We start from the raw sequence: 121,896 nt of genomic DNA, 5'->3' as shown, positions 1-121,896 counted from the left end.
ATACCTGTTCTTAAAATGTCCAACAAATGTGTCAACAAATAAAATTGTAAGGTGTGTCCTTCAAAATGTTTGAAGATGTAGTTGAACTTCCTTGCAGTTTCTGCATGTTGTCTAATTGTTGTCTAAACTTTAAAGGCTCAGGTTGCCACACTGTGCAATATCATCATATAGGTGTGTGATCACTCAAACAATATGCCTGACAACAACCCCAAGCATAAATCCAGTGCAATAAACAACCATCTGGAGACACAAAAACAACATCCCTACATCTGATGGGATACCATTATCAATATCATAAGAATGTATCAAAAAATATATAATGACATCATGCTAAACATAATACTTAATTCAGTTTGTACTCATTTATTAAATAAGTCATCACAAAAAAAAATCAGTAGACATGAGTTTATTGAAAACATTCAGTCCAGCATTTTCTTAATGTGTCTTCAGTTAAAAATGCACATGAATAAAAAAAACAAAAAACAAAAACAAAATACCACAATGCTATGAATTTTGACCAGGAGACTGAAAACGAATCGGTAAAAGTATCAGTAAAAATGAGACGAAATGGATGTTAGATGAAAGGCAGGGACAACCATGTATGCACCCATATATGCAGTTTAACATTAGTCACTTCTTCACTTCACCACATCCCCCCACCAAACAACCTGATTATCTACTGTAAAGACACGGCACCAAAATAGGAAAATATGTGAAATCAGCAGCTGAAATATGCAATTTTATATTTTCATGGTTACATTAAAATGATGTAAAAACCTGATTCTGCATTTTTTCTTTCCCTCCATGAATCACTTTACATTAAAGGTACTCTAAATTTAAAAAAACAAACAAACAAAAAAAAACTTTCAGTCTCATATCTGAAGTTATCAGCGCTCCGTGGCGGCTCAATCCAAGACCGGCGGGGAGCAAATGCACCTCTAGTCCAAAGCAAAGAAGAAAAAAAAAACTTGATTCATACATCACAAACCTTTTTCTTTTTTTCTTTTTTCTTGATTTAAGGAATTTTCTCATAACATCACTCTACATTGGTAAAGTTGCTCTTTAACAACAGTTCACTCAAGATGCACATGGGAGAGAAACCTTAGCTCCAAATGCTGTCAAACTTGGCAAGATGCAGAGGAATGATGCATCTGTCTGATGTATCTGCAGAGAAATGAAAACACTATTACTTTAAGTCCGCTCTGGGCCCTTCACTTTTCTCATCTGCTTCCTGCTGCTGCTTGATCGAATTGATTCAGACTTACTTAATTAGCGGCGTGTCCGCCTCCATCTATAAACCGGCGGATGAGTTTGAGACTGTGTGTGTTTGTGTGTGTGTCCATTTTCAGAGAAAGAAAGAGTAAAGAAGACACAAAACAGAGAGAGCATGGATATGGTACCTGTGCTGAACATGTCTGTTGACAGACGTGTGAAGCAGAGAGACAACACACAGACCAGGCAGTGCAAATGTGTGTACAGAAAAGAAAAGCATTTTATTCGCTATTTGCAGGAATATTTATGTGCATGGCTGTGTGTATGCGGAAGGAAAAAAAATAGTGGAGAGTATGAATGTAAGTAATGACACTAAACACAGAAAAATAATGAACACATAGATGGTAAATTCAAATTCCCACAAATACAGGTAAGGACACAATGACAGTGAGTAAGAAATGTGTTGCATGTGTCACTGTGCTCAGATCCACTTATTTTACTCTCCACATAGTGCACGTCGTTTTATATTAACCAGCCTGCCAGTAGCAAGTGTTATCCGAGTGCAAGGCTAATCCTTCACTTCTGATCGAGTTGGATAAACGCATCACAAAAAGTCAATTAACTTGCCTGTCAGATACCTTGATTACCCGGAATTATTTAAACTCTCAGAGATTGAAAAGAAGTGTACTGCTTGGTGAAATAAATCCTTCCGGTTTGAGTCTGCGCTTCCTCAGAAGCAAGTCAGGCAGAAAAAAAAGGAGCAACATTTAATTGGTTGTGAGAGGAGAACGAGGTGTGCTGACAGATTGAGGACACGCTTAATGGACAGAGGAACTACTGACCAAAGGCCAATAAAACAAAGGGAAAGGAAAGGTGAAGCTTCAGTGTTATTTATTTTATAAAGCATCAGTAAAATCAGCCCTGAAAGATAACTCGAGTAACTGTAAAAACATTCACTTTTTCAATTTGCCTTAGTATAAAATCCTGTTTTAATACAAAGATATGAAGCTTCTACAGTAAGTAAGAGAATTAGGAGTTAAACAGATTTGAAGGAATCAAAGTTGCCAAAAATAAATAAAAATTAATTAAAGAAAAATGCTTATTGGAAAGTTAGCACATTTAAGAAGTTGAACTTATTATGTTGGAAATTGGAGCTCTGCTTTGTAATGATTCAGCCACACAATAACATGCAGTGTAATTAATCTATTTTGAAAACACCTTTTAACCCACATCTTATTCCTGTATGACTTAAGTATTGTTAGTAGATGCGTTATTTTCATACTCAGTTGTTAGTATGTTAATGCTTTAATGGGTATAGAAGAAGCATGCAGGAGTCATAAAACTGGACTTTGAGCTGTTAACCAAATAAACAGTTGTCCAATAGAATTAAATTCAATTAGGTTAGTAATTAGTTTAATTCCAATTTTGACTAATGTAAATCTTTCTAGATTTGACAAACCGCAAGCACCTATAATTGGCTATCAAACTCATGTATGCTACAAAAAAATACATGCTTAAAATAAACTTGAAATTTCCTGATCACTTGAGAATCTACGATGACACATATGTTTCTAAATGTCCCAAATCTAAAGTTCAGGAATGATGTTTGTTGTAAAGGTCCAAAGCTTCTGCAGTGAGACATCTGCACTGGCTACCGAACGTAGAGCAAAGAGACGATTTTCAAAACTTTGCATCTGCAGCAGTTTCATCTAGTCTTCATGTTCATCTTTGCACATTTAGTTTGTTTCATCAAATTGTCCCTTCATCATCATCATCATCATCAGCAGCAGCAGCATCATGCTGGTGTAAATCTCCGCTCCGTTTTTTCATATGTCAGTGACGCCCGTTCGTACTGATCCAGGATTGCACTATTCTCAAGAAGTCTACATGATGGAGACAATGCAACATAATGCAGAACATAAGCAGACACACACACACACACAAACACACATATGTATATCAGGACAGCACATTTTTTCACAGTAGAAGACAAAACAGTGGGTAGCATTTTATGTGGCTACTCCATCTTACGCAGGCATGAAGCTGCAAGCATGATCTTATATATCGCTGAGTCACATTTAAACCAAATGAAACTTTAATTGTCAATTAAATTCAAATATGAATCAGAAAAGTTACATACATTTCAAATGTATGCATTGCTATCGTTGTTTCATATGGTGCTTTTTGCAACTTCATGAAAGCACATTTAAGGAGCATACGCACATCAAATGTTACACACAGCTATAAACACTACGCTTCGCAATTAACCAAACACAAAATCAAATACTACCACTGATCATGCAAATCTACAGAGGACTTCTTTATGAGTGTGTGATAAGTAAAGACTAACAGGATATTTACATCATCTCAATGTGCCTCCTTTAAAGCATGTAATGTGATGTTGTAATAAAAACATTTGAGTGTGTGCTTTTCCCTTTTGGGCCTTTATGTGAACTTAAGTGAAGTATGATTTTCCGTAGGCTAACTAAGGAGAGCTGGGAAGGGGTTAGACATATTAACTGATACCAGCACCAACTAAAGATGAAATTGGAGAAGTCCATGCTAATGAATATCCACTGAGTGACTTAATGTATGCCTTCAAGGGGAAGAGGACATACAGTAAACTTGAGCATCACAAAGACTTCAAACAAACTCAACACGGCCAAGATGGCTGCAAGCAAGAAAACCATCTTGGTGAAAATGAACAATTCAAACATAAACATAAAAAAATAAAATAAAATATAAACCTGCGCAAAACAAAAAAAAAAATCACAGAAAAATAAAATACATAAAAGTATATATTAACTGGGCAAACGATGGATACACAACAACATATAAAGATGTTGATTGTTGGATAAGGGTGCTTACCTTGAGATTGTCTCTTAGACCCTAGTGGTGTTGTACTCTGATTCATGTTTGCTCAAAGAGCCAATGAGGCAGAACCTGAAATATCATGGCTCTTTCATTTAATATCAAACTCCTTTTGCATAGAGAGATCAAAATGCATAATGTGCTACAAAACAGCAATAAACGTCATTAGTGCTTTGATGGCGTCTGAGAGCCAGGCATGCAGACTTGGTAGAAAATTAATTCAGTTGGAAACACTCTGCACAGAGCACATAGAAAGTGCATGCAGGAAAACCTTGCATTTTTAAAGTTTTTCCTCCAAAAAACCCAAAAACAAATGTACTCTGATTCACATAGTGATTTTGTAAACATATACAGTTGCTTTTCAAGCAGTCACGGTACAAGTACAGAGTAAAATCTTTTTTCTATAGAAAATCTTGCTCATGCCAAAATAATGTGCTACTGGATAGAGATTACAAGTTATCTTTTTTTTTTCAGTTATCACAGTTAGAAATACAAATGCGTATTTTATAGCAAACTGCATTCATTTGAATAGATGTCAGTGAATTAAATATCTCTGTGAGGCACCGATTCAAGCCCTTGTGGAAAACTGTCAAACCAGACGATTACAGAGTTATCATCTGCTAAATTGAGGTCTGTGTCTTCTTAAAGATCTCTGACAAACCTCAAAGCACAGTAGAGTTTAGAGTAGGAAAGCTGTGAATCAACATTCATAAAAAGCTAGCTGGAAGAGGGTTTTTTTTTTTTTTTTTTTTTACATTTTCAAGGATTAACATGCAAGACGGGACAAAGACATATTTGTCCTTTGTATTGCAGCCCTTTGAGAAAATGTTTTTAATGTAGGAAAAAGGGGAAATAACAAGGATCAATGCAAAAATAAAGGTTATTGTAATATCAAAATAATAAACGAAAATAGGAAGCTAAAATGAAAGGAATGCAAAAAATAAATGTAAATATCCCACATATATCTCAAAACATCCCCATAGTTAACTCTGGGGTTGTTGCTCTTCCCTGATCAGAAATCTATGGATACTGACCGCTGTACTGCCTTTTCGTGGCGTGAAAGCCGGTGGCTGGTGGTGGGAACTTCTTCCAGGTCGTCGTCCAGGTCACATCCATTGTCTGCTGCCTCTTGTGAGTAGCTGTGCTTCATGACCAAGATGCTCCTGCGATTTCCCGTGGCCGGCAACAACGGCCGCACTGCCATGGAAGGCTGCGGAAGGTCTGTGAGCAGAGTGGCAGCCGCAGCATCACGGGCGCTCAAGTTGCCCCGGCTCTCTCGTGCACTGAGTGACAGCTGGGATATGTGCGCGGAGCCGGGGTTGGAGGAGGAGCCACAGTGGTGATCGTGAACGCAGCGGGAAGAGGCACGGCGAAGGGCGTGGTAGTTCTCAAAGTCTTCAGCCAGGTCGACTAAGTCTGCTGAGGCCGCTGTGGGTGTGGTGGCGCTCCGTAACGTACACAGCTCATAGTGAGGTGGCTCAAAGACCTCCTGGAACATGGTGGGGTCAAAGTCCTCACGTCGCAAGATATACTTTTTGCGTGGCTGCTTGATCTGGACAATAACAGAGATGATGAGGAGAATGAAGACAATGCAACAGGTGACGCCAATTATGGTCCCATTAGTGTTGTTCAGGTTGTCCAGGATGTTGGCTTTCCTCTTTTCTGTAGTGTGGGAGAAAAACAGCAAAACAAAAAAGGTAAAGTTTTTTTTTATGTGAATGCAATATAATCCTGAGGGATTTACTAAGATAAACCCCTCCAGGAAACAGTGTACAGTGTTAACACTAAGAGCCTGATTTAACTTACTTTTAAAATGTATCTCGGGCAATTAGACCAGAAGTGGTCAGCAATGATTATAAGTTAAAACAACCGCCAAGACCTGCTGTGATTCAAACATTTAACCACTTCACACATTTGGCCACATGTCTTTTGTAGGCCACATATTTACATACATACAGTGCTGTAAAAAGGTGTCTTTTCCCCCTTCCTGATTTCCTGTTTTTTCTATGTTTGTCACACTTAAATGTTTCAGATCATCAACAAAATTTAGAAAAAGACAACAAAAGTAAATACAAATGCAGTTTCTAAATGAAGGTGTTTAATATAATGGGGGAAAAAGTACAAACCTACATAGCCCTGTGTGAAAAAGACAAAAACTGTCATGGTTCTCAAGATCTGGAGAGGTCGTGGTGTGTGTGGTTTTTGTCTTCGCCTCTCCCACCAGGGTGGAACTGGACCTTGATTCGCCGCCTCTGAACCCCCCCTGAACACACACCTGTGGCTCATTCACACTGATCCTGGCAGACTACTTAAGTTGGCAAGAGAGGCTGCTTCCTCGCTGGATCGTCACATTACCTAGCGCCTCGCCTTCTAGATTCCCTGCCGTCTGGATTTCTGTGGATGTGTGTGAGTGAGCGTGAGCATTTTGGAGTGGACATTCAGAGTGAGTTGTGGATTAAGTTGAAGAGGAGTGTATGTACCCCGCCTTGGACCTTCCCCTCGGGCCCCCCTCCACCCCCTGGAGCCCCGTGTTATCTGTCTCACTGTATTTAAGTAGATATTCTCACTTGGTGCCACACTGTAAATAAACCCTCACCTTCTCTCTAAACTAAGCCACCCATAGCAGTAACAACTGGAGGGTTTTCGAGAATGAACCGCTGTTCTAAGGTCATGCCACAGCATCTCAATCCTCAATCGGACAGGACTGGACAGGTCAGGACTTTGACTAGGCCACTCCAAAGTCTTCATTTTGTTTTTCTTAAGCCATTTAGAGGTGGACTTGCTGGTGTGTTTTGGATAATTGCTCTGCTGCAAACTCAAGTGCGCTTCAGCTTGAGTTCACAAACAGATGGCCGGACATTCTCCTTCAGGATGTTTTAGGAGACAGCAGAAGTCCTCCATGCAGCAAAACAGCCCCAGGCCATCACACTACCACCACCATATTTTACTGTTGGTATGATGTTGCTTTCCTGAAATGCTGTCTTACTTTTACACCAGATGTAATGGGACACACACCTTCCAGAAAGTTTAACTTTTGCTTCGTCAGTCCACAAAGTATTTTCCCATAAGTCTTGGGGATCGTCAAGATATTTTCTGGCAAAACTGAGGCGAGCCTTTAAGTTTCTTTTGCTCAGCGGTGGTTTTCGTCTTGGAACTCTGCCATGCAGGCCATTTTTGCCGAGTCTCTTTGTTATAGTAGAGTCATGAACACTGACCTTAACTGAGGCAAGTAAGGCCCTCGGTTCTTTGGATGTTGTTTTGAGGTCTTTTGTGACCTCCTGGATGAGTCATTTCTGTGCTGGTCAGCCAGCCACTCCTGGGAAGGTTCATTACTGGTCCATGTTTTTGGCATTTGTGGATAATGGCTCTCTGTCTTCACTGGAGTCCCACAGCTTTAGAAATGGCTTTATAACCTTCTCCAGACTGAGAGATCGCAATTACTTTGTTTCTCACTTGTTCCTGAACTTCTTGGACCGTGGCATGATGTGTGGCCTACTTTTTGGTCTATCTTTTGGGGATTTTAAAAACAAACACCTTAATTTAGAAACGGCATTTTGTGTTTACTTGTGCGATCTTTGTCTAATATTTGATAATCTGAAACAATTAAGTGCGACTAACATACAAAAATAGGAAATCAGGAAGGGGGCAAACACGTTTTCACATCACTGTATCTGTTTGGTCTTTAAGGAAAAAAAAATGAAAATAAAACTTTGTTGTTTCCTTTTTATTTCATCACATGCCCTTTTACAAATGACTTTCGTCCTGCCAGCTCAACCACTAGAACAGCCCGTACAGCCATATTGATTCTTGAAACACTTCATTTCTTTGCAAGCCAATCCTAACAAATGCTGCACTTGACTGTTGACAGGTGGATGAAAAAAAATAATGGTTAAACGACTTAGTAGAAGTCACGCAGACAGAGCAGAAATCTTCAAAAGTCAGCTTGACACTTTGGGGACATGTGATTGACACTGGATACAAAGGTTGTGGTAACATTTTAAAACCAAGTGCAAATAAGACAAACACAACTGAATGCTTTTTAAGCCTTTCTAAGAGAAAGGGAATGAAGCATAATACAAGTTAGTTAGCATGCCTTGTTTACTGTAGTACAGCACAAGCCTTGATAACCAGCACATTTTGCATCACTCTGAGGATTTCATACTGGTTATTTTGTGGGGGAACAGTGTGAACTAACACAGCTCAGTCCTGCTCTATAGGATTTTCTGCTTACAGTATCCACTTCTAACTATCCGAGTCCAACCAAACTGAACCATTAACCAGGTCAGCACAAATTTGTAGACGCTAGAAGAAAAAAAATCTCTAAACCACAAAACAAAAATGTCTGATGAAGAGATTTTGCCATGCTTTACTTTAGACTTGAGTTTTTATTTTAACTTAAGCTGTCTTACAACATTATAACATCAGTTAGAGATGTGCATCGTCAACCAATTAATGAAACTTTTTAGTGGTTATTGCCTTAATTGCCTAGCTAGATAGCAACATGAAAGCTGCCGCTTACACTGAAATTGGAAGCATGCTTTTGTCTGAATTTAAGGACCAATTATACATAACATTAGAAGAATTTCTAAATGGGAATTAGTGATGGGATGAGCAAATGGTCTGGTATGTCCTTTAAAAGAGCTTAAGCTTAAGATTAAGTGACTTCCATGAATTATCAAACAGATGGACATATATTTTATTACAGGATCACAGCTTTAGTCTATTTATAACACGGGCTACTATAAAGACACGCACACGCACACACACAGTACAGAGAGCCAATCAGGGTGACATTTAAATGCTTTATGAACTTGTAGTGCAGTGGACTGAGCTTCAATGACAGCAAATGGTTACATTCAGACATGTAAAGGAGAAAGAAATGAAACTTGACATTTTACTGCTAATGAGGACAAATGTGGGGCCAACACTCTACCAGAGCAGAGTAGGAGTCTGAGAGACAAGCCCTCTTCTTGCTGATTTCTGCACAATTTCAAACTCAGACTGTAGGCTGGAAAGGTATCTGGTAGTCTGAGTGAGTAATAGGTCACGCAGGATTTACCTAATTGATAAAATTTGTCAGCGGTTCTGCTTAAAGCTTCAGAGGGTTAGAGTGCACATTCAGAATACGCAAGCATCTTTTCTGTGCAACTTTTCGATCTGAGGGAGAAAATATATACAAAAAATAATATAGCAAGAACACATCTTACTTGCAAACCAGGCAAAACACTTTAATAGTCTAAAAAATACATGTATTGAATAAGAAGGATGCTGCATTATAAAAAGAAAAAAACCCCTGAACTAGTCAATTCTTACTCCACTTTCTTAAATTACTGAATAAGATCAAGGACACTGCAATCAGCAAACCTCCTCATTATAAATTATGAACAGCCAGTAATAAGATGTTTGGGATCAATGTATGGATTTGGTGGCATTACAATTCTGAGAGGAGTGAAGGACTGAGCGACAGAGGAAATGAAAAAAATGGGCATTAGCTCAAAATACGGGACTACAAAGGACAGTGGAGGGGCATCAGCTTGGATCAGTTTGACGATGGGTTCAAATTTGGGTGAGGGAGGAGAGGGAGAAGGAAGAAAGGGGGTGGCATATAGCAAGAAGTGGCAGGTTTCTCTGTGTGTCACTCTCCATGGTGCTGAAACATTAAACATCCACTCCTATCTTTGTGTGTTGCTGTGACTAGCTGTTGGAGATCTGCTAAAGCTGTGACATGAGAGGTCAGATAACTACACGTAACATCTCACCTTTACACTGGTTCTCATCCCAGGGGTAGACACAGTTCTGCATGCCATTACACACGAGTGTGTTATTTATGCACATGTTACTGTGACAGAAGAAGGCATCTGCATCGCATGGAGCTGGAAGGGGAGAGAGCACAATGAGCAATTAAGACATTAAAGAAGTTTATTTATATTTGCACATTCAGTTCACAGGACAAGTTCAATGCAATTTTTAGTATATTTACCATCTCTAAAAATAGCAAACACAAAGGACAATTACATGCGCTACTGTACTGATCATTATAAGAAGTAGAGCAGAAGTCCAGCGTGGCAGATTTTCAGACTCAGTTCAAACCTGCTTCCCCTGAACCCATCTGTTCTTCATGAATTTTCATTCTCACCCTCCTCTTCAAACAACTTGTGGATATGAATGAATTTCTTGTTATGTGTGCGTATGTGTGCGTATGTGTGCGAGCTGTATGCGGGTGAGTGTGCGGGGTGTCTGGAGAAAAAGTCATGACATTTTACAACCATTTGCACACACACACCCAAAACAAATCCTTTCTATTTATACTGCATGTTGTTTATTTGTTCACCGTGACACCCGCCCCCATGGTGTGACCTGTCGGAGACACAACATTCACGTGTTTTGTCTCAGTGTGAGGAAGAAGAGCCATTCTTCAGAAATTCATCAAATCAATGTGCTGATGTTGCAAGCTATTATACACTGTATTTTCACGTTCACGTGAAAAAGATTACTGTATGTAGTTAGGTGAAAAGCTGAGTACACCCTTCTTGCTTCCCTATGATTTAAGAGGGTAAGTAGCAGCCAGGTGCTGCTAATCAGACACGTTTGATTAAATGATCACGAGCAAATTTGAGCACCTCTATAAAAGCAGATGTGCAACATTCAGTTGAGTGTTAGGACAATGCTGCAGTCTTCCCAATTGATGTCTTGGCAAAATCATCCCAAGATGAGACCTTGGGATGTTCAGAAAAACAACATCTACATCTCAGGCTTGCCAGGGCAAAGTATGGCAAGTTTGGGTTGCTAGGAGAAAGTCTCTTTTCTCTAAAAAGAACCTGGAAATCTAAACGGACCATTTTCTGGGTGTTAAGTAAGAGGTTTCTGTTTAACACTGTATAAACTATTTGATGCCATTCTACCAGTCTAAAGCATTTACACACATGGTTGTAATTTTGTAACTGTGTTACTTGGAAATTAAAAAATAAACAAGTTAATTAAAAGATAAGATATTGACCTTTTTACTATTTATTCATTGTAACTGATAGATGTCTTCTGATAGATCACCTATATATGTATCACCTGACCCTCCTGTTATTTTGCAAAAGTATCCCTAAAGCATACGAAGCTGAATATGTCTGCTCCATGCAGATTTATGTGAAAAGGATGCAGAAAGCAGAAGTAATGCAGGATCGCTTTCAGTTTCTCTGTGTTTTAAAAGTGAGTGACATGTGAACAGAATGGCTCTGTTTAGCTGCTGGCTGTTTTGTTGCAGAGGAGCTGTCCTTCCCTGGTCTCTTGCATGTCTCTTACTTTCTGTCTTTATCTCTCACCTTCTCCCCACTCACACACAACACTGGCACTGGTGCTAAAGCAGCTTGCCAGTGGTATGGCAGAACTGGGGACTATTTGACAGCGTTACCGCTGTGATGTATGGCTGTTTTCATCCCAGCTCTCATCCCAAGTGAATAATAACACACCAAATTAGAGTGACTTATCTGTATCTCTCTCTGTAACCCATCCTGTCTGGGCCTTTGCCAGCATTTCCTGAGTCATATTGGCTCTCTGTGTGTGTTCTAATACTCCTCTTCTCATTTTCTGCCCCCAGCCTCAGTCTGTTTTTCTAATCCTTTATGTCATGTAGTACACTCCACACCAAAGCTGTGACAGTTTGTTTTTGCTAACAGCCACCAGAGGGAGCCCACGCCTTCTCGTTTTCCACTCAACGCAGGGTGAGACCAGATGTTATAAAGAGCGTGATCCACACTAATCTCCTGCTAAATTAATTTCAAGACATTCTGTAATAAAAGTGCTCTTTTGCCCACACAGAAATGTCCACAGTCGCTGCTGGAAGCATAAATTAAGTCGTAAATGAGTGGCTGATGAAAATAGTCTGGGTGTCTCTGCAGAGCGGGGTCTAAGAGCAAAGAGGTGTCTGCAGTGAAGTGCTATAAGCAACACCTGGTTATCATGAATCTTTAAATTCAATCTACTGTAGATGTCTGCTTCGTGGGGTTTTGATTTAAAGTGCAGTTATAATATTTCTATGAGATGAGTTTGATGAGTCTCTGTTTTTTGTCATAAGTGATTTTTTAATAAAGATCTTTTTTGTTTGGTACATGGTAACACCTGCAATAATGCAAGCTCTCACGTGTTATGATTTGGGATAGTCAGCTCCTACCTGAGTCTTGTTTTTTTTTTACCCATAGAGTTATTTTCTGTTACTCTACGGCCTTTTTGATGCTTCTTTTTTATTTTCTGCTATGATTATCTAGATTTCAATACTGCTGATAATAAATACAGTAACACTACCCAGCAGAGTGCATCTGGTACTGATTTTTTACAATGTCTGTTACACCCCGGCCTAGGCAACCGGGGTGCAACGTAACAGTCCAGCACTACAGTCTCTCCACAATCCTCCCAAAGCATTCTAACTGCAAAGCAACAGAGTGCCTACAGTTGATATAATCTAATCTAAGACCAAGCACGCTGACAGGCATTAGCATATTGTGTTGGTCTCAAACTCTTTCATGCACACAGTAAAGAAGCTTTCCTATAGGTAAAAAGTGACATGTGTAGTGAAGCCAGAGCAAATTTCCATCTGCAACCCGGGAGACGTGTTGCAGATGAGCCGTAACAATGCTGACAGCTGAGATGTCGCAAGCGTACATTTATCACCTAAGACATAATTGGTTCTTGGGTAGAGGTAGGTATCACTTATGCTTCACATTTGTAACTATATACTACCTTCATAGCAGGGCTGTTTATGCGTTTGTGTGTGTGCGTGCATGTGTGTGTATGTGAGAGAGAGGATGGAAGCAGTAAAGTTCAGTGCTAGTGTCAGCAGGTGTAAACTCTTCACAGATGGTAAAGCTGCATGTTTGTGTTTGAGAACATTGCGTTTCCCACATGAGCAGTTTGCCGGGTGTCAGCAGGTCTGAACGGTACTCTAAGAGCCGCTGGTTCCACTGGGAACCAACGGCTGGGAACAAACATCCAATGGTTTAGGATCTCCATGGCTGGGGAGCACTTATGGTAACAATTGGGCTATAAGCAGCTGCATGCGCGCACAGCAGAGTCACTCATCTGCAGTGATCACATAGGGCATGAAAGCCATTATTTTTGTTTTCATATCAGCTGGTTTTTGCCGTTCTGAGCTTTCATTTTTCTTTTTGTTACATTTCTGTGCAATAAAAAGTAATTTTATTCGTTAAAACTAAATCTAAACTATATTTTGACATTGCTTTTTCTAAGCTTGCATTTGGCTGTTTAACGGGGGATCTTTTATCTCACATAAATGTTCAATGACTGATTTAAATAGTCGGAATATATGATGAGTTCATTAAAAACAAACAGCAGAAAAATCAATGTTTTGTTCATGTAACTGAAACAATAGACCCGAGGGCACCTGTTCAGTAAATGTGTCTAACAATATCAAATACAGTGCTTTTCAAATTTATCAGACCACCTGTCATAAAAAAACCCACAAACTTTTTAGAAATCTGCTAAAACCAAAAATGTTATTGTCAAGGGGAACAATTAACTGCTAAAACAAACTCTTCTCTTCAGGAATACATGTTATTAACTGTGCTTTGGCATCTTAATAAAAAACAATATAGTACGTTTCCCAACACAGAACACCACTTTATACACATCAAATAGAAGCAAATACATCTGTCCTGAGAGTGTAAAACAAGCAAAGTCTGAATTGTTTAATTGTTTGCGTTTTTCGCAGCTCTGGTACATTAGTGCATTCACTGTTGACAGGGTTGCTGCAGTGCTGCTGAGCTGTGGTGGATGCTGCTCTAAAGGCTGAGGTCTGGCCGGGGATCGCCTGAGTGACTTAGGCAGAGGCGTTGCCCCGGCAACAGCACATCCTGGCTCTGCTTGGTGAAAGGGCCTCACAAAGGGGACACTGACTTCACAACGTAAACAACTCTGTCGCTATTGCAGTTGCTTACTGATTAAGCTAAGCACAAGCACACAATAAACAGCCAATGAAGACAAGGTGCAGGTGTGTAAAGTGATAAACAGATTGCAGTTCAGTCTTTTATTAAACCTCTCTTTTTATGAGTTAATGGTTCTTCTCACAAATGATAATGTCAGTGGTTCCAGTCCTTTTGAAATGGCAGCAAAAAGCATTAAAATAACTTTAAAATGCAGTAAGTCTTTCATTTAAACAGTTTGAAAATAATATTCTAAGATTTTTTTCTTATCCTATCTACATTCAGAAAGAAGCCCCATTCAGTTTCTGAAATCGCTCAATAGTGTGCAGCTGCGTGCACCTATTTCCTCGTGTCCTTGTCATTAAAAGGCACCGACTGATGCTGACACGGTGTAGACTAATGGGCCCCAGACCCTCTTCCTTCATGTCGCTAGTACAAAGAATGGCCTCTCCACACGACTATCTCTATCAATGAAAATCCGCTGAATGAGAAATAGACAGACTTTGAGTGTGCTTGTGTGAATTTCAAACTGATTTTTTTCTGAAACAAGACAGGTAGATGTGAACATATTGTAGGTTTGGTGCAGTCACAGTCTCTACATATTTTAAACAAAGGAATTAGCTGGTGCAGATGCTCCACCTGTGTTAATGCAGCAGAGCTGAACTCAAATCCACCTGTGCTGTCATCTTCACATTTACCCACAGGCAAGATTCCCTGTGATGGAAATGGTGTTCGGTGGTTTCCTGCTTGCTGCTGTTTACATTGTTATGAATCTTAATGGAAACTCATTATAGACCATTTCCTATGACGAAAGATTCCAGATGAAATATGACCAATGTGCAAGAATCACAGTGATATCTCTGATTGTGTTTTAAAACTCGTTATTGGAATAATTCTGCAACTGAACAGTGTGGGAAAATGTAAATGTGGGAAAATGTAAATGCCTCTATAACCTGCGATTACTAGGCAACCAACGGGAATGCAGCATGAAATTACACACTGATCGACACTCAATTAAGAAGAAAATCTAGTTGAGGCAAAAGCCTTGTTTGCACGATGTGTCGACCAGCTGTTATTATGACTGCACCGCGGGGGGTTTAGCATGAAAAACAAATATCAGAGGACGTAATAATGTATCATGTGTGTGTGTGTTTCAGCAGGTATTTGCATTGCACTGTCTGCACAGACCAAACGTGATCTTGTACTCAAGTTTCTTAGGTTTACATAAACTTATAAGAGTGCAGAAATCTCACAGTTTGGACGTGCTTTTATTTTGGCGACTGCAATTAAGCAAAGACCAGACGAAGAAAGCTGCCTAAGCAGGAAGATCACACTGCAGTAAAGATCAGCTTACGTTCTTGGTAGGTTGTGAAAAGGATGCGGAAGCGACTTTTGCGGCTGGCCTCGTCTGCCCACATCCTGATGACTCCCAGCGTGGAAACCAGCATGATGTCGTTGGCCACCGTGGAGCAGAACTTGCTCTTCAGGTCTTCCACTGAACTGAGACATGACGGGACGAGATAAGCATGCATACTTTATTATCCAGTAACATAGGCAGTCACTGTGCATCTTAATAATCCACAGAGTTGGAAAGAGCAGTCGTGGTACTTTAATGTTTGGTTTTGTTTTTTCTGGGCTGTTATCGTCTGATCACTGCTAAATATTCTGAATCTCTCAAGATAATAAACTGCCGCTGAGCTCAAGTGTGTAGTAGATAGTGATTCAATTATATCCTTATCTCAGTGTATCAAATATTGTTTTCTTTAATCTGGATTTCAAAATCTCATTATTTGGAGTTTAAAAACAGGTTACTTTATATTAATAGACTTGTTTGTGAGAAGTGCGCGAGAAGCAAGTGTGCAGCTTGCATGCTGTGAGTTAGATAAGAAGATCAATACCGCTCTCATATCTGTCCTTAAACTGCAAATCTACAGTCAGCAGTTGGTTAGTGTAGCTTATCATGAGGACTGGAATGGATAGCCTGACCTGGTTCTACCCACAGCTAATAAAATCCAGCATCCAGATCCTCTAAAGCAGGGGTGTCGAACATAAAGCCAAGGGGCCAGAATCGCCCAGTCGGGCCTAATGGATAGCTTTAGAAAATGTGAAAGAGGTCTTACATTTTTGGACAATTAAGTGTATTTTAATAAGTTTTAGACATTTTGACATTGTCTGTAAGCTCAGTGTTATAATTACAGGACAGTTTTTGAACTGTACACATTTATTTCTTACAGCTAAAGCCCAAACAGTCATGCTGACACATTTCTTTCATTTGCTACAGCAGCATTTATATATCATGTAGAAAGACTGAGACGTACTGTTGGAACTGACCTTCTTTCTCTTATAATGAAATATCTCTATTAAACCTGTAGTAAAAGTCCGGCCCACTCGTGATCAGAGTGGGCTGTATGTGGCCCTCGACATAAAACGAGTTTGACACCCCTGCTTTAAAGCTTGCTGCCTAAACTTGAAAAGAAATCCTGCCCAAATTCCTGAATTTAAATAATTTAATTGCATGTAAATTTTCCATGTAATTTTTTTTACAATTTAAAAATTTTACATTTAATCAAATTTGATTAACTCGATTGGTATACATTCAGTTTAGAGCAAGCACAATTCCCTTAGTAAAGAATTATTTGAATAAATTAACCTTTTAAAATATTTCCATTGCATGTTACTCAAAATTATTGCTTCATGTTTATTGAGGGAGAAGACTCCCACTTTTGACTGCATAAATGGAAATTATGAAGTTGTGATGTTACATATGCTGTAACTTGACCCTTTCCAGTCATTCAGCTCAGTTCATCTGTATTTCCCATATAGACATGAGTAGCATCATTCTTTTTATCTAGCTTTCATCAACAAAGCCAATATGTGATTACCCTTTAACTCAGCTAAAATACTTAAACAGTTTCCTTAAATTAAAATAGTTTTTTTTTAGGCGACTTCAATTTCATGTTTTCAGATCAGAAGCTCATGAACAGCACAAAGTTGTTATATGAGGATAAAGTAAAGTGAGTGAAGTGATTTATACAATTGAAGATTTAAAACAAAGCCCTCTTGTGCAACAAGAGCATGTCACATTAAAGATGTACAAAAAAAAAAAATCACACCTGCCGCCATCATACACTGCCACAAAGTTGCGCTTGCATTCATTGGAATTTGCCATCTCATAGTCGAGAAAACGCAGGTAGATCTGTCCGAGGAGGCAGAGAGGAGGGAAAAACAACAAAGAGAAGAGAAAGAAAAAGAAGCGATCAGGCGAGGAAAATCAAAGGACACAGTAAGATTTGGAGGTGACAGAAGAAAGATGTGAAGCAAACAGCGGAGAGGAGAGACAAGTGAGAGAAAAGATTTCAGCTCTTTCCTATTACTGCCCGGGCATCTCAGTCATTATCCAAGTGCCTGATATAGCAGCCCTGTAATGAAATAAGACTGACAGACAGCAGCTAGCACAAAGTCATTACATACGCATTTCAAATGAAGACTCAAAGACAGACAGTCTATTAGCTTTGCACTCATTATCCATATCTGTTGAGATAAAGAATTACATAAAACCTACAACCTTGTTAAACTTTAAGGACATGTTGGACGTTTTGCCACCAGTTTTGGATATTTAAGCGAAAAAAAGATGTCATCATTTAAAATTAAAATGCAAAGAACTTATACACCAAAGGACATATTTGGTATATAAACAGACTTACCTTATGTCTAACTATTCATGAAGCAACTAAGACAGATACAACACATGCTCTGTTTTAATATCCTAACAATCGCTCGTTGAGTAAAATATCCACCTTGCTATCCACCTTGACTCTTCATAGTAGCTATTCTGCACTTCCTAACTGTCTCCGCACCATTTTCTGTCACTCATTCATCAGGCTGAGATCCCCCAATCACAGCTATGGTTCTGGTCGGCCGCTCACAGCACTTGCCATCATTACGGTTAATGAGCGGACGGCTCCTGGACTGTGACAGGAAAATTTGACGCTTTAAATACCCAAAGACAAAAGCTGCAGATGGAGCAGGATAATGGACCCTGCAATGTCAACTTGGCTTCAACAACATGACAAGCGAAATGGACTAGAGGGGGGAAAACAAGCTAGCTCTCTCGAGGTATCACACTGATGTCAATAATCAGTCTAATAAAAAACAATCATATTCAGCTATACTGTCACAGGGATGGGGGAAGCGTTTTCTCTCCTATACTGCGATTGTGGAATTAAATACTGTCAAATTCATTGCAGGCTTTCTGATGCAAAGATGTATCCAGTTATAAACTCAATCACATAGGAAGCATGTGACTAAAAGTGATTTGTCCCAGGGAGTGTATAGATTACATTCATATTAATGGCTCTACACTGGGAGAGGGGGGGATACTCTGAAAATACACTTAAGCTGACGCCACTGAGTGCTGTTGTGTTCTTGTCAATATTACAATGATTTCCAGTACAGAGCATAAAATATGACTGAAAGCTTTAGACTGGAGATACATGCAGTAAGTGCCTAAAATTTGGTTTCTCAGCAGTTGGGATAATGCTGTGATTAAGTTAGTGATCTGAGACGAATGTCACTTGACATTGTAGTACAATATAAAAAGGTTTCTAAGTTTAGAAGTTCTAAGTTTTTAAGAACAAGGAAAACTTTGGATTAAGGGAAAACTGCCAGAAATGACTTTGACTAAGAACAAAGAATTTATAATACGTGGATGATGGCTCCTTTCCATATGGCAGATTACCAAAGACGACAGATTTAATGCAAAAATTTTAAGGTTATAGTGAAGGTTAAGGTTACAGTTAGGGACTCTCTGCCAATTTTTTCTTTGTCTGTTCTAGAGTTGAAGAGGCAAATAATTGGTAAAAGCACCAATGAGCATGTTAATTAGGACACTTGGCCCCGTCGTTTCATCGTCAGCGAATGGTGGGAGAATTAGACATGAAGTTTTCCACCTACAGCACAAAGAATGCACTAAATTCAGCCATCTGTAACCGATAAAAGTACTTTTTCAGCAAGCGGAGACTAATTGCTAATGCAAAACAATGTTGATATAATGAACAAATTAGGATTTTGGCATAGACTTCAATTGGTGCTAATGGCTAATTAAAGCAATAAAACTACAGCCATTAAATAGCATAATTCCCAGTCTTGACCATCATGACTGTTTCTGGATGGAAGCATGACAGTGATGGTGTTGAAGAAGGGGGCTTCTCCACATTGATCACGTTAGAATATCTGAACGGATGCACTGTCACAAAATTGTGTACAGAGTCTTGGAGCTGTGGCAAGGTTCAAAACCTTTGATACTGGAGGCATTCTGGTTTTCCGTTTCACCTGTTTTTGGTTAAATTTCTTTTAATCAATCAGTTCCTTTGCTGATATCTCAAAATTGTCAGTTATCGTGTGAAAATGTAGCTTTTAATTTTAAATATATAACCCTTATGAAAGACTAACCAGTGACCTGCACACTAACCAGTTAAGCTGAAAAATTGGCCCTCAGACTGGCCGATGGCTTTCTAGGGTGAGAGTTTCTAATATTGTAGCATTCTAACATGCTTAACTCGAGTACTTTTGTATGGCAGGCCATAAGGATGTGCATGTCTGTGAAAAAAAAATCCTTTCAGTATTGTCTTTGATCAGGCGTTGCATACACAAACTCATTATCTGACCGATGTAGTTACTGTGAGCACTGACTGGAAGGTGAACAGGACGGCCTCATTATGTGACAAATATATAACATTTACTAACAAATTCACAAATAAAAGCTTCTGATGTTGTTTTTCTGTGGCTCCTAAGCCCTAACAGGCCGATGATGATGCAGATGGCATCACAACACAGAATGACAGCAACGGATAAGATAGATACAATCACCAATTTGTACGGTGAGAGATTGGCTCCAGCAGGGAAATAGGCTGCTTCTTCATTGATTGCAGCGCCCAATAATGACGCCGAATCCATCATTGACCGGGGAAGAATATGCTCTCTCTGTTGCTAAAGGGTGTCTGTAACAGCGCGTGCTGTTCATTACAGTCAGAATGAATGTCCATATTTTGACCATTATCATGAAAGGATGTAGAAGGTGTCAGACAGCGCGGGCAAGAAAAATCCAGACTGTGTAAAACAGACGGGACAGAGATGCTCTGTGGAAAACAGAGAAACTGATGAGGTAACTGAATGTATCCCTCAGTACAGCTAATAAGTTTGCGCTGAATTTGGACGGCTGTCCAAAATAGCCCAAAGAACCTAAAAAAACAGAGCAGTGGTGATAGGAAGAGTTTATAAATTTAAATATAATGCAGTTTCAGTTCAAAGTTTTTGTAAATCACTCTTATTAGACATGTATATCACTGTGAATCCTAGTGAAGGGTAATCTATTCTGAAGTGGAGGATGAATGGTGGTGTAAAGTAACGTGATGGTATTAAATTTGGTGCATTGCTGTGACTTCTGGCAACAACACATGGTCATTACTGCTTACTTGCAGGTATGTTTTTCAGTCAGTCTCCACCTTTCTTTCCTTTTTACTCCATCCCTCTCTCTGCCATCTGCCATGTGCCATCTCACCCCCAAAACTCCATCCCTATATATTTAAGATCTTCAGTAAAACGCATTATTAAGCATTGCTTTCCCTTATTCCCTCCTTTCTCATGCTTCCACCTCCTCTCCTACCTCCTTCTCCCGGCTTCTCTCTGGAGTGCTCCGGTGCAGTCTAATTAGAGCCTCCGGTATAGGATGTCATTATCTCTGCTGTTTCTGGCACACTGGGTGTAGTGCAGTAGTGTATAAGCATAGGGAGATGAACACCTTGCCTTACACACTGTGCGACCTCCATGCATGCGTACACACAGTAATGTAGTCCCCCTCTCTGCAGCAGCATGTGACCATGCATGCGTCTACTTGACAGAGGTAGTGAGGAACCAAAGAGAGAAACTGTAGGTTTTTTATATTTTATGTGTAACTGAGTGCGAATAGTTGCAGTGCAGGTGGGAGCTTCAGGACTGTGATTTACAGAAGATAGAGTTGTACTAAAAATGTGATTTGCTGCCTTGTCCATCAGTGCCAATGACTGTCAGCCTCTGGCCCATGACTTGGCCTCGGAGGCATTTCTGCAGTACGAAATGTGACACTTATTCAAACTAATACATCATACTGCCAGGCTTGCTTGCTTTGTTACTCTTTCATGCACATAACTAACGTATTCACACACAAACGGAGGATGCATGTGATGCGCACAAACTTGACTTGTCTGTTTTGATGGCTCACTGGCAATGCATCAATTGATTTTTTTAAAAAAAGAAAAAAAAATCAAGCATAACCTTTAACCCTGGCAAGACTCCCTGCTAATAGCTGTTTCAATTTAACACTTATTGTAAGCTTCCATGTGACGACTAAGAGTAAGTCTCCTGATTGATGCAGTTGTATAACTCCCGTGGCCTTGAGTTTTCAAAACAGCTGAATCCGAAGGTCATTTCTGAAGGGAAACCAGAGCATTAGCAGGAAATATGCGACCCGAGGAATATGCCAGATAAGAACAAATACTGTGCCCATGAATAACAGTCGAACCATTATCAGCCAGTCATATCATAAGCCAGTGTGTGTGTGTACAGTACAGAGAGCCTGCAGTTCAGTATGAAAAGCCTGTGTAGAAAAAAATACTGTGAACCTAATCACAGCTTCCATCTGATATAAACTATGCCTTAATAGCTTCTCTAATGTGTACTCTATAAATCTTAAAAGATCTCTACAGTAACCATAATAGCATGGCATCACTAATAAGCACTGAATTAGTGAAACTAATAGTGACACAGTAAAGCTGACAATACAGCTACCTTGCCTCACCCCCTGGAATAACTGAACAATGCACGTACTCGGAAAAATTGATTCCTATTAACATTAAGTCACAGCAAGTCACTATTTCATATCCTGCTGTAGTATCTTATTATAATGATCATAGCATATCATCTCTTGCCAACTGAGAGACGATGGCAGCAGAAACCTAAGAAAGAGGAGGAAGAGGAGGAAGCGTCATGGAAGAACAGGCCCCTGCACGGTATGTACCACCGGCAGATAGAGGAAGTGGCTAACATCAAGAAATCCTACCAGTGGCTGGACAAAGCTGGACTGAAAGGCAGCACAGAGGCACTAATCATGGCAGCACAGGAGTAAGCTCTAGGCACAAGATCCATAGAGGCTGGGGTCTACCACACCAGGCAAGACCCCAGGTGCAAGCTGTTTAAAGATGGTCCTGATGCTAGCAGGCAGGGCATACGTGGAACGCCATAACCAAGTGGCCAGCATAGTATACAGAAACATCTGTGCTGAGTATGGCCTGGAAGTCCCGAAGGCACCCCTTAGTGTGGTGGAGAATGACCGAGCTAAGATCCTGTGGGACTTCGAGACACAGATGAACAAAATGGTGCTGGCTAACCAACCAGATATAGCGGTGGTAGACAAGCGAAAGAAGACGGCTGTAGTGATCGATCTAGCGATACCGAATGACAGCAACATCAGGAAGAAGGAACACGAGAGGCTGGAGAAGTACCAAGGGCTCAGAGAAGAGCTCGAGAAGATGTGGAGGGTGAAGGTAACAGCAGTGCAGTGGTAATCAGAGCACTTGGTGCCGTGACTCCCAAGCTAGGAGAGTGGCTCCATCTAACTAATGAGCCTCCGGGTAAATTTAGATCGAAAGCCAAGATGTGAATCCAGTAGGTTACAAATGTGCATTACAACTGGGATCTTAAATTATTGACCAAAGAAATCAAACATGTACTATGTCCCTTAAATGCCTTAAATGTCTCTTTTTAAATAACAATTTAAATGTGTATGGTTTTTGGTGAGCATCACCAGCCACACCTAACATTACTGTCAAAGGAGCTTGCAAAGAAAAGCGTCTGGACTTCTTTAAGTTGCTTGAAGACGTTTCACCTCTCATCCGAGAAGCTTCTTCAGTTCTAAGGTCAAATGGTGGAGAGTCCCAGATATAAACCTAATGGGAGTTTCCCCCCACGGAGGGACAAAAGGACCCCCTGATGATCCTCTAATCGCCTGAGCCAAGGTGTGAAACTGGGCGTGGGTCCCAATCAGCCAGAGTTTCGGGTATGTTCATTGTGAAACCTGGCCCCACCTTATCATGCGAATTCCTGAGGTCAGATGGCCCAGGATGTGAGTGGGCGTTAAGGCGTCTGGGAAGGGATCTCAAAACTGGATTATAGATGGCAGAGAGTTGGTGTCGTAAACCACCACCTCTGTTCAAAGATGGTCGCTCACAGTGGACATAGATGGCTTCTTTCACTCCTCTTTCAAACCATCTGTCTTCTCTGTCCAAAATGCGAACGTTGGCATCCTCGAAAGAGTGTCCTTTATCCTTAAGATACAGATGGACTGCTGAGTCTTGTCCTGTGGAGGTGGCTCTTCTGTGTTGTGCCATGCGCTTGTGAAGTGGCTGTTTGGTCTCTCCAATGTAGAGGTCTGGGCATTCCTCGCTGCACTGTACAGCATACACCACATTGTTAAGTCTGTGTTTTGGCGTTTTGTCTTTCGGGTGAACCAGTTTTTGTCTCAGCGTGTTGCTGGGTCTGAAATACACCGGGATGTCATGCTTGGAGAAAACTCTCCTGAGTTTCTCTGATACACCGGCTACATAGAGGATGACAATGTTGTTGCGTCTGTCCTTCTTATCCTCCCTCGCTGGTGTCTGGTCTTCTTTTCTGTGCCTCTTTGCTGACTTTAAGAACGCCCATTTAGGATAGCCGCACGTTTTGAGTGCTTCCTTTACATGTGTGTGTTCTTTCTTTTTTCCTTCAGGCTTAGAGGGAACATGTTCTGCCCGGTGGTGTAGGGTCCTAATTACTCCAAGTTTGTGTTCCAGAGGGTGATGGGAGTTAAAGAGGAGGTACTGGTCCGTGTGTGTGGGCTTCCGCTAAACTTTGATGTTGAGTTTGCCGTTCTCTTCAATGTGCACAGCGCAGTCCAGGAAAGGCAGACAGTTGTCCTTTGTGTCTTCCCTGGTGAATTTGATGTTCTTATCCACAGCGTTAATGTGCGCAGTGAAGGATTCCACTTCTTGGGTCTTGATTTTGACCCAGGTGTCGTCCACATATCTGTACCAGTGGCTGGGTACTCTTCCTTTGAAAGAGCCAAGAGCCTTCCTTTCCACTTCCTCCATGTAAAGGTTGGCTACAATAGGTGACACGGGGGAGCCCATGGCACAGCCATGTTTTTGTCTGTAGAAGCCTTCGTTGTACTTGAAATATGTAGTGGTGAGGCAGAGGTCTAACAGTGTGCGGATCTGATCGGGTGTGAAGTTGGTCCTGTCCTCCAAGGAGCTGTCTTCTTGTAGTCGTTTTATGACAGTCTCCACGGCCTCCGTGGTGGGTATGCAAGTGAAGAGAGAGACTACATCAAAGAGAGAGAGACTACATCTCTACATTGGAGAGACCAATCAGCCACTTCACAAGCGCATGGCACAACACAGAAGAGCCACCTCCACAGGACAAGACTCAGCAGTCCATCTGCATCTTAAGGATAAAGGACACTCTTTCGAGGATGCCAACGTTCACATTTTGGACAGAGAGGACAGATGGTTTGAAAGAGGAGTGAAAGAAGCCATCTATGTCCACTGTGAGCGACCATCTTTGAACAGAGGCGGTGGTTTACGACACCAACTCTCTGCCATCTATAATCCAGTTTTGAGATCCCTTCCCAGACGCCTTAACGCCCACTCACATCCTGGGCCATCTGACCTCAGGAATTCGCATGATAAGGTGGGGCCAGGTTTCACAATGAACACACCCGAAACTCTGGCTGATGGGGACCCACACCCAGTTTCACACCTTGGCTCAGGCGATTAGAGGATCATCAGGGGGTCCTTTTGTCCCTCTGTGGGGGGATACTCCCACTAGGTTTATATCTGGGACTCTCCACCATTTGACCTTAGAACTGAAGAAGCTTCTCGGATGAGAGGTGAAACGTCTTCAAGCAACTTAAAGAAGTCCAGACGCTTTTCTTTGCAAGCTCCTTTGACTACGATGACCTGGATGACTGAGAACCTTCACAGACTAACATTACTGTATTCCAGGTAAACATCAAACCCAAAGTTTACAGGTTAGGTTTTGTTTGTCTTTAAAACTGAACAGATTTCTATGTAGCTTGCAAAGAAGACATATACATTTTGTGTTTACATACAACCAGTTCTTTTGGTCATCTGACTTTCTACAGTGGCATAATGAAGATAATAAGAACGATAAAAATAAATGAACCACATGTCTGTGCCATAAGTGAGTCATAGTTAAAGAAGCCTGTCATGACCAAAGTTATAAATACATTCTCACATATGTACAAACCAGACACGCGCAGATCCAAAAGACACTGTAATATAAAACATGGGTTTATTTAATGTCACGATTTATAGTTTTAGTATTACGAGGGAGATCAAATATTTTAACATTTTAACTATGCAGACACCATAATTCCTTCCTGCCCTTCAAAGAATTGTTCTAACCATGAAAGTCAAAGTAAAATTGTGGCCTTATGCTATCAAATCAAACCCCCCAAATGCACTCAGAAGAGGGCCAACACTATTTGAGCAGCAGATTTACTGCAGTCATGGATGTACAGGATCAAACCATATAGAATCATATGAGAGGTGGTAGCATTTGTAAAATATAGCCTTTTCCTGCACTGCTGCTCTGCCCTTAGGAAACACTTAATCCCATGCATTAATGCAGCACAGGCACCTCTAGTAGATAAGGAAGCATGTCTAGTGTGTATTAGGGGTTGGAGCAAAGGTGTGCATGTATATGCATGTCCTGTATTTGTATATGCAAAACACAGGCGAGGAAAACAAATGCAGGCTGTTGCAGGCCTCAGGGTCAAACTGCAACCCAACACTATTTTATCAATGGTAACGCTTCCTGCCTCTCTTTGTTTGTTCAGTCCTCTCTCCTTCTGCAGCGCTCTCTTTTTTTTCTTCCCTCCCTCTATTCCTCTTGGCAACAGCTCACTGATTTAAAAAATGGGCCTGACCCCAAATAAACCCTTCTGCCTATCTGTCTGACCCTAGCGGGGAAACAAGTCCTCCCCCCAGCCACAAACACTCTCGTCGGGATACTGCTGACAGCTGCAGACAAACTGACATGTAATATCAAAGCTTCCTGATGCAACCCCTGATCTTACTGCCTGTGTGGAGAAATATAGAAAGGAAACAGATAATTATTAAGAAAAAATATCCTCAATATCTCAACAGAAGCCGGAAATTTCACAAGGAATACATCCAGGATTTGTCAGCTGAACATTAGTCTTTCTGATGTAACTATGTTGTGCTGTCATCAGCTCAGCTAATGGGGACACAATTTCATTTCCATTTTATTTCATGTGACATTTCAAAATTTGGCTTCAAATCAAATTCACAGTTTGATGGGAGCGTAGTTTACGTCACTGACCTTGGAGCGCGGCGGGGCACGGATGTACCATTTACAGTCGACGGCCTCTGTGGCACCGGCCTTTCCGTCTCTGGTGATCTGATGAGACTCGACGATACCTTCTGGGCCAACCATGTCATACTGACAGGCTGAAACACACGCATATGTATAAACACACCCAAAACAAATGCATGCACACATGTGTGGTTCATGCAGACAAACATGATTAAGAGGTATAACACATGCACCAACACACAGTATGTATATAAGTGATAGTAAACAGCATAAATACACTTTAGAGAGACAAGAGAAGAAGAATGGCTATAGAGAGAGAAAGAAAGCAGAAAGCGGGAGAGAGAGGGAGTGTACCTACAGGGCAGAGGTGGGGGTATTCCCATGTCTCCAAAGTCTGGATCTGAGGAGAGAGCAGAATAGAGGAAGGGGGAAATTATTTTTTAATATATGATTACAAAATCAAAATCATTACAGAGGAAAACACAACAAGGTTTATCTATGTACTGAGGAACTTCCTGCAAAGACAACAAACTGCTGTCCTCACGTATAAATTATTTCAGCGTCTCTGAATGCTTTGCTGCTTTTTCCTCTTTGAAGTCACCAACAGGAAGTTCTCCAGATATTCTCCATATAACATCTGGTTATGTGTGACTTTTGCACTTTGCACTGGTGGATTAAGCATTAAAGCAACATAAAAAATATTTTTTTAACTACAGGTACCAACACTGTTAAGGCAGCTGTGCCATTAATGTTTTAAACTGGGAAGTGCTCCAGTATCTATTTGTCTATCTGAACCCGCACTAAGCTATATGCTAACATCACCATGCTAGCATTTTAATTACTATACAGTTGTTTAGTTTGTCATTTTAGCACGTTCACATCTACAACATTGGAAAGTGTGAGCTCACAAACCGTTGCAGGGCATGCATGATAACGAGTCTAGCTGAAATCATTGAACCAAAGGACCAACGTTTTAGAAACTGATAAAGCAGGATGAATAAACCAAACTGAGCGGCAATTCTTTTTTTTCTTTTTTTTTAATCTATGGAGTATTTGAAAAACGCTTTTTTGTTTCCTTAGAGTAGTTTGATAAAATTACAAAAAGAAATCTACTCCACCCACATGCAAAGTCCTGCAGTACAATAAAACAACCTCTTAATATGTTTGTCAGATATTGCTCTGAATAAAATCAAATGATTTGGAGGATTGAGGCAAATGCACGCTTGTGCTTCAATTCAATATTGTTATCAGGACACTGCAGCTGTATTTTACAGTAATTGGCTTTAAACCAAGACAGGTGATGATTTTGTGAAGTGTAGCAGCCAACTTATTGATGCCAACATGAGGTCACCGTCAAGTCAGTATTTACTCACAATCAGGGTTGGGTAGCGATAGATCACATGCAACCAGCATCATGTAATATTATTCTTTAAAGAAACAAAAATCAAAATTAACTGTGATAAAAAAAAATCTGTTCGATTATAGATCATCAACGATTATTAATCACATCATAAGTACACCCTTAAAAGGCAAAAATTGTTTTTAAATTGGTGACCAATTGTGTTTAGTAACTTATGATGAAGATGTTTGCGTTTCTTAAAAAATGTCCTGCTTGGGGGTGCATTTCAAGGTCCATGTTGGTAATCCTGACTTTTGAGAGTCCTGACTTTACAATCCACGATGGCAGCATTGCATGCAAATGTTAGCAAAACTGCGAAACCTGTAATCTGTTATGATCTGTGACCTGCTAAATAAGCCATATAAAGAGCCCTGACCAGTCTCTACCCACGACGGGTTGCAGAAGTGTTTTTAAAAGCATAAAGCATTTGTTTTTAAATAATTTCCCCTAGGGATCAATACAGTATTCTGATTCTGATTCTGAAAACTGGTACTGCGCTGTATTGCTAGTGGTAGATGAATGACTCCACCTTGCTAGGAAGCATAACAAATCCTCACTTTTCTAATTTTACTACTGGAACACAAATAGCTAAATGCACAAACATGTCAGAGCTGAAGAATCTTTCTCAGTTAGATAGCCAGTGTTTAAAAAAATGTTCATTCGGGTTGGAATTTTGTTTTAACCATCAGATAGCTTGCATGGATAATGGTAGCACTAGCATAGCTCATTAGCTAACACACAACATCACTTATTTTAGCTATATTTCAAAGCAATTCAGGTTAGATTACATTTTTTGCAAATCAGTGGATGAATGCGTATCCAGTAATTCATGACATTCAGATGAATGCTTCCTGTGCAGATGACGCTGTAAGCCTCTGGAAAGTATATAGCAAAGATAACATTTCTTGGGCTCGGCTCCCCTGAGCTCACCACATAAGTCTCATTTTTGTTCCATTTAGCAGTGCCAGAACAAAGCATAACTGAGGCTTAACAGACCTAAACGGAAGAGAAGAAACATTAAATGTGTCCTAAAGAAAGGTTTTAAAATTTTAGCAGACTGCGAGGCTGTGACGGTAATCCTCCACCAAACTTTTACATATTCAGAACAAAAATCAAACTCAACTTCCCAGCTGTACGTGATAAGAAACGTGTCACGCAAAGTTTAAAAAGTCAGCTTCAAGTGAGAGCTTTTTAGCAGTTTTTCCTGAATAATGTTGCAATAAATTACATCAACAAGGCCAGCCTTTCTGAGCTGTGTTCCCTCCTCCTGCTAGCGCAACATCACAGTCTCATCTCTTATCCCCAAAGACTCAATATCACTCTTCAGATGACTTCACAGAAGACAGAAATTGACTCTTGAACACTCTCACTAGTCTTTCACATCATCATTTCAGTGTGTGTATCTTGTCAAGGAGGTTTGTGTGTGTTTTTTCAGTCTATCAGAATTTCATAAGCACAAACCGGTGAAGCTTAAACGCGTCTAAAATTCATGCGATGTGTGATTATTTATGATTGTTTCTCAATAAAAGGAAAGAGCAATGAAGTTATTAGGCTACTTTTCTGATGCAGCATTCCACTATTACACCACTGCATGTCACCTGCCCTGAAATACAGCATTCTCTTTGATGTAAAACCTCCACAGAATTACAATACATTCCCAGAGACCCCATTTTATTCCAGCCTAGTAACAGAGCGGTTGGGCTTTCAAAGATATGCCGTTAGCTGTGATCTTTGGGCTGCATTCTTTTGAGGATAGAGCCTGCAGAAACAAGAAACACAAAAAAAGGCTTCACATTAAATCTGATTGTTCCTTGCCAAATCGAGACATGGCTACCATTGACTGAGCTCTGTGTGGAAAATGAGGTCTGATTGCACAGCGTGAACACCTTGTCTAAATGTCAAAGTTTTTTTTTGTCTGTATGTATGCCCTAATTTTTCTGTCTAGACATGAGTCGGTACTTGAGTGTGAGCACTTCGGACTCGGAAAAACATTGCACCGACGCCTGTGCTGCGGTGATATAAAAAAAGGGAGTCAAATGATGGAACAGATAGGATTCAGATAGGCTCAATTGGCTCAATTTCTGCTTTGTTCTCACAGATTCAGAAGATGGGAACCTCCCCAAATGGTGAGAAGACGAGCCTGTTGAATACCTGTGACAAATGTAGCAAGGCTGCCGAAACCCCTTCTCTCTTTGGCACTTTAACACCGTCTGGGACAGTAAAACATTCATGTGAGCACAAAAGCAGTCAGGAGACGTGCTTAGAGTGTACTCAAGAGTTTCTCCTGAGGCTTTTACTACACTTCCCTCCTGATTAATTGTTGCTTTCAACTTAGGCTCAATGATTCAATCTCTAAAAAGCTGAATGGGGAATACCACGCAATTTTAAAAGTGGCTCCTCTGGCCTTGGACAGCTAAGTGGTAGTAAACATGTTTTTTGTCTTTTGGAGAAAGCAATGCTTTGCTTGTACATTTCAAACAAATCCACCCACTTGTCGTCTTTCCATCTGGAGAAGTGGTGAAAGATGCCATATGCTTCAATATTATGAGTGATTTTTTTTCCTTTTACAAGAAAAACATGTGAATTTGCTGTAATGTAATATAACATTTGTTAAATTTGCAAATGAAAGCGGTGTGGCCTAGTTTTTGTATACGGTTAAAAACCACACATTTAGAGCCCATTTAGCATCTTTATTCCATTGATCGTTTAAGCTCATTTTATCTTTACATATACTATAAATAATGAAAAACAAGAATGTAAAAGGAGGATCTCGCTCTCTATCCACACACACACAAGCAGGTATTGTTTATTCATACACGGGAGTTTGAAATAAACAAAATATGATGCATTGATTCTTCTTCTTGTTGTTACGTTTCGGTGTGTCAGTGTTTTGTTTTTGCATGACTTATGTATTTCCTGCTTTACTTTGAAAGTCTGTGTTAACTTAGTGTGTTCAGTTTACATTTTCCCTGTCTCGTCAGTTCTAATTTGCCCCAGCTGTGTTTCCCTCCTGTGGTCCATTTCCTGATTGCTCCCTCTATGTATTTAAACCCTGTGTTTCAGTGTGTCATGGTCGCGATCTCCCCCGTGTTGTAAATAGTTTGGTGTTTTGTTGTAAATAAATAGTCTGTTGTAAATAGTTGTGAATGGGTTTGTTAATACTTTCGTCATGGGATATTGGTGGAGAGCCTTCGTGGTTTTATTTTCCTTATCTTTGTTTTTCTACGTTGCACCTCGGTTGCCTAGGCCGGGGTGTAACATATGGGGGCTCGTCTGGGATCGCTGGTGGGTCCGAAGGAGAGACAGCTTCGGCCTTCTGTCTTCGCTGGAGGGTCCGAGGACCGCTTCAGCCTCCGTCTGCCTTCGCTGGAGGATCCGAGGGACCGCTCCAGCCTTCTGCAGCTGGTGGGCTGCGTGTCCGTGTGTGCAGCTGGTGGGCTGCGTGTCCGTGTGTGCAGCTGGTGGGCTGCGTGTCCGTGTGTGCAGCTGGTGGGCTGCGTGTCCGTGTGTGCAGCTAGTGAGCTGCTCGTCTGTCTTCGCTGGAGGATCCGAGGGACCGCTCCAGCCTTCATCCGCCTTCGCTGGAGGATCCGAGGGACCGCTCCAGCCTTCTGCAGCTGGTGGGCTGCGTGTCCGTGTGTGCAGCTGGTGGGCTGCGTGTCCGTGTGTGCAGCTGGTGGGCTGCGTGTCCGTGTGTGCAGCTGGTGGGCTGCTCATCCGCCTTCGCTGGAGCGTCCGAGGGACCGCACCAGCCTTCATCCGCCTCTGCTGGAGGGTCCGGGGGACCGCACCAGCCTTCATCCGCCTCTGCTGGAGGGTCCGTGGGACCGCTCCAGCCTCCATCAGCTTCGTCTGCCTTCTTCCGCCTTCGCTGGGGGGAGGGTCCGTGGGACCGCTCCAGCCTTCATCCGCCTTCGCTGGAGGGTCCGAGGGACGCTCCAGCCTTCGTCGTCTGCTGGAGGGTCAGTGGGACCGCTCCAGCCTCCATCAGCTTCGTCTGCCTTCGTTTCAGCCTTCGTTTCAGCCTTCGTTTGTCTGAATCAAACTTTTCACTTGGGGTTACATGTTTGATTTTTGGGTAGGGGGAAATGTTACGTTTCGGTGTGTCAGTGTTTTGTTTTTGCATGACTTATGTATTTCCTGCTTTACTTTGAAAGTCTGTGTTAACTTAGTGTGTTCAGTTTACATTTTCCCTGTCTCGTCAGTTCTAATTTGCCCCAGCTGTGTTTCCCTCCTGTGGTCCATTTCCTGATTGCTCCCTCTATGTATTTAAACCCTGTGTTTCAGTGTGTCATGGTCGCGATCTCCCCCGTGTTGTAAATAGTTTGGTGTTTTGTTGTAAATAAATAGTCTGTTGTAAATAGTTGTGAATGGGTTTGTTAATACTTTCGTCATGGGATATTTTCGTTTTGGGATTTTGGTGGAGAGCCTTCGTGGTTTTATTTTCCTTATCTTTGTTTTTCTACGTTGCACCCCGGTTGCCTAGGCCGGGGTGTAACATTGTGGACTGACTTTGAGGCAGCCTTGGTGTGGATATCAGCCAACTTGCAAAGGTCTGATGTTAATTAGTACGGCAAGTATATTTAACTCGTGATCACCTTAAAGATGGAGTAATTATAGACTCTGAAATATAAAACTATGTTATGATAGATATCAACATTTATCAAGTAATAAGAGGCATTAACAGAGTTAAACTGTTATCTCATCTGGGCGCTGCATCTGCAAACACGCAGACGTGTACTAGGCAAGGATCAATAACAAACTAGGCTGATCAGAAAGGTAATCAGTATATTTCCTTAAATGTCAATGCATTCCTCAAAGCCTGCTGACTGCACCACTTATGAAAGCCCCCCCCCCCCCCCCCCCCCCCCCCCTTTCTCATTATCCGTGTCTACATTGCCTCTCAGAGCATCTTTACTAGGTGTAGTGGGGAGTTAGGCAGGCAGGAGAGCAGAAGGGCATGAGGGATGAGAAAATCAAAGTGGAAGACACTTAATGAAACTGTAACCTTCAGGTCATCGATGATAGTTGCGGCACAGATTTATTATTGGGCTTTGGCATCACTTACCCAAACACGATCACAGGGGCAAGAAACCTAAGTGGAATGTATCTATGGCGATGCACGCACACATTCGGGCAAACACACACACATTCATGAACCTTTGATAAAGGTTATTCCTAACATCAAGAACGAAGAGGGTGCTATGCCTATAAATGTCACTTGTGTGACCTTTGACCTTTTTAAACTTCAGCTCTTGAATTTCATTCTGATGGGTCCCACCCCTCTCGCCATCCATCACCTTCTCTGCCCTCGCTGATTAATCAATTTAATCAATTACATGGATTGATGGAATGATTCATGAAGCATATACAGAAGAAGTGTACTCCTTCCACAGCAGCTGATTTAACCCTGTTAAATTGGATGCATCAGCTCACCAGTACTATTAATACTGATTACACTGTGAATGGGACATTTCAGAAGGCTCTTTCTGTGTGTTGCTACACTGAAGGTAAATATCATAAAATAGAGATTTCAGCTCAGACAGCTGACATGTGGGATCTGTGCGTTCTCTGCAGACGTATTCGCTGTAGTGTCTTTAAAGGCCCTGCTTTATCGTATAAATGCTTTCGAAGCAAGCTGGATTCAGAGCACATCCACACTTGGCCACACCCTCTCCTCCCTTCATAAAGCTCGTCTAAGTGTAATCTGGGACTTACTGCGTTTACCCTTTGCAGCACAGAACTGCTCACTTTAAAGCCTGGGATGCAGACTTTAAGTCCTATATGTGCTCTTCATTCACAGGCAACTTAAAGAGAAAAACACCTCCAGCGTACAGTTTAATCTTAACCACACAAACAGCTTTTTTGCATATTATTATATGTACAACAGGTATGGTTAAAAAAAGAGAAGGTAGCACAACCACTGCAATTCCCAGAGACAGAGCAGAATTCACAGAAGCTATAATCTGCATGCTAAGTTGGCTACTTAAAAAAGTACTACAACAAAGTGCCAGGTCTCAACTTCAGTTTGAGTCTTTGAATATTTGAGGAACTCTGCACAATTATGGTATTCTGTGATTTGACTCTGATGGCCCATCACGGCAGAATGAAATCCTAGTGGTGATGGGAATTAGGGCAGACCCCCCGGAGATGGGGAGGGGGTGGTTTGGACGAAGGAGTCTGCAAGGGAGAATGAAAGAGGAGCAGCGCAAGTTAAAGTATACAGAGTGGAGGCTGACTGGCTTAAAGAAGGCGGGCAGATAGATCATTGGACTGCAGCAATGATGTCGGCTTTACAGAGTGGAAAAGAGGAAGTGAGGCAACGAATAGACTAGCAGCCAAGCATAAGCTTCTTCATTAAAGGCAGGAAGGCTGAAGGTGGCACAAGCATACCAGACATTCACTTGGGAGACTCCAGTCTGGGAGTATTTTTAATTTCTGCTTACACTTTCTATTTGCTTTCATTTTTATTCCTGGTTTAGTTACGTTTAGGCATACAACAATTAGGATGTTAACGATAGGGTGAGATAAAGGTAGATGTGGCGACCCCTAAAAGGAGCAGCCACAAGAAGAAAGTCAGGCGCTAGAACTATTTGTTCACACAGCCACAGAAACTACTTGATTAGGGTTAGATCTTCGTTTGGGTTAAAGTACACTGTTAACCATCAGATTTTTAAAAAAGCACATCTAAAGGTCACACAAAGCCACACATTTTACTTGCAAATATTCACGTGGTGTTTAGTTGTCATTTATTTTTTAAAAAGTAACTAAAGGTTGTGATAACAGCTTCCACAGAAAACTTATTCTGACTGTGAGGAGTAACAATGTGACCGTGTAAAGGAATACGACTTTAAAATCCACAAATAGATGAGTTCATTGTATAAAAAAAGCACGCATGGAAAAAACTTCCCCACAATAAGCAATAGCTGAAGGTCTGTGTGAGCAACACCAGGGAAGATAAAAGGGCCTGGTTTGTGTGTCAAAGACTTCAGGCTGTCATTGAAGTTTTTGCTCTTTTTTTTTCTCCACAGAATATTAAATTTTTTTCTGACTTCATGTCACTTAGATCCCTAAAAATCTGGCCCTTATGTGTGAAAATACCTCCCACACAGTTCTCTCAATATTGGCATAATCCTGCTCAAATTTTAGCAAAGACCAGGGACTTCAGTGTAATATCCAATATTTCATTTCAAACTGAATGCGCTGAAGCACAGCCCCGAATGAGCGGGAAAAAAAACGTAGCTGTGAAAATACACACGGTCTGGACTGTATGTGAAAGCAAACATGAGCAGCTTGCAAATGCCAGCTCAAATTTGCTCATTACATTTCTTCAAAACATGTTTGTACTAGCAGTTTGGCAGTGGCAACTCTGGACACGAAAACAATCATTACGAATTTGCTGTGGTAAAACTTTCTGAAACAAATGATACGTAGGTCCTGATTATCCCTATTTGGCAGCATGTTTAGTGATAAATGTTATAAATCTTCTATATACAGCACATATAGCCTATACTTTAGGCCCACACATAGAAATGAAGCAGAGCCCTGCAAAGCTGTCAGGAGGTGTGAATTTCTAATAACTGAACAATCCCATAAGTATTGTAATGCTCTTCATAATGCAGGCACAACAAAATGTTTTATTAATGAGACACAATGCGTCTCATTTGGAATTGAACATTAGGCTCCATTGCTACATATCCCTTCAGTATTAGCTGCTCCCACAAATGCATGTATAACAGCATATGAATGAGTTCAAGGTTAGCAGTGTGAGGAAATATTCCAGCAAGTAAACATGCACAGTGCGCAAACGCACACACACACACACACACACACACACACACACACACACACACACACACACACACACACACACACACACAGACAGACAAGCAGCCCACACACAAAAACTCAATTTCCCAGTGGCCTCATTTCCTCTCAGCTGCTCGGTGGTGACATTTAAATAAGCATCTGATTAATAATCTCTGCTAAAGTGGTTGATCAAGTTAATGAATGGCTGCCATTAATCACACCAGCCGTAGCTGAGGATTGAGTTCAAAAGACAAGCAGAGGAAGAGGCAGAGTGAGAAAGTCAGGGCCTGAAAACAAAAGATTTTCCACAGTCTGGCCCGTTCAATCAGTTCAATCTGAAGAACAATTCTGGCAGAGACGATTGCCGGTGTCGTTATTTCACGGCTTCCTGTTTTGAGTGCACTTTTCGTTCTTGCAGTTTGACCAGCTTTCAACTATAAAGGCAAAATACATGCTGGACTGTTTCCCTGAGCAAACAAAAGCCTATTGTGAAAGCCTCTTTCAATGAAACGGAGCTGTAAAGATTAGCCATATAGCTAATACACACTCAACAGTGCTTTGTTGACCCTGTGGATGACAACCCAACTATACAGAGGAGTAGCTGAGAAAAAGTGGGGGGCAATATCTGCTGGGGACTGATAGGATTCACCACACCCTGGTGACACGGCCAGTGAGCTGGGTCTTTGCCCCAAACAGTGATTAGCATTGATGTGTATCCCAGTGCCACACATCAATGTGCCTGCTAAGAACTGTATTGAGCTAGTCTGCAAAGGGGAAAAAAGACAGATGGAAAGAGTTCAACTTGTGCTTATGGTGCACAAAATGATAGGCTAGGATGTCACTGACCTGCAAATGTAAAATTATACTCTTTAAAGGAGTAGGATGAGCTTGTAGCTGAGAAAATAAAATCCATACAGGTCAAAGCAGCTAGTGACTACCACCTCTACTTCAAGTGCCCTTGAGCAAAGCACTTAACCCTCAGTATTTCCTAGTGGAGGTGATCAGTATCCAGAAATGTGTCTTTTTTTAAAAAGAAAAATCCTGTGTCAGCAGAACTGACTGTTACATCGTTTTCAGAGACATATAAATTACAAGAGGTGGGGAATCTCTGTCCTTGTGGTTGAATTTATGATTCATGCGATACATTATTGATCTCCATAAGGAAAACCACTATAGAAAAGCTCTTTAAGCAGACAGAGATACAGTGTCTTGGTCAAGGACACTTCAGCAGGGAAAACATGACACTCAGGGTCATCTCGTTTGTTTCTAACCTCTAAAGGCTTCTTTTTGTCCCATAGTCCTCTCCCTTGATTGAGACCATTCACCATGTTGCATTTGGATCATAAGCTGTTATCTTTTCAGTATTCAAAAGTTAGTGTTCAGTTAAGACGACTCACACATGTGGACTTAATTGTAACAACTTATTCCTCATATCAAGACAGTCCACTAGAAGAGCGGTCTCCAACCCTCGGGCCACGGACTGGTAGCGGTCCGTGAGTTGTTTGGTACCAGGCTGCGATAGTTGAGGCTCGGGTGTGAAATTTATGGTTTTCAGGGTTTTTATTGGTTTTTAGCATTATTTTTTTTAATCGTTTTTATCATTAACTCAGTTTCCCTGGATCTTTTCCCATGTGTTATGAATAAATCTTCTTTTTTTTGGTGCCGGTACTGATTTTATTTTGTTGTATTTATCCGTGACACCTTAAAGGCCGGTCCGTGGCACAAAAAAGGTTGGGGACCGCTCCACTAGAACCAAAAACTGCTGTTCCAAGAGTGGCCACTTGAGTTTAGCTCCAAAAATGAGGCAGTTCCTACAAAATGTTGAACTTCAGTACAAAAAAACAATGTTTGCATACTACTTCAACCCCCTGTATGATAAATTACCACTTTAAACTGTATTAAGGCTTAAAGTTTGCATGAAAAGGGCCGTGGCTACTTTGAGTAACAGCTCTGTTGGTACAGACGGTACCAACACAAGGTGTTATAGTCCATTGGGGTACATTAGCTAGTTCAAATTACTCAAGTAGAATGTGTTTTAGTGCTCACAAATTCATGACTTGCTGTGCACTTATTTTTAAAATAACAGACAGCCTAAGAAGTGTGCAGTTAGATTATTTCAGCTAATAACATTCCAGTATAATTTTCTTCACATTTTAGCTCTTATTAGCAGGTACCTGTGCACTGTAGTAACCAAGCTAGATTGGTTCAGCTGATAACTTTGGTCACTACCCTTCCATCCAGGCATGGTGAGACATAGCTCCTAAGAAAATCACACAGCCAAAAATACCATAAGGGGTGTCTTTTATAATCTACTCTGCAACCTTTCCATGTATGAGCAAATGTAGACATATCGCAGAAGCACCTCTGGCAGATTACAGCTCGAAATCTCTTCAATCAGAATCGCATTATGAAAATATACTGAAGTGTTGCAATGTCTTTAATTATGTGTTTTGTTCATTTACTGTCTTAATTAGTTTTGGTTTCACAGGCTGAAATGTCTTTGTTCGCTACAGACCATTAAGCACATCGGCATTGAAGAGAAAAAAATCATATTTATTAATAAATATGCTCAATGGTCCATTCATCCATCTTTCTGCCCCCATATCCTCTGGAGTGTAGTATGCTCCTTTAACATTGCTAGTGTGAGGAGTTTGTTACAGAAACTCACAGTGTATATGCCGCATTGAATAAATGTGTCCATCCAGATTTCTGGGGGAATTCAGTCACTGGGATGGATTTTTACTTTATTTTCCTTTCTTGTTTACACTGATGGATTTGAGAAATCTGTTTATGGTTGTGTGTGCCCATAGCTCTATGTGCGTGTGTGTGCATGTGCTTCCATCTCTCCCATTGATCAAACTGTTAACTGCTCTCCTCCTTCTCTCCTCCTCTTTCTTTCCAGAATACCCCAGGGAACAATGACAAGGACACAAAGCTGATACAACGCTACTCCTGCATCTTGCCAACAATGTCCCCCATCCTGTTTAGGTATGTGTGCATGTGTTGTTAAGAAACGGCATGCTGCAGTGTTGGAGTGGTATATTGGTAGGAAGAGCTTGAACTATTTTACTCTGGGGTAGCTTAACTTATAAAATCATCTTTTATAACTGGATCTATGCAAAATATTCTATTAAAGTAACAAAACTGATCTTTTCATGGAGTGAAAAGGAGATTTCCATACAACTAAATTGCTTTAGCAGTTTTTCTTTATCAGTGGCTCACTATATGTTATACAATTGCAATCATAATCTAAATAGAAAAGTGCTTAGAAATATAGATTAAGTAAGCAGATTTCTGTATAATCAGTTTTTTCAAGCAGACGAGTCATTCCCTCCTTTGGTCTTTAGAAAGAATTGCAGAGCTGGCTTCACGTTTCAGACCTGGAGGCCATATTTATTTCTTATATACAGCCTGTTGTTGTTAGATTAGGGCAGCTAAAGCACTTTGGTTCATGTTGTGAACCCAATTCTGAAAAAGCTGGGCTGCTTCGTAACATAAAAATAAAAATAGAATGGTAATAAATCAATATTTTATTCACAGTAAAGACTGTGTAGCTTTGTCAGTACAGAGTGCATTTTGTTTTCAGTCCTAGCGCACGCGATTGTGTACCTGTGTAAATTTGTGTGCATGCATCTAGGATAGGCTGATAGCTCAGTCGGGAACCCATTCCTGATGGAGCGGTTAGTTGTCCCTAGGCATCACAGGTGTTTCCATCTAAGTGACACCCCAATGACAGACAAATTCCATCCAGGTTCCACTTGGGCAACCATGCAATAAATCAACACAACATCGCCACTCTGCCACTCATTACTGCACGCAGAGTGTCTGAGAGGCAGGGAGAGAGACTGAGCGAGCGATACAGTGACATAAAGGGACAGAGCAAGGATAGTTCTGCTGATCTGCAAACAATGCCCCCCTCAAGAAAGGTAATTTAAGAGTCTGATTGCTTTCTTGAGATGTGTTTCATTTCACTGTCATGGAATTATGAGTGGTAGCAGACTCCTGTTTCAATTTTCACTGCCGCTGTGCATCTGTTCCAGAGGGCCCGGGGAGGCGATCGATGGCTCACAGACATTTCTATACCAACAACAGGCTGCAATTTGACCCAGCGGGGCGATAAACTACAGGCTAACATACTTCAACTAGTAGCCAATGCAAAAACATGAAAGGGGGATTGCTAAGCATTTATTTTTTCCACGTTAGCTCGGTAACAGGTTTAAGATTAGTCAGAATTACAGGGTTAAACTGTGTGCAGCATTAGCTCTTAAACAAACCGTCAGTTGGTTAGAAGGGTGAAACCTAAGAAGAATGAGGGTGGAAACAGTAAAACTGCAATCTGACAGCTGAATCTTTAATTACGGAGAGAGTGAGAGGACTAACAGTGGATGAGGGATTATGAGCGAGAGATTAAGAAACTGAGAGAAAGACGCAGATTGAGACTTTGTCTCCCAGACTGCTGCTTACACTTTTCCATCACAAAAGTGACGGACCATAATAGGATTGACAGCTGCATTAAGAATATTACACCACCAGTGCAGCCGAGTAGCACAACAAGAGCTCTTAAGGGATCTGGTCATTAGAACAAAGGCAGAACAAGCTATAAAATCTACAGCTCTGGTAACAGTCACAACTGTCAGCCATGCTGATACATTTCCGACATTCATGTTCCCTTTGAGAACATAATCCCAACAACATATGGGCTACTTACCCAAGCTACTTCTAAAATCTGTTTCTGGAAACACGGCTGGCAGGGTGGAGTACAGTTTACAGTCAGAATACAGAGAGAATGACATGTTTTTGAGGCTATAAACTTTGAGCTTGATGAAATTGATTGATTTTTTTTAACAATAAAGAATGAGGTAATTTAATTAGGAAGTGACTTTGGTGAACAGCAGCTAAAATCCACTTTTATGGCCCTAAGTGCTGGATTACTGTTAGGATTTTACACCAGTGGTGAATAAATTGATGAATATTTTGAATCAATTATGGAGACCAACAGAGGAATCTGTCTAAAAACACACATCATTTATGAAGTTTTAAGGGATTCTCCGCTGACTGTACAAATCTAAGGGCTTCATGGAGGCAAACTGTTATGTAATATACTCAGAAGGAGCTTTGTCGAGCTTGAGAAGCTGGAATGGAAATGTGTTTTTCTTCTTTCCTGGAAAATAGCTATAAAGTAGCTTTTTGGAAAATGTAGCATCCGGTGTTTACCAAAGGAATAAAAAACAAAAAAGTGTATTTCTACTTTTAACAGTGTATGTGGCAAATTTACCAGCAAACCTTTTTTTACACATCCAGAAGATGGTGCTCTGCATTTATTCTCGTTTTGACCTGTAATTCTATGCAGCTGAGTAATATCCAGAGTCCATTATTCACTCTTTTTGTCACAAATGCTCTGATATCTTAGCACGCTGCTATCTGTGTGGTTAGTTTATATGGTGGGCTGCTTGCATGAGACCTGTATGAGTCTATCCCAACTGAGCCTGCAGGATAACAGTGCTGAGCTTTCTTCACCCAGTGCTTGGGTCACATACAGACATTTTACCCTCTAATTAAATCACTGGCCATTTGATTAAAAAAAGGTTAATTTCCTATGGTTCTACATAATTATCATTTCATAAAAAAACAGGCAGGTTTGATCGGTTTTAATTGCATTCATTTGGTCTCACTGGGTTTGTAATAGAAATAATGTAACACACTCGCTGTTTCTGGGCTAAACTACTTGGCCTTATCTTGCTCACCCTCCTTGACTTTCTCCACACAGTCTATTTCCAACACACCCCAGCCTGTTAAAATATAGCACCCATCCAACCATGACTGCGCATTAAGGCCACAACAGTCAAAAAATATTTATGCCAGTCAGCAATTTATTCTTGTAGAGCGTATTCAGTGACTGGCAGCGAACTGCCAAATCCGACTCCACGTCCATCGTGACCGTCATTTCACAGGATGCTGTTTAGTGAAAATTCACTTTTATACATCATAGACTGTCACTTCTTCCCCAATATGTCGCATGAAGTATGGAATCAGATGAAATTGGCAGGTAGGTAATCACCCAGAGTGGTTAAGCATAATGATGGCATATTTCCAGGCAGAGAGCTATTCCATGCAGCATGGCATATTTTCAAGCCAGTTCCATTACACCCAAATAAGTAAATGCAATCAACAGTGATAGAGAGGGGGATGCCGTTGGAGGGTGGAATGGTACCATAGTTACATACTAATAGAATTTAAATTTCTATGTGCGCACTGAAAGCGTTTCAAACAGCTCTCAGCAGTGTGGACGAGAGAGTAATGGGTGACCCACGTGTTTGACTTCATATTGCCAGTAATTTGGGAACAATGAAGAAACTGCAGTGCCTGAAATGTGAACTGAAATGTGACTTGCTTTAGATGTTCATTCTATTACATAGTTCAGCACTCTGAACCCATACCTTATTTGCCTTTTATCCCTTTTTAATGGTAGTAATAGTAATAAAGGTCGAACAATGAACTGATAATCAGGGTTTGTGTGAAAGATGAAGCCAAGGATGTCTGACCTGTGCCCATAATGGCAGGTTTCGACATGCATCTGTCACATTATAAATTCACCCAGGTTGTTTGGGATAAATTCTGGATGTGCTGAATGTCAACTGAGAGCTAATTTTTCTAACCCAGAAACCTCTGCCAAAGTCTCGCATTTTATCCTAATGATGACCTGTTGGGAAAATCTTGTTAGTGTGCTGCAAGTAAAAAATCCATACAGAGGTGGATGTCTTTCACAGCAGCTACCACACTGTATAAAAAAGCTGACAGAAGCATTCCTGCTGGACTCAGTGAAGCAGACCAGGTTAGGATGTTTGATTATTCGTCAATTCTTCTCATACTGTTCAGGGTCTAAAAGCTCAGCACTTCCGCAGGTTCGCACTGTTCACCTTAATTGCAATCTCAGTGGAAGACAACAATCGATAACAAACAGCATAGCTTTAAGCTATGAGCGGGTGGAGGGAGGTTTGGAGTCTTCTCTCACCCCCATTCTCTGCGACCTGCTGGAGCAGGGGGGCTAGGAGGAGGAGTTGGCCGTCCGACTGCGGTCTGGAGTGTGGGGCCTCCCTGCTGCTGCGGAGTCGGGGCGGTCTGCCTCCCCCCACCGCAGGGAAAAGGGTAACACCACCTGGGTCTGGGTGCAGTTCCCCCCTCCAGGGGCAAGGGTACCTAGACCCGGTTCGTAGAGTACGCTTGGGGAGTGTGATCGTGTGTACAGCGTCTCTTTATGTCTGTCTCCACGTTGGTTGAGTGTGGAGTAAGTGCATATGAGAGCATGAGGGTGGGAACGGATGTTTGTATCTGTGTGTGCCTGTGTCTATATGTCAGGTTGGGTATCAGACGGCACCTCTCTGGGGACATCCCAGGTCCTCCAAGGTTTGGAGGCCTATCTCCCCCCACCACCACTTCCCCTGCTGGTGGCGGACTCCCTCAGGTGTCGGAGCGTTGGTGGTTCTTTGTGTCCGGGGATGGGCGTCCAGTTACACACCGGCTCACTCCTTGGCGGCCGCTTATCGGGGCCTGGAGCCTGGGGCTCGCTCGGGCCACTTCGGAGGTGGGGTGCCCCCGGCCTCTCAGCCTGGGGCTCGGTCACTCAGGCACGGCTGGCTGCCGGCGGAGCTCACGGGCGCGTCACTGCAACTCCCCCTGGCTTCTGCTCCGCGGCTGCTGAGTGAGCCCTCATCTGGGACTCTCCTCAGCTCTTTCCGGGACAGTGGCGCAGCTGCCCCTCTGTTGGTCTTTCTTGGTCTCTTGTGTTCTGGGGGCCTCTGGATGTCTGGAGTTTTGATCTCCTTCATACCTGCTTCATGCCCTGGAGGACGGGGCTGTGGCCCCCCCACACCCTCTAGCAGATCATTACATGAAGGAACCTTTTAAAAAAACAAGCGCGTCCATGCTCACAGGTGTACACACGGGTGATCACACCCACAAACTACACCCTTTTTGGCTCCTACCTCAAAGCACACTGTGTTCTGTTGATCTTATGTGCTGCACAATAATGTTTAACATTTAGTATTTACTGTCATATTCCCATATATCATTGTGATGTTGTTTATTCTATTACTCTTGTTCTCTTCTGCTTGTTTTCTTTTTTCTTTCTCAGCAGGTGACCCAGGTGATTGATATATGCATTTTTTTCCCCTTTTTTTTTGCCCATTCTGTTGGTTTTTGTTTTTTGCCCTTCTCCCCCGTCCCTCTTCTCAGCTGTTTCTCTTTCCCTCTTTCTTTCTCCCCTTCTTTCTTCCAGTCAAGTCTGTCCCGTATTCAGTAAGTGAAAAAACAAACAAACAATAAAAGGTGAATCAAATGGACCATTACGGCAAGGCTGGGATGGTCAATTTGGTAAAGTAAATCCGTTGGGCATCTTTCTTTGCCTTTAGACAACAATTCTGATGGCAAAAGAGCCAAACGGGACAGGCAAAAAAAAAGAAAAAAAAAAAAAAAAAAAAAGACTGATTGCCAAGAAGTTTAAAGGTATAGCTTAAAAAATATCCTCAGTGCACAATACCAGGGTATCACGCAGAGTTTAGGAAAAGATTAAGGTTTGGAAATATTCATGCACAATGTCAATTACTCATGTTAAAAATATAACGTTAATGGTGTTACCTCATGGCTTACCTCTCGGATGACCTTAAGACTCACTCCTTAGAGGTCACCCTCTAAGGAGTGAGTCTTGAGCAATGGTTCTCTGGCTTTCTGAAGGTCTTTCAAAGTTTTTCTTTGGACATTGGCTATTTTGCCCCTCATTTTTAGTCCATTCATTGTATTCGACCACTTAACACTGACTTATGAATAATTCAAACATAAAGGCCCCTAACTCAAGTGATGAACTAGCTGTTGGTCTACACATAACAGAGAACTTAGCAAAGAACCGGTTTAAAACTGTATCTTTAAACACTGTATTACCAGCAGCCTGTCACAAAGACACATGCATTCTTTCCATTTCTTTAGCTGAGGTTTTACACACTCACCTAATGAGTGTTTAAAAAGTCTGCACAAAGTCTGCCTATGCGTACCAAAGAGCTATTAGCTGAAAAATTGCCATCTATCTGCATGGTATGCAATGTGTGCTTAACAAAAGTGGAGGACAAAAGAAAAACTGTCAGTCCTAAAAACCATTGACAGCAGGAAACACAACTGAATAGAAAAACACACAAGGGAACACAGTCATGGATTGGGCCCTGCAGAGCCCAGACCTCAACATTACTCGAGCAGTGTGGGATCACCGTGACAGAGAACAGAACAAAAGGCAGAAACATCCAAAGAAGAGCTTTGAATATGTTTTGAGAAGCCTGGAGAACTACTCCTGAAGAATACTTGCCTTTGGCTCAGACTTTTGCACTGTACCGTGTGTCTATCTACATGAAGCTACCACTAATAGTCTGTTAGTGTTAGAAAATCCTACACAGCGTAAGTGCAGGGGGTGAAAGCTGTCCTGCTCTGTCCAACGCTAACAAAGATCTACCCGTAAGATGACTGGCTGCTCGCTGAAGCTTCATATTTACTGTGCTGACAAGAAACTGAACAAGTTTATTTCCCAAAATGTCGAACTGTTCCATTAAATCAACACCTGCACAGTGGAAAAGACTTGAGATTTACACACTACAACGGAACAAGGTGTTTAATCCCTCCACTTTATCAAACAGGCACAAATAGGTTCGCACACATAAATATACCTCCGGCTCCACTTACTGTAGTGACACTTGATTAAGTCCCTGTTGGCACAGCAACAAATATCTACATGCACACAGAGCTACTGATGAACTGTCATCTAAAAGCCACCCACATAGCACTCTGTCCATATCTTCTCCTCACACACCATTCTCACCATCATTGTGCTACAGGGCAGAGATGGCTGAGCGTCACATACCCTCATCACAGCGGGCATGAGTGATCACTGTCAGCGCTGATGGATCTCACTGAGATCGTTATAATGTTGTGGTTGATCAAACCGTACTCGGGAGCTCCTGCAGGGAGCGTTCAAGCAGTTTTTTTCCCCCATCTCTCAATGTGAGGATGTAGGAATGTGTTTTATATATAGGGATCCTTTATCCAATTACATGGCTGCACATGTGCTCTCAAGATTGGTGCGTGTCTCCAGCTTTGAGCATCCAGATGTTCCACTTTGTTGTATTGTGTTCTGTCATTGCTTTCATGACTGCTCATCCCATGCTCCCATATGGACACATCATTAGTGACGGGCTCATCATTCAGTCGGCAAAGGCCACTGACATGCATTTTACTAAGACTGGACTGCTGCCAGATTTCACACTGGAAGCTCCGATGCACAAGCACATCCATCTCTTTTCAGTGTTCCTTACAAACTGATCAGCACCCGCAACACAAACATTCACAGCGTTCTTGAACACTTGGTTTTCTCAGCCTGTTAGCATGTTCTGATGTCTCCGAGATCGCTCGTCTTCTAGAGCCACAAAGCGGCTCATACTTGAGTTTGGAGTAGAACCCCTCAATTTTTATACTCCCGTGAAAATCATGTCCCTGTGAAGACAAAGTGAAAAAAATGGAGGCTGACAGTGTTACAAATCTGAGAGATGAGCATGAATTGCTGAAACTTATTGAACTCGAACTGCAGCTGCACATTTTAAACTCCTGGCTCCAAACGAGGAGAAAAAAAAAAGTTTAGAACCGCATATGAACGTAAAATAGAGTTGTCGAATGGGGTAAATAAGGTCTGCGAGACACCTGTGATGGCATTTGGTGAGTATTTACAATAATCTTCGCTGTGACTGTAGAAAGAAATGAATCCAGTGGAGTTAACCCCTGGTGCTGATATCTTTTGTTGAAGCGGGAGCGGAACATTCGAGCTGAATCTGTAATCAGTCAGGAGCAATAGCCTCAGTGTGAGACTACCCTTGAGGGCTAATCTATATGTGTCCCTGGTGCTTACAGTGTCCGTGAAATGTAGTGATGCCAAGCCTGGAAACCCAGGGGACTTGGAGGCTTGGGAGTAGGGGTGAAAGGTCTAATTACTGAATGTGGATCTGCTTCTTTTTTGGACCGTGTTCATATCCTGTTTCAGTTTTTTTCCACCCATGAACCTTTCTTTAGTACCTGTCTATTTCCAATCTCTATTGTGAGCCACTGGACTGAACCCCATGGATACTGAAATATCTCTCTGTCTCGGGGAGATAAAAGGAGAGAAATGGTTTCAGTGGATATTGATACAATAATTTTCATTTCTCGCAGACAAAGTGAAATTGCAGAATTTTGATCATAGCACTCTCAGCGGAGGCAGTGCATAATAGAACAATGCATCCTCCCCCTTTCAGCTGTACTTTGCTTTATATGCAAGCTTGGGCCAAGTTTCTCCTTCATCATCCAAAACGTTACAGTAAAGGTTTAGTTTGTTTCAATCTATAAAACTTCCAGAGTTTTATCGTTTTTTTGTAATCTTTGCTGAGTCCTTTCTATGGGCTCTGCACTTTTTGTTTTGATAGCTTTTCTTTCTCTCGTCTCCCACAGTACACTTTTAATAATATCCTGCTGAAATATTTTAGCAGCGCTCTTTGGGGAGCTGCTGGCGCACTCTGCATTCTAAAAGCTCGCTTCATAGTTCACTCGTCAAGGTGATAGTGTTGACAGGGCACCTACTTTTCTTTACAACAAATTATGTTGGGAAGAGCCATATGCCAGACCTCTGACAGAAGTCAGCAGTGAGGCCTAATATATACAGTAAACACCTCTTGTGTATTAAAATCAGCTCTACTCAGTTTATGTAATCAAATGCATACCTGTGAGAATGTGTGTGAGTGTGTGTGTGTGTGAAAGAGAGAATTCAGCTGTCAACATGCCAGCCTTTCTCCTTCCTGTCCTGTCAACCTCTCTCTGCTTGTGCTCTCTATCCCATGGTGCAGAACAGAGAGGGGTTAGGAAAGCCTCTCTTCCCCTCCCCTCCCCTCCTTCATCTTCCTGCCTTTGCCCGTCATTTTTGAGTTGCAAATGTCAAACTGACAGTCTTTGCACCATTATACGTCACACTGTCAACATTTCCCCCCCCCCCCCCCCCATCAAATTGAGTGTCCCGTGCAGGCATCGTATTCTGTTACTATTTGACATCCGAGCTCCATATCCTGGAGTTCATGTGTCTGACATCTCCAGTTTTAGTATGGGCTTCTAGGTCTGTTGTTTCAAAGTCCTGCTGTCACTGTGAAGGTCTAAGGTCAGCAGCCTTGGACTCATGAGAATGATGACAGCCCAGAAACAAAGACACCAGACTGAGGCCCAGAGGTTTGCATCATTTCAACGTGTCACACACACATGCCTCGCATCGCTTTGCAGCAGGGATGCCGGCCTGTTAGCAGTGTGACATCTCTGTCGAGACACCCAACTTGATGGGCAGCCATGTGAATCCGACTTTCACTATGATATTATGAGCACTTCAGCTTCTATTTCCCTTATTTACACTCAAATGTGCAGCTCCTGCAAAAGTTTCAAGAGAAAAGGATGCAAGCGTCAATTACAAACATAAATTAACATAAAACGCTCTCATCATCTATCAGTGATTGTTAGTTTTCATTTATAGATCAATTGCACAGCACGCACTAAAATATGTAACTTGAAGATCTCCTGTAGGATTTTCTCATTAATTAACCAAAACAAAGGTGGTCATTATATTATTTTCTGTTTGCAGGCTCTAGCCCCGGTGCAACCCTGAATTGGATACATGGAAGAAAATGGATGTGCCGATTTCCTATTTGCACTGCCCGTGCGGGTGCATTTCCTACATAGTTAGTCAGTAATTGATAAGAAAAGCCGCATGTTTGCCCTCGTGCACGTGCACAGCTGAAATCAAATAAGGACTCACTCATAAAAAAACTACTGTGTGCTAATAGTGGTCAAAAACTCCAGAGGGCAGCTTTAATTTAATATTGCAAGACAGTCAGCATCGTTTCATGATGACAAGTGGCAGTTGCTGGCAATGATAATTAAGCTGTTTGCAATTTGCTGAAAATGAAGAAATTTTAATTACTCACACGATAAAAAAAGTGGGGAAAAAATGATCAACATCTCATCTATTTTATTCTTTCTTTCTTTCCGTGATGGCATTTCGCATGTAATAATTATGCACCTCAGATTGTTCACAGGTTTTTTGCCCGTGTGAGCAAATTGCATCTTAACTGTCTTACACCGTTCAGTCTGCCAATCTCAGCCAGCAGAGTGAGTTTCATTTGCAAGATATTTGCAGCCAGCCATTTTAATTCAAGTCACATACTTCTCACTGTCAGATATATGAGTATGGTGATGACCAGTAAAGCTGAATCAAAGCTGCAGAGCACATAATGTTGATAACAAGGTTCCTAAATGAACTCTAAAACCACTCAAGCTCTTCTCCATTGTCCTCTGCATATCTCCATGTCACACTTTCCATACTGACAGCATGTGCTGAAGTACCGTCTTACGTTACCTGAAATGTCAAACATCAACATGCTCAGCAGTTCAGATCGTGTATTTTACGGCGCCAGTAGGTGCATAACTGTTCCACAAACTTCTCACACACCAATAAAGCGCAACAGAATACAGAGATATGACAAAGATATGAGTGTTCTTCCACTTCGTAAAACTTTTATCACAGATTGGCACTTTGTTTTTTTTAAATCAGCAGCTTCATAAGTCATATAAGTGCCACTTTATGAGTTTGCATCACAAGCTTTATGAGGGCAAATTTGAAAGTGGAAGTGGATTAACTTATGTGGGTTGTGTGTGTGGGTGGGTTTGTCTAAGGATTGTGAGTGTAGTGCATATGCATATGTATGCACAGTAGCTGTGCACACAAAGGTACAGTAAATACTTGCACTGTGCTACATAATTTATAGTATCCATTACCAGTATCCTCAGCGCCCTTTGCAGCCGCACGGGAGATTAAAAAATAGATTTCAGTTTAAGGTTTCCTGATTTTGCTGAAGACACACAGAGGAACCGCTTGTGCATATCGGGACTGACATTAATACTTAAAATAGTTTAATAATACTGGAATGAAAACATGTCAGCTGTCTGTCAGTGCTGATTCTGACAGTTTCCGTGACAGGTAGTGTGCGCTTGTTTATAGGTGTAGGATGTGCAAAATAAGAAAGTGCAGCTCTCTGCCTGTTGAAACATGGCAGATCAACTGAATTCATTTGATTTCTCAGGCTTTTCATGAACTTTTCACCAATTCAAAAATTAGGCTTACCTTCCTCCAGCTAGCGTAGACATTTCAGATCAATCACAACATTAGAGGTGCTGATTTCCTACGAATTACTTTAAATTAGATTTTATCACAGAATAGAGGAATACACAGACATAAAAATTTCATTTTTGCTGGATTTTTAACATGCAAAACTACTTTGGAAGTTCATATGTATATCCAGTTTGATTTAGAAGCAGTTAAAAAGCCTCATGCAGCAGCAGTGATACTTTTTTCTCCGAAAAATAATAAATGCAGCTTTAAGGAAGGATAAGGCCTACTTGGCAGTGGGACTCTCGCCTGCCACCGGCACAATAAGAAGGCAACAGGAAGCTAGCCAAGCACTAGCTCTCAGCACTAGCTGTAAGGTTCTAAGCAGCAGGGAAGCTGTTCTGCAACATAGCTTTTGCTACATGTCTGCCAGATTTGAGCATGAATAAATAAATACAGCAAGATCAGTCCAATTTTCCCTTAGCCCCAAGGCTTTATACCAGAATACTTCTGACACCTGCTATGATCATTCATTATCCTTTCCTCACATGCATTATTTCGCGTATGCCAAGTTAAAAATAGTTCTATCCATTTTTGATGGATGCCAACGAGTAAGTGAAATGAAGCCCCACTTGTGTTTGACAGACCACATAGTGCCAGATGAGGAGATTACTGCTGGTTAAGCTGTTCCCACTGTGGTTCCCACAACCAAATTACTCAACAGGTCACAGTTCACTTGTTAGAAAACAAGGGAGCCTTCTGTGGATAAGAAGGCAGCCCAAAGCATCATTTAGGGGCTGAGCAGTGGTGAAATTTAACAAAGATTTTTAGTATTTGGATGTTTTCAACATTTTGTTGGAGCATGTGCAAACTGAAAGGACAACTTTGCCTGCATTAGGAAGATTTTTGTACTTCACTGCAATTTGCAAAGGACAGAAATCAGTTTTAGAAATTCAGAATTAATGAGATCAATTGGACTCGAGCTCAATTCCCTTTTCTGCAAAATGCTCCACATTCCTTAGATCTGTCATGAATCGTGCGGCTGGTTAAGCTGAACATAGCACACAAAAAGAAGTCAGAGACACAGCGGTGCTCAGTAGCACCTTGCTGAACTGAGCGAAAGCCACAGTCGAGTCTGTCTGTACTTGTCAAAAGCATGCCAAGCAATCAGCGATTCACATCCTAGTGGGATATCTTTCACAAGAACTACTCAGACATACAGCACAGAATGTGTAGAGCAGCGCAGCGCCACTACTTTCCATATCGTACATGTGGCACTACTCATCCACTATGATGCAAACTGCTAATTGTGTGACAAAGCTGCAGAGCCGTGCAGGTGCACATCTGCACATGGGAGGCACGATGAGACAGCAACATGTACGTGTAGGGGAGAAATTAAACCAAACATATTTGATCTCTTTAATTAATAGCATTAAGTGATTTAGCTCTGAATGGGAACGTAATATTAGGCAGTCAGTCAGGCAGTCAGTCAGTCAGTCTCCAGACAGTAATTTTCTAGCTACTTTGTTTAGTGTAAGCCACAAGTGGCTAAGCCCTCAATAGATTTTGCAGTATTAAATTAAAAAACATTGAAGAAAAAAAAAACACAATCAGGCTCTACCTGCTGTTTCATTTCCTATCTTTCTGATTACCTGCTTTGATTCTCATTTTCCCCTGATGTTTTCACATCTAACTCAGTAGAGTAAGCTACTGAAGGTTTTATTTTGAACAAACCAGAATTTGAGGCTATTAGATCAGTGGAATCAGAAACAAAGATGGTTTTGATGAGTTTGATTTTATTTCTGAGTCTAAACCTGTATACCGGGTTTGAGGCGAGCGATAAGTGTTTGTGATTCAACATAAATCATCTTACTCTTACTACTCTTAGTATTACAAACTGTTCGTCAAATTGTCCACTCAAAACAAGCCAAATAGATTTGAGCCTTGCTCAGGTCACCCTTAATGCCAGTTTACAAAATAACTAATCTGAGGTGAGAGAGACTGACCACTGGGATTGATTGTGTCAGGGTTTCGATTTCCACAACTGATTCATATTTGCTTGAAGCACTGACAGAAATCCAGTTTCTGCAGCGAGCCAATAATAATGGCAAAAAATGATTATGAACATAATAAAAATACAAATGGAGCATAAATTACTTTTATCACAGTTGCTAATGATCTACTTTGGACTGTATCAAGTCAGTGTCCCCCTTTATAAGCAGATTTATTGACTGATATTACAGGGAGTGCAGAATTATTAGGCAAGTTGTATTTTTGAGGAATAATTTTATTATTGAACAACAACCATGTTCTCAATGAACCCAAAAAACTCATTAATATCAAAGCTGAATGTTTTTGGAAGTAGCTTTTAGTTTGTTTTTAGTTTTAGCTATTTTAGGGGGATATCTGTGTGTGCAGGTGACTATTACTGTGCATAATTATTAGGCAACTTAACAAAAAACAAATATATACCCATTTCAATTATTTATTTTTACCAGTGAAACCAATATAACATCTCCACATTCACAAATATACATTTCTGACATTCAAAAACAAAACAAAAACAAATCAGCGACCAATATAGCCACCTTTCTTTGCAAGGACACTCAAAAGCCTGCCATCCATGGATTCTGTCAGTGTTTTGATCTGTTCACCATCAACATTGCGTGCAGCAGCAACCACAGCCTCCCAGACACTGTTCAGAGAGGTGTACTGTTTTCCCTCCTTGTAAATCTCACATTTGATGATGGACCACAGGTTCTCAATGGGGTTCAGATCAGGTGAACAAGGTGGCCATGTCATTAGTTTTTCTTCTTTTATACCCTTTCTTGCCAGCCACGCTGTGGAGTACTTGGACGCGTGTGATGGAGCATTGTCCTGCATGAAAATCATGTTTTTCTTGAAGGATGCAGACTTCTTCCTGTACCACTGCTTGAAGAAGGTGTCTTCCAGAAACTGGCAGTAGGACTGGGAGTTGAGCTTGACTCCATCCTCAACCCAAAAAGGCCCCACAAGCTCATCTTTGATGATACCAGCCCAAACCAGTACTCCACCTCCACCTTGCTGGCGTCTGAGTAGGACTGGAGCTCTCTGCCCTTTACCAATCCAGCCACGGGCCCATCCATCTGGCCCATCAAGACTCACTCTCATTTCATCAGTCCATAAAACCTTAGAAAAATCAGTCTTGAGATATTTCTTGGCCCAGTCTTGACGTTTCAGCTTGTGTGTCTTGTTCAGTGGTGGTCGTCTTTCAGCCTTTCTTACCTTGGCCATGTCTCTGAGTATTGCACACCTTGTGCTTTTGGGCACTCCAGTGATGTTGCAGCTCTGAAATATGGCCAAACTGGTGGCAAGTGGCATCTTGGCAGCTGCACGCTTGACTTTTCTCAGTTCATGGGCAGTTATTTTGCGCCTTGGTTTTTCCACACGCTTCTTGCGACCCCGTTGACTATTTTGAATGAAACGCTTGATTGTTCGATGATCACGCTTCAGAAGCTTTGCAATTTTGAGACTGCTGCATCCCTCTGCAAGATATCTCACTATTTTTGACTTTTCTGAGCCTGTCAAGTCCTTCTTTTGACCCATTTTGCCAAAGGAAAGGACGTTGCCTAAGAATTATGCACACCTGATATAGGGTGTTGATGTCATTAGACCACACCCCTTCTCATTACAGAGATGCACATCACCTAATATGCTTAATTGGTAGTAGGCTTTCGAGCCTATACAGCTTGGAGTAAGACAACATGCATGAAGAGGATGATGTGGACAAAATACTCATTTGCCTAATAATTCTGCACTCCCTGTATATTGCTGAAGGTTTTCTGGTCAGGATTAAACCCTGAGAATGATCAAACATGTTTTTTAAGCCAAGGTGTTAGCAAGGAGACTAAGAGGGCAGTGCAGAGGAATGTTAACGTCATCAGTCTGCATGGGGAGTCTGTTGGGTCTGTTGTCAGGCACCTATATAAGTTCTATATACAGGTGATAGCTATCTAGCTAGCTAGCTAGCTGGCTCTTTACATTAACCCTGTAATGCCTGAACCAGGAAATAATTGTTATAAATCCTAATTTTGGAGTGTTTATTAAACATTCTGACAAATGTAAATTAATAAATAAAATTCATTAAATATTTTTTAAAAAATTCCATTTATGTGCAATTAATTGCTCACAGTAGCACTGCATGTGTCTGACTGTATACATCAGATTTTTCAGAGAGAAAAAAAATCACGCTGATGATTGAAATTATCTCTCTTGGGTCTTGGAACTACTTTTCTACATTTTCTGTAATTTTTATACTAAAATAATGAATGAGTTGCTAATGAAACATATTAATCAATAGTGAAACATAATTGTGATGCTACATGATGATATATAGAAATTAGTTGTGCTCTAAACTGAAATGATGCGTTTCTAGTGCTGTAGATAAAGGGAGACAAGCATCGCTGACGCTTACTAAATCATCTACTGTGATATAGTGAGCTGCCCAATGTGATACTAAGAGACACAGCCAGGGTAGCACCTGTCCACCTGTAAAATAAAAAACAGACTGACACACAAAAACTGACGAGGGCAGAAAAAAATGGCCTTGGCTGTCGAGAAACATAAAGTGAGAAACAGAGACACAGAGGGGTTTGGAGTAGAAAGAGGAGATGGAAACAGCAGAGTGTTGGGAAACAGTGGGAGCTAGAGAGTAGGGAAGAGATAAAAAAGAGAAATCCAGGCTATTAAAGAGTATCGAGAAATGGGAAAAGCTAGTGATGGGGAGTGGGTAAAACAGCGCCTGACAGAAGCAAAGAGAGACCGAAAAAAAGGGAAAAAAGGTTTGCGAGCTGTCTACATTCAGATGAGAGAGGCAGGTCATTAGTAGTGATGTGATGACTCGAGGTATGGGTGTGTGTGTGCGTGAGTCTGCATATGGCTGTTGATGAAGGATAGCTTTCTAGCAGGAAACCAGCCACCAGCCAAGTGGTCTAGCACCATCCTGGGAGAAACAGCATCTGTCTCAGCAAAATAGAGAGGAGCAATCAATAACTATACAGTTAAGGTGTGGGTGCACTGCGTGTGTGAGCTACGCCTGCACTGGCCGTTGTAGTTGTGCTTACACTGCATCTATGTAGCTGCACTATGACAGAAATGTATGATATGTGGATGACATGTAAAATGACTGTTTATGATTTTTAACATCTGCTCGCAGCCGCACTCTGGGGACGGCAGTGTTGGTCTGCCTGCCACTTGATAAATCTTCGTGATGGAGATAACCTGACTGACACTCGAGTTTTGGAATTGATACTGATGGCAGTATTAATACTAGTTTAAGAAAATTTAGTCGCAGTGTTTGGGCTAAAAGTCCATCCATTTTCTTAACTGCATATACACTTCAGGGTTTCATGGTTTAGAGCTTATTCCGTCTGTCATACGACACAAGTCATCAGTCTATAGCAGGGTTAGTCATTTTTTGCTTCCTTCTAAAAACAAACAATCCCTTAGATTCCTCAGATTTTGACTTTCACTGTTACCTGGCGGACTTCCTGTGTATTCGCGTTGACCCAGTTTGACTTTGATTTTTTGGTGCTTGTGGTCCACACATGCAGCATTGGCCACATATTTACTTGGCTCTAACAAACTGAAACATCTCCACTATTACACTATGAACTGCCACTGGATTTTGTGCAGGCGTTGGTGGATCTGTGATGATTTATTCTGACTCTGGTGATCCTGCAAGGATCAGTGTGGTGGTTTCAATTGTAAACTTTCATCAACTTTTGATTAATGAAATCCGCTACATGACTGTCGATCGTACATTATGTAGGATAATTTTTTACCTGTTCAATACTTATGACAAAAAATCCAATCAAATCCAATCAACCTCCAGTGTACTTTGTAGTTTTTGTTAATTTGCTAATCCTGCTAGTTAACATATTGCAGTTCAGTAACCTGTTTCACAGGGAATAAAATGTAGCAGTAGTATAAAAAATATTGTACACTTTGTGTCTTTTTCTGAAGAGCAAATACGCTCTTCTGGGTGTGTTTATGGGTTTAGAGCACATGTAAAACACAAGCTAGCATCACACAGACAATGGCTTCAGCGCAGACAGACTGTAAATTGTGTTCATTTGAAACAACTTAATGGAAACAACTTAAAACAATTAAGACAGATCCCATTGTGCCAGCACTACGTCACCACAAACTGTAACACACAGTCAATGTGGTCACCTTATCTCATCAATAACCTCGACTTTCCAGACATTAGACATTACATCCACTTATAATTAGAAGTCAATCCTGACCAGAAAGCCGCAGTTACGAGTGGCAAAATATAAAACGATACTACAGATTCAAATTGAAGCAGGATCAGCCGTATGTAAATATCTGTTTCTGTGACCTGTGGAGAGTACAAAGTACAGTTCACATAATGGATTTTCATCCCTTAGATGGGTTTACTATGCAAAGCCTCTGTGTTTGTTTTCAGAATTGCTCTGCATGACTCACACGAATATGCAGATTCATGATGGATTATGGTGTATCCACAGCTACCAGAGGATGAATATATGTATATGTATATATATATATATATATTCATACTGTATATGAGCTGCATTTATTTCTGCATGTAACCTTTGAAGTCTCATAAAAATGGGAAGAAACACTCTGATCTCCTAGAGAGAATAACCCTGTTGGTCAGATTCACTGCAATCAAAAGGACCGTGTGTTTCTCAGTGTGTGTCAGGGGGAATTAAGACCAATGAATGAGAAATCAAATCACACAGCATTTCCTTTCATCTCCTCTTGAATCGATACCATGTCGTAAAGTATGTTGGGGCTGACCTTGCGGCATTCTGGCATTTTCTACTGATGAGCACGGCTGCTTCCTGACTCTTTCACACAGTTTCAAATAGGACAGAGCTTCTTGCGACACCTGCGAGTTAATTCTTCAAAATGTCAGGTTTATTCACAGTCACACTGACAGGCTGGGATTACACCTTCATCAGAGTATCTGTCCCTACACAGCAAAATCTCCAGTGTTAAATTAACACTAGAGAGTGTCTATATGGGTCCACACCTCTGAGTGTTAAATACAACACTGTTGAGTGTTAAATTAACACTTTTGACAGTGTTATATGTTTAAAAGTAACCTAGTCAGTTTTGAAGATTAACAAAGACTAACACTGAGCAGTGCTGATTTTCTAACACTGGAAAATAACTCAAAATGTTAGAAATATTCCAGTGTTAGAAAATCAGCACTGCTCAGTGTTAGTCTTTGTTAATCTTCAAAACTGACTAGGTTACTTTTAAACATATAACACTGTCAAAAGTGTTAATTTAACACTCAACAGTGTTGTATTTAACACTCAGAGGTGTGGACCCATATAGACACTCTCTAGTGTTAATTTAACACTGGAGATTTTGCTGTGTACAATACAAACATTTCCGTCGTCCAGTTAAGTCAATTTAGGCTTTCCCCTGCTTGGCTATTTGACGGATGCCCAGAGTAGTTGGCAGTGGAGTGGAGAGTAGGCTTTGATGTCCAGGCCCAGACTGTTAGAGTATTCAGGTTGACTTTGATAAACCCTATTAGACTGTCGTTATCTCCCCCTCTCTCTTTCTCGCAAGTGCTTACATGCTATAAGCCTCAGAGGAACCAGTTTGAGGGCAAAAATACAAGGTTGCTCAGATGCTGTATAAAACGTGGATAAAGGAGAAGATGCTTTCAGAAAGGGGAAGGCAAATTGCCCGAGATGACTCAAAATGAGTGGGGGAAAAAATAAATGACACACTGTTGCGAAGGATTTGCACATGCAATATCACAATCCGCAATTAAGAGCTGCGTTGTAAATCTGTGCGTCGCCACAGACAGCTGGTCGTCCGGGCTCGCAGACAGAGCAGAGAGCAACATCGGCTTAATGCAATAAAAAGAATGAAGGATTCGTCAAGAATTGTCGTGGAGGTCGACGCGCTACATGCATGCTAACGTAACGCCCCATTCACCACTCACCGCTATCTAAATTGAAAAGAATATTTATACCAACTTAGGGCTCAGAAGTTAATGGAAACAGTCATGCATCAATTGAGTTACATAAAGATGTCCGCTGGGAAAAAAAAAGCGAGATAACTACATCCTTTTAAAAGATTTTTAATTTTCTTAAATTGGCTTTTTGTGTCTGATAGAGGGTGTGTGTGTGTGTTTGCATGTCTCTGTGTGTGTAGGGGGGGTGTTGTATGCACATTACTGTGAGTTTTAATCAGGCATCAGAAGGGGTATTAACAGGGAAATGTTCTAAAAGAGAAAGATCAAAAAAAAAATCTCACTCCAGCGTAATGAAACACTGCTCTTTGGTGCGCTGGCTAATTATGCCGGCCGCGGTGCAGCAGCGATTGCTTGCAGCGATTTTTTTTTGTTAAAGTCCAGTGACAGAGGTGGGAATCGGATATGCCTAAATAAGGACTCACCACCCACCCTACACAGGAAGCGCTTACTCGTTTACATATCCTGCCCTCATGTAAACTCTTTTGTCACTCATAATGCCGATCTTATAATCCCATCTGCTAGTTTAGGAAATTACTAAAGTTGCGGCTGCTTCACACATCTAAACCTCAGGCAAGCTGTTGCCTCCAGGTGATGAAATCCCTGTCGCGTTTAATGAAAAGAAAAGTCCTGATCAGGATTGCACTGAGAAAACCCAAAAGAGATTTCCAAGTGCACTGACAAAGCACAAGCTGTGCTAAAAGAAATTGTAAAAACACTACAACAGTTTCCAATCTTTGAGAAATGCCAAACCTTAAGGGCTAACCTCTGCGAGGCTGTTTAATTAACATTATCAATATAGTTGTATGGTTGGCATCAAAAGGGCAAATTTAAGTTGGTAAAAATGAAATCAATGCTTCAAAATTCATCACGTGAGCGTAGCATCTTCACTCGTTTTTAACAGGCATATTCTTTAGAGGAGACTAATTTATATTCACAACTGTCTAACCAACAACACCCGCCTTTGTCGCTGTAAGTCATGCCATTGGCGTAAATGGCATGACACAAATGGCTTCTTCCATTAGGAGGAAGCCATTTAGGAAGGAGCCATTTATGGGTTGAAAATTGCGGATTTAATCTTCAAATAAAGCTTCATGAGGTGGTGCGCTGGCAGCAGAGGGAAGGAATTATCTCTTCTCTACCAACAGACGCTCAGAGTACCGTTCAAAGCAGTGATACCTGAAGCTTGGTGTTTTAACAAACGCAATGTGATGTGCACGTGTTTCCTTTATTGAATGGAACCAAAGAACATCTAAGACTCAACATTTGCCAACACCAAGAAAGGTGGAACTTCAAAACACTGTTTCCAGCACGCCGCAGCAAACTGTAGCACTCGTGTTAGCCAGTGTTCTCCAATAAATGGGCAGGTTTGTGTCAAGAAGGCATATCTGTAGCCAAGTAACATATTAACATAGCTGCCTAATCAAAGACAGTACGTGGATCTGAATAATTCTGTAATGCAATTTTTTACGGGATGCTGAAGTACGAATGGAGGCAGATAATCCCCTTCAGGTAGTAGATGAAAGAAGAAGAAAGAAAAGCTGTTATGCGCAGCAGTATAGTGGCAATGGTAACAGAAACATCTGTCCAATCAGAACTGAGAGCAGCACAATTGTAAACAAGAGTTACGCAGAAAACATGCTTGAAGTCCCAACATCCTCATGAGCAAAAACTGAAGCTTAAAAGGACGAATGCCAACGGTGGTCCTACGCAGAACTGAGGTAAATTCAAACAGGCTGTTACAAAGTGAAAAATAGGGATCTAATTATTGTGTGGCGCCCTGAGTATTTTGAGCATTAAGAACAAGTCTCAGATGTGTTCCTTATGTGTTCGTGCCCACCCCCCATCATCTTTTTTTGCTATTTGTTGTGACAATAGTTTGCATCATAACACAGAGCGAAAAGCTCATTTGCTCCCACCTGATGTGATGTTAGGGCGATATTTAGTTTCGCCAGTAGGTGGCAGTGGCGGCTCAGCCAAACGGGTAACTGGCAAAATAATCCTTCACAAAAGTAACGCAGGCCAGTTATTACAATGGAAGCCGCCAGTAACACTGAATTGTTTTGCTGTGTTTCAGGTGAGAGCAATATACGAGAACTACATACATTTATGTAAAGTTGATACTTATTTAACATGTTTGGAGTGTAATTCTTGTTTATATGGTGTTTAATGTGAGCTAATAAGGGAGTTGTTTCACGTTATCTGTGGGTAATGCTAGTAACATTTGTGCGCTAGCTAAGTCATGTTAGCCTCCTGCATTAATCTCTTTTTTTTTTTTTTTCTTTTATTAGTAATATAAACATACAAACAAAATGCACCATATATTACAGATTCAGAGAATAAACATTTCTTACATATTAGCAACTTTCATATATAGTGAAAATAAAATATAAAGATGGGGTCACATAAATTAACAGATTATTAACTCACTAAATCAAAATCTTCTACAAAGGAAACAAAAAAAGCAGCCTTTTTCTTTTTAACTAAAGTCAAAGATTTAACCAACAGGTTTAGGTCGTTTTTCCAGTGAGCCAGTGTTGGTTTAATCTTAAAAAAGCGACATTTATGTATAAAATACTTACACAAGATTAATAACACATTAACACCATAATTAGCTTTCTTTTCTTTCAAAAACACTCCAAACATTATCATATTTAAGGTAAATGGGGTAATTTGAATCCCACTGGAATAAAGCCAGGTATGAAAATCCAACCAAAATATTTGTATAAAATTGCACAAAAAGAATAGATGGTCCAAATCCTCCTCTTCTGTTTCACAAAATACACAATTACCCGTTTCTATTTTGAATCTATCACTAAGGAGTCTATTTGTCGGGTAAATTTTATTCAAGATTTTAAATTGGACTTCTTTCCCTTTAGGAGGGATAGGGAAGGTGATATAATCAGTTCTTATTTTTTCAATTTCTTCCCTTTGGAAATCTTTTAATATGTAATTACGTCTAAGTAAATTTGGAGAATAAAGACTCCTTAATGAAGATCTAAGAAACTTATTGTTGCATTTAACATCACAAAATCGAATACCATCTATATATAATTGCCTTAACTTGGGGGAGATGTCAGAATATATTATATCATTTACAACTATGTTTTTAAGTGACAATGGAATGGATTTTATAACCCGATTAAATTTACTTTTAGAACATTGGATATTAAACTTTTGGCAAAAATCTTGATGTCCTAGAACATGTCCTTCCTCATCTACAAAATGGGCAATTGCCCAAACACCTTTTGATAACCAATCTTGAATAAAAATAGATTTTCTGTTCATCAGTATATATCTATTGTTCCAAATTGGGCTATTATGTGGAGTGAAATTATGTTTAAATAACATTTTCCAATAAAGAAGGACCTGTTTATGGAATTCAGAGAGTTTAGCAGGTAGCTTAGTAATTTCAAAGTCACACTTTAGGAGAAAGTCGATACCCCCTAGTGTGTTAAAGACCTTACTTGGTATAAAAAACCAAATGGAGTGTGGATTATTTAGGAAGGATTTTAACCATTTAAGTTTCAAAACACCATTCATTATGTCAAAATCAATTGCGTTTCCACCGCCTTCAATGTATGGTTTAACCAAATCATCTTTAGATATATAATGGCACTTATTCCTCCAAATAAAATTAAAATTCAAGCTATTAATTGTTTTAATAACTTTATTCGATATTGATAGAGAGTAAGCTGGATATATAAATCTAGATAAACTATCCATTTTGGTTAATAATATTCTTCCAAAAATTGTGATGTCTCTTTGTAACCACTTATTTAGGATTGTCTTACATTTGTCAACATTATCTAAAATATTTACTTTTTCTAAGACTTTGTGATCTTTTGAAATTGTGATGCCCAAATATTTTACCTCCCTCTTCACCTTTATATCGTACAGTAATTGTGAATTACACTCCTTTAATGCCAATAATTCACATTTATTTAAATTTAACTTTAAGCCTGAAGCTTTTGAGAATGTAGTGATTATTTGTTTTACCAGGGGAATCTGATGTTCATTTTTTAAGAAAAGAGTAGTGTCATCCGCAAGTTGACTAATTATTAAAGAATTGTCCATAATCTCAATTCCGGCAACGCTGCTGTTTTTAATTAGAATTGCGAGCATCTCCACAACCATTATGAACAACAACGGAGAGCTTCCACACCCTTGCCTAATTCCTCTTTTGACGCCAAATCTTTTACCAGTGCCATAGCCTAATGACACAGAGCTATTTATATCATTATACAGTATATCTATTATCTTCCTAAATTTATCCCCAAATCCAAATCGAGTTAGTGTTTCTAAAATAAAAGGATGTTCTACTGAATCGAAAGCTTTATAAAAGTCCAAGAAAAGAATAAAACTGTCATCACTAATCAGATCATTGTAGTCCAGTAAGTCTAAAACCAATCTGATATTATTATGAATGTTCCTGTCTTTCAAAAACCCTGATTGTGTCTCACTAATTATACTTGAAACCCCTTGTTTGAGCCTTGTTGCAACTGAGCTAGAGAAAATTTTATAATCTGTATTTAATAAAGTTATGGGCCTTAAGTTATCCAATTGTCGTTTATCTTTGTTTGGTTTAGGAATTAATGTAATTAATCCTTGTTTCATGCTAGACATCAATTCTCCCTTTTCAATACTGGCCAGTATAGCTTTGAATAAAATTTCCCGTAAGTCTTCCCAAAAAAATTGGAAGAAATTAACTGTCAGCCCATCTGGACCAGGGGATTTATTAAGTGCCATTTTCTTAACAGATGCATCTAATTCTTCAATTCTGAAGTCAGATTCACATAATTCCTTAAATGATTCATCAATTTTAGGGATCAGATTATCTATTTGATCAAAAAAGACATCACAATCTGCTTGGGAGAACTGTGAGGAGTATAAATTGGAATAGAATGTATAAGTTTCATTCTCCAAAATTTTAGGGTCGTCACATTCAATGCCATCAATTAACAGAGAAGATATAAAATTTCTTTTCTGTCTGCTCTTTTCTAAATTAAAAAAATATGAAGAATTTCTTTCCCCCTCCTCAATCCACTTGGCCCGTGAACGCACAAAAGCTCCTTCTGCTTTATTTAGGTAGAGCTGATCTAATTTAGTTTGCAACTCCATAAGTTTACTCCTTTCTTGGGTATTTAGATCATCTTTACTACAGCAATAAGTAATTTCTTGGAATAATTTACATTCATATTCTCTTTGCTTTTGACTTATGTTTTTACTGAATTGAATACTAAATTCTCTAATTTTGAATTTAATGAATTCCCATTTATTGATATATCCTACAATTAGATGATCAGCCATAATATCTTTTATAATTTTTTTGACTATGTTGCAGTAGTCTTCATTTTGTAAAAGTTTGGCATTGAACTTCCAATAAGTTCTTTTATTTGATTGTCTAATTTCCGATTCTAAGCACAGTTCAATAAAGCAATGATCAGATAGAGGTGCATTTGACATTGCAACTTTTACAGTGTGGCTAAGAATGATGTCACTTCCTAGCCAATAGTCTATTCTAGATTTACAAGCTCCATTTGGTTTAAACCAGGAAAAGCTCTTAATTTCTGGATTTCTTACTCTCCAAATATCTGTCAAGTTGTTATTAATCAAAAATTCTATAATTAGGTTATTTTTTTGTGGTCTACCTGTCCTTGAGGGCCATCTATCAGTCCATTCATCAGGAGTCATATTCCAATCACCACCCATTAAAATGTATTCTGTAGGGTATCGACCTTTAAGTTAAAAAATATTTGAAGTTATATCTTCTAACATAATTTTATTCTGACTTTCATTGTTATATCCATAAACGTTGACTAAAATGAAAAACAAACTTTCAACTCTCATTACAGCAATCAACCAATGACCATTCAAGTCAGTTCGTTGTATTACAAGATCCCCGGGAAAGTTATTGAATAAAATTGCTACACCCCCCGACCTCATTGAGCCATGGCTAAACAGGATTTTGCTACCCCATTGGTTTGACCAAAAAGATACATCACTATCAGATGAATGAGTCTCTTGTAGAAAAATACAGTTTGATTTTTTACCTTTGCAGTACAAAAATAAGGCTTTTCTTTTAACAGATTCTCTTAAACCCCTAACATTTAAAGAACCAAAACAAATGTTAACATTCAACATGAACTATAGACAGAATATCACTCACCACGTGAGAAAAAGAAGAAAAAAAAAGTACTAAATGCTGAGCTCCTCAGACCGCGAACAAGTTTCCACTATTTCAGTTTTTGTCATTTTTAGTTCTCCTGTCTTTCCTCAACTTTGCGTCCATCAATGAAGGCATGTGGACCACGAAAGTAGGCCCGTTTACCCGCACGTCTTGCTTCCTCCACCAGAGGCCATAGGCGCTGTCGATCTTGTATGTCCTCCTGCGGCAACATCTCCGCGAAGCTGATGCCTTCTTGCTTGCAGGTTGAAGAGTCTTTGGTGCGCCTCCACAATTCTTCTTTAATTCGCCTCTGTGTGAATAGAATAATGATGTTTCTGTTTCTGCCATCAACTCGTTTCCCTAAGCGGTGGACAATATCAACGGCCTCTTCTAAGTTCAAGTCAGGGGCAATCTTCTGAAGCGTTTGCAAAACCTTCACTCTAATGTTTTCATCTTTGTCTTCCTTCACCCCTTTCAGTTTTAGGCACCACCTCATTCGGTAGCGCTCTTGTTCTCTCACTCTTCTTTTCAAGTCTTCATTTTCTTTAAGCAGCTGTTCATTCGCATTTGCCAGTTTAACAACTTTCAATTTGCAATCAACTATCTCTGCAGCATTAAACTCTACAGCCTTAGCCAAGCTGGCAACCATAGCTGCACTTTGTTTGTTTTGTTCCTTGATATCCTCCAGTTGTGCTTCAAATTTTTTGTCAAGTCCCATAATGGCTTCAAAAATAGTTTTATTGGAGATATCATCTTCCTTCTCTGAAGATTTTGTTCTTTTCTCCTCTGGCGGTTGTTTTGAAGGAGTTGGCGGCGCCGAGTCTGTTCCCCGTTCTCGCTTGTTTAGGCCCACGTTGGCAGCTTCAGTGCTAGCATAGCCATGGTCACTGACTTTAGCATGCGACGACGTCTTAACAATGGGGTTTGACGGCACAAATTGCAGCTTTGCATTCTTAATAACCTTTTGGGCATCCATAGTTATAGTTCGAGTGGAAAGAGAATAAAGTTACTTAGTAAATTTTGCGGTCTTTCGGAGCTCCTGAAAAAACACGACTGTTCAAGCCGCCATCTTGGTGCCTCCCCTCCTGCATTAATCTCTGTAACCGTGTTGTTCCATCAGTAATGTGAAAGGAAACTGTTAGCTGGTTTCAGTTAAAGTTATAGGAAATAGACCAGCCAGTACATGTTATGTTGTCTATTGTTTACTGGTCATTTTCTCTGTGTGTTAAGGGCTGATTAATACGTGGCCATTACACATAATGCTACAAAAGTAACGCAGGCCAGTTATTACAATGGAAGCCGCCAGTAACACTGAATTGTTTTGCTGTGTTTCAGCACAATAAATCTTCATGTGCACCTGAATGAACCCTGTCGTCCTTCAGTGTGTAACAATTGCAAAAAAGCAACATATTTTTTTAAAGAAAAATTCATATGGAGTCCACACAATATTTTACCTGACCATGTTTGTTCCCACTTTTTCTTTTGATAAATAAAAACTTTTAAGCTGTTTATGTTTTTTTTTTACACCTAAATTGAATTTCATTGGTGAAATGAACATCTTTCTACAGATGTCTACACTTATGACATCAGCAATCCTATGATGCATATGTGAAGTGAGTTAACTCAGTCAGATGACATTGTGAGTTGGTGTGCTTTTTCCTTTCTCTTCTTTTCTATCGAGAAACTTAAATGTTTACGTCACTTTATTGTAGTTGATAAAAAACAAAGCGTCTCTTGCTAAAAAGTCTAAAAAGGGAAGTCTAGGCGATGCTTAAGAAGTACTTCAAACTGATGTCATGGTAATGTTCCTGAACTTTCCTTTTGGAAGTATTTTCCAACAATGATTTGACATCAGGAAAAGGTGACGGACAGCCAGCAGCTACTTAATGTCCAAATGCTTACTTGGTGTCTTGCCAAACTGGGGAAAAAAACCAGATAAACCAGTATTTGACAGCTCAGAATGCATTCTGAGTCGATGCCTTCATATAATATTTCTCTCTGGATATTTTCATGTGGCGCACTGAATACATTATCTAATTACTCACATGTGTTACGGCAACAAAGCTGGGTGTTGTGTAGACTGCAGTCGTGAATATGAATTAGTCTCCCCTAAATAACATGCCTGCCAACAAAGACTGAAAATATTTTGTTCATGTGATACATTTGGATCTTTACATTTATTTTAAAGAGCATCTTCAATCTCTGCTTTTAAATCGAAGCTCAAAATCCACTTTTACACTTTGCCCGTTCCAACTCATGAATCCCTCATTTGTTGTTCTGTCTGTTGTCATTATGTATCTACTTATTGTTGTAGGCCTCTTAATTCTGTAATGTAGTGTTTGTGTTAGGTCTGCAGCCTTCCACTGCAGAGTTATTGCATGTTGGATTTTTCTTTAATTAGTTTTTATTTTATTTCATTTTTACTTTTTATTTTAAATTCAGCTTAGTTTCGGTTAGTTTCCAGAGTGGTTTTCAGTTTACTTTTTATTAGTTTTAATGTTAATTTTTAGTGTTTTTTAAATTATTAGCACATTTATATGATAGATATTCCAACGTAAACAGAAGACATACAAAGCCTCAATAAACATGTCCATAAAAACAATATCAGGTAGTTTGTGACAATCTTATTTTTAATTTTTTTTTTATCAGATTAACAAATACAAAACTAAGGCTATTTCTGCCATAATAATCTAGTTTTAGGTTTTAGTTTAGTTAACTATAACAACCTTGTTCTATTGTTAGCTTCCTGGTTTGCAATGACAACATCAGTATTGGCTAAATAGAGTCCTCCTGCTGCATGTTTGGTGGTCCCTCCCTTTACTCTGCATTGCCAAGACACGACATCCATTGAGGGCTAACGTCTCATGTCCCGAGACGTCCCATGGGAACACAAAAGGTGACCTTCCGCGTTCCAATGTTACACGCCAGATTGTCGATGAAATCGAATAGAATGATGCTACCTCGGTAATACACGTTCCAGCTGTGTATTCCAGCCCTAACCACAACCTTATCCCTAACGTTAACCACCACCTTAATCATGTTAGATAGTTTTTCCAAAGCGATTTAAGTAAAATAAACACACATGTGAAGATTCATTCCAAATGCTTCCCATGTTTCCTCATTAGGGACGTGTTGGGTGGCCGACAGCGTAATATACCGACGATTTGTCACCTAGTGTAAAATGTTACGCTTTGGGAGTGGAAGTACACAATTTGAGACACAACAATAAACTTTATCCAAAAAACAAACAAACAATCAAACAGAACAATTGCACAGACGATGCAGTGCTATAGGATGACGGATTTTCGGAAATAGCATACCCAGCCATTAACAAACCACTTATCATTTCTAAACTGCTAAAGCAAACCTCTTTATTAAGACACAAAAGCACCTTTCTCCACAGGAGGACAATAAATGCTCGTGTAACTCAACATTCAAACCCCATGCTTTTGAAATCAGCTTTGCATCAGCCCATCGGGCAAAAATCACTGATGTTTGACAAATAGTGTGTCAAGAGATCCACTGCTTGGAGCTAAAACCTTACTCCAGAGCTACTGCCACTAGCAAATGAATATTTAAGCCACACCAAAGCCCTCCTCTCCAAGCACTCAATTTAGGCATTTTCACTGAGCTTTTTCTACTACAATATAAGTTTCCACAAAGCCCTGCTCTTCAGAGGCAGAGCACGATAAAATCAATGACTCAGACTTTCTTCTTGATCACAGTCAATCTCTCCTATAAGCTACAAACACACAAGGAGTTTTTGTAAGGGAGGTTTTAAATCTAATCTCATCTTCTACCTCCCACTCTTCTTTATTTCTCCTTCTGACGCGTGACCCTATAATGCTGTTTCCAGCCCTCTTACCTCGCTGTGCTCTGGTGTTTTCATTACATGTGGCGTGGTTCAGTTCATGTCAAGCAACAAAAACATTAGTCAAATGTCTCTGAAGTGGTAGGTGAAGTAATTTCCCACAGGTACAGCAACCTACACACATAATCTCCCTTTCTACAACAGAGACAGAGTGTGAAATATCTACTAAGTCAGAAGGTAAAAGCTGGCAGACTTTTGAAATACCAGGAAATACAGTGTTGCCCAGAGGGAGACAAAATTTTCAGCCGAGCTCTGCAGATTCAACCTCATCTTTTCTAATTTAAGAAAAAGGAAATTATGTCCTTGTGGCACCCAGTTATCTAGGGAAAGGACTATGATTCAAATCGCACTTGAATTCTACATTTTACCAGCAGAGCCCCAAAACGGATTACGTCTGAATATTTAAGATTGTCCGGTGTATAAAACGGACAAAATGTGTGCAGCATTGTGCTGTGTGTGTATTCCACTTGAAGATAGAGCCCTGCTGCTCAGCTACTTTCCATCATTTTATTCTTCACGGCTTTCCTCCTTACGAACATGGAGATTTTTTTTTTTGCTGCCAGCACACAAACCCAGGACCAACACTACCCCTACAAATAAACTGGAGGACAAAATGAAAAGGATTTTTAGATCTGAGGGTTCAGATGTAGCTGCTCAGCGGAGGTCCAGAGTGTATGTCTGTGTTTGTGCACAGGGATTAGGAGCAGCATACAGATTTGAGCAGTTTCGCCCAACCAAAATCCAGATTGACTCAACTCTTGGATGAGAAATATCCTCTGCACACAAACACACACACACGCTACAAGAACAAGATTGTATGTCTACGGCCATATACGTGGACAGTGACAGCCAGCCTTAAAAATTACGTTTACACAGGAAAGATCTTGTACCTGCAGAATACAGATTCTCCAGCGAACTCATTTATTCTCACAAAGATATCTGCAACCCCGAGCAAAGTGATGCAATGTGATTACAAAAAATCACTGCAAACCTGACTATCCTGGATCATATCTGAATAAAAATTATATAAATGTGCTGAATGGATGAATAATCTGCTTTTTGACAAACTGAAGGATTTCCTGAAACAATCCCCCCCCAACCCCTGCAGCAGATCAGATATTTCATTATTAAGAAAGAATAAGCAATCACACTGCATGCAGGAAAGCAGATAAAGTCAGCAAGTCTCAATTTCAATCCCGGAGATATTCAGCCAAACAAGTGGCATTTAAAAAAAATGTAATATCTTTAATGCACAGCAATTGAAACTTACTGAGAGTAAACCGTCATGGTACTTTAAGTTGTTTTGAGGCTGCTCGTGAGAAGGTTACAGGAACGAGCATGTGCATTTGTGTATTACGAAGAGTCATTTGTATGCATGTTAGGCACACGGGCTTATTAGAAGCCACAAGGTAAAAGCCAATTGGCATCCTTTTATAGATGGTGGCGAGAAAAGCCACTGTCAGCTCAATGAATATTCAGATAGAAGCAGAAGCCTTGAGGGGACATGGAGCAGCCCCAGTCTTTTATCAGTCTTCCTCACAGCGCAGCCACAACCTATTCACAGCAATCCAAATCTTTCTCTGTATCACTGAATCCTCCTTTAATTTCTTCCATCTTTGTCTCTTGTTCTCTTCTCCCTGTTACTTTTATCACTCATATATACCCTTCCTGTATAGTCTTGCTCTTTCTCTGCCTCCATTTTCCGTGCTGTACATTTTCCCGTGTTGGGGAATAATGAGAGCCAGCAACAGTGGGTGGCCATGTGCGTCGCATTGTATAGGAGTGCCGTGATTAATCGAGCTTGCCAATTGGAAAATGCCAGCAAGGCCATGCCGTCAACACACTGTTAGTGTTAGTTTGAGAAAGAAACGCAGACGAACACACACGATTGACTTCCTGACTTTTCCACGTCCTTCCATTCTTCCAGAAAGACTTCAGTCGCTCACTGAAAGAAGATGGCTTTAAATGAGCTGCTGGAGCACGCCGGTGTACAGTCAATGGTCTGAGAAGGAAATAAAATTCTCTTGCGTGAACCTCAAAAATCGTAGACGAATGAGCAATTCGAGCTTTGACGAGGGTAAAAGGAGATTCGTGTTTGTCATTTTGACAGTTTTGTCAAGGTGTGCGACTCGAGGATGCAGAGCGAGAAAAATGCTTGGCAGCTCAAGCAAAAAGTGAACTGAGACAAAATAACACGGAACATCGTGCAATCTGGTTTACACCTCTATGAAACCAAATGTCACATGCACCTTTAGGACGACAAGCGGTCCAATTTAAACTGGCCTTTCTTATAGGAACAGTTTAGGACCCTGCAAGCTCACTTAATGGATCCTCTGGGCGCCATAGTAACCCTCTGCACACATAAGAAAAGGCAGGATGAGGCAGCTGAACTAAGCGGGCAAACTCAAGTTTTGTTGAACATAATACAGTCTATCTTTTGCGCTCTGCTTTGTGTAAACATTTTGTTCCATTATAATCATGTTGAGTATTTGTTCCTTGGTTGAACCTTGAAAAGAAGAATACATGAAATAAGCTGAAATAGGAGGAAACTCATTCAGTTGTAAACCATAAACCACTTGTCACAGTTTGCCCGTAAGCCTAACAGATGGTAATGATATACATTAAACCTCCATCACGGTCTCAGCAGTGTATGAAGTAGAGTAGCTGGTATATGGCCCAAGCTGCACTATTAGTTCATGAAATGTACCATTAACTCGTTTTATTGTCATTTTCTATAAGGGAATATTATATACTGGTGTGGCCATCTGCTTGAATCCGCAACTATTTTATTATTCTGCAATATTACGAGGATTACTGACATTCCACATTTCATAATCCCATCATGGATGCCCTCCTTCATTGTTGACATCATTCTTCCAGTAGCCAAACAAAAGCCTGCCATTACCTATTAGATTACCCAGAAGCCAAATGTGATTTAGGTCCCTTTGGAATCGGACATTTGCTCTTAGATGATAAGCTGGGAATTTAAAGTCCAAGCCGCTGCCAAACTGGATGTAAGAAAATGGGGGAGCAAAAGTGTAGATAATGAAAACAGAACGTTCATCATTCATCCCTGAGGAAGCGTCCTACTGATGAGAAGATGAAAATAAAAGTAAAATCCATCAAGCACGCAAAGCAGTCTGCTCTGTGATGCCATATGGAATCAGAGGTGCAAATCAGGAGTGATGAACAAACAAAATTCCTTCACCTTCCAACAATCAAAAGACCTTTTCAATCTGCTCTTAAGGGAATAACTCTCTTAGACGTTTTCGATGGGTTGAGGCCTTAATGTGTACAGAGATAAAACACAGAGCTCAATCTCATTCCTGCCTAATACAGCATAATGGAGAGAGTCGGGCTCTCGGCATGACAGCCATGGATCCACCACAGCGATAGGCTAATGAAACAAAGAGCCCTAGGCAAGCTGTTATACCTACAGAGGTAGGAAGAATGCAAAAAAAAAAAAAGCCTTACAACACTCGAGCTAATTTCCAATGCAGTGGAGACCATATGCATCATGTGCACAATGTAGCAAACACAGCGTGCATACACAATAGAGCACTCTATTGTGGATGTCGCACAGGAAGGACACAGGGGTTTGAACAGGAAGGCAGCCAAGATTTTGGTACAGATTGGAGAGTTGCATGGTGTAGACAAACACACACACACACACACACACACACACACACACACACACACACACACACACACACACACACACACACACACACACACACACACACACACACACACCCCACTCCAATCCCCACACCACACCACAAATAAACCCCCACACCAAGCATGGTTTACATTACTGCAGACTTCCAGCTACAACAGAGAGATGCCCTGACCCCAGAAGCATCTGTAGCTGAACAGCAGGCCTGGCTAACAAACCGCCACAGAGGATAGAAGCAGGAGGCAGGCTGAGCTGCTGATTGATCTGCAGCGTAATTGGCTAGGAGTGGCTGAAACAGCCAGAGGACGTAAATATCAGCCATCCCGCTGGACAGTGAGTTAAGTTCCACAAGAGCGATAAACTCTGACTGGTTGTCCCCTGAGTGAAGGCTTGTTGTCTGATAAGCTGGGGAACACTCTGTGCTGAGATTCCACTGCTGAGCAGGAAGGAGCAAGGTGTAATATCAGAGCAAAGGATGTGAGAGGAGTTGAGTGGGGCAGATGAACAGTCACACAAGAAAGCGGCACAGCTAAGTTCAATCACTTTTTTCCAACATATGTAGTTTTACAAGATAGCTTATATATCTAGCTGGTGAGAAAACCACTAACAAACCAGCTAGTTACCAACCGTAATTCTACAAAGGGAGTAATTAAAGGGAAAAATCCAAGTTAGTATCTTATTTAAGCAATATGGTGTAAATATCATAAATCGGAATGATAGAAACGGGGTTTTAATATTTGAGACTTACCTTTTAATTGCATGTAAATTTGCAATTTTCACATCACAGAAAGCGCAAGAATTGTGTGCTGTTCCCTTTCATAAACTTGGTGTGAACCATGCATAGCATGAGAGAAAATAGGAGAGAAGAAAAGAGGTAGTGTGCTAGCTGAAAACAGAGAGAGATGAGATGAGGGGAGCGAGGGCACGGCTGACCTCATCCACAGCTGCAAGAGGTGTGCCTGTAATGCTAACTCGCTCAATCCGTCTCATTTTGCTCAGCGCAGAGAGAAGGGAGTCTTTAGCTGAGCTCGGACGTACCACCTGTCGTTTGACGTATTTCACCTGATGCGAGCGCATGAGATTCCTCTTGAAATTAGATTTTTGTTTGGCAGCCACCACTCAAAAACAAAAAGTTAGAAAAGAAAATACGCAGGAGAGCCTATTCTCTTAACACAGGTTATTTTCTCTTTGCTAAAGCCTTTAGCCTGATAGCGTTCCTTTGGTGAAACAATATAACACATGGGGAGTGTGTTAAAAAAAAGTACACCTACATGTGTTTCCAGTAAAGAAAAGAAAGACCCATAATAATCAGAGAAACAGCAGGCAGCCCTGAACAATCAGAAAAGAAACTCCCAGAGAATGTGTCCTGCACTGTAGGCAGCGCTAATGGCAATAAGCACTGGAGCAAAACATAAGGAGGGAGATCATTTTGTTGTTGGTGGTGGCTTTGTGATTTATTAGTAATGACTACATGCAAGAATCTTATTCAGGCAAACAAACTGAGGTCTTAAGGGAACACCCAAAAGTGTACCATGGGAGATTTCTCTCTCCATTTCTACCTGTTCTCTGTGCTCCACTGAATTTGAAACCCTACCACTGCTGGGCCGAGGAAAATGAAATTTAACTCCCACTACCTTAGGTGCTATACCACTTTGACAATGTTTTTATTAGATTTATGATGGCAAGTGGACCGCATCTCACATGCACACACTACAAGACTGAAATGTGTTTGAACTAAGTGTTATCAGCCAACAACTGGATACATGTTTAGTATTTGAAAAAGATTTTGTAGCGTGAAAAGCATCATCTTTTTGTCTTTCGGGAGAAAAGAGCTACGAGGAACAATTGCAGTAGCTAACAATAGTTTGCAGTCGGGGAAGAAAATGCTTATCAGGAGAGAGCAGTCCAGACAACAATTACATTCAATACCTCGATACAGCAAAACATTGTACTGCTTCATCGTGCTAATTATTGGCACAAACTATGGAGCTACTCAAATGGATTCAGACTTACTAGAGTCACTGCATTATGACTTCCTGTGGTGGGGCTTATCAAATAAATGTGAAGAAAGTGAACAGTGGAGAAGGAGAAATAAGAAGGTTACCCAGTGGGACCCAATAGGGGGTGTTGGTTAACTAAACTGACACATAACTGAATGGTTGAAACAGTAGATCAGTTGCTATGGTGCAGTGGATAAATACACACTTCAGGTCACTTGAGGGTTATTTTTCCCTCTCCGGTTACACAGATATTGTGATGGATGGCAAATAACTGTGTTGCAAACTACTGAATATCACAGAAGTGCTACATAATAATACGATCCTGATAGATACTCCATGACTCCCACTTTTGTCTTTCTTTTACACTTTCATGACATATTGTGAGTTTTTGCAGACAAATGTAGAATATGCTCCAGACCTGTACTTCTCTCTACAGGCAAACTTTGAACAAACTCCCCTAAAACTGTCCTTATTACAGCCTAAAACACCTATGTGACTTCGCTTTCCACACACAATACCATAAATTACAACTATTATGAATGATTATTTACCTCTCTTTGCCTGTCTGTTGAATGTCAGTGTCTTTAGAAAGTTCACTCTGAGAGTTTGGTGGATGCAATTAAATAAAATGTGACTCAAACATTTAAATGTCAGTTGCTGGCAAATGGCTTTGGAAAGAGATGTGTTACTGGGAAGTTACTGAACTTTCTACCCAGCCCCAGCGATGGTGTCGCTGTACTCAGCCGCTTCCAAGAGAGACAAGTCGATCTCTGTGGTTCAATTTCCAATTTTCCTGTTTGAGCCCATCTAGGTTCAATCTCATGACCCTGCCTCCTTTGTGATGGGCCCATACATCCTATTCCAGATATAATACTAAATGCCATTTGACTCATTTCAAAATAATTCTCAGCCCAGTTAGAGCGCGGTTGGCTCTGAAGCACTGTGATCGCTCAGTGTCATCTTGATTACCAGGCACGGTTAAAATTTTAAATAGAAGAAAACATTAAGAAGATGTTCGATTAACATCTGAGGTTTCCTGTGGAATTTAAACGATGAGGAATATTAGATTGTGTGCGGCACATTTCAAAAAGATCGAACGAAAACCATTAAAACAGTCAACATTATAAATGTATGGTCGCTTTTCATGGAGCACCACAGTCTCCATATTTTATCACAAACCACACAGCATCTGTCTCAGTTCCAGGTCTTGGCTCTGCAAACAGCCGAGTGCAGGGAGCAAGAGGCGGGAGAACTTGCAGCTTTTATTTGCTCTGGCTTTCGCTTAAGGTGCTGAAACACCACTTAATCTACCAGTCCACAAGGGTCCAAGGTCACGGCGCCCTAGGACAACCTGAATAGCAGAATGCTGCTGAAATCCCCCAGCAGTCTTGAATGCACACATACACACAGAAACACACATACCACAGCTCCTCCACTGAGTAATTTCCCCTGCTGCACACGTTGTACTTTTATATTACACAATATTACTAGAAGGCTGCCCGTCAACCTAATGCATTAGCTCTCTCGCTGACCTCCACGGATGATGCAAATCTGTTGGCCACAACTTCACGTGTGCTTTTAAAATATAACAAGCTTATTACTGTGCTGGCTTTTATGACAGACAACTAAATTGCGCTCATTATAGTTTCTTTCATAGCACCACACAACGGGCTTTTGCACACAATGGCTCAGTATCACACTTTTACATTTCGTCACTAGTTCACAATTACATTATGGTTCTGCCATGAATACATGTATAATCAGGCACTGTAATGAAAAAGGCAGATTAACACAAAAATAAAACCATAAGTTATAACGCAGGAAGCCTCAGGCCTTATTCTTCTTTCTTAAAATAGTTTTGTTTTGGAATATTTGCTGATCACTATTTAGTCTCAATCCCCTCTGGCTAAACAGGCTTTTTTATATATTCACTTGATTACTGAGCAGTATGTGATCAATTCTGAGATACACTGAGGTTTGCGTGCTGTTTCAAAGTGGTATTAAGATTACATGTCAAGACTAAGTGTACAGCATTTTGGTGTTTTTGAGAAACTAGTGTGACATTTTAACAAATACGCTGGTGAAATTGCTCTCTTGCAAAGAGTTCGCTGCCAAGACTGAAGCCACTCACATGTCTTTAAGCTACTGCCAGTATGACCAATAACCTTTTAGCTTAGTGTGAAGGCTGCAAAATGGTTACTTCTTGCACTGTGGGTGCCAGTAGATAATAGCATGACTAGCAAGTCTGAACTTCATTCTTTTGCATAAACAGCAAGACATATGCATCATCAACTCTGCCTCTAATTCAAAGTGAGATTAAGAAATTTGTCTGTAACTCATTGTCACTGTTCCCTCTTCAGAAGCAGTTTCTTTTTACAGAGCCTGCGTGGAAGTCAAGGTTTCTGCATGCAGTACACACAAACACACATAGATCCTTTTCTTAATGTTACTTTAAGTGACTTATGTGTTATACAGGCCATGTCTCAAATGGCTGCAATTGGGGAGCTGGGGAACCTAATGAGGTTTTGCATTTACGTGACAGCTAAGTAGGTGAAGTTAACTTATCAGCCATGTTGGATGTATGAGAATGTAAGGCCAAGTAAATTAGGTCCAAGTCAGACAGGCCTCGAGACTGGACTGGGCCAATCTACCAACCACCCGTTGCAAGAAAAATACGCATGCTCCCAAACTGGTTGGCAAGTGGTTGCTGGAGGTTGATGGCAGTCAACGTGAAAGAAAAATGTGTTGCCATTAATCTCCTTGTGGTTTCTTTTTTCACATACCTACTTGACTTTACAAATGCTTTCCATTTCCTCTTTGCATCACACTTTTTCAATTTTTAGTACTTTGTTTTTGCTAATTGACCCAGTCTCACCTATCCCAAAAAGGTTTTTGGTGCAGCCCTCTCTTTTCAACTGATTGTGCTTAGTGATAGCCAGGAGCATCCAGTAACAGCTCATGTGGAATACACAGTTCTTCCTCATAACTGGTAGTTGTATCACATCCAATATGGCGGACAACTCTCGTGCAAGGTATGAGTGATGTCATGTGAGGAACCTCTATATGTGTCAGGTGTTCTAATTCAGTCAGGTGGCTCGCTTGTGAGTCACACAGGCAGCTTGCCATGGCCTGGTAAGCTTCCATTATAAATCCTGCAAAAGTGCCAGGCAATCTTGTAATTAAAAATGTGTCTGAGTGACTGTAAGTAATTGAGTCGGAAGCTACTGTACATATACCTCCAAAATATCTGTCAAATCCCAACGTAACTTTGATTTCTTTGCAAAAAACAAGTTACAGCACAGTTTGAAGAGGGGAAAAAAGAATGCTGTACAAGTTCTGTGACACAATACACTGAGTATGAAGAATCTTGGTGTAACGTGTTTGACAACTAAATTGTGAGTCACATCAACAGGAACATTAAGTGCATCAAAGACTATTATATTTGGATCTCTACTGTCTGCTAAATCTCTTATATAAATATAAAAATTTAATACATAGCACCTTCAGACTTCAAGTACCTCAAGATCTATGATAGGACATTAGATACTGGAGATTCCAGTCATTGGTTATTCATTCACTGGCTGCTGTATTAACCGAATTAGTCATCAAGAGCTCTGAAAGGACAGTAGCAGAATGTGAAGGAGAGGCACAATTTTTTCTTTATCTGGCAGCTGCTAAAATGACTGAGGAAAGAGAGTGAGAGGAGATGATTCATGTCAGCTTTGTTGCCACATCTTTTTTTCTTTTGCTTCCATTCATGAGAGGAGGGCTGTGTAAATTAGCATGGTTAGCAGAGCAGCTGCAGATGTGAGACACTATTCACACTGCCATATTTCAGAGTATCGAGTCGAGTGAATTCAAGACTTTTATCTTCATTAATTATGGAAATCATATGCCTCAGATATGTCCTATCAAGTCAAGAGGCAAAGCTTTTCACTGTTCTCTAAGCAAATTTTCAATAGGACTCCCAAGAGAAGCAGGAAGGAGAAACAATACTTGAATTACACACCGCTGGGAAAAAAGAGGGGTCTTTAACTATCAGGGATGAAAAAAACATCCTTTATGTGCAACTCTTTTTCAGAGCAATTTTGAAAAATTACAGTACAGATGTTAATTGCAATTACCGCATGTGAATTCTTATTCACACCCATTAGGAAACAAAGCTATGCAGACTTAGTCAGGGTAAAAACTCAGAAAATGCTACTATTTTGACATTTTATGATCACCTTTAACATTTTGGAAACAGTGCTTATCTCATATATAATTATTAATTTTGGTCAAGAGTTGACATCTGCCTTTGAAGAATATTGGTAAAGCTAATCGAACATAAATACAAAAGAATCTTTGTGTTAATGAGCGAGCTTAATGGTGTGCTCCTACTCAGATAAACCAAAGCCAACAGAACAGAATGACACGATGGGCAAGGCTATGGTACTGCAGTGTGCGCTGAGGTGAAGAGGAGTCAGTATGAACAGCATGAAATTGAAACCCTTCCCTGAGGTAAAAGTTGGGTTTATCCCCAGGCTGCTTTGTCAATATACAGTAGAAACCCGCAATTTCCTATGAACAGCTTCACCATTCGGATTTCCACAAAGCAATCGGAGATAAATCTGCAGCTCTCTCCCTTTTCACCCCAATAGCTTTCTTTTCAACTGCCTGCAGCTAATAGCGTGTTTTTCAGATGAAAGGTTCATGTACTGCATGTGTTCATTATTTAAACAGTGACACGCTCAAATATCCGATGGTAAAATGCCCCAGAAGGTTTGGAGACAAATTGGCATACTCTATGCATTTCCTGGCACTATGTCTTTCAAGCCTTTGACTCACTAAAAAAAAAAAGTTGACAGTGTTATTAAACCCAGTCAAGTGTGGGTGAGTGAATATTAAATCATTCTTATGCCCTGATTCTTTGTCACCAATCCTCATGCTGCTTCAGTAATGCTATCACGACCAAAGATGAGGTAAATTAAAAAACGCCAAGGTTTGTGTTCGACACTACAGATAGGTTAGCTTCTCCCTGTGAATCAGTGTTGATGAAACCGTTCCATGTCTCTACACATATAGAGAGAAAAACAAGAGCGAGCCAACCAGTCACAAGAGTGTCCCAGCCAATGACAGCATAATGCCAATGGTAACAGTGAGCGTGTGCAGACAGACAATCAATAACACTCTAAGAGGCTTCCACAAATATCAAGGCCGAGCTCCCCAGATGATGTTCGTTATTCACTTGGGAACCTGCTGTTAGAGCTATAAACTCTGAATATGCTTATAAAGGAAGTCTAAAAAAAAGCCTAAAAAGCTACAAAAACAATCATACCTGCAGTAAAGTTGTAACTTGCCGAAAATCCCACTGCTTCCAGTTCACCATCCGTAACAAATTTTATCCACAGATATCTGCCGCTACTCCTGATGTCAGGCGGGCTGTGCTGACCGCAGTACCGTCCGAGAATCGGGGAGAAGCCAAACGGTCCATCTCGTACCTCAATGTTGTCAAATTTACATTCCCAAGAGGACTCGATTGAATAATTCTCGTCAAAGTGTAGGTCGATACACTGCCTTGGGGGAGCTGCAAGACACAATGGAAATAATTACTACCTAGCACAAAGAATGGCGTAAACTATTAGTCATGCTTTCATCGATGAACATTCAGCTTCTTTCATTATCAGCGCTCAACTCAAATTCTGGCTGTTAGTCAAGTCATCTCTAAATAACGAGAGATGTTATTTCCACATTCACTTTGGTACTACATTAATGAGGCTATGTGCACTGACACACAAAAAACATGTTTTTATATTTAAAAAAGGCTTTCTAGGCTTGCCAATCAGTCCAATGTGTATCATCACTCACTGAGGATAGCCTCAGTAGTGCTTTAGTTGAGAATAAACAGCTAGATCGCGTTGGCTTTTTTTCTTCACTACTGCTGTGTTTAAAGAGATGATTTACCTTCAAGGATGTAAACACACTCTGTGTCTGGGGGGTATTTGTTTGGGTAATTGGGAGAAGTGAAGAGCCCTCCTTCTGCTTCCTTTACCCACGTTCCACACTGACCTGCAGGCTTCACTCCAGAATTGTTTTTCACTGAAATATACACACACATACATTATGTATTTGATAGTGTTAAGCATATACATATAAATTTGAACAGAGGACATTTGGACACCAAAAAGACAAGCTGGTGATGGCTATTACCTGCTGTATCCTTCTTTGTTGCCCCACACAACCCAAGTATGAGTAGACTTGCAACAACTGTAAGGAAAGAAAGATGAATTCATATTGGGGTTTTTTTGGGGGGTGTTTTTTTTTTTTTTAATTACACTAGTTTTTGTCTTTGTTTTGTTTGTTTTTTTCATTTAGGTTGGAACAAAGGTATTAATACTGTATTTATGTACGTAATGTAACAACCTGGTCCCGACCTAAAGGAATTAAAAAAACACACAATACCTCCAATAATAATAATAATAATAATAATAATAATAATAATAATAATAATAATAGTATAGATCACGCAACCTATAGGTCACGTAAGAACATAACCTACAGGCTGCTACTAAAAGTCTCTTCCAACAAAGACTACACCTATATAAAGCCCCTTTTAGCCAAAGGCTTCAAAATTATATATTTTTTTAAACGATAGGCCCACATCACAAACTGCAACAATCTCAATATGACTATTTCCTGCCATAAATAAAACTGGAGGTTAAAAAAAAACTTAAGACTGTGACCTTCACTGTGAGTTTACAGGTTGCAGGATGCGGTGCATCCGTTTTTCATCTCATATTTGTTTATCCCTACTGAATCACCATTTTGTTCCTATGTTGATTTCGATCTGTTGCTCTGATATTTACAGTCCGTCTAAACTGATTAAAAGATTATCATGCCGCTTTTGCGCTTGGGTAGGACAAACATTAAGAGCTTTTCAGCAAGTGTGCTTCAGTTGGTGAATACGGATGTCTTACCGTGATGGAAGCTGTGCCCATGTAGCATGTCTGTTCCTTTCACAAACGGCTTTAGGCTCAACTAATTCCATTTAGATTAGGAATACTTGAAGAGAGAAAAAAGATAGAGATGTAAGTTTCTGAGTATTCACGCAGAGATATCGCTCATGTTATCAAACCTTTCGGTGGTGGGTTAAAAAAAAAGCGAAATTTTACTCCTTATTAAAATCTCAGAGAGAGAAAAAAATCCTTCCAGATGTGTCACAACAACTACTAATCACCAGTTTCATATAAAACCAAAAACAGTTCCAAACACTCGCCCGATTTCCATCCAAACGTTTCTAGTACCCCTTGGCACGTTTGATGCACTGAAAGGATTAATAGTCCCTTCATCAGCCCTTCTCTAATCGCTCCACCTTTGCAATCTTCTTTTAGAAAATATCACGGGCAACCTTGTTTTGTCCGCTTTGGTCCCTTTATCAAGAGAGATGATCCTTCAAGAGCACGTAAAACCACGCAACACTCATCTCTGCGGCGTTTTCTGTACTCTTTTGCGCTGCGTAAAAATCTTCTGGAAAACAAGAGGTTGCCAAACAGATACAAAAAATAATAATAATTAATTGATTTTTTGTTTGGCTTTCATTTGTCGCCCCGTGTTTCCCCAAAAAAGCTGTCAGTGTTGTTCTCACTGAGTCCCTCTGCCTGGGTTTCTGTCAACTGCCTGAGTCCCCGCAGCCGGCAGGAGCTAATGTAAGATCTTCTTCCTCCTCCCGTTCATTCACCACCGACTACGGCCGTCCAATGCGCCACAGTCCTCACGTACTTTTGACGCACGCATCGAAAAGTTCTCCAGGACACGACTTCATCACACACACGACACGCGCACGTGTTTGAACAATAAAGCACGCGCTGCAGAATTCATTTTCACTAGATCCACCGCGCAACATAAAAAGGGAAAGGTAAGCAGAAAAGGCAAAGGGGATTGGAAATGAAATAAACAGTCGAGGAACGCGAAGGAGCGAGGTTAAACAAACGGAAAATGCACTGTTAAGCATAAAGGAATCTCAAGTCATATTTCAATGGTCGAAAAAAATGCACATCGCCTTCTTTTATCAGATTAAGAATCCACCCATTTGTTTCTGCTGTGTTTGGGAGCTATCCTAAAATGCATAAGTAGGCTAACGTAGTTTATATAGAACAACAACACACCTGTCATCCACAAACAAGTGACCAAGGATGGCATCTTTAGAAATTCTGCACTTCATGTTTCCAGTTTCTACAGAAATTGGAGCGATAAGAGGACACAGAGAAAACTCCACTTTTCTTTCTTTTTTTCTAAAACCGTGCCAGCGACTTTCCTGTAGTGTGAGTGTCAGGATGCATCTGCACTCTTCTACTGACTGTGTAGTCACTCTCACACCTGATGACAAAGCTGATCAGAGGGTGCCCAGGGACAACTCAGGGGCTCAGGCTCCCAAAATAGTTTTTGGCTCCCATCAGACAATATCCATCTTCAGATACTCCTACTGCAGTGGCAAACTTGGACTCGGTTTCTCTGTGCATTTGTTATTGTTACTGGTTTGCATTTGCCCCGCAACTGCGATCAGCTTCAACAGAACTGTTCGCGATAGTGGACATTTATGTCTCATCTTTTGCAGCATGACATACTCCTGTACAACTTTGTTTCCTTTCCTGTCTCCCTCTTCCTCTGTGTGTCTTTCTAGGTCACAAACCCACCTGAGATTTGTAAGATAAAGATTCACTATCGCCTCCAACGTCCTTCTCTTAATTACATCCTGTTCCAGAGATTGGCTTGTTACTCTTCACTCTAAAACTGTTTGGTTTTATAGCAGGTAATGTAGACTCTGAAGGTGCCACGCTGACTTCAAGAATACATGTGGGAGTGGAAAATCTCACAACTCTTTTCAACTAATAGGCTCCCGCTAATCTGTTATAGAGTGATTTAATGGACTTGGGATTTGGACCCCCACACACGAACCAAAGCTTAGCCACTCACTTTCTTGCTACTGTACAAAAAACTCCCATGAAACTTGTAACCCGCTACACAGTGTAGCTCGCTCTGCTCCCTCCAAAATCTCACAAACACACAAAAATGCTGAAAAATTTTTTAAAATGTCAATTTCTCAGCAAAGGCAAAGCTTATTATAGATCTTCGAGTCTGAAGGGATGTCAATAATATCATACAATGCAGTGCCCAAAGCTTGTTATTGATCAGCAGTGATGCTGTGCCATCTGACAACTTCATAAACACAACGGCACACATTTCTGATGGGTAAACTCGGAGATAAAGCAGCAGAGCTACATGGGTATTATTCAAATGAGGCTTATCTAGCCTACTGTATGCAAGAGTAGCCTTAGCGAATTTAACAGCAGCCTCCAGTTTAGCTACATAAACCGCCTCTTTGACTCAGTAGCACAGAGGCAGTGGGAGAATATCAGAGAAATAATTCATTCAACAGCAGTCTCAAAGTCTGCCATTTTTAATTAAGGAAGTCTATCATTTGGCTGAAGATAAGTATTGCGCTGTGTCGGCTTTACCTACATTTGTAATTGTAATCAGTTTGGGGAATTGGGAACATTCAGGTCTGGAACTATACATTTTACTAACAGCACGCACATAACTAATCAGCCAGTTCAATGAAGTCGTTCATTACACATGTTCTGCTCTGTTTGCTGTTTCATCTTCAGTTAAATTTCACGATTGCTCATTGTCTAGAGGCAATTTAACTCCTACAGTCTGTGCCCTCAACCCCCCAAAAACAAAACAAAAAAACCCCATCAAGGCGCATGAGTTTCATTTAAAACATGCAAAAATGCACTCACAACAAGTATATTACTCTGCTGCATACGCAAAACAGAGAGTAATTCACGATTGCTTCATGTTCATTTGGCTCAGACCTCATGTGCAAATTAGGCATTCACCTTCTACTTACTGTCATTATAATGACACTGCCAGCACACTTTCTTTTTGTCATTCTAACAGGGGACAGTGCTAAAGCGGATAAACACTTAGGCTAATGCCTCTTGCCCACTGGGACTCAAATTAACCTTATTAGTGATGCATTGAGCAGCGTGTTGGCTTAAAAAAAACACAATTTATTTGTCATTTGAGGCGCCTTGTAGTTCATTAAGCAAGACCCAGTTACAAGAAAGGGTTGCTCCGTCCACGGGCAAATTTTGAGCTGCTCTTTATGCTACATTAGCTGTCTGGGTCTCTGGCGATAGGCTGCCTTTATCCTGGCCCTGCACCTGGAGCTAGTAAGAAAATAATTCCATGAGATGATAACCCATAAACTACTCGTGGTTTTATGTTTGTTGGCAATACAGCATGTCATTTTAGGTCCTGGGCTCTTCGTCAAAAAAAAAGAAAAAGAGCATCTTGAGTTATGCAAACAGGGTGCGGTGTGAAAAATCAGATTGAAGGCAAATTATATTTGACATACAACACAAACAAAACGGGAGAAACGAATAACACTCACCACTTTTGCAGAAGATAAATTCTAATATAGAGGAGATTTAAAGTTATCCTGTAAATAAGTTTCATTAAATGTTAATCTGATGCCGATTTTCTGGATTAACCAATGAATCATTTTCTCTTTAACAGTCAGTAAGTAAGGTTTCAAGGAATCTTTGTTTTCATGTTGCTGAATTTGTAAAGAAATAAGACTTTTTTTTTGTTTTTCTGCACTTTTTATCTGTTTATCAGCAAACTGACTTCATATCCTTTTACCCAAATTTGAGTCGTCAAACAGGTCGGAGAAGTCAGACATTAATTAATCATAACATTCAATGACTAAGACAAATTTTTCTGTTCAGGAATGGGAGTAAATAACTGTAATTTGGCATCGTAATCAAAAAATAATGACGTGCTTTGCAATTTTTTCCTGCTCTTTTGTAAAACAGTAAATTTGAAAATTCATGGATAACAACAATAACTACACTTTAGCATTAAAAATATCATTTTGGTCAAAGAGCTTGTTCATACTGGTGCACTAACTATTACAGAAAAGTTTGGAAATTACCAAAAGTGTTTTATGAAGGTAACATAAATTTTACCAAATAAAAATACCTGACAGTCTTAGAGGTGACGAGTCGATGCCAAGGCTGTAATCCATTCAACAAAGCTGTAAAATTGAGTGCAATTGATGCCTGACTTTGTTCTTATTTTGCTTCACAGCGCATACATGATGCTGTTTATAGAACATTCGGGGTCAAACATGATTTGTTACCTTGGCACACTATTAGATTTAAAGATGGATGCAACGTGAGCTACCTGCCCTTGGGGTGAATATTTTAAAATATAAGGACACCGGACACAATATTGTGCAGCGCACACTCCTAGCATCACTCTCAGGATACGTATTTGGGGGTTAACAGCGTCAGTAGGACAGGAAATAAAAACCCCACCTACAATGACTACAACTCATCCACTGATTGTGTTAATTGATAACTTCTAATGACCTTCAATCATATTTTGCATGATGAACTCCAAACATTTGGTTCCAGCGAACCATAATCTGAGAAACTTTAAACACTCAGCACTAATTTCCCTCCGAACTGCTCCACATTCATCTCTCTCAGTCCCTTCAGTGTTTCTCCTCATCTGTCAATCACTGTAGCTTTATCCATCCAGCAATTAATCTCAGCCCAAGAGGGGCAGCTGTACTGTCTATGAACCTAAATGTCTGCTGAATTGCTACGCCTGGTCTGCAGATTTCTGCTCTAGTTACAGGATTGAGAGGAATTACATCTGCGTGTAGTCCTTTATTTTAACCACTTTTCAGCAAATTCTTTTTCAGTGTTTCCTCCACATGCCTTTCATTCCTTCATTCTTCCCATACACTCAAGCATGAAGCAAGCAATGGCTTGCTGTTTCACAGCATTTGCACTAACATACCCTCTGCAATCTGTTCTGTGGATGAAGTCCCGAGCCCCTTTGTTTAACCGACTGTGTAATTCGTCATTTGACCTCATTAGCCACGTTGAAGGGGGGGGGTGCCACGGACACTGTGGACTGGCACTCTGCGGGTAATAACACCAGCGCAGGAGTAAGAGTCACCAATGTCATACCACCGCCTAAAAAGGGGGTTATTTTAGATTGATATACTGTATGGGGAATGATGCAAGAATCACAGCTTACATGTATTTTGAAAGGTAAGGGAGATGTCATTAGCTAATAATATTATTTTTGAGGAAATATGCTATATTTAAAAGATAAAAAATTTAATATCCACATGACATCAAAATATTTCGTCATGCAAAAAAGAGTAAGATATTAAACAAAACACTTAATACTTATAATTGGACGAAAATTTGTTTCTGTATTTACTGAAGAGACGCAACAATCGACCAACTAGGGACCATTTTCCCGCCCTCACCGGTGACTGACTGGGTCAGTCTGACATATGTCAGATCACGAGCCAATTTGATTTCTGCAGGTTCCACATGCGAACAGTTGTGCAGAAAATAGTCACACGCATATTTATAGCCATATGCTAACATCTCGTTAGCATTGAAAGCTGTTCACTGTGAGTGAAGACACAAAATAAACTATGGGGTGACCACCGTAGTAAAATGTGTGTGTAACAACAAACAAAATCACAACCTTAAATCTGTCATCCTTTTGAACATGGAGATTTTAAAGACACTATCAAAGATAGAGTGGCTAATGCTAAAGCTGTGCAGTGCTCAGAGCCAGCCTCAAGCTAGCAGCCTTGAAGCAGAAAGCTGTTCTGAGAAAAAGGGTGGATTTCTTGTTGTGTGGTGAAGTTATTATTAGAAAACTAATGTAAGTACCTGACATTTGTTTTGTCATATAAATCTGTTGTGGCTACTTTTCTTTGCTAAGGTAAAATATGTTAAGTAAAAGTGGGTGTACAGCAATTCATTTTCAGCTAATCATTTATACATCTATTTAACAGCAGAACACTTTGTTTTCAGTTGTTCAGTGAGATGATCGGGTAATAGACTATGGCTATGTTCACACTGCAGGTCTTAATGCTCAATTCCGATTTTTTGATCAGATCCGATTTTTTTGTCTGCTCGTTCACACTACAAATAAAATGCGACAGCAAACGCGCTCCAGTGTGAACGCTCAAAGCGGCACGCATGCGCAAAAGAAGACGTCACACACAACGCGCTCTGTTTAGACCCAGAGCAAACAATATTGTTTGACTGATGGCCCTTAATATAAAGACTTCGGACTTTACGTTTCCCAATTTTTGCTTTAAGTTATTTTGTTATTTACATAATAATGTAAATAATGAATTCTGAGATTAAAGTCAGAATTCTGAGAAAAAAGTCAGAATTCTGAGATTAAAGTCAGAATTCTGAGAAAAAAGTCAGAATTCTGAGATTAAAGTCAGAATTCTGAGATTAAAGTCAGAATTCTTTTTTTTTTTTTCCAGTGGCCCTAATCCTCTTCCGTAATGATCGGATATGGGTCGCATAGGGTCAAAAAAATCTGATTTGATGCGCTTTCGCCTGCAGTGTGAACGTAGCCGCATCAAATCGTCTACGTTCACACTGCAGGCGATCGATGCAGCGATTCTGTACTGTACAGGAGAGACGTCACAGAGGAGATCGTCTGCAGCGATCAGGACGCAGGACACAATGTGAAAGGTGAAAGGTGAACCACGTTATAGCGAGGGACCACTGTAATTGTGAAGGTAAGTCACAACATACCCTTCGTAAATACTAATGTATAGAAACCCTTACCAGCAATCATTCATTTTTTTGTGTGGCTTTTTTTCAGGGTTTGTTAACATGCTGTGTAGGTGTGTACTTGACTAGCTGATATCACATAACGGGGAAACATCTGGTTTGACTATTCTTCACCTGTAGTTTGAATGCTGAACATTTGCCTGTTTAAATCATAAGACCAGTCACTATACAGAGATGTGCTTCTGAATGTGGTCGATGTGTCTTCTGCTGCAATAATGCAGTTCTGCTTGTGTTGAGTGATGTAAACAACTGATCGCTCTAAACTCTTTAAACGTCAAAATTGATCATTAGATTTTTTATGACACAACAGTGGTGAGTGTTCCCACCTTCTGCTCTTTGTAACTTAACACGATCTTTCTGTTTTCGAGTTTTGGACATGATTTTGGAGTATATCTTCGCAGTAGCGATTGACCGCAAAGTAAAGCTACCGGAAATGTACAACCCTACATCCCGTCTCAAACCAGGAAGTTAGCATTTTCTTGTGCACAGGGTCTATTTAGTGACGTTAATCTTTAAATTATAAAGTTGTAAATCATAAGGTCCACATGATACAGAATCAGTGATCACTTGCTGTAAAATAAAAGATGCATTTTGTCCTTAAAAAATAACAAATTGTAAGTAGTTAATCTGCAAATTTTATGAAAAGAAACTGAAAAACTGAAGTGTCGTGTCAGCTGAAATAACATGTTGAGGTCATTCAGGTTATAACTGTTATAAATATGTATTTTGGTTTTTAATTTTCACTTCCTCACCAACTGTGGAAGTGTAAAAATGTTATCCGCCCTCATCCTGTGCTCAGTGATGCCCCACTGTAAGCTGGCATGGACAGAGATCATTTCCGCTGAAACGCCAGGTGAGCTCCGTGGAGTGGAGAGAGATGACCTTTTATATTTGACCCAGTGTTTAAAGATAAAGCATAACTGCTAAGATCATCTCACCCTTAAACATGCCTGCACAGTTTTCACATTGTGACTAACCACCGTGTTTGCTCATGGTACATTTCACTCAGTTAGCAGTTACACTGCACTCAGTGACAGTGCAGTGGAAAATGTCACAGAGAAGCATGTATTTTCTTTAAAAAAGTTAATCAGGGTAAAATCCAATAAAAATCCAGTTATATAAAATAATCTAAATTAAATATAATTACACCAGCTATCATCAAATTCTGTATTTAAGAATGATACATTTTGACATCTTAATTTTATCTGTGAAAGGAGAAAAAAATTGTTACATAACATTACACGACTCTCCAATATTAGCTTTCTCATCTCCCTTGCAGGCAGTGTTGGTCTAGAAGCTGTGTGATGTGAAAAAGTCTTGACCTACTCATTGATTTGTGTAGTTGTACCACTGGTGTGTGACAAATTCAGTTTTCTGGGGCAGAGTGCACCAGTTGATGCCTATAATAATAATTTTGTCTAAATGAAAGAGGAGAGAAAGCTTTATGCCAACTTTGAGGTTGTATATCTGAAGTCAAACAGTGGAAGGTGCTGAGATTTTTAATATCACGGTAAAATGTTAATTTTCAATTTTGTCTTACCAATTAACTGATTGATTAACTTACTGCAAAAGTATAATTAGAGGCAAATGCAATCTCTTCTGGAACTTGCAGTCCTACATGGTTTTTGCAACAGGCAGGCAAAATGTTAACAAACATGTCCTATCTCGTGCTTTATTTCACATATTATGACACAATTTCTCCCTAGCCTTAACTTGTACTTAATCGTGTTAGGGATGAACCCACCGTTAGGCAAAAAAGTCACAGAAGCAAATTTTCAAAACTACTATGATGTTCCACAATTTCAATTACTTTTCCCAAGTGTTGTCTGTCTAGAGTTAAGTAGAATCACATGTAGACCAATGGGTTTAAATTCATACATTTAATATGGGCTCGAACAGCAGATTTTCAGCTTTTTTTCAAAGGGTTGTTGTTAGATTTGTATTGTTGATTGTCATTTATGCTTAGAAATATTTACTTATATATGCTTAGAGTTTTGTAATTAGTTGTAGATTGGTAGAGGTTTTGATCCTTGATAGTCTGCAAACTTTGTGTGTATTAGACAGCACTTTGGGAGCATGAGAGGTCATACCGTGTCTTATTATTTTATGGTAGGATTAACGTAGTTGCGTCTGTTCTAGTCTAAGTGCTCTTTGTTTAGATGAACTGCAGGACTTCCTCACCGTGTTATCTAGGATGAACCATCTAGGGTGAGGGGGAGGCTACCCTCTTCCTGACCAAGGATGTTTGACCCTTTGATCAGCAGTCCCCACACACACACACACACACACACACACACACACACACACAGGCAAGGTACTCTTTGTTTGTATGTAGACGTCGTATGTTAATGAACCTATGCATATTCATGTAACCTCAATAAAAGGACAGTGTATGGGAGAACGGACGAGACCAACTGGAGTCAAGCGGTTGTCCGGTTCTCTCCCGTGCACGAGTAACATGAAGAACTTTGCCTATTTGTGTCTTGCTTAGCAGTGTAATTATATTGTCTTAACGTTCCAGCGAATAGGTTTATGCTACAAACCTAACATTAATTGGTCCTTCGATGCCGGAGCCCTGGAATCGCATTCACCGAGGGGAGGAGAGGCACGCTGACAGACTGACGTCAGCCAGGAAGTTCCTGTGGATTCGCGGTCTGTCCTTTCTCCTCGATGAATGACGGTCGGCGGGATTCGGGCTGATATTACACTCTAAGCAACGCCAAGTAAGTTTAAAGAGGCCGACTCTATAACCGTGTCGTTGTGCAGTCTCCGCCACTGTGTGAGGCGTTGAGAAGAGGCCGACTCTATAACCGTGTCGTTGTGCAGTCTCCGCCACTGTGTGAGGCGTTGAGAAGAGGCCGACTCTATAACCGTGTCGTTGTGCAGTCTCCGCCACTGTGTGAGGCGTTGAGAAGTTCGCTACTTTGTGTAGCGATACCCGGGTTCCTTGCTACTTTGTGGAGCAAGAGGTTCCTCGCTACTTTGTGTGGCTAGAGGTGAGTTCTCCGCCGCTTTGTGGGGCGTTGAGAAGTTCCGCGGGGTCCAGATTGTGCTGGACGATAGGCCTATTTTGTGTTGTTTTTGTTGTCGTCGTCGTCGTCGTCGTTGTTGTTGTTGTTGTGTGAGTGTGTGCGGAGCAGAACATGTGGTCTGTGACACCGACTGTTGTTGTTATCATGGGTTTCTAAGCAACCAAGAGTGAGTCGGAGGGAGACAGACGTTTGTGCTGGACTTTGCTCCTGGCAGCACAAAGTATTTATGTAAAAAAGAGAGAGAGCGACGGCTCCATAGCTGCGCGGGTTCACGCGAGCGCGGTCACGCGGGTTTCACGCGGACCTGAGCCGTGCGGTTAATCGCAGGCTTAAAAATGGAAGAGATTAAAATGTTAGAAGTTTTCAGAAAACACACCAGCCTTGAAGAGCGTGTGGAGAAGGCCAGCCCACATCAGCAGCTATGCTCTGGTGGGTGGCTGTCCCCCCACCCCTTGCTGACACAAAACGTTAACTCTTCAGCCTGTGTGCCAGACCATAGACGTAATTGAGGTGGATAGTTGTTAAAAGTCATCTACATTACGCTTGTGGTTGCTTAAATTCAGTACGATGACATGTGAGGTGAAGTGATATAGGTAAATATTTCAACTAATGAAGTGCATAGAGGCACTTGACCTGTGTGGAAGACTTTCGTCTTATTATGAACCATTGTTGGGATGTAGAGCACACCTGTGAAAACAACTAATATGCTGAACCCTGTATGAAACATCTAAAAGTACATGATGGAGAAGCTGAGTTGAATATGAAAGTGTAAGACTTTGCCACTGTGGGCAGAGCAACTACTGTGTGATGTTGCGTTGCAGTTTTTTTTTTTTCTTCTGAGCTGATGAGCAGGCTACACATTATCAGATCGAGAGCTGTCTGAGAACTACTCTAAGAGAGGGAAACAGCGCTATGATAACTGTGATAACTGGAGTGTGCAACGTTTCCATGAGCAGTTTTCCTGCATCTTGACTTGTGTGTAGAGTGTTCATAACATCAGCATCATGTTTTTGATTATTTGTTTGTTGGGTTGAAAAATAGTTAAATAAACTGGTGATCATATTTACGGATCACCATGGCACATATCATCAGCCATGTGATTTATTTTTGCAGATGACGAAGTGAGTGTGAATGTGTCTGACATCACAGTGTTTTTGTGCACTGTGCAAGAGTAATTGCCTTTGATTGTGAGTGATAGCGGTGATTTTGCAGGTCACCAGCTATTGTAAATAAAAAAAATAAAAAAAAAAGAGTGAATAAGAGGGAGAATTTATATTGTAGAAAAAAATAATCATAGGAAAAAGGTTTTGTGTTGATCAACCAAAAAAAACAACTATAATTTCATTTTCTGCTTTTAAGAAAGGACTGTTCACAAAAACACAGAGCGAGAGAGAGAGAGAGATATGTGTTGATTAAGCAGTGATGATAATAATGAAATGTCTTAGTTTGTCACTTTCAGGTGAAAAGCAGACCTGAATCAATTTTCCACATGCAGCGGTCGGAAGAAAGTTATAGTTTAACATCATTGGAAACATGCAGGCCAAGTTTCTGGCTGACTTATTTACAGTGCCATGTGTTTCTCAACCTCACAAGCGAGCTCACTCCTCCCTGAAGATAAGGAATGCAGCTCCATGATAAAGAGACAGCAGCAAGTCCTGAGCACAAAAAGTCCCAGCAAAGCAGCAGCAATGTGGATAAACAGCAGCAGAAGAAAGCAAACCCATCTTCCTGTCTGATTGGATGAATTCCACGGAGGGGCGAGCAAGATGGCGGTGGCAGCATGTTGAAATGCTCAAAAAGGACTGAGTGACTCGGGCAAGCCACATGCAGCTAGCATGCTGGCTAGCGACATGAAAGAAATGGACCCTTCATGTTGCGTTCAACGTGCCAGCGCTGTGGTGGGAAAGGCTCCATCATAAACACGCCCTGCGCCGAGGTTCAGGCCAAGAAGAAGAAGACGATGACTTCCAAGCCCAAGAAGGTCGGCCTCAGCGTGGGCGAGCTGATTGTGAAAGCCGTGGCCGCTCTCAAGAAGGCTCTGGCTGCCGGAGGCTACGATGTGGACAAGAACAAGGCCCGTGTCAAGACCGCCATCAAGAGTCTGGTGGCGAAGGGCACTCTGGTGCAGACCAAGGGCACCGGGGCCTCCGGATCCTTCAAGATGAACAGGGTTACTGAGACCAAAGCTAAGACGCCCGCCGCGGCCAAAGCCAAGAAACCGGCAGCAGCTGCTAAGAAGTCGCCCAGGAAGGCAGCAGCAGCAGCACTTCGGCCACTAGCACGAAGTCAACCGCATCAGAGGACAATAGTGAAAGTGGCTGTGACTTCACTGTGCATGTGAAGAAAACGTTTGAGGAGAACTGAACAGTTGGAGTTTGACATTTGCCACCTGTGGAGTAAAATGGCAAGAAGAGACAGTGGGACACAGGACAAAGCTGAAGGAGAACTGCCGGCTGTTGGACTGTTGAAGTGGGAGAGGACAACAGAGTGAGAAGACTAGGTGAGAACACATAGGAATTATTTAATGTGGGAAATCAAAATTTGGGTTAGCAAACCTGGGGAAAAACAAAACTGACTGCTTAAGTTGGAAAATTGAGACGGAGTCTGAAACATTGCGAAAATAGAAACATATACAAAATCACACACACACAAGCAGAACATGCATTAACCCTACTAACAATTCCAAACACAAAATGACTCATGAAGACTCATAGCACATTAGTTAAGAAATGATTAAATAATAGCAGAGAAGTGTGTAGGAAAGGCAGCTTTAAGAACATGCTCTGCTGGAGATGCAGCTCCACAGACATGCATTAGACCTGCCTAATAACACAAACACATGTAATGAAAATTAGCTTGTTATCTTTCATCAGTGTTAAAATAGTGTCAATTTAGCAGACACTTGTTATTAAATACTGAATTTATCCAATGCAAAAAATTGACTCTCCAGGTTGCAGGACAACAGTTTAACTTTTGTGGGAAAAAAGATCCTGGTTTGACCAACCAGTGATCAGACAATAAATTTAGTTGTTAAAATGGTAAATTGGGAGAAGCTTCCTGCTTGATTGAGGCAGCACATGTAATTTACTGTATGAGGGAAATTGTCTTTTGTGATACTATTTTGAACATGCTTTTCTGTCGTCCTGTCAACTTAGTGGGTTAATAGTTGATATGCAAATTAGTGATCGGTTTTAGATTAATGAAAGGTGACTGAATTCTAGCACGAGTGAATGAGATGTGTTGGAGTTGTTGTGTGTTGAGTGGAGACTCTAAAACACTGAGTTTCCTGCTTTGATGTGCGAGTGAATCCTGTATTTAGATACACAACTCTGAATACGTCAGAACAGACTGTTTTGTGAAGTGCATGACAGCATGTCACATGTTTTATGATGAAGGGAAAAGGAAAATTGAATAAAATAGATCTGTGGCCTAAATGAGTGAAGAGCACAGACCTGGTAATTAAACTCATAGCTAATAAGACATTAGGATTATGTTGTGTGTTGTGCAGCTGATGGTTGATTTGGAGTGAATCTAGCTGATGATTTTTCTTTTGTTGTGAAGTTGAGCCTGCCGATTAGTATGATGGTATGATAAACCATGCTAATGGTATGATTTACCCTCCTGAGATGAGGAGCTTGTGTCATGACTTAACAAGGCCTTTTTATTTTGATACTTTCACAGTGCACTGAGAGTTTGGTTTGATAATCTCTGTTATTTTTTATTTTTCATTTTTGAACAAGCACTGATTTTTGCTTGTGAATTTCTTTTCTTTGAGCAGATCTGCAAGTCGGGAATTAAAAGCGTTACACGTCGTCAAGAAAATTGTTGCAAGTGAGTTTCTCCACATTTAAAATGGGTTCAGGAGAAAGCCACTTATTTGGGACAATTAGGAAATGAGAGTCCCCCCCAAAAAGGATTCAACGAGGAAATCCAGTCTAAATTATTTTTCTTTTTGAAATAACGTCGTTTTGCTGAGCGTGGAAACGAATGCGATGATAATTTTCACAATTAGCAAAAGAAGGAACCACTGAGTGAATGAGTAAGAATTTTAAAATATCTGACTGACTGACTGAACATGATTGTGTGAAGCTAACCCCCACCTGACAAAGGTGCAGATGAACCCATGTGTTTCCTTTTACAGGAGCAGAAAGATGACAGCAACACTCGAGGTTGCATGATGATTTAACCTTTTAAATGCCATTTTCTGTGTCTGTGCATTTATCAGGTGTGTTATTCATAGGCTTGAGTTGCTCACAGAGATATCTGTGACAAAGTATGCATACGCCTGCGCAAGCGCTAATATTTGCATTTTCTTTTCTTACAGCATGCCAGTTCTTCATGTGAATTGATGATGCGATTTATACCAGGACAACTGGTTGATGTTTTTTCCTACTACAGGATTTCTGGGTTTATGTGTGAGGAAAACTGTGTTTACAGGTTATGAGTGGTGATGCTGTTGCATTGTGTTGATGGGAAAATGTGAAGGTTACTTTGATAATGTGAATAACCTGTGTGAAATTTCCTGTGTTGAGAACTGGTGTTACTTCTTTCCACAGCTAGGGTTGACTTTATGGTGTTTTTATGGCACCTCTGGAACCTGTTGACCTGTGTCTGACCTCTGTCTGACTACAGTCAATGTGTATTGCTAATGTTAGTTTCTTTGAGAATGCTGTGGAAGATTCAGCTGAACCGGACAAGTGACATGAGTGAAACTAATAAGAGATACAGTGTTTCTGGGATAGTTTGATATGGGCTCATTAGCTGGCCACTTTTGAGCCCATAGTAATATATAAGTGGAGTGACTTTGCTTAAGAGCAGTCACCGATTACATTAATGTTGCCTGAGTACATGGGATGATCCATGTCTGAGGCGACTTATGAAAATAATTGTAGTTTACTGATTTGAGAAAACCTGCACATGACACTTGTCTTGCTGATGTTGAATGCTTCTTGTCCTTATGATACAATTGTTTACAGGTATGAAGTTTGATTTTACTTCCAGATTTTGTTTTCCAGGCCATGATGGTGTGTATGCAGGCTCCTGGGAGAGCCAGGTGTTAAGCAAACTTAATATGCAAAGCACACTAACATTTTTATTGCAGGATTATAGGTCCAGGGTGGTGCTGCTCCAGAGGAGGAGATGCCCTGATGTTACCTGGGATATGATCTAGCTAATCTTTTTCTTTGAGACAGGAATCTGATTTTGATGAGTTGACTCATGGGAGTGTCCATGTGTCAAGATGGGGGATCCAGGATTAATATGAAACAATGAATTAACATTAAATTTTGGAATTAACATTAAATTTTGTTTTATATAATTTTTGCAGCGATTTGTGTGATTAACCGTTTATTTACAGGTATTAAACCTATGCAAGTGGTGCACCCATGTTCAGATGAGGCTTTGATGGCCTATAAGTGAAGTTCACTGAACTAAAGAATGTGGTTTGATGATTGTTGACATGCTCTCCAAATGGAAGTTTTTCCTCCTAGCAATGAAATACAGGTGCAGCAGTAATCTCCTGAGAAATCTTCAGAGGCCCAGTGAGAAGCGAGAACCATTCCAGGCATAACTGACAGCCCAGGCAGTGGTTGAGGTCAAAGATCAAGCTGATTGGGGCCCATCATGAAATCAGACCTTGGAGCCACAGCAAGGACCATGAAACTGCCTGCAAAATAGAGGAGAGGATCGTCCACAAGATGGGAGAGAGGCTTCAGGAGGATCAGAGATCATCTTCAGCACAGCAGACATCACACAGAGAGCTGTGCTACTAAGCTTCCAGGAAATCAAGAGGAGACTTCCCACAGCAAGATTTTAAATAAAATGAAAGATTCAATATTGACGCTGAGGAAGACAACTAAGGCGTACGACGTGCTCTGCCTTAAACCTTCAGCAGCGTTGGAACATGAAAACTCGTGGGATGAGGGGAGCGTGCCAAGCTCCATCGACAGCGCAGAAGGAGTTCGAGGATGACATCATGATTCTGTGAAAGCACAGGAACCAGAAGCTATGGTGGTGATGACAGCAGTTTCCTATGAACATCACCTAATGCTGTGCCACTATACTGTGCATACGATGACACTCTGAAGGCTGCTGGGATCATAACAGCAGTAAGATGACGGAACCCAGCACCCTTTCCACAGAGAGCTTTTTCTGCAGAGCGTGGACAATTAAGGAGTCATAAATATCCCCCTCACAAGACGAAGGTCTGAAGTCAGGTGATGGGGGCTGGTAAGAGGCCATAAAACTAGAGTGCTGAGAGGTCTGCAGCTTGGAAATAGCTGAGACCCATGTTGACGAACAACAAAACCAACTAGTATGTTTGAATGTCTATTCTACATACATTTGGACTCTGGTCCTATGGACAGTGATGGAAACAACTGGAAGAGACATTCATGACGCCCTGCAGAGCTTAAACCACTCTGCAGAAAGACATGTGATGTGCACACCCGGAGGAAGCACCACCAAGTTGAGATGTTTTTGAAAATGTTACTTTTTTAGTTTCACTATTAAATTAACAATTTCTTTGGTTGCTCGTAAGATGCAGTTTGCCATGAGATGAGCTCAATGAATGGGGTAACTGCTAATACATTTATTAAACTGTGTACCTTTCAGTAATTTAGGGTGATTTGACATATGCTGAGTATAAAAAGGTTTGCATTGAAACTGTCAGACATGATGTATTCATACCTGGGAACTTTTCAGGCATAAAGGTCAAAAAGGGGGGAAATGTTAGATTTGTATTGTTGATTGTCATTTATGCTTAGAAATATTTACTTATATATGCTTAGAGTTTTGTAATTAGTTGTAGATTGGTAGAGGTTTTGATCCTTGATAGTCTGCAAACTTTGTGTGTATTAGACAGCACTTTGGGAGCATGAGAGGTCATACCGTGTCTTATTATTTTATGGTAGGATTAACGTAGTTGCGTCTGTTCTAGTCTAAGTGCTCTTTGTTTAGATGAACTGCAGGACTTCCTCACCGTGTTATCTAGGATGAACCATCTAGGGTGAGGGGGAGGCTACCCTCTTCCTGACCAAGGATGTTTGACCCTTTGATCAGCAGTCCCCACACACACACACACACACACACACACACACACACACACACACACACACACACACACACACACACACACACACACACAGGCAAGGTACTCTTTGTTTGTATGTAGACGTCGTATGTTAATGAACCTATGCATATTCATGTAACCTCAATAAAAGGACAGTGTATGGGAGAACGGACGAGACCAACTGGAGTCAAGCGGTTGTCCGGTTCTCTCCCGTGCACGAGTAACATGAAGAACTTTGCCTATTTGTGTCTTGCTTAGCAGTGTAATTATATTGTCTTAACGTTCCAGCGAATAGGTTTATGCTACAAACCTATCAGTTGTTTACTGAAGTTTTGCATTGTTTGTAACTGTTTAGGAATTACAGCCATTTTTATACAAAGTTTCCCATTTTCAAACACTTTTATGTGAGGTCTGTTACCTTTCTATTTATGAAATATTACGCAGATAAATGATGTGGAGTTAGTGCTGAACCAGAATTTGTTAGTTTTTGACTGGAATTCTCATTACTGTATGTGGTCCAAAGAAATATTGACACAAATGAAGAATTTCATCACTACAAATAGTTTATGCTTGTCATTATCGTGCTAAGTGGAGCTGGCATGAGCCAAAAATGCCATCACAAAATGTGAAAAGATGAGACTTTCTGAAGAAAACTCAAAAATAAATAAGTAAAAAGGTTACAGTTTCTTTGCTTTCTGTTTTGACTTATTCTGCTCCTATACCCGCACCGATGCAGACCTATTTTTCTGAGTGGCAATACCTATCATTTATCCAAAGGCTGCACCGAGTCTGGCGTGCCCTCAGGCACCAAAACCAGCGAAGAAGCGATGATGACGTCACACTGATCATAAACTAGGCTAGAGATGCTAGTAAAGCCTTCAGGGGTGGCCAAATCAATAATTTGATAAATTCTTTAAAAAGGACTGCACTGACAAGCTCACAGGCCTCAAAGACCACAGAAGATAACTAAAGTGGATAATTGCATCATGCTTTTCTTGGTTCACGATATCTAGCCAAGACAAGAACGCTCTTGAGAAGGTACATCGTTGTCAAATGAAGAGACACATTCACCGGTTACACATCCACTGTGGTGGTGTAAAGAGGCAACATTACAAAAAAGCATCACAGCAGCAAACTTACAGTACAGACCTATCATCTCAAGTTCCTACATCTTTAGCTGCCCTGAAACAGCATCAGTTAGCATGCGATCCATTTCTGAGTGTTTGTGCCGCTGGATTGTTGGGACGACCTCATCTCATTTGGCTTAATTGTATAGACTTTGTATCTAATTGTGCCTTTTGCAAACTTCACTTCACATTTGACATGAAAGCACAAAAACACATTCTTTCGGCTACTGAACGCTAAATTCTATGTTTGCCTTTTACCAAAGATGTAAAAATTTCAGGGGGCATACAGGCTCAGACTCACAGGGTGGTGCAGCAGCCGGCTGTGGCTTTCCCTTTCTGTGGACTTTCTCTTTTTGTGCGTTTTTGTTACTGGTAAAGTACTTTGGCTTCCTTGACTACCCAAATATTTGCTTAATTGTCATTGGCTGTGGGTCTCAGTGGTGTCAGTAGGGTAGCAGTAAGCTGATCAAAGAAAGAAAAACAGATCAATAAATTACATTCTATAAATCAAACAGCTCAATGAAAGCTAGTTTCCCCCCAAAGCTGTTTACAGTGGGGTTTAAAGTCAGTATTGTCAGTATCTGGTCACAGGTCAGATAAAATGATGGATAAAACTGCAATGAAACTTTCTTGCTAGTATTATCCTTATTATATTAGTGCGATTTCCAAATCCCAGCAGTCAGGTGGCAAGAAAAAATGCAATATAACAGTGAACCCCAGGACGAGTCAACAATAGATATTTCCACAGAGGTACTTTCAACGGGATTTCTTAAAAAAACAAAAAACAAAGACATTGCAGCATATGGATCTATGTGTGAATCATAGTCTTGTCCAAATGTTGCAATATGGCAGCTTGATAATTAATCTCAGAGGGAGGCTCTTGCCATTGCTGAAATCTTGAACCATGTAGATTTGTGATGCTGACAAAGAGTCATTTTTCTTTTCTTTCATATCAATAATTCTTCTTTAGTTTCTATACTCGAGCCCATCTTTTTGTTAGCTAATTGAGTGCAACTCGTTTGTCATTCACTTTCATTGCCACTAAAAGGAATATAGGAAAAGCAAATGGGTGGCACGGCGATGCTGTGTTTAGCAGTGTCACCTCACAGAGTTCGAATTCAGTCTGGGGTCTTTCTCTGCAGAGTTTGGATGTTCTCCCCATGTCTGCATAGGTTCTCTCCAGGTCTAAAACCATGCACTGGCTAACTGGTGATGCTCAGGTGTGAACATGAGTGTTTATGACTGTCTGCCTCTCTGTGTATCCGCCCTGTGGCAGATTGGTGTCCTATCCAGGGTGTCCCCCACCTATAACCCAATGGCAGCTGGGATAGACTCCAGCTCTCCCACCATGACACTAAATTGAGTAACTGGATAACTGGAAGAAACTGGGTGGTTGAATATTAAATGTGATGTTATTGTGTTTTGTATTTAATCAGTTAGAAGGGGCTGGAGGCTTAGATTGGTGAGTTGGTATGAGTCTATTTTTTTGTTGTTTTTTGTAGTTTATAGCACATTCTTGTTGACTGTGGCCCATAACAGTGCAGTGCAGGATTATCTGTTGGTATCCGCTAGATTATTTGTCAGCTTTATTGAATTCTTGCCATTAGTTATTGTTGATATCTTCTTACATCAGCTCTTAACAAACACTGGAGCACCAGGTAGCCGAAGAGTGGCGATAAAGCAAGGTAGAAAAATACAATGGGAGGATGTGGGGGAAGGGTGGAGGAGACAAGAGGAAAGGAAAAGAGGAGCGAAAGATGATAAATGATGATGGTGTGGCCAAGGTGGCTCGTGAAATGAACAAAGGCTTAGCCAGCAGCAGACCACAGGGAGCAGAAGGTGCTTCACAGACCCACACCAGCTCAGACCCAACTCATAGATAAGTGCGTGCTAGATTTACTAGGTGTTATTCATAATTCTGATATCTTAAACTGGCAATGCTTGCTTGAAGGCTCGGGTTTGTTGAGTAATAATAAATTCTGATAAAGCATCCAGAACTGGTATCAGAGGGTGACACGATACAATGAAGTCCCAGCGCACATAATAATGTTATTACCTAACAACATCCTCCTTGTCTTCAAAAGAAATCACCTCAGTTAGGAAGTGCTGATGTATCATAGATAGTTTAAATATTTCTTACACTAAAACCCACTTAACCTCACGTCTTTGGTTTTGCAAACAACAAAAAAAAAAGCGTTATTATTCTCTACAGGTTCAGACCAGTTGAAATAATCAATCATTGTTGGTTAAACAATCATCGAGGACAAAAATACCCTTTAAACCCCCTCCCCAGAAAATCAATTATTTCAACCGTGCTGCGGGAGACATAATTCTAGTGTTTTTAATCAGTCCTTTCTGTATTCAATGAATGCTAATCACGAAAGCAGCTGACTCCCTGTGGACTGGTAAGGATAGTGTTGTGTCAGTAAGAGATAAGATTTTTGCTTGCTAACAGGAGACAATAATTACTCAGAGGACACTGTGATGTTGGAACAAAAACATTTGTTGTTGAACATCCGTGCAGTTACACGGAAACTATTTTTAGTCAAGCTTTTAATGAAAAAATAAATAAAATGAAATCCTATTATGCATGACTCTTCTCTGGTAAGCAATGCCTTTTTCAAAAATGTCTAAATATAAACTCTGTGGAAAAAACTGAGATATATTTCAAAGTAAGCGCTACAGCTGAACAACATGCAGAAGCAGTATTTCTTGACAGAGCGCTTGCTCACATGTTAAGGCTATAGCATGGGTGATGTGGTACGCCCTGGACAGGTCTTTAGTACTGTACAAGGGCAAGACAGAGAGACATAGAAACAAAACACACACACAGACACACATACATTTGGACCTGCTGTCAATTTAGAATCATTAAGATAACCTAATAAACATGCGTTTGGACTGCGATAGGAACCACAGGTATCCCAGTCAAGAGATGGCCTTAAATTAATGCACAAGGTTGTTTGTTGGTAGCTGATTTGTGTTGTTTCTGTTTCTCTGTGCTTTATGTTTCCAACTCAGAACCCAGAAGACAACAGCAGTACACCTGGTGGTCCCTAGCGCTGTCTGTCTATATAATGAATTTGAGTCGTTTAAGAGTGAGTGCTTCCAGGAGTTGAATGCTGATAGACAGGTCATGCCACAGGCCCGCACAGGCCACCTGGGACTGTGTGTTTATTTCAAGACATGCAGTCAAAAGTTTCTAATTAAATGTTCACTTGTAGACAAACAGCCTGTTTACTGCTTAATTCGCAGCCTTCAGCGGTGCAGGCACAAAGTGGGAACAAGCACATAACATTGTCAGCTGTTACTCTTGGCCTGAGCTGTTCACAGTCACTAAAGACTCCAACACTGGCAGCAGGTACATGAGGACACAGGAGAACATGTGGAAATAAAGAGACAAGCGCACACAGCAATAAACCAGCCTTGACCTTTCTGAGTTTCGTTGCTCAGTTAAAACTGAACTAATATTTTTTTTAAACTTTGAAATTCACCATTCTGTGGTTTAATGTGTGTAGGAAATGAATTTGCTTCCAGTTACAATTACCTTCTTAGTCAGTGATGAATGATTTTGGGAAGTGTTTTGGTGACTATGAAATAACTTACAACTGGTTTTTTTAGGTGCTAAACGAAATTAAATTAAGTGCTTTATAAATTTTAAGCCTGTTCCCAATAAGTGTCATAAATGAAAATTAAAATTTGGAAGCATTTGTAGATAAACATCTGCCTGAGAAGCCTGCTTTAAGTGACAAAAGAGAATAAAAAGGCTTTTAAGTTAGCTCTCAGTCACACAAGCCTAGAGACCAGCTATCAACTCCCTGGCAACTATTGGTCACTAGGGAAAGATGTGTATTCACTGACCAGTTAGTGAGTGGTTGCTGACAGTCCCTAGGTGACACTGGTCACAAAGAGGTACATGGTGCTGAACCATAACCCTTCTTGCAATTGTTTTGGATCATAGCAGATTGCCACAGTAGCTCCTAGTTTACATGGAAGACTGACTTGTTTGCAGACACTTGCTAAAGAGTGTTCAAAATAAAAGCTCTTCCTTTTAACCTTTATGTTAAAGGCAAACAAAGGAGACAGGAAAGGAAAGGAGACAGTTTCACTACCACCCAGGAAGTAGTTGGCGAGCATTTGCAGATAAGTTGATGTCTTCCATGCAAACTGTATGCAATCACAGCAAACTTCCAAAGCAATCGCAAGAACATTTCTGGTGCAGCACTGTATTCATATTTCCGACCAATTTGACTTAGCAACATACAGCAACCTCCAGCAACAACTCATCAATCGGTCAGGCAATAGATATTTTTCTCTAGTGACCAGTGGTTGCCATGGTATCGCCAGTCGATCACCGGGCCTATGTGATTGAGGCCTTACCAGTTTCTAAGTAAGCACAGTCACAGTTAAATTTACTTGATAATGATAATTTTCATACAGTAACTGAATGTGTTTCGTTTTTCTCATAGGAATATGACCCCCTTTCATACAATGTGTTCAGGGCGGTATGTCGTTACAATTCTTCTTTATTGGTGGTCAGAATATTCAAACATGGAAAGAGGACGGCATTTTTAGTCTGCGGTTAAGTCAGCAGCAGAAACAGTTTGATCTAGGTCTGTGTGAAGACATTTTAATATGTATATAAAGTGCTACTGGGCTTTTTGAAAATTAGTAGCTAACCTTCAGGAACCAAAATGTTACGGTTGAAAATTTCTGCAAACTGGTGAGAGAGTGATTCAAGTGTTGAAAGCAACCCCTTTGGTTGGGGTATTGATATTTCCAGTGCCTGTTTTATGCATCATATTAAACTTCAAATCCATTGTGCTACATTTCATGCCATAACTCTTCATTGCTGCCTAAAATCCCAAACACTTGTGCCGGGTTTGTTTAGTTCAGTGTAAGCAAAACCAAGCAAAGCTGAATAATTAGGAGTCTTCTTAACAACAGTGACGCAGAATATGAAGACAGGCGATTGTAATTGCAGAGCAAAAACATCTGCTTTTGTAAATAATGCATAAAAGATGGTAGCAGAGATGGCAAGAAAGCAAATTTCTGCAATGTGCTGCAATGTCAAAGTGAAGAGAAAAGAAGAGAAAGGAAGAGAAAAGCAAGTCTTAATATGAAGCCACTTTTCCTGCACTTACTGCCTGTGTGTTAGAGATGACTTTACGAACACAATATTTACTTTTCAAGGTCAGTTCACTCAGTTTTTGAGCACAACTTTTTATATTTTCAAGTCCTGTGTGTCACACCTTTCCCAGTGTCTCAGTACATGTGGGTTAAGCTGTATAGACCAAAGGAGACCAGACCTTATTTAGCTACAGAAGGAGCCTGGGTCCATTTCCGGCCTGAATATGTTTATTCAGTTCTAGGGACTCTTTGGCTGTAATCAGCTTGCATAAATCTCTTTGATGATAGCCACTAGAACATCTGCTGGAGCAATAAAAAAAATCGAGGGAGGCAATAAAATGTCTGGCTGAACATATGTTAATGGAAATGTGAGTTGTTCTGAAAAGTTTGTCTCAAAGTAATTGCCGCAATGTGACTATGTCATTTATAAATTCTTGTAAGGATCACTGAATGTAGCCCAGCTGATATTGTTATTCCGTGTTTGCAGTTTGATGATCATCTCAGAGCATGATGAGCTTACCTGGCTGTTGGAGTGACAGAGTGCTAAGGCAGTTCTGTCCTTCACCCAGGATTCCACCCACCTCCACCCACCCCCCATCTTGCTCTCTCCTGCAGTACTTCTTGTTCTTTTCATTACCTTCACACAGCCACAAACACACAAGTTCACGCACAGTGTCCACCTTTGCCTATAAAATCAGGGCTGAAAGGTCCAGTGGTTTGTCACAGCTTTGTATTTGTTCATTGAGTTTGTGTGTATAGTTATCTGTGCTTGGAGAGACGAAATAACCATAATCACTAATCAACAGTGAGGACATGTTATGTTACCTTTCTAAAGTAATCGGGACCATTTAAAGGTGTCTTCATACCCACTAAATCCTTTACAAATATCATGCTACATTTCTGTATTAAAAGAAAATTATTGCTATGTTTTAATAGGCAGCCAAACTATATTTTGTAGGCATTTTTCAACAAAAAATTTATTTTAGCCATATTTAAGCTGTGGGGTTCTCCAGCTCTTGTTTCTAAAAAGAGAGCCAGAGTTTCTTGAAGTAAAGATGGACAGAGGTTGAAGGATCTGCCAAAAACTGCAATTACAAAGTGTGGAATAATTTCAGAATAATGTTCATCAACATACTGTTTTGAAGACATTAAATATCTTTTCAGTTACAATACATAACGTCGTCAACAGATTCAGACAATCCCTGTGCGTGAGGGACGCAGGCGAAAATCATTATTGGATGCCCAAAATCGCTGCATGGGCCGTGCATTGAGAAAAGCATCTGGAAAAGCGCTGTTAATGCTTAAAGGTATATACAGGTGTTAGAGCAACAGATGGTGCAGTTTAGATGACATCTTTATCAGGGTCAGCCTTACATATTTCAGCAAGACAGTACTAAACTGCATATTGCATCTATTACAACAGCATGATTGTGTAGTAGAAAAGTCCAGGAGATAAACCGACTGCCTGCAGTGCAGAGCTTTCACCAATGGAAATCATTTAGAGCATCATGAAACAAAAAATATAGCAGAGAATATCCAGGACTGTTGAGCAGCTGCATTATTAGGATGTAGGGTATTATATTACCCTATATTAAACAAGAATGGGACTACATTCCTCTCCCAACGGTTCAGCAGCTGCTCTCCTTAGTTCCCCCATGTTTACAAACTGCTGTTCCAACTTTTTTAAGATATGTTGAGCCAATATTTTTCTTAAAATGTTCTCATTTTAACATTTGGCTTTTCTATATAAAGTTGTGAATAAAATAGGGGTTTATGAGATTTGCAAATAATTGCACTCTGTTTTTATTTACATTTTAGTTAATGTCCCAGCTTTGAAGAAATAGCTGTGAAACGAGTCATGCTTTATTAAAGATTACCGTCATGCAGGTTTATGCACATGTAGCGGTTTAAATCAAGCATAAAGATGATGTCATCACTCGGAGCTCTGACACAGGTTTATATGTTAACTCTGAACAGAGCAAAAAGCAGGTGTCAAGTGTGTGCCAAGTTTTTCCGCTGTGAATCAAGCACACGTCATACACAACCTGACCAGTTGCATGTCAGCTTATACAAGCAAAGCACAAAGCTTGCAAGCAATGAGGTATTCACTAGACTGTCGCTGTGGAACAACACATGTGGTGTATTTCTGTCAGGCTTGAGGATTGTAAATACTTTTTAAGAATATATGTTGGCTGCGTGTTAAAGCACACTTTGAATATCAAATGTGTGGCTTCTGTTGGTGTAGAGCAGGGATGTCAAACTCAATTTACATGGAGGTACATATACAGGGACACATAATTGTTCTTAACAAACATTTTTTAACCAAATTTTTGGTAGCACTTTCTTTGGTAAAGTGGTAATAGTAGGGTAACAAGGCAGAACCAAGAACGCAATAACATGGTTATTACCACTCAATTACCTGTGGTAGTTTATTTGTAATGAGCACGAAACAGAGCTGCAAAATGCAAAACCACCTGTTTCTATTTAATAACATATTTTTAACATATTAAAGGAAACTTCACTCCACTTTTACCTGGAAACAAATGTGGTAGTGAAAAACACGAACTCTTTTGCTTTGTTGTGGTATAAATGGCTGTGGGGGAGGTCTTTATTAGAAAAAAATAAAGTTAGGTTTAGGTTAAACTTACAAGTAATTTGTTAATATGACTGACTTCTCTTTTGAGAAAACAAAACAATAAATAAATAAATAAATAATAGATAGTTGTCTGCTTCAGTGTATCACTGTAAAAATAGCTATTTAAAAATTGCATAATATGTTGCTCTGAACACACTTGTCATACATACAGATGCAAAACAGCTCTTAGAATCTGAGGTTACAATATGGAGCCAACATTTTTTAGTTTCCAAAGCTGCCCTTCCCCCACTTTAGTGCGGTGTCATTTTTCATGCAATACAACCTGTATTATTAAAGCAGAAGCCACTGCACATAAACCTAAAGGGTGTGTCCTACTCCATTTAAAAACAAAGTCCAAGGATTGTCCCTGCATGTGTTAGGCTAAGCTGGAAATTAACCAAAAGTAATGACATTATCTATGCAGCATAATCATTAATTATCTATTCATTTTATTATAATTATCTCCCCTCCTTCATGTCCCTTACATCTCAGCAGAAAAAGCAATTAAAGCAACACCATGTTTTATGACAGCCACATGAGAAGAACAGTAGGGGGCTTTCACATTTACAGCGTATTGCTTTGTCACAGATATGACTTTGCCGAGTGGCTCATTGCTGTGATTGTAAAAACAACTGCAGTCTGGGAGCTTTAGTGGTGTCTTAGGCCAAACTGTTTGGACTTGGTATATTTGCCAGATTTTAGGGATCACTGCGTGTGCTGAGGGGAACAAAGATGGGATCTGAAGGAGCGCTAGAGTAAAATTGAATTTTTTTGTGCTATTTTTAGAAAAGGTTTAGAGGGTATGCATTTTCGATCGATTTTTATGAGCGAGGAAGCCTTTCCCAAATCATCTAGTCCTCTTGACGTGTGTCTGGCTGAGTTAATTGTGTGAGAGTGGTGTGGATGGGTGCCTGTAGATTGGATAATTGATCCATTTTGTGGGTGTGAAAACCACCCGCAGAGCAGGGTGAAGATATGGCTTCAGAAAGCATTCACAATGCTGTATCCTCCCCCGCTGCTAACCACGGTGCAGCACGGAGCTGCGGAATTCCAGGAGCTGAATCCCTGCTGAGGGCTGGGGAACAATTTGGATGCATTGCTTTCAATTTCAGTCAGAACTGTCTCAATGGAATTGCCAGTACATCTTCATATAAGATGTACGCGGCTCAGCTGGCTGGAGTGTTCACGCACATCTTCAACCTTTCCCTCTCTCTGTCTGTAGTCCCAGCCTGCTTCAAAATGGCCACCATCGTCCCTGTACCCAAATCCTCCACCATCTCCTCATTGAACGACTGGCGACCTGTAGCCCTGACCCCCATCGTAAGCAAATGCTTCGAGAAGCTGGTCAGGGACTTCATCTGCTCTGCACTACCCGACTCACTGGACCCTCTACAGTTCGCATACCGCCACAACAGGTCCACTGATGATGCCATAGCCCTGACACTACATACTGCCCTGTCACACCTGGAGAAGAGAGACACGTATGTGAGGATGCTGTTTGTAGATTACAGCTCAGCATTCAATACCATCGTTCCCTCGAAGCTGGACAGGAAACTGCAGGATCTAGGACTGAGCAGCTCCCTCTGCAGCTGGATCCTTAGCTTCCTGTCTGACAGATGCCAAGTGGTCAGACTGGGCAGCATCACCTCATCCCCCGTCACACTGAACACTGGTGCTCCACAGGGGTGTGTACTGAGCCCTCTCCTGTACTCACTCTACACCTACGACTGCACGGCCACTAACAACTCCAACATCATTGTGAAGTTTGCGGACGACACTACAGTGGTGGGTCTTATCACCAATGGTGATGAGACGGCTTACAGGGAGGAGGTCAGCGCCCTGACCCACTGGTGTCAAGACAATCAGAATCAGAATCAGAATACTTTATTGATCCCTGGGGGAAATTATTTTTTGTTACAGTGCTCCATTTTAAACCAACATTAAGACAAGACAGACAATACACTAACTAAGAATAGTACAATATATACATATATATACATACATACATACATAAGTCACTTATAAATAAATATTTGGAAAAGAAACATGTGTAGTTGTAGCAGCAAACAGTGTGTTAAGTGGATGCGTTGTACAGGGAGATGGCCACAGGCAGGAATGATTTCCTGTGTCGTTCAGTGGTGCTTTTCGGTAATCTCAGTCTCTCACTGAACGAGCTCCTGTGACTGACCAGCATGTCATGGAGTGGGTGGGAGGTGTTATCCAACATTGTCTTTATCTTGGACAGCATCCGCCTCTCCGACACCACCTTGAGGGAGTCCAGCTCCATCCCCACAACATTGCTGGCCTTACGGATTAGTTTATTAAGTCTGTTGGCATCTGCGACCCTCAGCCTGCTCCCCCAGCATGCAACAGCATAGAGGATCGCACTGGCCACAACAGACTCATAGAAAATCCTCAGCATTTTCTGGCAGATGTTGAAGGACCTCAGTCGCCTCAAAAAATAGAGACGACTCTGGCCCTTCCTGTAAAGTGCTGTGGTGTTTTTAGCCCAGTCCAGTTTATTGTCAATGTGTACTTCAAGGTATTTATAGTCCTCCACAATGTCAACACTGACCCCCTGAATTGAAACAGGGGTCAAGTGTTTCCTGGTCTTCCTGAAGTCCACGATCAGTTCCTTGGTCTTTGCCACGTTGAGCTGCAGATGATTCTGCTCACACCACGTGACAAAGGAGTCGACCACAGCCCGGTACTCTGTCTCATCATCCCTGCTGATGCATCCAACCACCGCAGAGTCATCAGAAAACTTCTGAAGATGGCAGGTCTCTGTGCAGTGGCTGAAGTCTGTGGTGTAGAGGGTGAAGAGGAAGGGGGAGAGGACAGTCCCCTGTGGTGCCCCTGTGTTGCTGATTACCTTGTCAGACACACACTGTGGGAGACGTACATATTGTGGTCTTCCTGTCAGGTAATCAACAATCCAGGACACCAGAGAAGCATCCACCTGCATCGCTGCTAACTTATCACCCAGGAGGGTCGGCCTGATGGTGTTGAAAGCACTAGAAAAGTCAAAAAACATGACCCTCACAGTGCTCGCCGGCTGGTCCAGATGGGTGTAGACACGATTGAGCAGGTAGATGATGGCGTCCTCAGTTCCGAGACGAGGCTGATAAGCGAACTGAAGGGGATCCAGGTGTGGTCTTACTATGGGTCGCAGCTGGTCCAGGATGAGCCTTTCCAGGGTCTTCATGATGTGGGAGGTCAATGCCACGGGCCTGTAATCCTGGGGGCCACTGGGACATGGCGTCTTTGGTACAGGGACGAGGCATGATGTCTTCCACATCACCGGGACCCTCTGCAGACTCAGACTCAGCATAAACAGTTTATGAAAGACTCCACACAGCTGGGGGGCACAGGTCTTGAGGACAAGGGGACTCACTCCGTCTGGTCCAGCAGACTTGCCTGAGTGAAGTCTCCTCATTTGCATCTCAACCTGGTATTGAGTGAAGGTGATGGGTGGGGGAGGGGTGTCAGGAATCTCACAGGAGGCAACATGTGAAGAGAGAGGCTGGCACAGTGGTGTGGCTCTGGATTCCAGGCTGACTGCAGGTGAGGTTGTGGGGGTGGGAGCAGACACTGTGGTGTCGAATCTATTGAAAAACAGATTCAACTCATTGGCTCTATTCTCACCTCCCTCAGTTCCCCTGCTGTTGGTTGGCCTGAATCCAGTAATGGTCTTCATGCCCCTCCACACCTCTCTCATGCTGTTCTGCTGGAGTTTCCAGCAGAACAGCACAAGCATCTCACCCTCAACGTCGCAAAGACAAAGGAGTTGATAGTGGACTTCCGGAGGTGCAGAGAAGTACACACCCCCATCACCATCAACAGCGCTGCTGTGGAGAGAGTGAGCAGCTTCCGGTTCCTTGGTGTACATCTGGCTGAGGATCTTACGTGGTCAGTACACACAAACAAAACAGTGAAGAAGGCGCAGCAGCGCCTCTTCTTTCTCAGGAGACTGAAAAGATTCGGCATGAGCCCCCGCATCCTCAGGACCTTCTATCACTGTGCCATTGAGAGCATCCTCACTGGATGCATCACCACCTGGTATGGCAACAGCACCGCCTACAACTGCAAAGCTCTCCAGCGAGTAGTGCGGTGCTCTGAACGGATAATTGGAGGTGAGCTTCCCTCCCTCCAAGACATCTACAGGAAGCGGTGCCTGAGGAATGCGGGGAGGATCATCAAGGACTCCAGTCACCCCAGCCATAAACTGTTCAGACTGCTTCCATCAGGAAGGAGGTTCTGCAGCATCCGGTCCCGTACCAGCAGACTGAGAGACAGCTTTTTCCACCAGGCCATCAGACTGCTGAACACTTCATAGACACCTCAGCTTCACTACTGGAACTTTAACATTATGCACTCCATACTGTACAGTAACGCCACTGTTTTGCACATGTCTCACTCTGTATATTTTATTTTATATATTTTATTTATTGTTTACTCTATTTAATTTGTAAAATATGTGTATACACACACACACACACACACACACACACACACACACACACACACACACACACACACACACACACACACACACACGTAGAAAAATATTTAGTATACACATCCAGAAATGCATATACTATTATATATTGTACATATATTTATTAGTTTCAGATGTAGCCATTCTTGTATTTTGCTTGTTTACATTATTATATTTTGCACAACTCTGTTGCTTGTGAAGCTCGCACACAAGAATTTCACTCACATGTGCTGTACCAATGTACCTGCACATGTGATGTGACAATAAAGAGTGATTTGATATAAGACTTCTAATACAAAAAAATAAAAAATAAAATAAAAAACTAAATATGTAAAAACTCACCCCTTCATAAATTAATCCAACACAATCTGTGGCTATACAAACACACCGTGGGAACTGCAATACTTGTGTGAATTATGAATTTGCATTTCACAAACACAATGCAGTCACCTCCCACGACACCGGGCAGCTTCTGAATGTGCAGCGTTTTCCGCTGAAATGTATTTTCGAAATTTTGGCTGGGTATTTATCAAAGAGTGTCACCGCATTGTTGTGTCAGTCTGCCCCGGCTCATAAAGGATATTTTGCTTCCACATGTTTAAAGTTTCTGCCGCAACAAGGTCCCAAAATGCCTTTGGAAAGTGCCGGCGGGTGTACGCATATGAGAGCGAAAGAGCAACAGAAGCAAATGTTTCATGTGAATGGAAACATATTGGGGAGAGGTGATAATTGTGTGTGTACAGAGAGGGAGCACTTGGGAGCTGTGGCAGTGTTCTCTTGGGAGCTGAAGAAAGCAGAGAGATGGATGGGAGAAGAGAGGACTTCAGATTTCTCGCTGACACTGGGTGACAGTGTGCTAGGCAGCATCCCAGGTTTATGTCCTGCTGTCAGCTTTGGATCAGAAACGGCATGAGCACCTCGTGTACCCCAATTACCCAACTGATCTGCCAGTTGACATTATAATTTTCTCTGGGCATGTTCATGTATTGTGGTTTTTAGTCATCTCTGGTCTTCTGCTCCTATCCCCACATGTAGCCAGACAGTCTCTTTATTACATTTTGGTCTTTTAATTCTAGTTTATAGGCTTTATTATAATGTATCTATTGTGGCATATGTGTTGTGCCAATCTACACAACCGGCACCTTCTCAAATTTCCATTTTCATGCTGATTTGCTCCAGGGCTTTCTCACATCGATTCAAACTGGTGTTCTGTTGTGTGTTTTAGTGGCTCGTGTGTGTCAAAGGAATGCAGATTTGAGCCCATTCCTCAGCATGGCGGTCTCAAGGCCATATCATTAGAGTAAGAGGGCTGTAATTAGTGAGTCCATGCATATTAAACAGCACCCTGCATCTCCAGCTCTGACAGCCTTGAATAACAGTGCTCAGTTGTCACTTGCCACCATTAAGTTACTGTCCGGAAGGTTACAGATAGCGCCCCAGAGCATTGTGCTACCAAAAATCTGTTGGGATCTCCACCACTCCCCACACTTAATCTGTGATGCAGAAGATTCAATTATAGCAACATTCAAAGGAGAAGAAAAATTTATTCCACCAAGTACCAGCGAGGATTTTAAAGAGAAGACGACTGGACTACTGAAACAGCAATCATATATGGTACAGTGCTTTACAGTCCCTTATTAAGAGAAAAAAATCTGAAAACCTGCCTGCTCTGTGTGAAAAAGTAACAACCCTCTTTGTTAAATCATCAATTTATACTGATTAACCAGTTAAAGTTCACTAGCAACACCCAGATGTGGTTACTGCCAGACCTGTTACATCTGGTGTAAAACTAACACAGCATTTCATAATAAGAACATCAAACCAACAGTTACACATGGTCGTGCTAGTGTGACGGTTTCTGCTTCAGGACCTGGACGACATGCGGTAATTGATGGAGCCACGAATTCTGCTCTCTACCAGAAAATCCCGAAGGAGAACGTCAAGCCATCAGTTTGTGCCCACCTTTGAATGGATTGAAAAATAAATAAAACATTTTTTTTAATATAAGGTTTTGGAGTGGTCTAGTCAAAGTAACGATTTATATTTGATATTTATGGTCCCCAGGTCTTGAGCCCAGAGTTTTGAGTTTGTGGGTTTAGGATTTCTTTGGGGTTTTGAGAAGGGATTATGTTCTAGTTCTATTTAATCTTCTGTTTATTGTGTAATTCTAGTACATTTGAGTCTCTTTATTATTTGTGCCTGCAGATATTTGTTTAGGATGGTTATACGTTTGTTAGCTTCCTATTTGTGATCTCATTCTGTTCCTCCAGGCAGGTCTTCATGGTTGTTTTCTGTGTCTAGTCCTTATGTTTGAGTTTTTGTCTTAGCACATGTTGTTTCCTGTCTTATTTTGGGAGTCTCTTGTCTGGTGTACCTCGTATTGAGTTTAACTTCCTTTGTCTTGTTATCCTTGATTTGTTCCCACAGTCTTTCCCACTTGTTCCTCTCGACTCTATTTATTTATTGTCAGAGTCTCCCCTCGTCCTTAGTCACATCCTCCTTCTAGGTAGTGTGTTTCCTTGTCCCATGTTTTCCAGAGATTGTGTTTACGAAAGAGTTCAGCATTAAAGCTAAATTTGGATCCACGGCCTGCCTGCTACACTGCCAACCTGTGACACTGATTGAGAGGCTTTGGCGAAAACCCTCCAGTGTGGCTGAATTAAACCAATTCCGCAAAGAAAAGTGGACCAAATTTCCTCTTCAATGATGTGAAAGACTCGTTGCCAGTTATAACAAAGGCTTGTTTGTAGTTCTTGCTGCCAAGGGTTGCACAACCAGTTATTATGTTTAGGAGGTAATTACATTTTCACACAGGGCCAGGTAGCTTTGGAAAACTTTTTTCCTCTTAATAAATGAAATCATCATTTAAAAACTGCATTTTTATTTATGCAAAAAAGAAGCCAGGCACACAGATTCATGGGTCTGTGTGTTAGTTTGTTATACAGATACGCTGGCCCGTAATATGCAGAAAATGAAGACGCTTCGTTTGACTTGATGCTTTTCAAATTAAGTTGCTTGTTACTAATAAAATTGCTTGACTGTATAGGAGACCATTGATGTAGCATTTTAGTCAGAGCCACATGTGGGAAATAAATTAAAACTGGAATTGAGCTGTCAGTGGTTTCATCTTTCAGTGTGTAAGTGTCCAACTGTGTTTTCTTCAAATATTTTCTTCAAATATTTCTTAACTCTGCCGACTTTCATGTACACATAATCAAATAGCATCTTTTGGGGTCAAAGGACCTGGTGTAGAGGCACTTATAATTTACATACAGATACATACACACTGCCAAGTATCAGCAACGCAGGTAGCTCTTTAAATAAGACAGAATGCTACATGTTGCTGTGTTCAGTTTTGCAGGACATCCACTGCAAAGTGTGGATAAAAGAGTTGAATATGAAAATATATTTCCAGATGAAGTAGCTGACAAGTTCTGTTAGCTCAGACCTTCCCAAAGTGTGGGGCCCGCCCCCTAGGTGGGGGCGCAGAGCCATTGCGGGGGGGGGGGGGGGATTAAAAGGAAAAAACAAAACAAAAAAAACAACGCTTCGACACTGCTAGCACGGGGCGCCTCCACTAGCGCAAATCAGGAGATGAAGCATAGCTGAATATGTTTCCAAACCAACTTCATTCTGAGGCAAAGACTAGAAAATATGGTGAAGCATATCTGCCCTTTGATTTCACCGGCACAAGTGCCGAGGTAGGTCTCCCCTGCATAATTGGTTTTCCCTTCGTCGGGAGTAGCGCTGGGCTCTTCAAATCACGGACAAACAGTATCCCACATTCTTGATTTTTAGTTCACAAACACTTCTCATAATGACTAACTACTCCTGACATTTTGGAGATGTTAGCTCTTTATACAGTAAAGTTACAGTGGGATACAAATAACATCAGGCGGATCCTGCCACAATTTGTTCCCCCTGTTCAAATCACAGACAAACAGTATCCAACGGTTGTTTATGTTTTTGAACCCATTTTGCACAAAGAGGCATTTTTTGACAAATGTATTGACAGCAATGTTGAATATTATTACACAGGAAAAAAACAACTACACTTAAAATAATCACACCGTGACGCCTCTGCCTTTGTAAATGGAGGGACAGTAACTGTGTGTGTATGTAAGCATGTAAAAACTGAAGATAGTCAGATTAACAGTATTTCGTCTCTATCTGCCATTCTGCAATTCATGTCATGTAAACAATAAGGTGGTGCACAGCGTGACGTGAAAAAAGGCACATACCTTTGACGTTGCATGACGAACTCTGTAGTCCTCGTCCACACCTAAACGCAAAAAAGGAGTTTTAAAAAAAATCTCAGTTTTCGGTGATTTGAAACGCCGTTTACGTGTGGACGAAACAGCTGCGTTTTCAAAATTACCCGTGTAGGTGCGGACGTAGCGTAACAGAGTTAGTAGTTTATTTTATTACTACCTGTAATTTATTGCAGTTTACTTGTATTTGCTTAATTGTTTACTAACATCTGAGGATCTAACATCTGATATGCTACCAGTGTCACAAACAAGCATCAGCAAGCTGTAGTCATTATGATGGCTCACTCACAACTGAGACGCCTGTGGTAACTTTTGTTGCAGCCTCCTTTCACTAAATATTTTACACACACACACACACACACACACACACACACACACACACACACACACACACACACACACACACACACACACACACACACACACACACACACACACAGACAAATCATACATCCTCTCTTGCTTTCGCTCTCGCTTTCATAAAGAAAGGCGGTCTGTTACGTGACTAAATCAAAGTGGAAATGTCAAACTTTTCTTGGTGAGCCACTATTTTACCTCTCTTTAACATTTTACTGAACTTCCATCAGACAGAGGAAGAAATGCAGGATCCTGGTAATATTTTTGTATAATGAAAAATCAATAGGAGAAATATTTGCAGAAACTGGGGAGCCAAAGAAATGGGCAGAAGAGAAGGATTAAACTGATAATAAAGAAAAAGCCTTCTTCCATATTGTATGGCATCCCATTATAGCAATACTCTGTGCCAGCTCACTCTGTCATTGACTACAGTCCTTGTTAACACCACTGTTAAATCAGAGGTGACAATGGGCTAAAAAAAAGCAACACAAGTTACCCTTTTCAGTAAGTTTGAAGATGAATGAGTATTTCTATGATTACCTACAGAGTTGTTGTAGGTCTAGTGATGAATAGCTTTCTTCATCCTCATGCTTCTCACTCAGATGTTGCTCTAATTGGCTCCCTAATAGAATTCATCACTCAGCACACGCAACAGCATACAGCTCCACCATACTATAAACTCTGCAGCCCCCTCTTTCCCATTTAGCTCATGTCCCAAGGCACATGTGTTGTTTTTGAGTTGCTAAAACTAATAAAGTGGAGGCACATAAATTCTTATTATTCACTGGAAAAAATGACAACAGTTTTACAACATTTCACTATCAAAAGTGAATAAAGAGGCTTATAAGTATTTTGTTATTGATTTACTCCTAAGTGCTAATTAAACACTTTCATGCCTTGTTATTGTTCAGTCTCATATGATTTCTAGTTAAATGTACCTTTACCGAATGTAACAGGGTGGGCTTTTGAGGCTGGATTTACAGTGAGGCAGACCAAGACAAGTATAGTGGAATGAGGCATTTATTCACAATATAGCTGTCCTCACAAAACCATTCACTCATCTAACGACAACTACATACTTTCAGCTGTCACAGGCTAAACCATAATTCAATTAACAGGTGAGAAACACCCTGGAGAGGACACAGGAAAGAAAGGTAACTGATCACATCTTACAGTCATTTTGCACCACCTTTATTTCTAGATTTTCACACACACTTGCATTAATTCTCCTTACTGATAGACCTTATTTGCTCTCAACCACAACCTCTCCCTTTCACAGACAACCACCACATTTCTTGATGAGGAGCAACTGTGCAGGACCTGGAACAAAGGCTACCAACTGATTTTAAAATACACAATAAATATTCAATAAATAATTAAACTTTTTGTGTGCAAATGTTCTTCAAGTGCAAATCTATGCTTAAAGTGCGATGCTAAAAAAGGTGCTTTTAGTAAAGTGAAAGGTCCTCATAAGGTACTATACAAATTATAATATACATAGTAGTAAGGGAGTCATCTTCCTTACACTGAAAATGGAATTGCCACGTGTTTCTGCAATCTCCTCAAAACTGATCCTGAGGTTACCAGGTTAAAGATTGTGTAAAAGCATCACAGGTAATACTGTTTTATGATGTGCACAATATCACTTATGGTTGCACAGTATGGCTGACAAAATGCAAAAGCAGAAAAGTAATAGACCAAATGCTGAAAATTCAAATCAAGATACATTTTGGGCTGGAGAAATATCATAAGTAACTGTAAGATTTGACTTTTGATTAATTAATTTAATAAATTTCTCTGTGTATCCTTGTGGATCCAAAACACGTTTGACCAGCAGCATCTTGCCTCCTCTCCAGCTGCTGGGATCTTGTTCACCTCTGTTGCAGTTTGTCAGAGAGCTTCATCCGGAAGCTCAGAGAACATCATCTTCTTTCTGAAGGAACTCCCTCTGCCCATCTTTCCTTCAGTATCACCATGCTATTTGTTTTCTGTTGTTCTCTGGCCCTACTGATCAGCTTGTCCTTTTTGCTGAGGAGATTTTCAAGTTGGCTGCCTTTTTTGTTTCTGCCACCCACCTTCCACACGCTGGGATCTTTGTATTCAATAGCAGAGGCTCTTGCCCCGCTCAGTTGAAGAGAGGTGACCTGCTCAACTGTCAACTTTCTCCAGAGAAGAGAGATGGTGGATAAGAAAGCTAATATTCTCATTTGCCTTGTGGAGGCCACACTTTAGCTTTCTGCTCTCATGTTCACTGACAGACAGACAGCTTCTCCTGCAAGGTTTTATTTTCCTAAGAATTGTTGTTTGGCACTTTTCTAAGCTGCTCCTTTCTATTGGACCATTTCTTTCCTCAACAGTTTATCTTCTGCTTTTATCTTATTTACGTGCATCTCCTCATGTCTTCCACTGTCTAAATTATTGCAGAGGAATACATTCCTGCATCTATATATTACAGAATAAGAATTGTATTATCAAACTGATAATGGAAACAATGATAATTGATTGTAGGAGGTAGTTATTATGCTAGCCACGTGCAGGTATGTATCCACCTAATTAAGGAACCCATCGGCTACAGTTTGATGACACTACAGGCAAAGGCAATATCTAAGGGTTTCCAAAATGAATGCAAAATTACCATCAGATGATAGTATGACAAGACTTTTTTTAAAAACTAAAAATGTGTGTAAACGTACTGCTGAATTGTATCTGCTGTGCCTCCTGGTTTTAGCAGCTTTTCCTGCTGACTCTGCTCTTATGGCTGACAAATTGGAAATAATCCAATGAGGAGAAAACATGAAGAGAAAAGATCTAGCTCATAGGCTGATTGAAAGTGGTCTTGAAATCTGTGAAAGCTGCTAAAGTTTTTATTATTATTATTATTATTATGCAACTTCTAGCCACTGTATAATTAGGTCCATGTAAAACTGCACTGGTATCCATCTCATTTGATTTTGTGGTAAACTTCATGCTGCGAGCTAATGAAAACAAATTTTCTACCATCTGTTTAACATCTGTTGAGCAGCTCTTGTAGGTATAATGTGTAGGTGGCTCAGTACGTTTGTCCTTATAGTGTGTATTTCCAAGCAAAAACCCCCTTTATGAGTTTGGAGGCCAGCATATTATTATCTTTATCTATAACTTTAAAGCTGTTTTGGACTTAATGTAAATATATCCAGTTGTAATCTAAAGTTAAGAAGTAGCAAGGATCTTACTTCAGAGGCCACCTGGGTCGCAGGTAAAAAGTTTTGCATCTTCTGTTTGTATCTTTTTTGCAGGGTAGGATTAGACCGACACAGGTGGAACAGCATGTGCAGCAAACTGTGCTTTCCTAAAATGATGGTGCACTTTGTAGTGATTGCACGGCAACATATGGCTGTAAAAACTATGTGTTTAAAGTTTTCATATTAAGTAATCTTTATAAGTATATCTTTATAACTATGTAATCATTTTACTTTTATGATTAATAATTGTGAATAACTGTGAGTTCATTCTTAGTCTTACTGTAAGTGTAACTCTGCCCAAACGTGGTGCTCTGCCTTAACTTTTTACTTCAGTCCACCTTGGTGTTTTTTAAGCATCCAAACTGTCATACTAGTCTGAGGGAATAATAGTTTCATGTGCTGAAACTTATTGATTCCGAATACCTAAAAATTAACTACAAAAGACCAGCTGATTAGTATTGAAAGTTGTAAAATAAATTAAAAATAGTATAAGCAGTGAGTACAACTTTATAATTTCCACACTGACCAGTTAAAACATGATGATTTCAAGTAACATCTCATACCAGATTATCACATTTGTTGATATTTGTTCTACACAGAGGGAGCAGACCAAACTATCAGGCATAATGAAAAGCCAAGCTAGCTTGCTTGATCCTACTTAATTGCAGAACATTAATTATGCATTTGGAACAACGCTCCATGGTGGGCTACAACGGGTGACAATTGTCCTTTGGATAAAGTATGCAAGACATCATTTACTGCCTACAGTGGGAGTGATAAATAGGCCAACTCCAGCAGCAAGAAATCTGCTGTCATAGGAATAACATGAATCATTAAAACTGACAGTGTGGCATGTATGTTCTGACGCAGTTGTTCAATACAGAAACTGAATCGTGCAACCGTAATATCCTCACCACAGTCCAGCTTTTTTAGGCCACATTTAACAATCGACCTTGCTGTGAACTCAAATGACAAAACAGGCTAGCTGGCATCCTTTGGTTTAGGGCTTCTCTCTTATTTATGGGTCTAATTGCTTGCTCCTCTTCCTCACTGGGAGATAAAATGTTTGAAATTGTGGGCCAAAGCACTGATGTTGTGCTGGCAAACTCAGTTCAGCTTGAAAAGGCCATAAGAAAAAGAAGAAAGAGCAGTAACTTGTGGCATAATCATTACTCTCTGGCTTTTCTTTCTCAGAAACCTCACTCTGTGTCTATTTAATGCTATCAAGACAACAAACCAATGATCAATAATCCAATTGGAAATAAAAGGTAAGTGAGCACCAGAGCTGGGGGGGTGTTTTCTTTTTTGGCTATACAAAGGCCGTGTATGAGCTTAAGGTTAAAACTAGATGATCACCAAGTGACCCTGATGTGTCAGCATCGTACCCCTCCCTCCATTACTTGATAGCTGCATCATCCGACAACCTGCAATGATTATGTTTTTCCCCTGAATTTCCAATTAAACAAAAAGATGCAAGCCTGAAAAAGGCAATAGAAAGTTTTACATGGTTTTAGATGCAGCCTGTATAATAAAGAGCTTCTGTCTTGATGCCATAGAAAAACACTTGAGGACATTTCTAACCCAGCCAATAAAGCCAATGTTGTAACTGCAGACTGTGTTTTGCAACGGTGAATTAGAATGACAATATTAGTCTGCAAAACTAATTACTTTTCATAGATTGTGAAATTTATTCAGTGTTCACAGCGAGAATAATGAATAATTAATTGAGTGATTAGTTAATCAATGTTTTGCTAATTGTGTTTATTAGCTGCTTTATTGATTGTGCCATGTGGAAATGCACTTAATCACACTGCGAATTGTTTTATATACCTTTTAATCTGTTGTAATTATCCAGTGTTCAAAGAATTAATAATGTGACTGGCAAACTTTGCCCTGCCTGCCGGATAAAAGCATCATCTGCAGAGTGAAAGCAACCGAACGTTAAAAATAAGCAAACACCGCCATCGAGCTAGAGACGTCAACATTCTCAAGAGTATGGAGATGAAGACTGACTGGCAGGCTCATCGCTGACTGGCAATCAATGTCTCCTTGCGCTGAACACAGTATTGTCGATCTTTCAAGGCCCAGCAGAAGATTTTCCTCCTCATCTCCCTTCTCCCGCCGCAAAAGAAAAGCTGCAACATGTCATTTGACTGACGGTGATGGTTGTTAGTTGATGGCTCTGTTCAGTGTGAAGGCAAGCCAAAAGCCAAAAGAGGGCTCCTTTTGACCCCTTAAAGCACAAAAAACTGCTTCTCAGCCACTGAAGCCATTTTCCAGTGCTTTAGTGTCAGCAGCACCACCTGCAATTGCAGCAGTGTTGTTCCCACAGTACTCTGATCACCCAGCCTTCCACAGACACACACTAACCTGCTCATCCCACCATCAAAACTGTCACATGTGCATGTAGCTACACTTTCAGTTGTCCTTTTGTATCCTGTAGAACATGTATTGCGTTATTTGAAGCTCTTTTAAGCCTTTTTCATCAAACCTAATTGTAGGTAGTGCTAACCTACAAATACTTAGGTTACAGCTAGCACCATAATTTCATGGACAAAGACCTGCCTTAAATTTTGTACGTAACTCCTGAAAAGCATGTGCTCTATTGGGTTAACATCACTGAATATCTCAAATGGGTTGCTTTTGCAGTTATGTTTTGCGTCATTAACCATCTGACCAGTCAGTGCTGCAGCATTTTGTCTGAAACTGAGCAAAGAGTATAGCCCTGTACACTTCATAATACATCTTGCTACTTCTATCACCAGTCACATCATCAATAAACACCAGTGGTTCAGCTGGCAGCCAAACATGCCCATGCCATAACATTGGCTCCATCATGTTTGACACAAAGCGTGGTGCGCTTCAGATCACGAGCCGCGTCTTTTTTTTTACATATTTTCTGGCAAAGTCAGTTGATTTTGTGTATAACCGGTTGTTTGCACCTTGATGTAAACTCTCTGTATTAGCATTCATGATGGTGTCTCTGATACACCTACTTCCCTGAGAGCGTTCTTGATTTAGTTAGATGCTGTAAAGTTGTTTTTCTTAACCGCAGAACAAACTCTGTTCTCTGCTGTCATTTGCTTTAGTTGCCGTCTGTGTTCTTTCAGACCTTTTGGGGTTGCTGTTGCAGTGCATTCATTGTACCAGACTGTTGATCGGGCCACCCCTAGAGTTTTTGCTATTTCTCTGGATGGATTTATTTCATATCTTATTTAGAAGTAGGGCTGCGCAGTTCATTGAATTCTAATCTTAATCACATTTAAATGATCATGATCAACTGATCTTG

The 121,896-nt window shown here is 40.6% G+C and overlaps 2 protein-coding genes across 3 annotated transcripts; one reads left to right on the top strand and one right to left on the bottom strand.

Annotated features, from left to right (window-relative positions):
* Window positions 1-285: 285 nt before the first annotated feature.
* neto1l (neuropilin (NRP) and tolloid (TLL)-like 1, like) lies at window positions 286-81,230 on the bottom strand. Of its 2 annotated transcripts, XM_080864925.1 has the most exons (12): window positions 80,545-81,230; window positions 79,778-79,834; window positions 79,532-79,666; window positions 78,906-79,154; window positions 26,797-26,838; window positions 26,445-26,572; window positions 17,123-17,205; window positions 15,364-15,509; window positions 9,843-9,956; window positions 5,118-5,745; window positions 4,081-4,155; window positions 2,978-3,095 (listed from the first exon to the last, which is right to left on the bottom strand). In XM_080864925.1, the coding sequence occupies exons 1-11, from the start codon at window positions 80,570-80,572 to the stop codon at window positions 4,095-4,097; spliced, it is 1,671 nt and encodes a 556-aa protein (XP_080721051.1). In that variant the 5' UTR covers window positions 80,573-81,230; the 3' UTR covers window positions 2,978-3,095; window positions 4,081-4,094. The 2 variants fall into 2 exon arrangements, with proteins under 2 accessions (XP_080721052.1, XP_080721051.1); XM_080864926.1 differs by lacking the exons at window positions 2,978-3,095; window positions 4,081-4,155 and adding an exon at window positions 286-1,164.
* Window positions 81,231-89,198: 7,968 nt separating this feature from the next.
* Window positions 89,199-92,968, top strand: LOC308385426 (histone H1-like). Its single transcript, XM_080864299.1, has one exon. It carries the CDS (start codon window positions 92,170-92,172, stop codon window positions 92,638-92,640), a length of 471 nt encoding a protein of 156 aa, XP_080720425.1. The 5' UTR covers window positions 89,199-92,169; the 3' UTR covers window positions 92,641-92,968.
* The last annotated feature ends 28,928 nt before the right edge of the window (window positions 92,969-121,896 follow it).

Source organism: Rhamphochromis sp. 'chilingali', assembly GCF_963969265.1.
Source record: "Rhamphochromis sp. 'chilingali' genome assembly, chromosome: 18".
NCBI classification, from domain to species: Eukaryota; Metazoa; Chordata; class Actinopteri; order Cichliformes; family Cichlidae; genus Rhamphochromis; species Rhamphochromis sp. 'chilingali'.
The sequence above is the reverse complement of the archived record's forward strand: the minus strand, read 5'-3'. Positions and strand labels throughout refer to the sequence as shown.

Excerpts from the sequence above, each read along its gene's own strand:
- LOC308385426 (XM_080864299.1), top strand. The coding sequence starts at position 92,170 with ATGTTGCGTTCAACGTGCCAGCGCTGTGGTGGGAAAGGCTCCATCATA.
- neto1l (XM_080864925.1), bottom strand. The coding sequence starts at position 80,572 with ATGCTACATGGGCACAGCTTCCATCACG. Across the intron at positions 17,206-26,444 it reads GTGCCCCGCCGCGCTCCAAG|ATCTACCTGCGTTTTCTCGA; the intron begins GTCAGTGACGTA and ends CTCCTCGGACAG. Across the intron at positions 5,746-9,842 it reads GGATGAGAACCAGTGTAAAG|AAAAGAGGAAAGCCAACATC; the intron begins GTGAGATGTTAC and ends CCCACACTACAG.